The sequence below is a fragment of the Peromyscus maniculatus genome, chromosome 2, assembly GCF_049852395.1.
Source record: "Peromyscus maniculatus bairdii isolate BWxNUB_F1_BW_parent chromosome 2, HU_Pman_BW_mat_3.1, whole genome shotgun sequence".
In the NCBI taxonomy this organism is placed as follows: domain Eukaryota; kingdom Metazoa; phylum Chordata; class Mammalia; order Rodentia; family Cricetidae; genus Peromyscus; species Peromyscus maniculatus.
In genome coordinates this window covers 171,472,899-171,614,771 of record NC_134853.1, presented here as the reverse complement: position 1 = coordinate 171,614,771, position 141,873 = coordinate 171,472,899, and the positions used below count along the sequence as shown (strand labels likewise).

Below are 141,873 nucleotides of genomic sequence, written 5' to 3'. Positions count from 1 at the left end.
TCTAGCTCTTACTCTTATATTCAGCCCATCTCTATCAATCTATACTTTGCCACGTGGCTCATGGCTTACTGGTACCTTACATCTTCCTTGTCCTGGCGGCGGCTGTAGGCAGTGTCCCCCCCTCTGCCTTCCTGTTCCCTCAATTCTCCTCTCTGTTAGTCCCACCTATACTTCCTGTCTGGTTACTGGCCAATCAGTATTTTATTTATACAGAGCAATATCCACAGCATGCCACAATTAAAGAAAACTCCTTATGGAAGTTCTGCAATGCACATGATCCTTTTTTGGAAGTAAATTAGTGCTGTCAAAAGCAGATGTGTCTCACAGTCATGAAAAGTTTTATGTTATTAAAACATCTTAAATGTCATATTCTATAGATCTCTGAAGTGTTTGAAGACCATCTGTCTATCTAAAATACTCTGTTTGACCTTGAAAACATACCTAATATGACCACAAATTTGATTGTTATAGATGATTAACTATTAACCTACATTTCTTAATTAACTTAGTTTCTAATAATAATCTTTAAGATCTAAAACCTTACATTGCATTTTAAAATGAGCTGTATAGGTGCAATGCCTTAAACAAGAGTAGACACACATATACATTATGTTAAAACAAAAATAACCTTAAATTTGAATCAATATAAAAAATTCATACAGCCGGGCGGTGGTGGCGCACGCCTTTAATCCCAGCACTCGGGAGGCAGAGCCAGGCGGATCTCTGTGAGTTCGAGGCCAGCCTGGGCTACCAAGTGAGCTCCAGGAAAGGCGCAAAGCTACACAGAGAAACCCTGTCTCGAAAAAAAACCAAAAAAAAAAAAATTCATACCAATGTAAAATAAATATTTAATACTAATATTTGCTTTTTTAATTTATAAGTAGATTCAATAATCTACCCTTTTATACTATCCTTTCTATATCTCCCTTTTTCTTTTCAGAGTGAGATCCCTGAATCTCTCCTTTGCTTAGTTTCCTCCCTGGCTATGACCAATAACAACTTGCAACCAACCCCCCTAAATGATGGTAAACCATAATCCACTGAATAAGCAAAAACCACCCACCACACCTCTTGGGAATGTGGGTGTCATGTTCTTAAAATACTTGCTATTGTCTGGGGGTGATGGCATCTTTAAGGGACTCTGAGAAAAACTGTGGTAACTGTCAAATCCTGGGAGAGCTAGCTTTTGTCCAGTCTTGGTGTGATGGGAAGGTACAGGTCTTATCTGAAGTCCTGGCTGGAGTAGTCTGTGAGGCTGGACCATCTAACCACCTTGAAATTGTCCCAAGCAGTTTGTAGTCCAAAGCTGATCTTTGTGTGGTGTCTGTCAGCCTAGTGGCATTATCACAGTCCAGGTGGAATTATCATTATGGGGCCCCATCTTCCTTTTGGAGACTTCAAAGATCATTGTTAGGAATGGTCATGATTCACTGCAGAAAATTAAACATTTAAAATGTCATATGCAACAGATCTCAAAGAGGTTAAAGGATCACAATCTATTAAATACACCCCGAGTACACAAGCTTGATTTCTAGTTACCTGATTCAGACTCAAGCCTGAAATCATGTATAGGAAGCTAGATGAAGCCTATTTCTAGAATTAGTTAGTACTCTATATGACCATTAATATCACTACAGAATATATATATGTATATATATATATATATATATTATATATAATAAATCTTACAAATTTTGGGATAAAATTTATACTTTAAGAAAAATTTTAAAGAGTCAAAATTAATCCAAAGGATTATGAGATTAGTGACAATAGAATAGTCCCTTAATTTTGATTTTTCTTCTGTCCCATATCAGGTGGCTCTTCTGACCTGAGACAGAGATTTTGGATTTTTCTTTAACAAGCATTCTTGTATTTAGAGAAGGAAGAGAGTTACATTCCAACTCCATAGCCAGCTCTGATTTTTAATTGAATTGGAACTACATAAAGACCATTTGTCTTATATCTGTAGAGAAGAGCAGAAGCAAACATTTTGGAAGATCTGTGAAAATTTTTCCTTTTATAAATATGATATATCATTAAGTCAATTTACTCTTTTTCTTGGGACATTTTCTCTTGATGATTCTTCCTTCTTCTTCAGATGTCTCATTTGTCCAGTGATCCTCAGATTCTTTAGTTGGATGCTTCTATTCTCCTGGAAAGACAAAAACAAAACCCTGCCTCAACCTAAACTTTGGGGAGTTTCTCCTTTTGGCAGGTTATGTCTTATCAAATGAAAGGCATTTGTTAGTCTTATAAGTTAGTTTATATTGAATGGCTATGGTGTTTGATTAACTATCTCCTTGTAGATGTAACCAACCATCTTATTAAATAAGAAACAAAGAACCAATGCAAAGAAGAAAGCCAAGAGATCAGAGCTAAGAGCCTTACCCGCCTGCTGCAGCTAGCCAAGAGACCTCTCCGAAAAAGGAGCCTACTTCCTGTGTGTTTGTCTTTATATAGTCTTTCTGTTCTGCCTTCTCATTGGTTGTAAACCCAAACACATGACTGCCTCATCACTGCCTGTATGTACAGCCCTCCAGGTCTTCTATGGTATTGAGATTAAAGGCGTGTGTCTCCAATGCTGGCTGTATCCTTGACCACACAGAGATCTACCTAGCTCTTCTACCAAGTGCTGGGATTAAAGGCGTTCGCCATGAACACCCAGCTCTGGTATGGCTTGCTATTAGCTCTGACCCCCAAGCAACTTTATTTATTAACATACAAATAAAATCACATTTCAGTACAAATAAAATACCACCATATCTCCTCTCCTAATCAAGAGGTCTTTCCTGTTCAAATCTAATCTTTATCAATTTTGATGGTGTCCATAGCTTTTTTTATGCTGTGGAAACAAAAGCAAAATCTCTTCTCCAACATAACAAATACCCTGGTTTCCATTCTGAGGTCAACACATCCTTAAGGTATACAGGATGATTTAATTCAGCAGTTTTATTTTTCCTACTATCCAATGTCTCTCTGCAGCTATTGTTCCTTTTTCATTAGCATTTAAAAATTTTAAAGTCAGTAAAGCACTGTGTAATCTGTCTCTGTGGGTCTTTATTACCCCTTTCTGTTTATTAAGTATATCTTTTAGAGTGCAATTAGAGCTTTCTATAACTGCTTGTCCTGTAGGATTGTATGATATACCTGTAATATGCTTTATGTTGTAATATGCAAAAAAATAAACAAACCTGTTTTATTTTACTAGAGACATATGCTGGAGCATTTTCAGTCTTAATTTGTACAGGTATTCCCAGAATGGCCATAACTTCTTGTGGTGGTTTGAAAGAAAATGGCCCCCAAAGGAAATGGCACTATTAGGAGGTGTGGCCTTATTGGAGGAAGTATGTCACTTTTCTCAAGCATCAGTCAGTGTGACAGTCAGCCAACTTCCTGGTGACTCTGAGTCAAGATGTTGGGCTCTCAGCTCCAGCACCACATCTGCCAGCATGCAACCATGCTTTCTGCCGTGATGATAATGGACTGAACCTCTGAAACTGTAAGGCAGCCACCCCTACACACATTAAATGTTTATTTATAAGAGTTTCCATGGTCATGATATCTCTTCACAACAATAAAAAAAACCCTAACTAAGACACTTCTAATAAATGTGTAATTACAGAATCAGCCTTTTCAGATCTTAAAGCAGTTGCCCATTGATATCCTGATTATTTATCTATGGTATGATATACATATTTTAATTTCCAAACTCTGCAAAATGAAACGCATCCATTTGCCAGATTTCATTTCTTTAATATTTTTTTGGGTTACTTCCTACAGGTACTGGAGTTTGGTTATACAAGGAATAAATAGGACATTTTCTTAAAATTTCTTTGGCTTGTTGCCAAGTGATAGAAAAATCTTTCTTCAAACTTTTGTTGTTAACATGGTGTTTCTTATGAAATTCTAAGGCTTCTAGCACATTTCCTATCAATAGCTGATCAATTTCATTATTTACCTTGTGCTAGAGAGCCTGGGAGACACATATAGGATATGTATTATATACAAAGGATGATTTCTATTTCTGATTATTTCTTGTAGTTGAAAAAATAACAAAGTTAATTCTGAATTATCTGGAATAAGTTCAGTGGTTTCAATATATAAAATAACTCTTTCTGCATATTGACAGTCAGTAACTCCATTAAGAGGTTCAGGAAAATCTAGTAAAGAATAGCATATAATTCTGACTTTTGAACAGAATCATAAGGGCTTCAAGCCACTTTACTTAAATTTACTAACTTATAACCTGCCTTTCCTGATTGTATCAATGTGGAATGTAGGGGCTCCAGAAAGTGGTGTTCCTTTATTATATGAGGGAGAATCCAATTAATTCTTTTTATAAACTGATGTCTCTTGCTTTGGGGATATTTGTTGCTAGTTTCTTCCAAGAAATTACTGTAAGCTCTTTACCAATGTTCATTTTCTGCCCATAATGAGTAAATCTCAGCATTAGTAAAAGGTACTATAATTTCTACTGGGTCCATTCCTGCTAATTGACGAAGTCTCAATTTTCCCTTTAGAATCAATTCAGAAACCTTTTCTACATAGGTCTTTAATTTTTTACCCTGCGGTGGCAAGCAGCTGCCTCATGATCTCATGCCCTGTGTGGGACACCAGATGAGGCATTTATCTAATTACTCTTTTTTTTTTTTTTTTTTTTGGTTTTTTTGGAGACAGGGTTTCTCTGTGTATCTTTGCACCTTTCCTGGGACTCACTTGGTAGCCCAGGCTGGCCTCGAACTCACAGAGATCCGCCTGGCTCTGCCTCCCGAGTGCTGGGATTAAAGGCGTGCGCCACCACTTCTTTATCAATAGAAACTTGGGAGTCAGATATCAGTGTAAGATCTAGAGTGATCAGAGAAGCAGTGGAGAAGTGACCAGTGACCTCCTCCCTTTCTCTCTCCTTCCTCGATCCAAAAGGTCAAGAATCTTTCTAAGCCTCACCCTACTACTTCCTGTGTCTCTCTATATGTCCTTGGTCCTCCAAACCTCTATGCTTAACTTTGGTCAGCTAGGAGCTGGCTCCATCCTCTAATTCAAAGTAAACTTTATTGGCGGCCTCAGAGGTGTCAGAGTGTGATCAAAATATTCCACAACTGTCATCTATCATGTGTATGACTAGATTTGACTCATTAACATTTTTTAAAAGACTATGGTGTAGCCAGAAGTTTCTCCAGTCCCATCCAGCCCTGCAGTCCCATAGTTGCTTATTAAGTAATCACTCAGAGGCTCATATTAATTACAAACAGTATGGTCTAAGGCTTCAGCTTCTTGCTAGCTAGCTCTTTCATCTTAAATTAACCCATTCCTATTAATCTATATATTGCCATGTGGTCATGGCATTACCAGTCGTCTGGCATCTCGTTGCTCCTTGGGTAGAGGCTGGTGTCTCTCCCAACTCTGCCCTTCTTCTGTCTGTATCTCTGCTTGGATTTCCTACCTGGCTATAAGCTTTCTTGCCATAGGCCAAAGCAGCCTTATTTATTATCCAGTGGGAGCCACACATATTCACAGCATACAGAAACACATCTCACAGCACTTTTCCTTTTCTGTCTAATCAAAAAGGAAGGTTTTAACTTTAACATAGTAAAATTATATATAACAAAACAGTTATCAAGCAAGAATTATAGTTAGAATATCTAGTCTATTTGTATTTGACAAAATTAAAGAAAATACTCTATCATCTATCCTATTTTTATGAGTCTAAAGTTTCATATCTAATTTATCTTTGATAATGACTAAGGAAAACTATAATTGTAACTATCTAGTCTTCAATGCCATCAAAGACCCCAGAAGGATATAATATTATCTAAGTAAACAGGAAGTGCACTGTAAGCAACTTCCAAAATTCTAGAAATGACAGAGACATCTGGCTGCCTGGACAGTCTTTCAAAGTTCCTCTGTAATGTTGGGTATCTATCTTCAGCCTACAGGCCTAGAGTCTCTGGCATAGCTTTCAGTGAAGCAGGAAATTTTAAGAACTGTTCTGCCCATTCTGGCAAAGTTCATCAGTCGCTTCTCCCTGTGTCATGTAGAATGTCTGGCAGTTTCTTCTGTGAAACAGGAACTTGAAGGACCATCTCACCTTGCAAAGTTCAGTGGTCACCTTCCTATGGGTACTGCATGTTCAGTTTATACAACATACTGTCAAGCAGTCCAGGCAAGAACAGTTTCTTGCCCAAACGACTAACTTTTGCATAAAAAAGCAAACTCTATATGGGGTTTCTTCGATGCCTATCTTTCTCTTTGAAGTAACTAGTGCTGCCAGGAGCAGACATGTCTCAATGTTCAGAAACGTCAAAGTTCTTAAAACATTTTAAATGCCATATTCTGTAGGTCTTTGAAGTATTTGAAGATTACTTACCTATTTGAAATATATCTATATATACCTAGAAAACTTAACTAACATGACTATAAGTTTGGTTATCATAGATGTCTAATTATTAATCTGTATTTAATTATACATTACAATTTTAAATGAGTTGCATAAACATAATACCTTAAACAAGAGTAGAAATATATACACAGTATAACAAAATTAACTTTAAATTTGTATCAATAAACCAAAATCCATAGCAATGTAAAACATTTCAAACAAGTTGTTGCTCTTTAAAAGTAGATTCAATAATCTACCCTTTCATCCTATTATATCTGTATTCCTTTTTCTTCTTTAGAAGGAGATTGCATTTATAATCAATCTCATTTAAATAAAAATAAACATTTGTAAACAATATTTTGGGAATTTGGGCATAGCTTTTCATACTATTTCTTGCTGGTTGAGGATGCTGGCAATCTTATGGGGATCCTGAGAAAATTAAAAATTATGGTCAAATCCTTACTGGAATAGTATGTGAGACTGGATCATCTCAGCCAGTTGCTTTGAAGCTGTTTTGGGTTTTAGATCATCTAGGCCATGGTGCTGTGGGATGTTCTGTATGTTAAATGTGTTGTTCTGATTGGTTAATAAATAAAAAACTGATTGGCCAGTAGCCAGGCAGGAAGTATAGGTGGGACAAGGAGAGAAGAGAATTCTGGGAACAGGAAGGCTGAGTCAGGAGTCACAAGCCAGAAACAGAGGAAGCGAGATGTAAAATTGCTGGTAAGCCACAAGTCATGTGGCAATTTACAGATTAATAGAAATGGGTTAATTTAAGATATAAGAACTAGATAGCAAGAAGCCTGCCACGGCCATACAGTTTGTAAACAATATAAGTCTCTGTGTGTTTACTCGGTTGGGTCTGAGCGGCTGTGGGACTGGCGAGTGAGAGAGATTTATCCTGACCGTGGACCAGGCAGGGCTGGTGAAAACTTCAGCTACACCATGGCTGTCACTGAAGACCTTTCAGGGGGTCTTGGCTGATCAAATCTATTAGCCTGGAAGCAATCCATAGGTTCTCATCTTTTGTGGAAACAAAAGCAGAACCTCTTTTCCAAAGCAATGTATCCTTAGACATAAATTTTGAAGTCAAGATACCTTTAAAATATACATATTGATTTAACTGAGTAGCCTTTACAATCAAATATCTCTCTGCAGTTAAAAATCCCAAGGAAAATATAATAATATGCAGTATCCAGATTCTTTGTGTATTTTTCATCTTTACATGGCTTAACTTTTATATTACTTTTATTGTCTCTTTAAAGACTTTATTTTTTAAACTATTTCTTTATATAACTGCCTATATTTCTTTTCCTCTCTCTTCCAAGCCTATGTCTATTTTTACATATATTATAAACCATTTAGAGTTTTATTCCATCTGAATCTGTCTTATAGTGAATCTGTAATCATTTTTTGACCATTGATTTAAACCGCAGTATGGCTAGGACTGAAGCATTGGCCCTGGCTGCTGGCTCCACCCATTTCAGCTTCCCAACATGGTGCAGGTACATTTACCACCAATCAGCTCTGGGAGCCATGCCCCCGCCAACTCTGGGAAGCAGTGAGTTCATGCCTCCCTCAAGCAGAGTGTAGCCCAGAATTTTTTTTTTTTTTTTGTACTAGCAAAAGCTAAATCCACTACTCAGTGTGCTGCACAGCTTGGAGATGTCTCTATGTACTGTGGTGGGAATCTGCCAGGCTGTGCTAGTTTGAATGCTGCAGCATCTCTGTACAGTGGCATCTCCGTACCAAGGCCCCCAGGAGACATCTGAACTATGAAGCTGCTCTTAGCTCTGTTTCAGTAAGTTCTCTCAGGTTTTAGGTGGAAACTCTTGCCATCACATTTGGGCACCAAATGTAGCTGGAAGTTTCTCCAGTCCCACCTGGCCCCACAGTCCTGCAGCTGCTTATTAAATAATCACTCAGAGGCTTATATTAATTTCAAACCCGTATGGCCTATGGCTTCAGCTTCTTGCTAGCTAGCTCTTTCATCTTTAATTAACCCATTCTTATTAATCTATATGTTCCATGTGGCCATGGTGTTACTGGTCTCCTGGCATATTGTTCTCTTTGGGCAGCAGCTGGCATCTCTCCCAACTCTGCTCTTCTTCTGTCTGTATCTCTGCTTGGATTTCCCACCTGGCTGTAAGCTTTCTTACCATAGGCCAAATCAGCTTTATTTACTATCCAACGGGAGCCACACATATTCACAGCATACAGAAACACATCCCACAACACTATCACCTCTATGTTCATGAAGGATGTTAGTCTGCAGTTCTATGGGAGGTTTTCATAAAATATTCAGTATGGATTTTAGGATAATAGTGGACATATAAAGTGAGATGGCAACGTCTGCTTTTTGAGTCCTTGTTACACTCTGTATAAGGTGAATATTATTTCTTCTTTTGGATTGGATATTAAGCTGAATTCACCAGCAACATCTTGAAGGCCTGCAGGTTCCTCTTCGGAAATGTGTTGGCTAGCTTGGAGCTACAGGATGTGTTTGTTTGTTTCTTTACTCAGTGAGTAAAGGTGCTTGCTGCCAAGCTGACAAGCTGAGTTGGAGTCATAGGACCAACATGGTGGAAGCAAAGAGCTAACTCCCACAACACAGCCCGTGGCATGTGTGCGTGCCCCTCCACACTAAATAAACAAACAAGTGTAATTTAATGTTTTAACTTTAATTCTTCAATAGGTACAATTCCATTTAGATGACCTATTTGTGCTTGTGCCCATTTTGATGATTAGCACCTTTTGAGGGACTTTACCATTTCCCTTGAGTTGTTGAATCTACTGGCAAAGTTCCCCGTCATTTTACAGTCTAAAGATCTGAGTGATGGTGCTTTCTCCTTCCTGATAATCTGTCATTTGAGTCTTACCTCTTTCTTTTTTGAGCAGTCTAAAGATATTAGTTTCATTGAACTTTTCAAATAATATCTCTGCTGTACATTGATTTTTATGTTGTGGGCTGATTTCCTATTATAATGTCTTCTGATAATTTATTAGTTTATTTCTTCTGTTTATTTTGGTTTTAATTTATGCTAATTTTTAAATATTTGAAGATAGAAGTATAGATAATGGATTTAAAACCATGTTTTATTTTTCAAATACAAGCATTTGAAACTGACCATTTCCTTTGAGGAGCCAACTGATAAAAACACTGTAATCAAAAGCATCTTGGGGAAGAAAGGGTTTATTTCATCTTATGGCTTGTAGTCCAGGGCAGCCAGGGCGGAAACTGATTTATGTGTATTGTGTGGGTATGTAGGTATATGTTACATGTGTGCAGGTACCTTCAGAAGCCGAGAAGGGTATTGGATCTCTTGGAGCTGATGTTACAAGCAGTTGTACGCTACCCAACATGGGGGCTGGGAACCAAACTCAGGTCGTCTGGAAGAGCAGCAAGGGATCCTAACATCTGAGCCATCTCTCCAGTTCCCATAATTCGATATTTTTCTGTCTTATTTTTTTAGTTGCAAATATATTCTTTTCTTATACAATGCATCCCAACCACAGTTTCCCCTCCCTCCACTCCCCCAAGCACCCCCCACTTCCCCTCTCCCCCAGATCTATTCTCCCTCCATCTGCCATCAGAAAAGAGCAGGCCTCCAAGAGAAAAAAAACAACCAAACATGACAAGGCAAAAGCCCTCACACTGAAGCTGGACAAAACAACCCGACAGGAGGAAAAAACGTCTCAAGAGCACCAGAGACACACCAGCTCCCAGAGTCAGGAGTCCCACAAAAACACCCAGCTAACAGCCACAACATACACGCCGAGGACCTGGTGCAGACTCCTGTGGGCCCCGTGCTTGCTGCTGCAGTCTCAGTGAGCCCATGTGATCCCTGCTTAGTTGATTCGGTGGGCCGTGTTCTCCTGGTGTCCTCCATCTCCTCTGACTCCCACAATCTTTCTGCCCCTTCTTCCTTGGGGTTCCCCGAGCTCCAAGGGGAAGGAGCTGATGGACACCTCTGATTTAGACTCTCTCCACATAATGTCTGGTCTCTGCATCCACTCCCATCTGCTGCCAGAGGACGCCTGTCTGATGATGAGTGGACAAGATGCTGATCTGGAACTGTATCTGTTTTAGCATCTTTTCTCCTGCTCACCCCTTCCTGAGCCTTGGTTTACAATTTCATTAGATGGGCCAACATTGTCTCTCTTTGAGCCTTTTCACTACGCTTCAGATTATGTTTTTGGTTTCTTCAAATTCCTGGACAGAGTTGGGGTATAGCTCAGAGTCTTTACCATGCATAAGGCCCTGGGCTCAGACACACGTGCGTTCACACGTACCTGGCCTTATTCATGCTAGATGCCTCCAAAGCTCCTCTCACTCTTCCATCATTTGTATTGTTTCTGGGCTGATGACTAGTTTTCCCTCCGATCTGGGGCCCAGCTTCCTTCTTGTCCTCCACGTAGCACTGTTGCACCTGACCCTGGAGGTGTAAACCTCACACATTGCTAAGATTCTCCATTTGACCAGCCTTTCAACAACCGTTAAGTGCTGTGCTGACAGGCTCTTGACTGTCTGTGGATGCACCTGCCCTCAAAGGCCTCCTTACCCTTAGTGTGAGGTAGAGCACACTAAGGATAAAGATAGCTTTGCTGAACCTAGGATAGGGCTGCTTTGATTGAGTTACCGCTGGTCAGCCTGTTTCTTCATTGCAGGTGTCTTCCATCTATGAGGATGCTGGGTGTGGCCTGGCCCACAGGCCTAGCTACTGGCTGCCCAGCATGTGTGGTGGCTACTAATGGGCACTGACCAAAAGCTGTGAAGGATGGAAAGGCAGAATCCACCTCTTCTCCCAACCAGGAACCTTGGGGGCAAAGAGATCCCCAGGACAGGCCATATAGGTGGCTAGCCACCCCTCATCATCCAGATATGAGTTCTGTGCAGACTTTGATCCAGCACCTTTCCCTGAGGGTGAAGGTAGGTAAAGACAGCCCACAGCCCTCCACCTCCACCCTCTAAGACCTCCACAGGTCTTAGAGCTAAATGATAGGATAAGGTGAGGGACTAAAAGTTAGGTAGATTCCTGACAGACAGACAGACACAGGCATCAGAGATGGATAATTTCCGGCTTCTTCCTCACCCTCCTGACCTGAGACAAAGGTCTGTCATCTTGATACAAAGGCCTGATGGGATTTTCCTAAATTAGAGAAAGGTGACCCCATTCCAGCCTACCAAACAGCCTCAACCACCTGTCTTCCAGGAGGAGAATGGGCTTCACATCTGAGCCCCCATCTGCTTTGCGGGGGTGGGGGGGGTCCTGCTCTTTCATGTGTGTGCCCTGTTTTTGTCAGGCAGGCATGGTGCCGCACACCTTTAACCCCAACACTTGGGAGGCAGAAGCAGCTAGATCTTTGTGAGTTTGAGCCAGCCTGGTCTGCATAATGATTCCAGGCCAGCCTGTGCTACACAGTGAGACCCTGTCACAAAAAGAGTATTTTTTCATCAGGTCTACTTGCAGTGTCAAAGTTTTCCCCTCCTGTTAGCTGTTTTGTGATGAGGTGAGGTTTTTGTCCTCCTATCTTTTAATTCTTTAAGAGTCAGGGGCTAACAGAGGTGTAAGAGACAGCACTGAGCAGGGGCTGGCATGCAAGATCTTGCTCGGAAGCTGGAGTAAAAGGTCTCCCTGCCAGGCCTTGGCCTTTCTTTGGGCATCTGTCTCCTGCTTGCCCACGGTTTTTCCGTCAGGTGTCAACCTCCCCTTTTCATTGGTCAGTGTGCTTCATGGAGGGTGGGCTTGGTGAGTGCAATACCCTACAATGGCCTCAGGGGGTCAGCAACAACCCGCCTTTCCCAGGAGCCGCCTAGCAGCACATCGGCTGGCCACCCAGGGAGTTCCAGGACCCAGGCCTTAGTCCACAGGTCACTCTGAGCTCCTCTTCTCCTTCCACTGTGACTGACACCCGCGGGGCCTGGCCCTGCGCCCAGATGATATCACACCGGAAAGAGCAGAGGCTGGCACAACCAAACCATTTAGCTTCAGGGCTGTGGTCCGAGGCTGAGGGCATAGGAGGACTGCCGGCCAGGCACACCCCTCACACTGCAATAGCCAAGAAAGTGCCAAGCCAGAGTCTCCAGCGTCATCCCCCTCAGAAATGTGGTGCTCGATGAGGCATGCTCTTGGGTTACACTGCCCGGGACACTGCTTGGATAATCGTGTGGGGGACCAGGGTGTGAGGTCACAGATCTTTCCTGAAAAATAGATGATAGAGGCGGATCAGGAAGGGGACTAGCACACGCTGAGGCTTCTGGCTGTGTCCCAGGACCTTGGGTTACTCCCAGGTCACCAGACATTCCCTGTGTCCCTGTCACACACAGCCCTGGCTCCTGCACAGTGAGCCAGGCAGAAAAAGAGCCACAGTAAGAGATGGTTGTGTCAACAGTCTCCACAGAGAAGAGCTCATCCTTGTTCCCTCCTCTTGTCCAAGCGTGGTCTGGGTCTGCTCTGATGACCGTGTTTTGAGGTGTCTTGGAGATGTCAAACCATGAATTCAATGTTGCATGAAGGAAAACTAAAATGCCAGGTGTAGTGGTGCATGTCAGTAAGTAACCCCGGCTCTCAGGAACCTGAGGCAGCCTCCGCAAGGTGAGACTGACATACCAGGCAGAGGCAGGGTGGTCAGGACCGGCCCCGCCCTGACCATCCTGCTTCCAAGAAGTCCTGCTCTTGGATGGAGGAGGCTGGGCACGGCCAGCCCCTGCTCCTGTCCCCACACTGCTGTGCTCTCTGCCCCCACCTCAGGCTGCCCCCCCCCCCGGCCATGCTCCCTCCACTTCTTGGCCTTTGCACTCACTGTGACTCTTGTCTGCCCTACTCTGTCTCCTTTTATCCCTTAACTCTGCTCACCCTTTGGGGCTCAGATTTGGTGGCATTTTGGAGGGCAATGGGGCAGGCCCCATCTTTTCCCACACGGGGAGCCTGGCCCCTAGAGCCCCCATAGGGGGGCGCTGTTATAGCATCATCACTGAGGAAACTACATGGACTTGGGAACTGTTTTCCTGAGCTCAGGAGAATCAAGGCAGGACCTGAGGGGCTGGCAGAATTTCCAGCCCTCAGTTATCAATAGAGTGGAGTGGTGGTGGAGAGACCACACCATGAAGGTTGTCCTGGAGATCCTGGTTAGGGCTGCCCTGAAGTAGCCTGCTGCAAAGAATGCAGGGGGTGGGGCCTTCCTTCAGCAAACAGGTTCCCGCAGGCCCGGGCTCTCTCAGAAGGCTGCCTGGAGGAGGCGGAGGAGCCCTGAGACAGGCGCAGAAAGGAAGCAGGCGTAGGAGCGGGAGGGAGAGTAGACAGTACCCAAGGGCGGACTCCGGCCCGAACCCCCAGACTGGTCACGTGAACGCAGGCGGGGCCCAGGTAGTGCGGTGACGCAGCCGGCGCGGCCAGGTGAGGCAGCCGCGGTGCAGCAGGTGCCCAGGGTGCGTCCCGCCCTCCGGCCGCGCAACCGCCGGCGGAGCCCACCTGGCCCGGCTCCGCCCGTCCGCCCGCCCGCCTGCCCTGCAGGAAGTAGGGAGGGCGGGACCGACTGGCCGCAGGACAGGGATCCAGCAGCACTACAAGCTGTACCCGCCCCGCTGCTCCTCGGCCGCACGCACAGGTGAGTCTGGGCTCTGGAGGGTCAGCCGAGAGGAAGGCCACCTGGGCCACCCGGAGCGCCTCTGCTCCTTTCCAGCCCCTCCCGACCTCGGCGACAACGTCGCGCCCCGCCCTCTCGCTGGAGCTGCAAGCCCGGGACTAGGAGCCTGGCTGCTCTGAGCTGCTCAGTCCAAGGGACACTTTGCAGTGGACCCGGTTAGACACTAGGGCGCAGAGACTCCTGGGAAGTCCCGAGGGGCGTGGAAGTGACTCTTCCGGGAGCTAGAAAGACGGTCTGTTCAGATGGGCTTCAAGAATAAGGGGCCTGACACCCCTCGTGTGCTTTTTCTACCTTGATGGCCAGCCATCTAAGCCAGGCTCCACAGTGCCTTCCAGTGGGAGGGGACTGCTCCAGAAAGCTGCGGGTGCCACTTACAGGCTGGACAGTGGGCACCTGACCCTACCCCCCTGCCCTGATCCCCATATCTGTAAATCAGGAGCAGGGATCTGTTTTGAAGTTGAGCAAGAAAGATGAACCTGGGCATGGGCCTCAGGAGTCTGAGTTGGTAGCAGCCACAGTGAGATCTTGGTGGCCTCTACATCACACCTGGAGCCCAGACAGGAGCTGATAGCCCCTAAGTGGATGCTTGGTGTGTGCGTCACTGGAGTGACCAGCCAGCGGTAGGGTGCCGTGTCCAGTGGGTCCATTTGTGACTGCATGCCGGTACACCCCGATACCCTTGACTTCCCATCCTGGTGTGTGGGCACGAGGCTTGAATATGTCTTAATTCAGGCAAGCTGCTTCCATCTCCGGGCCTCAGTTCTCTCTCAGAGTGTCTTGATTCAGTCTGCTGCTGCTGTGTTCCTGTTCTGGGGATAAATGCTTCCGTGGGCCCATGATCTCAGGATACCCATTGTCCAGAGAGAAACCTCCCACAGCACTGCCCGGTGGACGGAGGGGTCTTCAGGCTTCCTTGAAAAAGTAAGCTGCAGAGAGAACAAGATGGAGAGAGTGAGGTGGAGGCTCCTTGCCACTTCCTTCTCCACACACCTAAAACCAGAAACTACTCTTTTCTTTTTAAAGACTTATACGTTTAAGTGTTTTGCCTGCATTTATGTTTGCACACCACAGGTGTGCCTGGTACCCATAGAAATCAGAAGAGGGCATCGGATCCCCTGGGATAAGAGTTACAGACAGTTGTGAGCTTCCATGTGGGTGCTGGGACTTGAACCCAGGTCCTCTGGAAGAGCAGCCACTGCTGACTTCTGTTGAACCATCTCTCCAGCCCTGTAGTAAGAAACTTTTGTGGGGGGTTGTCCCAGTGTTCACCTCCTGCAGGGCAGTCACTCTCCACCCGTGTGTGAGGAAGTGGTGTGAGGAAGCGTGAGTCCAGGGGTGAAGTATCTGGTTGAGATTCTCAGGGCTTGTTCATGGAGACAACAGGTCTGCTCCTCGGAAGGTGATGGTTGCATTTCTGTTTGGCCAAAGGGCCTGAAGGTTTTGGTTTTGGTTTCTAGATGCATCTTGGCATTTCCTGTGCTCACTCTGTGACATGAAGCTCAGGTGACTGTCCCTCTGTAGCATCATGGGTCCAGAATCCCCTGTGGTCTGCATCCAGTTCCTGGTTTGAGGACAGCCATCTGGGTCAGGATGGGGCCTCAGAGCTTGGCTCCTCCCCTTGTACTCTCACTGCCTGGGGCTTGACCCAGGCAGGTCACATTCCCTCTGTCCCAGCTTCTCACTGCTGAGGGAAGACACTCAAGGGCAGAAGTTCGGGAGGGGCTGAAGACTTAGCCAGCCAGAGAGTACCTTCTGTGGGCCTGTTTTTCTGCTGGTGAACTGGGCAGTGGAGGAGGCCTGGCCTTAGGTTCCCGGCAGGTCAGGACTCTGCTTCCCTAACCCAAGCTCCCTTAGGGGACCCCGAGGTTACCAGCTGCTTGGGCTTGTGGAATGTGAAAGGGGAGTGCGGAGTGATAGGCGAGGTTGTGGGCTAAGACTGGATGCACCAGGTGGGTGGAGGGTGACTCTAGCTGGCTAAGATTCGTTTCCCCCACCTCAGCCCTGTGGGCGTTTGTTCCAGTTGGTTGTCATGGGCTGCTTTGTGCCCGGTGGATCCCGGCATCCTGGCCTCAGTACACAGAATGCCTGTGGGTCTGACCAACACTGTCTTCAGATGTTACCAGTTGTCTGCAGGTGGACTAAACTGCTCTCAGCTGAGATTCTCTGAGCTCAGCCCCCACCACCTGACAAATGTCACTAGCTGGTTACAAAGCTGAACCCTGCTGCCGCTCAGCCAGGCAGGATGGCCCAAGGACAAGGCCACTGTTGTGGGGTGGCTGAGTCTGCTGCTAAAGAAGACTGAGCCTGGCCAGGTGGAGATGGCCCAGCCTCAGAGCTGGTGATGGAGGGCCTCCAGCAGGGCAGAAAGTCTCAGACTCAGGGTGGTTTGGGTTCCTATGACCAGCTGTGACCAGCTGCAACGGGCTCAGACTAGGAAGAAATCAGGCTTAGGGAACTAGAAGGCAGCACGGGTACCCACAAGATCCATGGTAAGGGAGCAGAGAACCAGGTGCAGAGAGGCCCACCCATCCAGGACCACACCCACAGTGACTCCCGGAGACCTCTGGCAAGGTCTCACTGGCTCTACATGATATCCTGCCCCAATCATGGTTCTGCTACCCCTGTGCCCCAGGGCATGCTCCCTCTGAGGGTTATTTAGTGGCAAAGAGAACGCGGGCTGTAGGTTCTAAGGCCTCGATCATGGGCCATTTCCAGCCACCCTGAGCAGAAACAGCTAGGAATCCTCCCCACCATTGTATCTGGGTCTGCTGAGTGGCTCTGGCCCAGTTTCTGCTCCTTTTAGTCAGAACCCCTGGGCAAGTTGGTTCTCAGAGAGCATCAGAGCCTCTTCAGTGAGATGCAAGGTGGGCCCAGGACAGAGAAAATGCCAGCATCCATTTGGAAATTGAGCTCCAGTGTGTTTGTGGGGGCAGGTAGAAGTTGTTCCTGAATCCCAAAGACTTTCAGGAATATGGTGGCCAGGCACCCAGATAGAGCTCCCGTAGAAGGCGTCTTTGGAGTTGTTTCCACACTCTCAGTGAGCCTGGTGTGCCTGAAATAGGGAGAAGACACACCTTGGTCCATATGGAGTCTGGGAGGCCTCACAGCCTGCTCTCAGAGGTACTGTTGGTGGATGGCCATGGCTGGCATTTCCCTGGAGGCCACTAGGAGGAGAATCCAAGGCCCCCGTGTTGCTAGTTTCTTGGTGAACCAAGAGTCAGAAGCCAGCCTTCCTGGGGGGAAAGGCTGTCCCTTGGAGTCTACAGTCCCCAGGGACAGAGCCTGTACTCTTGGGCCCCAGTGACCACCCAATCAGCAGCAGAAACCAAAGCAGCTTTCTGAAAGTTTTATGTCTGAGAGACCAAGGCCCAGGGGAGACCAGGCAAGGAAGAAAATGGGTAGCCAGCAGCAGCCAACAGGAAGGAACGTGCAAGAAAACGCGATTCTTGCCCTCTAAGTTAATGGAAGATGTTGTATTTTCAAAACAAGAACAGGATGCTAGGAATGAAGAGCAATGGCTGGGGGGAGCTCTTTGTAGGGGGCATAGGAATGGCAAAAGGGGCGGAAGTCTCAGAAGGCTGAGTGGAGTGGAGGTGTCTCCAAAAGGACAAGGAACGAGAAACGGCGAAAGGTCAGAAATCGGGAAATTTCAGAGCTTCAATCTTTTTTTTTTTTTTTTTTTCCAGAGACAAGGTTTCTCTGTGTAGCCCTGGCTGTCCTGGAACTCACTCTGTAGACCAGGCTGGCCTTGAACTCACAGAGATTCACCTGCCTCAGCCTCTGAGTGCTGGGATTAAAGGCGTGCGCCACCACTGCCCGATTCAGAGGTTTTATTCTTGATTAGTGAGTGTTCCTAAAAGAAAAAAAAAGGGTGCAAGAAATTATTTAAAAAAAAAAAAAGACAGGCCCAGTGCTCCTGGCCTGCCTGGCATCCCAGCCACTGGAGGCTCAAGCAGGAAGACAACAAATTCAAAGCCTGCCTGGGCTGCAGTTTAAGGCCACGCCAGGCAATCTAGTAAGACCCTGTCTCCAATAATAATAAGTTACAATAAGGCAAGGGGCTGGGCTATAGCTCCGTGGTGTAGCAGTGGTTCAGGTGAGGTCCCAGGGTGCCTCCCAGCAGGGGTGGGAAGTGTGAGGCCCGAGCCCTCCCCAAGGCTAGTAGGGAGGAGCGTGGGGTGCCATCTGAGGGAGAGAAGTCTGAAGGGCGCCAGGTCTTAGCAGCGAGAACAGAAAAGGGTGCTTCCAGATTCTAGAGGAAAATTATCCCCGGTGGGAGAGAAGAGGAGAGAAAGTAAAAAAATCTACCCGCTGCTGGGCTTGATGGCACACACCTTTAACCCCAGCACTCAGGAGGGAGAGGCAAGCAGACCTCTGAGTTCAAGGCCAGCCTGATCTATGTATCGAGTTCCAGGCCAGCCAAGGATACACAGTAAAACCTTATCTCAAAAAATTAAAAAAAAAAAAAATTAAAGATCTGGGACTGGAGAGATGGCTCAGGGGTTAAGAGCACTTATTGCTCTTGCATAGGACCTGGGTTTGGTTTCACAACCATCTTTAACTCCAATTCCACTTCCAGGGAATCTGACCCCCTCTTCTGACCTATGCATGCTACAGGTATGCATGTGATGCACATACATACATGCATACAAACACTCATACACCTAAAATAATATTTTAAAAAAATGTTTGCAGACATTAAAAATCTGCCCCCTACTCCTTCCGGAGACAATGTCTGAGATTTGCTTTAAAGAGTAGCCCTGATGGCCTGAGGATAGCCTGAGCCAACCTAAGGACCACCTATCCACCCAACCCCCACCTTGAGATAGGAGGGTGCCCAGGAAGACCCGGAAGTGGCCCCTGCACAGAAGAGTCACACTCGAGCATGGAGAAGCGAAACTGGACAGCTAGGGAAAAAAACTAACAGGAGAGCTGGCTGTGGAGGTAATAGAAATGATTAACAAAGGCAGGCCAGCCTCATGGTCCCCTGCCCCTGGGGCCTGCAGCTGTGCTGTGTGGATGCACAGCCCAGCCTCCGTCTTGTCTGGGCACAAGCTGCAGGAGACATCTGATGCGTCCAGCAGGTCTTCCAGTACTACCCTCAGAACAGGAACCCGTAGCCCTCAGCCCTGCTCTCTGGGGTCCCAGACAGGTTGTTTGCCGGGCCTGTGGGTGTGGTGCCAGGCTGGGAACGGAAGCCACTCCCAGCAATGGCTCACCTGACTGATTCCCTCTGGGCACCTCTGGCCCTGGAATGGACTTTGCCCTGTGCCGGGAGAGGCCACTGTCTGCCAGGGGCTATGCCGTCCTGCACGCCTGAAACGCTAGCTTAGGGGTGATGGGTGTTTGCTGGCAAGGGAGGCAAACTAATGACAGCTTCTGTGGGGTCTGTTCTGAGTGGAATGATCGCTGTGTAAAAGATTGCACCTGAAGTCTGTCCTGGGCCATCCGAAGACAGCTAAACCAACTTCTCCAGACCTTGGTTGGTGCAGCCCTGCCCCATACCACACGTGTGACAGATGCCAGCTCCCGGGGGAGGCCTGGTGTGACTGCTATCATCCTCAGCCAGGACTTGGAATGTCCTTAGGAATGCACCCTCCCTTTCTCAGGAGGCACTAGGCCCCAGCCCGCCCCTCCCTGGGGCCGGTGAGTCTCAACTGCACTCAACTTCTCAGGATAGTTTTAGCCAAGAGCTTCTATGCTGGAAGATCCTGGGACTTCAGGGGGTGAGCGGGGACGCGACCAGATACCTGGGTGCCTCACACTTTAGCAGTGTGACCAGCCCTGTCCCCTTCGGGGAGGGACTGCTGGGCAGGGTCTTGGTACTATCTGTGCTCTGAAAAATGGGTTAGGATGGAGCTGTGACCTGCCTGGAGCTCTGGGGTGAGTGTGATCTTCCTAGAGGTTGGAGAGTCACCAGTTCTGGAGGGCCTGGACCCATCCAAACAGCCTAGGAACCCATCCCCATCTCTGGCAGGGTAGCCGTCCTTTCCAGTCCAGTTCAGTCCATCTGGCTTTGTCAGGCAGGGCAGGTAGGCACCACACCCTGGGATGTGAACCTGGGACAGAGCCCAGGGCAAATGACAGGGAGGCACTGAGGCCCAGTACTGAGCCCAGATCCTTATCCCTGATGTGGGCAAAAGACACGGAGCTCTCTTGTTTAACCATCTGAAAAACAAACTTCCCCTTTGGAAGGCTCTTTCTAATATGTTGGTATTTGGGACTGTTTGGTTTTTGTTTTTGTTGAGATAGTCTCACGATGTATGTAGCCCAGGCTGGCCTCGAACTACAGCGCCTCCTGTCCCAGCCTCTCTGGTGCTGAGTATGTGGTGTGCCTCCACAACCCTCTTAGGCTCATGTCATTTTAACCTAGACAAAGTTCTGAGCATATAAAAGGCTTCCTCAATGTTGGCTCCCTTGTTTTTAGAAAAAGGGAAAATATTTACAGAAGGGTGTGGTGGTATTGTGTTCCCCAAAATATTGTGCACCCTAATAAACTTATCTGGGGTCAGAGACAGAACAGCCACTAGATACAGAGGCTAGAAAATGGTGGTGCACACACCTTTAATCCTAGCATTCCAGAGGCAGAAATCCCTCTGGATCTCTGTGAGTTCAAGGCCACATTGGAAACAGCCAGGCATGGTGACACACACCTTTAATCCCAGAAAGCCAGCCTTTAATCCCAGGGAGTGGTGGTAGAAAGCAGAAAGATCTATAAGGTGTGAAAACCAGAAACTAGAAGCATTTGGCTGGTTAAGCTTTCAGGCTTCTAGCAGCAGTTCAGCTGAGATTCATTCTGGATGAGGACTGAGAGGCTTCCAGTCTGAGGAAACAGGATCAGCTGAGGAATTGGCGAGACCTTTTAAGATTCCTGCTACAGAAGGGAGTTTTCCCCCACTTTACATCAGGGTCCTACAAAGTCTCCTGAGTGCCAACCTCTCTCATTACCAGTGCAGTGTGGTGTTTGGTTCAGAAAAGGCTTGGCCACTGCTATGTGGCCCCCGCAGCCAGTCAGAGCTGTTTAATGGGCTTTGTAGGTCATTTAGGAGCCTGTTAGGAAATTTTCAAGTGATGCCTTTGTTCTTACTGAGCCCATTTTGCAGATTTTAAAATTGAAGCCAAGAAGTGGCACCTGTAATCATTGAGGACCCCAGGTTCCCAGGCCCCCAGCAGGGCAGCTCTTGACGAGTATTGAGGACCTCCAATCACGGAGGTAAGTGGACAGTTGACCCTCAGCATACTGGTCAGTGTGGATGACTGGTTCCCTGGCTCCGGCTATAGCTGGGTCAAATTATAGGTCTGCTCGCCTCAGTCTCTGGGTCACAGGGCAGTGGGATTCCCTGCCCAAGAGGGACACTTGTCCCTTCCAGTCACATCTCTCCTGTTAGCCAAAGCCAACCTTAGGACTGTGCTGCACCCGAGGGAACAGAAAATGCAATGCTGAAGAAATAAATTGGACACTCTGGAAACCATTGCCCAGGGCTTCCTACTGTGGATGGGGTAGGGTGGCGGGACACCAGTAAGTCAATACTGAGGAGAAAGAAGTCGGAAAGAGCTGCTAGGATGAACAGGTAGAGTGGCTGAGGGGCAACCAGGCAATGGCTGTCAGTTCCTGTCCTGGGCTGGGCAGTGAGCCCCTGGACTGTGGCTTAGATTGAAGCTCCCTGCTCTCACTCACCCCATCTGCACTGTGACCCCCAAGACTGGGATTGTGGTCCCCCTACTTCAGAAACATGGAAAGTACAAATGCATATTGGAGAGTGCTATGAGGATAAGTTTTGGAGCCAGCCTTGGTGCTGGGGCAAATGGGCTTGGCTGGGAGAAGGGGAAGCAGCCAGGCTTTACCTGGAGCCTAGCTCTGCTATGTGTGTGGAAAGCCACTGAACAGGAAGGCCATGTCAGGTAGTGTCTCCTCCTTCCACCCTCTACCCCACTTGCTCCTTATTTTTGTCAGGGCCAGACATCCGAGGCATGTCTCCAGCAGGTCCCTGGGCCTCTGGATAGCCCATCCCTTACCAACGATGCAGAGCCAGGCAAGGTCATGGTCACATCCACAGCATCTGCTGCAGTCTCAGAAAACCATAACTCCCCATGCAAACCACACACAAAGCGTCCTGGCATCAGTAAGGGCCCTAGCCAGGATTCTGGTCCTAATCTAGGGGGCCTCTGGGCTCAGCCACAAACCTGCCCTTATTTGTACCCTGCTGAGGACCCAGGACCAGTTATGTCAGAGAAAGCAGGGTGGTCCCTGAGGCCCAGCTCAGCCACAGATTATTTTCACCAGGCCCCTCATCTCAGGGAATAGCTGCCTGAGGCACATAGCCCCAGATTAGCCCAGACTCCAGCTTCCCTGCACACCTGTAAAGCACCTATGCCACATCCCAGGGGAGGCTCCTGGTGAACAGCCATAGCCAGCCCTGCTCTCCCTGTCCTTGCCTGGGAGCTGTTATGGGAGGATGCTAAGAAGAAACAAGATTGAACACCAGGGAGGCTGTACGCAGGAGGCCTCTCTGAGCCTCTCACCGCTTGCCTGCCTCTCTCTCTAGGGTCCCTCTGCCACCCAGCATGTCCCAGAGACATTCTGACAGCTCTTTGGATGAGGAACCACTGGAACAGCGTTTCCATGCAGAGCTGCGACTCGATGCCAATGGGAACCCTATGCCAGGGATCCCCATGGTCCGTAGCTCCTTGAAAGCCAGAACCAATGCTGCCTTTGAGCCAGAGGCCTCCGAACCCCCGCAGGTGCCCCCAGAAGATGGAGAGCCACGACCCATCGTCCTCAGCACACAGAGCCCCGCGGCACTCAAGATGGGCACCCAGCAGCTCATCCCTAAGAGTTTGGCCGTGGCCAGCAAGGCCAAGACCAAGTCCCCAGCCCGCCACCAGAGCTTTGGGGCAGCCATGCTCAGCAAGGAGGCTGCTCGGCGGGATCCTCGGCTCTTCTTAACCCCCAGCTTCTCCTTGGATGACATGGATGTGGACACTAGCATGAATCTGACTCGAAAACTGAGGAACCAGTCCTACAGGGCAGCTATGAAAGGCCTAGGGCCACCCAGCAGCAAGGGAGACTCAGTCCAGCTCGGCCCCAAGCTCCAGGCCCTCGCTGAGGAAGGTCCCCGGCCTCCTGCCCAGTGCCTAGCCAAAAATAAGGTAGGGAGATGAGCAGCAGGGATGGGCAGTGTCTCTAGGGGCCCAGGAGTTCACAGGCAAGGAGGCTGCCTGGTCCTGTGACTATTATATCTGCATCACACATGGCAGTTGCTGGATGCAGGCTCCTGACCATCCTGCCGACCATGCTGTGGCTGGAGGAGGTTGAGTCATGTTCTTGGGAATCTTCCACATCTCTACTTCCATCCAGCGTGGACAGCAGAGGGAATCGGTCACTTTTGAGCCCAAGCATGGAGCCAGCCCGTCTGAAGACACTTTTCAGTGATGCCCGGCTCAGGCTGCCAGTGGGACAAGGAGGGACAGTGTGTAGCCCTCACCACCTGTCTCCCTGCCCTGCTGCTTCCTGGCCTGCCCTGGGTAGGGAGAGTACTCTTCCCTGAGCTCTGGTGTAGCCCTGGGTGTTCAGAAGAACAGAATGGAGTCCTAGCCCTTTGGGTTGCAGGAAGCCTGTGGTCAGGTAGTGACCACTCCTTCCACTTTTCATCCTGCTTGCTCCTTATGTTTCAGGGTCAGATGGGGGATTGCTGTTTCACAGCCATTCAAGGCCATTGCTTCCCAGGATACAGGGCTGTGGAGGGCTTCTGGACCTCTTGCCAGGGGTTTTCCTCAGATTTGTTCAGGGGCTCCCCAGGCGCAGGGCTGTCAGCTTCCGTGAAGGGCCTGGATGGGCTTTTGTGACTATGTGACCCCTAACAGATTCCTGACACTTGTGAGCCTCAATTTCCCCATATATAAGTGAAGATGGCCACCACCCAGTGGTAGCATACTCCAAAAATGCCCTTTGTTGCTTAGAGCTGTTGTACACAGCATCATGGGAAAAGCATGCTTATTCGGGCATACAAGCTCCCTAGACCCTGAGCCTCAGCTTGGCTTTGGGAGAAGCAGACACCTGTCAGTCAGGCCACAAGCTTCCATGAAGGCCGATAGTGGCTAGGTCAAGGCCACTGTCCCTCATCACAGTTCCCTGCCACATCTACCTGAGATGCCTGGACCCTTGATGTGTGTCCCTGTACCCCAGGAACTGGATCAATGCCACCACTGCCCCCTTGTTGGACCAGGCCGGCCAAGGTCTCATTCATTCATTCCTCAATAAGAGTCCCATCTTCAGCACACACTCCTGTTGCATGCCCCATGCTGGGGTACTAAGCTGTGGCTGCTCCTGAGAGCCCCTGTGCAGAGAGGGTGTCACGGGCTGGCAGGTGACAGTACCAGAGGCCCCAGGAGCCTCCTAGATGAGAAGGCTCCCCATGGTCCCAGGGCCAGGAGGGATTTGAATTGGAGGAGGTGAGGGGGTGGGGGAGGGTGAGAAAAGGAGCTAGGCCAGGTTTAGCTGGGAGTGTCATACTTTCCCCGACCTGTAAGGGAGTTTTCAGGCCCCAACTGGTTCTAAGAAACCAGAAGCGACTGGCCTCTGCTTTCCTGGAACCAGTGTACCTGTGAAAACCTGGTGTTCCAGCCAAGGAGTGGGGACTGTGTGGGAATGCCAGTGTAGAGTGGGACTTCCCCAGACTCTGCCCTTGGTTGCCTCTGCAATCCCCTCCCTCAATTTCTGGGGCCCTGAGCCAGTACCAGGGTCAGACTCTAACAAACAGCATTCTGCCCACTCCAGCCCCCTCTTCATTCCCACCACGTCCCAATCTCCAGGTAATGCCTTTTAACTGGCTTAGCCCCTGGGCAGCCTTCCTGGGCCTGTAGCAGCCCGCTGCCTGGTACCCCAGCTTTTACCTCTCTGGCCTCTGCTTGTGAAGCTCCTTCCTCTCCCTTACATATCTTGCTGTGGGATAAATCTCTGGTCTGCCATAGTAACAGAAGGGGAGCCCACCCATGCCTCCCTCCCCACTGACTGCTGAGGTTTCTGTGTCTTCTCTGCAGAAAACTCTGGGTCGGAAACGTGCACACAAGGGCTCCTTCAAAGATGGTAAGTGGCTCGCAGGAAGCTGAGGGCCGAGCATGGCCAGGAAGGGGTCTCAGTAGGGCCAACCCGGGACTGGGTGGGTCTGAGAAGATGAGATCTTCTGGGCAGGACATTGGGCACAGATCCCAGTTGTTGATGTGACTGTATGTCTCGTAGAATTCCCTTGGACACCTAAACTATGTGACCCAAAGACAGGACAGGACAGACCCACACTATCTTGAGTATCCAATGGGACCCAGGTTGGATTATAGGGCATTTGGCCTCCAGAGAGGCAGACATTCATCTCTGTTCTCTGCATGGAATTTTCCCAGTCCAAAGAGAGCCTACTGGGCACTGCAACTCGTGAGAAAGTAATAATCATTGTTGTATCTTCCTGGTCCCACTGAGGCATGGTGACTCCAGCAAGAATATCCCTCCCTCCTGGCTCATGTTAGCTCCATGGGTAGCCACAGGCCAGAAACAAGGATTCGGGCCTCTCTGCAGTCTCTGGGACACACTCCCTGTGTGGAACAGCAGCAGTGCCCAGTCTCGGGTATAGGCTGACACATCAGCTGCATGGCCTCAGAGATGCCCTGAACTGGGTTAGCCCATGCCAGGATGGGCTCGTAGTATTGATGGCTCATGGCCAGCAACCAGCATACTCAGGCCCCGCCTGAGTACCCCAGCCTCCCTCTCCCCGACCAGGCACAGCTGACCTCACGCAGCTCTGGTTGGTCGGCTTGGCCCTGACCTGGAGTGCCACATTCTACACTGGGCTGCTACCATCTCCCAGGATGACCTTACACCACTGTAGGATCCAGTGGGCCATAGGGGAGCCTGCATGTTTTTGAGAGCTTTGTGGGGCCCTTGGGAGGGCCAGGCTACCCCCAAACCCTCATGCAGACAGGTGACTCTGCTCTCTCCAGAACCCCAGTTGTACCAGGAGATCCGAGAGCGGGGTCTAAATACCAGTCATGAGTCTGATGATGACATACTCGATGAGCCTGCCAGCCCAGAGGGATCTCAAAGAGCGGACACCACCATTGTGGTCAAGAGCTATCGGCCTGCCCAGCTTACCTGGAGCCAGCTGCCAGAGGTAAGGAGGCCCCATGGCCTTCCCTTCCCTAGCTTGTGGTAGCCCAGGGCCCTTACAAGGAGTTCAAACTTAGCTTCCAGAGTCACTGGGATACACAGTTGGCCTGTGGAGCAGTGAGTGTGTCTTCTGACCTGGTATGTGGCTGGAGGTCTGACCTGAAGGGGCTCTGGGAGCACAAGGAGTCCCCTTCCTGGGCCCCTCATCTCACTAGAGCAGCCCTCCACACTTCCCACATCTGAAAATGGGGCCCTGTCCAGGCTGTGGGGTTCAATCAAAAGCAGGGCCAGCATGCATAGTGGATGCAGCACTGGGGACCTGGTTGGCTGCTGTTAGAGGCATGTGACCCCCATCCTCTGCTGTGGGTGTGGCAGGAAATGGAGATGGTGGACCCAGCCTTTCCTTCATTTCAGTACAATGGAGCTTCTTGTTTGCCTGCCATGGGATTGAGGGACCCCCCATGAGAGTGTCCACAGTGGGACCCTGGCTGGGGAGGGTCCAGCCAAGGGCTGTAGCAAGGCAGGCTCTACTTCACAGGCAGAAATGTCCAGAAGTACACATCACCCTGCTGGATGCCAGAAGCTGGGGACAGGTGATTCCTCCCATCTGGGATGGGGCTCAGTACACTGCACCCCATAACATTGCCCAATATTTGGAGCCTGGCCTACTCATGCTTGGAAAGCTGCAGGGCCCCATGCATTGTTGACAGTGCCTCTACCAGGCTGTGAGTAGGAGAACACAAATGGAGGCAGTTCTCTGTCCTGCAGAGGCCAGGCATTGTGGCAGTCCAGCCTGCCCTGACATGCTCTGTATCGATAGGCGTGGAGGGAGCCACGATAAGACAACCTAGGGCCATTGGCCCCAAGAGGGTGAAGAGTGCAGGTGATAACAGCCTGTGCCTTCCCTGGCAGGACTCTGACTCAGCTGCTCAGGTGGTGTCTGAATCATCACCCCCACACACACAGGCACATGTGCACGCACACATACACACACACACACACACACACACACACACACACACAGAGTCTCTCTGTGTCTCTGTCTCTCTCCCTTCCTCTGGACTCCCTGTCTGTCTTCCTGGCCTGGTCTAGGGCTCCAGAGATAGAGTGGCACTGTCCTGCGAGGTTTCTATGGAGAGGAAGATAAGCTGAGAAGACAGACAGCTGAGGGTTCTGATTGGAGGTGGCTCTGCCCTCCAGGCTGGGTCTGGCCCAGAGGATGGAAGTGGGGGCCTGGCTCCATTTGTAGGACCTGTGACCCTTAGCTCCTTCGCCTGTGTTCTCCCCAGGTGCTGGAGTCAGGTATCCTGGACACACTGTCGGTGGAGGAGCGCAAGCGGCAGGAGGTAAGGCCATCGGGAGTCCCTAGACATGGCGTGGGCCACACAGTACCCTGGAAGTTGGAGAACCGCAGTGATACGCTGTCCTCACCTACCCTAATGGCCGCCTCACGGGCCAGATACCACGATGGCTGAGGACTGAGCCTCCCGGTTGCCTTGTGAGCCCTCAGGCAGCGTCAGGAAGGAGCCTATCTTTGCCGCCTCAGGAAGAGCCAGAGTCCTGGCCCGGGATGAGGGGCATAGCTCAGTGGCAGTGTTTGCCTAGCATGTGTCAGCCCGTGTTTGATCCCCACCCAGTACCATCTTCCACAGAAAGCTGAGTCCTGGCCACCTCCACACAGCCTGAGTTGGTGAGCCAGAACACGTAGGGACGTGGACTCATGGCCTGTGCAGCCATCATGACAGCCCTCCGGAGGGGCCCACGCCCCAGTCTTCCTCCCCCTCCCAGGGCATGGCCTGACACTGAGCGTCATCTTTTCATGCAGGCCATCTTCGAGATCCTCACGTCCGAGTTCTCCTATCTGCACAGCCTGAGCATCCTGGTGACTGAGTTCCTGCAGTCCAGGGAGCTGAAGGCCACTATGACACAGACAGAACACCACCACCTCTTCTCCAACATCTTGGATGTGCTGGCTGCCAGTCAGAAGTGAGCTTCCCGGCCCTTCCACGTCTGGGTCTGCCTGGGTCCCCAGGAATGCTCTTCGCCTTGCCTCTAGGCAGCCGTCATTGCAATGATATCAATGGACCCTGGGTTATAGCTGTGCATGGGAAGCTCGGAGCAGCCACTGACTCCCAGGCTGGGCAGTGGGAGGCACTTCTCTCCCATACAACCCTGCATTACCAATGGGTATCTCACCTCAGCACTGGGCATAGTCAGCAGCACCCGCAAAGTACTCGCCCAGCCAGGCGGCAGCCTCGAGTTGCATTCCCAGGTCATGTTCTACCTAGCAGTGTCTGGTGGCCTGGCTGGGCTCTGGTTGCAAGGCCTAGAATCAGAGGAGGGGCCAGGCATGCAGCTACAGGTTGGTGAGGGCCTGTGTCTTGTGTGTGTGTGTGCAAGTGCTTTTGTGATTGCATATACGAGTGCCTCTGTGTGTGTGTATGTGTATGTGTGTGTGTGTGTGTGTGTGTGTGTACACGTGCATGCTCTGTGTATGTGTCTTTGCATACTTCAGTGGGTATCTCACCCCAGCACTGGGTATAGTGCCTGTATGTGTTTGCTCATGCCTGTATATGTGCATGTATTCACGTCCTTAGCACCATCCGGTCATGTTGTGTGTGGGGTCAGCCCTTGCTGCTGCTGTAGTCCAGGAGACCCCGGGCCTCCCTGTCCTTTAGCCTTGGCTTCGCTGATGAGGCTGGTGCCTGAGGTCCTCTCCTGGGCCTCAGTGGTGTCAGGAGAAGAACAGGTCACAGGGTGCTAGTTCACAGGCTGGGCCGTCCAAACATAGGATGCTGGCTGACCAGCCTGGCCCTTGTTGAGCCCACCCAGAGTCTGTTGTGATGTCCTCTCTACCTCAGGAAGTTTCATTTAGACAGGGAACAGAGGACTGTCCTATCCCTGGACACAAGGACTTCCTGTAAGAGATTCAGTAACCAACTGTGGGAACTACTCACTCCTGACTCATCGGAGGAGGGGAGGGGTCCCGGAAAGTGGGTGACCCTCATGCAGACTCCTGTCCCCCATGTGGTCCCTGGATGCTATGCAGCCTCTAATTGCTCAGCATGGCCATTGCTGCCCTGGTGTGGGACTCTCTAGCCTCCTCCCTAGCCATTCATAGTGATCTCCTTTGAGAATTGGTGCTATTTTGGGCCAGTAGTGGGAGGCTGGCCCTTCCAGACCTTTCCAGGAAAACCTAGGGCTCATGCATTTCAACTGAGTGTCCTGGCTTGCCTACTTGTGCATGGTGGGTGTGTGCAGGCAGCCTCAGCTTCCGTTCATCCATGGGGCCCATGTGCTTCTGAGGCTCTCTATTAGTTACACAACTTTTCCCAAGGGCCAGTGACTCTTAGAGTGCACTTTGTTATAGGAAATGGGATCCATGTGGGTAGAGGGTCTGTTGAGTTCTAAGGACCCATACTCACATGCAAGCCTGGAAGAGTCTTCTCAGATGGACAGAGTTCTTCCAGCTGCCTAAGGGCCTAGAGACATGGGTATAGCTCAGGACCAGCCACTGGTCCCACATACCAGGTTGCCAACACCCAGAGAACTCTGGTTCATTTGCTCACTTTGTCATCATCCTGCCTGGCTCAGAGGCTAGCAGTCTCTCCAGGACCTCCTCACTTGTCCACTATGGCCTGGACTCCATGAAAGTGGATAGTTGTGAAGCCTGGCAGGGAGCTTGGCTGGCAGAATCACCTTAGTTTCAAGGGCCATCCCTAGACAGATATGGCTCTTCATGGGTCTTTTAAGACCCCAATGCATCATAGGATCGCTGCATCTCTGTCCTTGAACCTCACACCCAGGGACAGCCATAGAGTTGGATGTTACAAAGGCAGTGTGGAGAGCTGATCTGTCATGGGGGGCGGGTCCCCTGAGGGCGTTGGACAAATGTGGTCGAGATTACACAACATTCTGCCTGACCCACTGGGCACCTGCCATGTACTGCCTCCGAGACTGATCTGTGCAGACATTTTTGTCTGCATCCATGTGTTGTATGTAGGTGTGTGCACACACCCACCAAAACTGTGCCTTCACTTCCCCAACCACTCCCCACTTCAATGCTGCAGGTTCTTTGAAGCCCTGGAGCAGCGGCACAAGGCACAGGTGTGTGTGGAGGACATCAGTGACATCTTGGAGGACCACGCAGAGAGGCACTTCCACCCTTACATTGCCTACTGCTCCAACGAGGTCTACCAGCAGCGCACCCTGCAAAAGTTGTCGTGAGTGGGCCTTTCTGCCCCCAGCCTTCCTCACGCAGGTCCCACCTGCCCAGCCTCCTTCTGAAGTCCTGATGTTTCCCTGTTGCAGGAACAGCAATGCAGCCTTCCGAGAAGCCCTAAGGGAGATTGAGAAACGGCCCACGTGTGGAGGCCTGCCCATGATCTCCTTCCTGATTCTCCCCATGCAGAGGGTGACCCGGCTGCCACTCCTGACAGATGTGAGCATCCAGGAGGCTTGGGTGCAGCCATATGAACACCCCTGGAGGCCCTGCCTTCAGAGTTGCCTCTCTGACCTCTTTCTCCACACTCCTACATCTGTAATTGGATAATTACAGTGCATATAAGACAGTGTGATTAATCTTGATCGCTCTGCGGTCGGTAACATGATACTGTAGCCTGTAGACACATACTTAGGCAAGAGCCCATACACCCTTGGCCCTGGAACTGCAGAAATACTGCTCTTCCCCAGGATGGAAAGGGCCGGATGTGTGGTGCTAGCTCCCTTTCCCTGGCTTGGCCCCAGAGGTGCAGAGGCCATATGTGGACTGTAGACACACTGGTGGGTCCAAACAGGAGCCCTCTGGAAGTCCTTGCTTGCCTTGAGGCCCCTCCCTGACTTCCAGAGTCTGGAACTGGTGGGAAGCCCTTTCCCATGCAGGGCTCCTTGGGAGGGGATTGGGTGCTTCACAGCTGTTGTCTTCCCCCAGACACTCTGCCTGAAGACACAGGGCCATCCTGAAAGGTGTAAAGCTGCCAGCCGTGCCCTGAAGGCCCTCAGCAAGGTGAGGCGAACTTCTTGTGGTACCGATGGGAAAAGGGACTAGATCCAGTGCCACCAGGGGGGCAGGCACTCTGTGGAACATCCACAGTCCTCCATCCGTGCCTGCGGTATACATGTAAACTCAACCCTGCAGCTGGTGAAGCAGTGTAATGAGGGGGCCCACAAAATGGAGCGCACAGAGCAGATGTACACGCTGCACACACAGCTGGATTTTGGTAAGGTCAAGGTAGGTGCCTTGCCAACTCACCCACCTCACTGTTGTCCTCATCCTAGGAGTCACAGGCTTCTGGGGACGGAGGTTGGGGGACTCCTTGAGCTGCCCTGACTCGGGGAAGGGGGTGTCAAGGCCTCTCCAGGACTGGCTCCCACCCTCAGCTTAGGCAGAACATTCAGCAAGTGCCCAGAGAATTGGGGCCGCTCAAGGCTCTCCTGTAGGGGAGAACAGGGCCCACGCTGGTACCTGTGGGCCAGCTGCATGGGTTCAGGAATATCCCATTGGTTCTCCGCTTAGTCCTAACAGGGACAGCAAACTCAGTCCAGGGAGGCAGGGTTGTCCCATCACCTCCACCTTGCCGTGTCCATTTCCTTCATCTGTCCACTCTGTCCCCAGTCCCTCCCGCTCATCTCTGCCTCTCGCTGGCTCCTGAAGCGTGGAGAGCTCTTCCTCTTGGAGGAATCCAGCATCTTTAGGAAAATTGCCAGCCGACCCACATGCTACCTGTTCCTGTTCAACGATGTCCTGGTTGTCACCAAGAAGAAAAGGTAGGCACTAGGCTGCAGATGTCAGGCGAGAGAGCAGCCGGGAGTGGAGTGGCCCTGAACCCCTCCAACTTTGGTTGACACTCATTGGTACACCTCACTTGATCTGGGGTGGCCACACGGCTCTATACAGAACCAGATCTCTGCTTTCTGCAGGCCTGGGTTTCCCTCTCTTACCATGGAAGCTGTCTCCAGGCCCAGGAGACAAGTCTTAGGAGCACTCTTAAGGTTAACTGACGACTCTCCTGTGTCCCCACAGTGAGGAAAGCTACCTGGTCCAAGACTACGCACAGCTAGACCAGGTCCAGGTCAGGAAGCTGGAGGCCTCAGAGCCCTCCCTGCCAGGAGGCAGCACCCGCAGTTCCTCAGTGCCCCACCCCTTCCAAGTGAACCTGCTGCGCAACAGTGAGGGCCGCCAGGAGCAGATTCTGCTGTCCTCGGACTCTGCGTAAGATGGTGGAACCCAACGGGAGGGGAGCACATGTGCAAACAGGAGCCCCGTGAGGACGGGATGTGCCGTACTGAGTCTGAGAGCCTCTATATGCTGAGCACTGCCTGTGCCCGGCAGAGCCATAAGCAGAACGCAGCCTGTCTCTGGGTATTTGTTTTCCTCGTGGGAACACACCAACAGATGAATGGCTGTACTGTCCAGTAACCAGGGAGGGAGCTTCAAGGGGGAGAAAAGGATGAGTGTGGATGTGATCAATGGGCCTTCATCATGGTCAAGGTGGTGTTTAGGTCAAAAGCCCAAGGGACAGAGGGAGTGAGGCAGCAAACAGAGGAGTGCCTAGCCAGAGCACAGCTGTGCAAAGGCCCTGAGGCAGGAGCATCCTGCTGTCAGGCAACAGGATGATGTCAGGAGCCAATGAACCCGGGACGTAGAATGGGCTCATGGACCCCAAGAAGGAAGGAGGGTCTCAACTATGCTCTCTGTGGCCTCCAGGAGTGAGCGGGCCCGGTGGATCACAGCCCTCACCTACAAGGAAAGGCAGTGGCAGGGCCTCACCAACAAAGGAGGTGAGTGTGGGGTGTGCAGGATTGCAGCCCTGGGTACAGCTGGTCTGTCTAGATGGCAGGCCACACACGGCTTCCCCGGGGTACTTTGCTTGGGCACTGGCCCCTGTATGTAGTTGTGACTGTGTCCATGTAGCCACAGCTTAACCTTATTGGTCCTTAAGAGGCCCGAGGTCCTGCAGCTGGGGAAACTGAGGCCAAAGGAACAGAACAGGCTAGCCCATCAGAATGTCACCTCGGGCCCTGGCTGTTCTCTTCAGGGAGACGTCCATCTGCAGGTGCCAGGGGTCTGTCCTGCACCCCTGGAAGGCCAGTCTTCATCCCAGGGAAGCTGTCCGTCTTCTGCTGGGACAGCTGACGCCATGTGTCTGTGGGAGAGTACTGGCCTAGCTCTCTGTATTTCCCCCAGACCTACCCCAGGTGGAGATCACCAAGGCATACTTTGCCAAACAGGCTGATGAGATCACACTGCAGCAGGCTGACGTTGTCCTGGTCCTACAGGAAGAGGACGGTGAGTGTGGATGTGTCACACCTGAGTGCGTGTCAACCAGACAAGGGTGCAGAGTGTACTGGGGTGCAGCGAGAACTTCCTCAAAGGACGGGGCTGGGGAGATGGCTCAGTTGGCACAAGGACCTGATTTTGAACTCAAGAGCCCACATAAAAGAAAGCTGGGGATGGTGGCACATGATTGTGTCATCCCATTGCCAGGGAAGCAGACATGCAAATCTCAAGGGCTCATTGACCAGCAGCCTAGCCTCGTTGGCAAGCTCCATGATGATGAGAGACTATCTCAAAAGACAGTGGGCAGCACCTGAGGAACTAGGGTTGTCTTTGGGCCTCCAAGCACATAGGTGTATGTGGATCCATACACGCGCATAAACACACCACGCTCAGTCTCCTCAGAGGGAGGACTGCAAGTACTGGAGTCATGGGACCAAAGTGAGTTCACTCTGAGCCCTAAGTGAAGCGAACGCGTGTCTGCTCCTGGTGGTCCCGGCCTAGGCTTCTACAGGGCCCAGGTCATGCTGGTGAAGTGGGTGGCCAGGAGCCCATGTGGCCTTGAGCGATGCCTCCTTGGCTCTCTCTCAAGGCAGGAGGGGTGGTCAGTTCCCATAGTCACCCAGGCCCTAGAGCCCTCGAGAGCAGAGATGGGATGAGAGGGATCCCTCTCATCTACCCCTCTGCTTCCAGGCTGGCTGCACGGAGAGCGGCTTCGGGACGGAGAGACGGGCTGGTTCCCCGAGAGCTTTGCTCGCTGCATCACCAGCCGCGTGGCAGTGGAGGGCAACGTGCGCAGGATGGAGCGGCTCCGGGTGGAGACAGACGTGTAGCTGAACCGCTCAGCAGCCATTGTGGACACAGCTCCAGTCCTCCCACCTAGCCCCAGGAAGTAGGACACAGCTCCGTTCCTTGGGCCTTCCCACAGCCTCATGGTTGAGTGCAGAACACGGGACATCTGTACATTCCACCTGCTTTCTCGGAAGGCTTTGAGGCAAGCTCCAGGGGCCTACATTCTGGTAGGAGTCCAGCTTGGCTCCTCGCTTGCCACCTGAGCCACACCCAGGCCAAGGGTGATAAAGGACTGCTGCCTTCATTGAAGACATCACAAGGCCACCTCCCAGATCCACCCCTCTTTCCCAAGTGAGACAGGAAGGGCCCGTGTCAGAGAGGACAGTGTTGGTGGAAGGTGACCTGAGGTGCCAGCAGAAATGTTATGATGGAGGTTTTTAAATAACATTAAACTATTTCTTTAAAACTTGGGTTTACACCTGAGCTCAGGTCACAGCCACTTGTCTCAGTGAAATCCCAAGGTATAACAGGTGCGTGGAGCCTGGCCTCGGGTCTGTCCTTAGCTCTGACCCATCTGTCTACTAGCCAGAGTGTCGCAGCAAAGCTGGGGCTCCTGCTTGTGGGGTCAGAAATGTTAACAGCTGCACCTTACAGGGCTTGGCCTGACCACAGGGTTCTGAGAGCTTCGACACAGTGGAGACTCTGAAAACCTCCCTTTTGGGGATCTGCAGGCCAGAAAGGCAGCCTCCATGCTGACTACAGCCAAGCTAGGTCTCTCCAACAGCACCCCCAGCCTGGTGCTGAAGCCCCATGCCTTCCTCTGCTTGGCTAGTGCTAGATTGGGGTGGAGCACCCAGCATCCACTGTAGCATCGGTCCCATCCTACTGGGCTTAGCCTTGCTACAGAAGTGACAGGTACGGGTGAATCTCCACTAGGTGTAAAAGCACAATGGTGATGCCCTACCTCCCTAGGCTTGGGGAAGAGCCACGCCTCTAGACAGGCTAGGGCCAGCCACTCCCTATGGCCTCCATGACCAAAGAAGCCAGAAGGGCCAAGTCTAGGCTCAGCCTGACACTAGTCTTCACCAACGTGAATACTCACCCATGTTTGTGAGTGGCTGCTTTGAGGGGAGGGCCAGGCCAGAGTTCAGGGAGTAGGCATGGCCTGGGTTGACTCTGAGGTAGGGCCTAGTACCTCCTTCAACCTGAAATAAACGTCTCCATCTTCCTCACCCTAATGCCCCACTTCCTTGGGGCTGTGGGTGTGTGTGTAAAGCACACTGGTGGCCACGGAGTGGTGTGTATGCACATAGGTGCAGTATGTGCACTGATGTTCGCCTGTGGCACAAGCAGAAACACGTTGGTGTGAACCCACTGTCCTGTGGCCTCTGGTTTGCTCCCCGCATTGACCCTCTGAGGAGCATGTCAAGGAGAAGCAGGCTGGCCCACCACCAAGCACCTTCAGTAGCTAGAACAAGGTGGATTGGAAGGCTGTGAACCCAAGCCTCTAGCCTTTCCTCCAGGGAGCGAGAGAAAGTTAGTCCGGCCATGATACCATGAAGATGTGCACACAACTGCGCCTTCCTCCCAGTCTTGGGACTGCTGTTTCCCTTTGCTCATCAGGCTCATTTCTGGTCCAGAACATCCCTGACTCTGTGCCAGGCTGCCTCGCTCCTACCACCATGGGCCATAAGGTGGTGGTGCTTTCTCTCTCAGGCCCCCTGGTGGCTATAAAAGGCACTAACATGGGAGCTACACTCGAGGACCCCAGCTTTCCTGCCTCACTTAAGACTCTAGCTTTGACCCCAAGAAAGTGAAGCCATGGTGAGGACTCCCATGGTGAAAATGCGCCCCCCCATGTCCTTAGCCAGTCGGTGTGTCCAGACCGTCATTCCTCTTTATCACCCTGCTTGTCAGACACCAGCCACCACCTGTCCCTGATGCACGGTCGCTGGACCTCTGGCTGAACATGCTAAGTTGTCCCTTCAGTCATGTCCCAATTAACCCACTCTCAGAGTCTGGACCTGGAGCTGGGGGATGCTGGGAAATGAACAGGGCCTCTGCAGTCCGCAAGAACTGCAAGTGCTCTTCATGGCGGAGCCATCTATTCTGTGCCCTATATTTCTACTATGTGGGTCCTGGGTTCAAACTCAAGTCATCAGGCTGCAGTCAGGCACCCACTGAGCAATCTTGCCAGTCCAAAGTTCCTTTAATCTCCACTTATGCCAAGCCTGGCATTTTTCCTCCCCCCAAATACATCCACATTCCAACTGGAAAGGTGCTAGATTGTAGCTGCCCGCCACATTCTTTGGAAAATCCCTGCACTTCTCCCTTATTTTTCTCACTTTGTATTTAAAAACTTATCAGTCTAGTCAGGCATGGTGGTGCATGTTTGTAACCCCAGCACCTGGGAAGCAGAGACAGGATGACCTCTAAGTCCAAGTCAGCCTGGTCTACATAGCAAACTCCAGACTGGCCAGGACTACATGCTAAAGCCTGTCTCAATCAACTAACCAACCGGTTGTCTGATGGGCATATTAGTCTTCAAAGGAGAGCATTTTGGCTTTCTTACATATAACTAGGCTGAAAAGCATCTGCCTTGTGTGTGAAGGGCTTGAGTGGGCTCTAGTACCTCCTAAACACACCCACAGCCCTGTTTGATGAATATAAAGATTCCCTATAGATATAAATCTATATAAAACATAAATATCATGAGCACACACACACACACATACATATATGCTAAAGCTTGTGCAGATTTGACCACTGCTGCTCAGTTTGCCTAACCTATAGGTTTCTATAGAATGTGTTACATTACATTGCAATGCATTTCTCTTTACCTATGACAGCCACCATTGCTCTATGGATTTGTGAGCATCTACTCTGTATATGTGTGTATGTGTAGGTGTGTGTGTGCATGCATGTGCATAGACAGCCACAATGCTTTGCACCTTCATAACATTAAGACTCCTTCCCCAGGGGCTGAAGAGATGGCTCAGTGGTTAACAGCAATATTGCTTTTCTAGAGGACCTGCATTCAATTCTCAGTACCCAGCTCATACCCTGTAACTCCAGCTCTGGGATCTGTTGCCCCTGACCTCCACTGGCAACCTCACTCAACATGCACATGCATATACTACAAATAAGCCGTCCCGTCTTTAACGTTTTTTTTAAAACCTCCTTCAGCTCTTCTTGCTATGGTTGTATTTCTAACCTCCAGCTGTGTCTTATAGGCTAGATCCTACTGCCTTTCTTTACATTTTTCTTTCAAGTTACATTTATTTATTAGGGGGTATATATGTGTTGGTCAGCGGACAGCCTGCCAGTCACTGATCCCCTCCCACCATGTGGGAGACAGGCTTGGCAGCAAGGGCCTTCACCCGCTGAGGCCCCGGCCCTCTAAGATCGTATGACTTTCAGTATAGTCTGGACCTCTGTCTGCTTAGATCCCATTAGCCTGCTCTTTCCTTCCCACTTCTCCTTCCCTTTCTGCCCTGGGTAGACCCCAGTCCTCGGGAGGGCTGGCAGTGGACCACTCCTCACCTGCTGCGCTGGCTGCAGCTGCTGCCTCCCTGCCTGTCACTCACAGGACCAGTGACGCCCGTTTCTAACTTCCCTTTCATCTCCCCCATGCTGAGCCAGTCTGGGCTTGACCCGTGGGTTAGAAGGCCATCTTCAGTCCTCCTCATGATGACAGTGTAGGAAATGTCCTGCGTGCTCTCCCACGGCTCCCTCCTGAGCTCTTCCCAGGGATATTTTCACATTAGAATCATGGGTGAGCCTGTGGGCATGGCGACAGTTTAGCTGGATATAAAATTTAATTTTTCAATACCAATGACAGAACATCGCAATCTCCTGGCTGCCAGTCGTTCCCTTGTGGAGTTTCTGTCATCTGATTCTTAGTCCTTTTCCCCTCTAGGCACTTTGGAATTCCTCCTTCATTCCACACTGCCTGCAAGCTATTCCCCACTCACTATTCTGTCCCCTTTCCTCTACTTAAGTCTGTGTACACTGGCCTGCTGACCCGGCTCCCGCTGCTGCCCATCCCTCTGGAGCCCTTGTAGTGTCCCTGGGGGTTTCAGCTGCCTGGGCTGCTGTGGGAGAGGGGGAAGAGGCAGTCACTCCCCAGATCCAAAACAAGGGATGACTCTGGATGGGAGGTGGGTCTAAGTCCAGCCCCCCCCCCCCAATTTTTGCTGTCCTCAGGGCCTTTTCCCCACCTCTCCTGCGGCTCCTCTCTGGGCTACACCTGTGGTATCAGCCTCGATCCACAGGGAGCCCTGGCTCCTGTGAGGCTGCCTGGCCCTTCCCTGTTGAGGCAGGGGTGAGCTGTTTGGGTTAAGCATGGATTCCCTTCCACGCCAGCCCCCCCTGCTCCCTCTGAGACATTCTTCCTACAGGAAGCTACTTGCTAGGTCTCTGGAGGTGTCTTAGGCACCAGCATCCTCTCTAGGACAATTCACCTTGGCTAGAAGCTGCCACATGACCCCAGAGCCAGAAGCCAGAAGAATCCCAATGTGACTGGTTAGTACCTGCCATTAGAGGGGGTACAGAACCCACTGGGCCTCCGTGACTCGGGAGGCTCCAATCCAGGAGCCCTCATGCCAGCTGCTCTTGGGAGGACCCAAAGAGAGTCTATGAAAAGCACAAAAACCCAGGCCACGAGGACACCACTGTGTCTTTAACTCATAGGACTTTACAAAACTCTGGAGACCCCACAGCCCGCTGGCCTGCGTCCAAGCTTCTGAGATGGGGTAGCTTCCAGCTGACCTAGGGCCACAATGGCAAGTGGAGCTGCCCATAAATACCTTTACATAAATACGGGCTGGACTACGTTTCCAGGTAAACAGTTGGCTGGCTGCAGCAGTCCATGGCCTAGCACCAGAAGGACCTGTCAGGCAGGTGGGGCCTCGCCAACTCCTGCCTTGGTCCCAACCCAGGTCCCTAAAGAGGGCCAGGATTCCTCAGCACAGCCTGCAGGGTTCCCATGTAAACGGTGGCCTGAGGCCTGGTCCAATTCCCTGGGTTCACTGTGTCCACTTGAGGCCTTCTTCCCCATGATGTCGAGGCTTTCCACAGTCCTCCACAGAGATCCATAGCTTTCCAGAAGAGGTGTGAAACCAGGAGTCCTAGGTCCACCCATGTCCTCTCCGTGCCTTGGGCTGGAACATGGTAGTGGTCCTCTGTGGGGATTCCATGAACTAGTGCCTCAAGGCCCTGCTGCTGGGCTGCTGGGGTGCTGGGGTGCTGGGGGATGGCTGTGTAGCCACTGGGGACATGGGAAGAACAGAGGATCAGCAACAAGGTAAGGTGGGAATCCTCAAAACAGCTAATTCCAGGCAGAAGGTGGTGACCTTCTTCCTTCATTAGCTAAGCCCAGCAAAAGCAACAGCCCATCCCCCTCCCACCGTGGTCCAGCCTCATCTTTAAGATCCAGGTTCTGAAGGCTCAGGGGAGCAAAGGTATTCATCATTGTGTGGGACTATTCCTTTGGGCCTAACCAGAGAGCAGCGCCCGGGCAAGCGTGTTCTCCACCTGAACTCTGGGCTCCCAGGGAGTTGGGTGATAGACAGCTCATGTTGTGCACTTGAGTAGACACTGGTAATGAGCCAGTAAGGCACCAATCACCCATGTCCACAGGAACCCCACACATCTACAGCATCACTTACACACCCATGTAAGCAGTGGGGGAGGGGTTCTGCTCAGATCTCACTCTTACAACTTCCAAGAAGGGTGGGAGACAGGAAAGCTTCACCCAAGGTTAAGCCAAACCCACCCAGGGAAAAGGGCTATCCCAGGACTGCTAGGGGCCAACAATGCCCTCCCCACAGCCCAGTTCTCAAAGATCAGCTAAATGTCAAGGTTCTGGAATTTGATGTCCTAGGATGTAGTACCACATCTGACCACCAGGTGCCACTGTGGATCGCATTATGTACCCAGACACCAGTCAGAAAATTGCAACCTGACCCCAACAGCTCGCTGCGTGGCTCTTAACAGTTCGAGGCCGTGATCATCTTGGAGAGGCTAAAGATGATTCACACAGTATCCATTCTACACTGAGGGTCTTCAGCTGAGGACTCCTGGGTCTGGGCCCTCACCTCTATCATGTCCAACCCTGCAGAGCACTACAGCTGGCCTCCCACCTCCCTCAGAGATCCTTCCTTCAGCAGCCTGGGCCTGGGGAGCCAACAAGAGATGCCATAGGGGCTTGGAGTATCTACAGGGGTGCAGTACAACCAGCTCTACCTTGCAGATGGGAGGTGCGGTCCCTCAGAGCCTCAGGGACTTAGGGATCAAGGGACTACTCCCTCAGCTCTGCATGTCAGTACACACAGGCACAAGCATGCAATAAAGCATGTGTACACATATGTGTCTGGTGCACACACATGAACTGGAAACACACATGCCTGACCCAGGCATGCACTGTAGCACATGTACTTGAATTCAACACGGTACACATGCCTGGTACATAGACATCACTGGAACAAGCATATGCAGTACAAAGATGTGGGCACACATGTATGCCTGAAGCCACGTACACATGGAGCACACACACTGGGGAGACACATTCCTAGAGCACACATATACCTGAAGAATGTATACACGGAACACGTACCCACCCAGAGAATTTACACCTAAAGCCCATGCACAACCCATAGAACATGCACCTTGAGCACACACACCATGAAGGAACACACATACATCAGGAAGACATGTATCTGAAATACACACCCACACACCCACATACACACCAAGAGCATATACACACACAGTGCATGCACATATGCCTGCACATGCACAGTTGACTCACACGCTTGTGTTGCTAATCCAATGTGCTGGCACATGTGCACATGCACCAGCTCACAACACACTGGTGTACGTGCACACACTGCTGCTCACAGATGCATGGGCACACAGCACCCACCCATACTGAATCCCTAGTACTGCCTGTATATGGATCTGTGAGCTCCTGCTGCAACTCTAGGTCACTCTAGGGAAAGGGCTGGTGCTGGGGGCTGGCAGTGCAACCCGTTCATGCCCAGGGGAAACGTCTTGAGGCCTACTCATTGCCACCCGCTGTGTGGACTCGGGGTGCCAGGAAGGGATGGCTGAGCATCTCACCGACAGGTCTTGTTCCACCATGGTGGCGGTACTGGGACAAGGGGTGGGTTCCTGGCCAGGGACAGGAAAGTCTCAGTTCCTCCCCTGGAAACCCGACTCACCTTCCCGGCAAGTGGGCCCTGTGTAGCTGTCCACGCAACGGCACTGCCCACTGATGGGGTCGCAGTCAGCCCCACCCTCACAGCCACAGCGCAGGGCACAGCCAGGCCCAAAGCGGCCCCTTCTGCACTCTGTAGGGGCAGGAGGTAGGAGAGAGAAGTGTAAACAACCGTCCCATCTTGATGTGGGATGGTCTGTATGTCAAATGCTCTGACTGGTCAATAAATAAAACACTGATTGGCCAGTGGCCAGGCAGGAAGTATAGGTGGGACTAACAGAGAGGAGAAAAGAAAGAACAGGAAGGTGGAAGGAGTCACTGCCAGCCGTCGTCATTACAAGCAGCATGTGAAGATGCCGGTAAGCCACAAGCCACGTGGCAAGGTATAGACTTATAGAAGTGGATTAATTTAAGCTATAAGAACAGTTAGCAAGAAGTCTACCGCGGGGAAGTCTGCCATACAGTTTGTAAGCAATATAAATCTGTGTTTACTTGGTTGGGTCTGAGCGGCTGTGGCAGGTTAGAGAGATTTGTCCTGACTGTGGGCAAGGCAGGAAAACTCTAGCTACACCATCTGCTGGACATGGGTAGACAGCCCAGGTGTCATGAGGTCCTCTGGGGAAGTAGAGAAGACCACGGGCCCCATTTCTTCTGAAAAGGATAACAGTTCCTACCCACTTTTTAAAAAATCGGTGTTCTATAACCATGAGCTCAACCATGGAAAAGCACCAGCCACAAGCCCCGGGCACACATTCCTGCCTAGTGCCTGGGTTGGTAAGGCAGTGTAGTGTAACCACAGCTGCTGCCCCCAAGGCTGCATGAATCCAAAAGTCATAAGGTCAGTTTTGTACCCCCATCAAGACAACCCCCATCCTCAGTCTGGTCTGAAGGGGCCATGGCCATGACTGATAAGTCAGGGACATATTTCCACCTCATTGGGGCCTTTCTCAGGACAGCCAGATGGAGTCCCCAGACTCTAGACTCCACAGAACAGGGCCTAACCCTGGCAGCTGCAGTGGGTGCCTGTGTCGTGTTCTAGCTACCGCCAACAGCGCCGAGGATGCAGACTGGAGCAGAGATCTTAGAAAGGCAGAGTGTGCGGTCTGCAGCCTGGCATGCGGGGACCCAGCCCACGTGATTTGACATTTGCTGTTGGTGGAAAACTACCCTCAGGTCCCATCCTGGACAGGCCCCTCCACTCACCCTGGTCACATGTAGCTCCTGTGCGCCCTGGTGGGCAAAGGCAGAGGCCGCTGATGGCATCGCAGGGTACACCTTTGCTGCAGCTACACCGCTGCCGGCAGCCCTCTCCAAAAAAGCCTGGCTTGCACCCTGGTGGGGGCAATGGGCTCAGTGTTCCCGTCCCCGAATTAAACAGGACAAGGAAGGGGTAAAGGGGCTGGGTGGGGGCAGCACTCACCTCTCTCACAGAACTGGCCATGGAAGCCGGCAGGGCAGAGGCACTGGCCACTGACAGGGTCGCAGGGGGCTCCCTGTTGACACTCACAGACTCCCTGGCAACCAGATCCATAGAAGCCAGCGGGGCAGGCTGAAGGAGGACCCTGGTTAGAATGAGTCAAAGGCAGGGGGCAGCAGAAACCCCCAGCTTTCCCAGAGACCAAATCCAAGCGCCGAGAGAGGCCCTTTCCAGAATGTGCTATCTCCCTCCTTCCTGGCTCCCACCATACTCCAGCATCCCAGCCAGGGCTCACATGACAAGGCAGAGGCATAAGGAGCCAGCGTGGGAGTCCTTATCAGAGCCTGGTCAGGGTCATCCCATCTCTCCCCATGAACAATGACCAAGAAGGTGGCCATTGCTTTCATGAACCAGGACCAGTCTAGATGGTGTGGGGACAAGGTAAGGGGACAGCCCCACTCACAGTGCTCACAAGCTTGACCATAGAAGCCAGGGCCACAGTGGCAAGCACCCGTGGTGGGCTCACAGGTACCATTGTTCTGACAGGAACACCCCAGAAGGCAGGCAGCTCCATAGCGCCCAGCAGGACAGGCTGTGCAGGGAGAGGACAAAGGTTTCTTTCTTTCTTTCTTTCTTTCTTTCTTTCTTTCTTTCTTTCTTTCTTTCTTTCTTTCTTTCTTTCTTTCTTTCTTTCTTTCTTTCTTTCCTTCCTCCCTCCCTCCCTCCCTCCCTCCCTCCCTCCCTCCCTCCCTCCCTCTCTCTCTCTCTCTCTCTCTTAAAGATTTATTTATTATGTATACAGTGTTCTGTCTGCATGCATCCCTGCAGGCCAGAAGAGGGCGCCAGATCTCATTACAGATGGAAGTGAGCCACCATGTGGTTGCTGGGAATTGAACTCAGAACGTTTGGAAGAGTAGCCAGTGCTCTTAACCTCTGAGCCATATCTCCAGCCCCCGGACAAAGGTTTCTTAAGGGCACCTGACTCAGTGCCCCTACACAGCCACCCAGACCCCTAAACTCTGCAACCTTCTCAGGGTCCAGAGCAAGGCATTTCAGTCCAGCTGCCCCTATAAACTCACCCTGCTCGCAGTGTGGCCCCATCCAGCCCAGGGGACAGGAACAGCTGCCGTTAGTGACATCACACAGGCCCCCATTTCTGCAGGCACACTTGAGCTCACAGTCCTTGCCAAATCGACCCTGGGGACACCCTGGGGGCAGAGGGTAGGCACAGCTGAGAACTCTGGCAAGGTTGGACATGATCTTGGGACATGTCCCCACACAGACGGGCATTCACTCAACAAACGCTTCCTGAGCTGCCTCGTGCTGGCCTTTGTCCTCAGCGTCCACTCTTCACCCAGCGTCTGGGGCAGCCAGCACCAGGTCTGGCCTGAGGGCCGCTCTCAGATAAAGCGGACCACAGTCTTCAGGAGACTGTCAGCACCTGCACAGCCAGCAAGGAGTCGGGAAGGCTTCCCATCACACTTCCTCAGGGCTGAGAATGTGTGTCCTGGAGACCCCAGGCCAGGCATGGCCAGACACGTGGGCTCAGAGGCGGCCTGCTGACCACCGTACACTGCCTGCCCACACTGCTGTCTTCCCTAGGAGTGAACAAGGTGGCATCCTGGCCACAGCCTGGCCTTGGGCTTCTGACTACACTAGTCCTAGGAGCACTAGGCGGAGAATAAGGGTGACAAGAGCAGCCGTTTGTGGAGACTGAGGGAAGAGCTGTGGGCGTGGCCTTGGGACGGGGCACGCTGACACAAGTGTGGCCATGACCACTGTCCCCTGGTCCACCCATTTCTCACCAGTCCAGCTTATGTCTGCTGGGCAACCCGGCCTGGGCCTGGTAGAAAGGACTAGGGAGATACTCTTCTAAGAAGACATCACCAGGACGCAAGCAGGTACCAGGCTCAGGAGGGGGTTCCACTGGCCAGAGACATGAACAGGCCACTGAGTGAACCAAGTCTCAAGAGGCCTGTGTGAGCGGGGCCTGAGTTGGCACGCGATGACCTATTTGCCAACAGGGCAGGCTGTTCAAATGGTGAGGATTCTGCTTCTCAGCCCCGAGGTTTCTGAGAATCCAGTGGCTGTGAGTGTGACTACGTCCCTGGGGAATGGCACACCCCCTCATGCTGGGTTCACTCCAGCAGCCTGCTCCATAACTCAACGACACGTCGGTGAACTGTGCATGTGCCCAGCCCCCGGCAGACACTCACCATGTTCACAGTGGACTCCAGTCTTCCCAGGAGAACAGACGCAAGTCCCTGATGCAGGGTCACAGGCCGCCCCTTGCCCGCATGCACACACATGGGCACAACTGGGGCCGAAGCGACCCTGTGGACAGGCTGTGGAGAGGGCGGGCAAGTAGTTGCTTCCACCTGGGCTCTGCCAGAGGCTGTACCAACCCCAACGACCGGACAGGAGACACAGGGGCACACCGCCAATCCCCAGGGCCCTCCATCTCCCTCCATGAAAAGGCTCTGCTGGGAGCTGGGTCCCAGGCCATCTCTACAGAGACACATCGACACAACACCCCCAGCTCTGCCTGGATTTCAAATGAGGAAAGTCCCCACGTGAGTCAGGAGAAAGGCCCTTTCCTGGACAGGACGCTTGGACGATTGTACTCGGTGTCTGGCATATATCTGGGACAGAGCTGGCCAGAAGGCCGGGGCCCTCTGGGATCACACTGATGCCCCAGGGTAGTACACCCACTGTCACTCTACCTTAGTTCAGCAATGGGGGACCCAAGAATCAGGGAAGCAGGTGGGCAGGGGGCTGTCCTCCCATAGGCTGGCCAACAGGGCCCCACCCCCTTCCCCAGAAATTTGAAAATAAGCCATCCCGCCCTGCAACCTGGCTCCTCACCGAGGCTGCAGTCGGCCCCAAGGAACCCGGCAGGGCAGTGGCAGGCTCCCGTGGCTGTATCGCAGGAACCACCATTGAGACACTTACAAACTTGTGCACAGCCTGGCCCATAGCGCCCAGGAGGGCATCCTGCAGGGAGAGAGAGGGTCTGTGACATATGCTGGGGGCTGGAGTCAAACATGCAGCACCCCTGAACATGGCATGGCAACCCCGTGAACTGCTCCCCTCCACCCTGCATCCCAGAATGGCAGACAGAACCCCAGGTCCCCCGAGGCAGTGGGCCGCACTCACGTTGCCGACAGTCAGTGCCATGGTAACCCGCAGCACATACGCAGGCCCCTGAAGCAGGGTGGCAGGCCCAGGTCTCACCAGGACATTGGCATGGGTGCCCACAGTCCTTTCCAAAGGTGCCAGGCTGGCAGGCTGGGTATAAGTTGGGTAGGGTCAGCCCTGGCCTTGCCCTCAGGAATCCCCCAGTTGTCCCTCTCCACAAAGCAGATGTTAGGGAGAGCACTTACCCTGCTCGCAGCCAGGTCCAGTGAAGCCAGGCGGACAATGGCACTCCCCAGTAACATGGTGGCAGGAGGCACCAGGAGGGCAGTGGCAACGCTGGGCGCAGGCCTCTCCAAACCAGCCATATGGACAGGCTGCAGGAAGGGTGGAGTTAGGCAGGCTTTCCTGGAAGGAAAGGGCCAGCTCCCGCCCGCCCGGCAACTGGGTCCAGGCACTGTGGTCTGTGCTCACCGTCCTCGCAGTGTGAGCCCCTCCATCCTGGGGGACAGAGGCAGGCCCCCGTGACATGGTGGCAGGTGGCACCTCTCCGGCAGGTACAGTGCTCCTCACAGTGAACCCCAAACAGGCCCTTGGCACAGGCTGTAGTGTGAGAGAGAGACAGGAAAGCTGGAAATCACAGCCCCAGGGCCTTCGCCCTGGAAGTCAAGGGAAAAGGGAAGGCTGGGACCAGAAGCTTTGAAGAGTCACTGGATCCCCCTGAGGACCCCAGCTCAGCCTACCAGCATCTGCAGCCCCAGGCTTGGGTCTGAGCAAGGGGCTCTCTAGGCAGGATCTGCCAGTGACAGTGCCTATGTGGAAGCGGAGCCAGGAACAGAAGACCCAGTAAGGTTAGAATGAGGCTGAGCCGGGCAGTATCCTGCCCAGTGTCCACTTGTCCAGACTCTGAGGGGTTCAAAGCCTGGAGGGGTGAACAAGAACCGTGGGCACAAAAGCCACAGCCTGGCAGCGTCCAGCAGTCATGGAGCCCTGGGCAATACAGGCTTCAAGTCCAGAGACCAAGGCGTTCTCTCTGAAGCCTTGAGATGAGGCACACCCCTCTGTCCAAATTGAAGCAAACCAGCCTACCAGGCTGGCCTCTTAGGTATAGCCCAGAGGCCCTGATCCCGTTTAACAGTGGGCCACTCCACATTGGGTCACATTGGTGCGGCCAGGCCTGTCTCGTATCTTCAGCATGGAGTAAAATGGGAGTAAAACTTGGCAGAACCTCCCCGCTTCCCAGAACCCACTCACGGCTCTGACACTTGTCCCCCGTCCAGCCAGCTGGGCAGAGGCAGTGGCCCGTGAGCGGGTCGCATGTGCCCCCATTAAGGCAATTGCAGCTAAGCTGACAGCCAGCTCCGTAGTGTCCAGGAAGGCACTCTGAAAAGGCAGGGATTGGGAGGGAGGGTCTGACTTTCTGAGCTAGGGCTCTGTCCAAGAGACACTAGCCCAACCTTCCCACACCTGAGGCGAGATACCACCGCCAACCCCAGGGTGCTGCCCCCTCAACAGGAGTCCTCCTAGGCCTGAGGGCATGTCTACTACCCAGCCAGCTCACCTTTCTCACAGGCCAAGCCGGTCCAGCCCTCTGGGCACGTGCACTGGCCCAAGACGGGGTCACAGCTCCCTCCATTTCGGCAAAGACAGGAATGCTGACAGTTCTCGCCGTACAGGCCAGGGGGGCAGGCTGAGGCCCAGAGAGGAGAAGCCAGCCTCAGCCTCAGCGCCCGGCCAGCAGAGAGCTTTGGAGTTCTATAAGTTTCCACACATCCCCAAAGCCCAACCTGACTTTCAAGTCGGACTCTTATCAGGCCTGGTTTTATGATGCCCGAGCCCCGGCCTGTCCTGCACCCGTCAACCTGGCCTTAGGGGCATAACACTAAGGGCCACATAGTCAAGCTCCCTCCCAACTTCCCCAAAAGGCCATGCTGACAGGAGAGCCCAGCTCCTACCCTGGCACCCCATGAACACCATCCCTCCATGGGCCCACGGAGAGGCCACTACCCAAGATGGATGCTGAACTCCTGAACAGAGCTTACCCTGCAGGCAGGTGAGTCCCATCCAGCCAGGGGCACAGTGGCATTGCCCATGGACAGGGTCACAGGAGGCCCCATTGAAACAGGTACAAACTTGACTGCAGTTAAGCCCGTAGGTGAGGGATGGGCAAGCTGTAAGGGGAGAGGAGCCGTCAGGGACGTAGCCAGAGACTACGGCAGGAGGTGCCAGGGAGCTGAGCGAAGCTGCCAGCGTCTCGGGGCCACCGCTCAGCAGGGCAGCCACAAAGGGATGGACACTTGGGGTCTCATGGGCAGAGCTGTGCCCTCAGTTGAATGCCAGGAAGGGGTCCCGAGGGGTGTTCCCCACACGAAGAACCCATGCTCCTGAAGTACCCAGGCGAGGCCCCTCACATACCCTGGGCACAGTGTGGGCCCCAGCGGCCGGCTGGGCAGATGCAGGAGCCGGTCACAGCATCACAGGTGGCCCCAGCAGAGCAGTTACAGGCACTGCCACAGTCTAGCCCAAAGAAGCCAGCAGGACAGGCTGCAGACAGAAGTGACGCTGGCAAGGGGCCCAGAGGCCAGAGGACCCTGCCCTGCGCTCAGGGCCCACCCCAGCCTGCTCCAGTTCACTGTGCTCACACCCCAGCCTGCTCCAGCTCACACCCCAGCCTGCCCCAGCTCACACCCCAGCCTGCCCCCAGCTCACACCCCAGCCTGCCCCCAGCTCACACCCCAGCCTGCTCCAGCTCACCGAGCTCACACCCCAGCCTGCCCCAGCTCACACCCCAGCCTGCTCCAGCTCACCGTGCTCACACCCCAGCCTGCCCCCGCTCACACCCCAGCCTGCCCCCGCTCACACCCCAGCCTGCCCCAGCTCACACCCCAGCCTGCTCCAGCTCACACCCCAGCCTGCCCCAGCTCACACCCCAGCCTGCCCCCAGCTCACACCCCAGCCTGCTCCAGCTCACACCCCAGCCTGCTCCAGCTCACACCCCAGCCTGCTCCAGCTCATACCCCAGCTCATACCCCAGCTCACTGTGCTCACACCCCAGCCTGCCCCCGCTCACACCCCAGCCTGCCCCCGCTCACACCCCAGCCTGCCCCAGCTCACACCCCACCCCAGCCTGCCCCAGCTCACACCCCAGCCTGCCCCAGCTCACACCCCAGCCTGCTCCAGCTCACACCCCAGCCTGCTCCAGCTCACACCCCACCCCAGCCTGCTCCAGCTCACACCCCAGCCTGCCCCAGCTCACACCCCAGCCTGCCCCCGCTCACCGTGCTCACACCCCAGCCTGCCCCCAGCTCACACCCCACCCCAGCTCACTGTGCTCACACCCCACCCCAGCTCACTGTGCTCACACCCCACCCCAGCTCACTGTGCTCACACCCCAGCCTGCCCCAGCTCACCGTGCTCACAGAAACTTCCCCTCCAGCCGGCTGGGCAGGTGCAGGCCCCACTGACATGGTCACAGGTCGCCCCATGCTCACACTTGCACTTCTGCTCACAGCTAGGTCCAAAGTACCCCTGGCGACACACTGAGACACAAAGGCCAGGCCACGGTTGGCTCAGACACCAAGAGTCTGGCCAGAGCCCAGGATGAGGGGGAAAGGCCTGACTGACAAAGAAGCCTCTCCCCTCCCAACAGTGGGGACACCTGGCCTTACCACACACTCCTCAGATGGAAGGTAAGAATCCCAGACCTCATCTTCAGGGCCCACACAGGATCTCACCTAGGGCTACCCCTAAAACCAGCTATCCCGGCCCACTCACAGCCCATCCACAAGCCTTGGGAGTATACATAGAGGGGCCTAAGGAACCCCTCCTCCCCTCCCAGGCTGGGACACCCCCAGCTCCCCATCTGCTACTCCAGCTGAGCCTTAAGTCTGCCACTGACAGGTGGGAGACAGTACCTGTGCATGTACGGTATGCATGCACTAGACTACTCAGGTAAATGTGTACATGCGTACGTGCATATGCAAGTGTTCTTGTGTATGTGGTCATAGGCATGTGCACATCTGTGTGCACCCCGAGAGAGAGGTCCAAGTGCCAGGCCAGTACTCACACTGCTCACACTGGGGACCTTCATAGCCAGCCTCACACAGGCACAGGCCACTGATGGCATCACAGCTCCCACGGCCTGCACTGCAGTTGCAAGGGTGGATGCAATCGGGCCCCCAGTGTGCATTGTCACAGGCTGCAAGAGAGCTCAGAGTCATCTTGGGTGAGCTCCACATCCAGGTCAGAACACAGAACATCTTGGGACAGGAGCAAGGGAGGGACCAGTGGACGAAGGACAGGCAAAGGACCCACATACCTCTCTGGCAGCTGAGGCCAGTCCACCCAGGGGCGCAGCTACAGCGTCCAGTGGCTGGGTGGCAGTGTCCGTCATTGGCACAAGCACACCTCATCTGGCAGCCGGTTCCAAACCAGCCTGCTGGGCAAGCTGTTGGTGGTAAAGAGGCTAAGCATGGCAGCCTGGTGTGCCCACCCAGGGCTGCAGGCAGAGGTCAGACCCCAGCCATACTCACCATCCTGGCAGCGGCTGCCAACAAAGCCAGGGAGGCACAGGCAGGCTCCAGTCTCAGGGTCGCAGCTGGCACCATGTTCACATGCAGGGCAGATCTCCTGACAGCCAAGCCCCCAACGGCCCTCGGGACAATCTAGAGCCCACTCCCAGGGTCAGTTATTCTTTCCCTAGTACCCCAGTTGGCACACTGGTGTGTGCCTGACACATCTCTGAAGGTCCCTCTTGCCACAATCCAGAGAAAGGACCACTGTTTCCATATAAGATTGCCAAGGAGAGAGGCAGGCTTCAGCACCTCAGGGCTGCAGGGCACCCACCCATAGAAAAGTAAACCCAACCTCAGGGACAGTTCAATGGCAAAATAATACACCATGCAGGGAGCTGATGGTACAGGAGGTCACAGTGCAGGGTCAAGGCTTGCTGGGCAGCTGCAGACACCCTCCATATCCCAGCATGTTGCAGCATGAGTCCCCAAAGCTATAAAGAAGCCTAGCACTGCATGGTCAGGTCTAAGCTTCCAAAATGGTCCATGGTGAGGTTCCCAAGGAGACCAGCTCTCAGATCAGGGGCCCTTAAATGTAGTCCAGACCGGGATCCCCCAAATAGAGCTTGGACTGGGATCAAGGGTCTCTAAATGTGGTCCAGGATGGTATTCTCAAACACAGCCCAGGGCAGGGGCTCCTGGAGCCCTGCGGCTGTCACTCACCTGCTCCACAGTCCTCCCCAGTCTTCCCTGGTGGGCACAGACACTGTCCTGTGACCCGATGGCAGGGGGCCCCCACACAGGAGCAGGAGCCTGAGCAGTTCACACCAAATGTCCCTACTGGGCACTCTGTAGGTGAGAGCAGGTGGCTTCAGTCACTCTCTGTGCAGTTATCAAGGCTAGGAGCATCATCTGGAGCCCCAGGGACACCAGGACAGGGACTTAGCAGGGGTGAGAGTTGGGAGAGGCCAGTCTGGGGCATAGGAAGAGGCAGGGCTGCCAGAGGAGCAGGCAACCTGTCCAGGGGAAGCTATGGCCATCCAGGACCCTGGAGAGCTCCCAGGAGCAGGGGACCCTTCCTGCTCCAGGATGGTCCATCCAGGGGCCCTGTACTAGCCAGTCTAACCAAGGTGTGCCAGTCTATACCCTCTACTTCATACCCAGCTCCTCAGCAGCAAAGCTGTAGCCGTCTGCTGGCAGAATGAAGGAGTGTGGTGGGAAAGAGTGGTAACTGGTCCCTACAAAGAGTAAGGAAGGACCCCAGAGCTCTGGGACCCTCCATACTCTGAAACTCAAGCTATACCAAGGAATACAGCAGTGTGGGAATTAGAGTGTCCTGGACAGGAATGGTCCAAAGCAGGGCCTCAAGAATGCATATGGCCATTCCCTGGTACATGCAACAGCCCTGGAAACCGGAAAGCTCTGAGTGGCCTCACTTGGTAAAGCACCTCTGTGCTTCCTCTCAGAGCCTGGGGAGAACAGAGCATGAGACTGGGGGGGGGGGGGACTTAGGAAGCAATGAAGGATTCCTGCCCGCCTAGCATCTGCCCACTCTGCCGGTTCCTGGAATGAAACAGCAGGCTTGATACAGAGGTACGGCAGGCAGGCGCCACTCACCAGGGAACAGACACAACACATGTGCATGCTTTAGGTGCCTGACCATAGCACCCATGCAGGCAGGCATGCACGTACACATGCACGCACACATGCACACACACACACACACACACACACACACACACACACACACACGCACACACACACACACCACACATACACACACGCACACTCACACATGCACCCACAGAGACAACCACATAGCACAAACCAGGGAGAGGGCCCAATGTTGCTGGTGAGGTGGTCCCTCAAGGCCTCAGGAGTTCTCCCCACTAACTGAGCACGTCGTAGACTTGTGCTTAGGGCAGTAATAGTTTCCAGACCTAATAACAAGGGGAGCCATTTCTGTAAAAGTATGTATGTCATTTCCTGTGGTCTGTCCTTGGGGGCACTGGAGGCCTTAATAAAGTAAAGAGAGGAAAGGGGGGTTCCTTTTCCTTTCAGCACAGGGGGCAGGCCCCAGGATGGTGGGAAGAAGGCTCCCCGCACAGCTGCCTCATGGGGCCTGGCAAGCAACATAGAGTCTGGAAAAGGAAGACATAGTCTTGGGGAGGAAGGCGAGATACAAGTGTCTGTGTCTGCACAGGCACATGGGTGTACGTGTGTGCATGTTCTGGGTGGCTCTGTTAGGAGGCGCAGCCCTGTCCACTCCCTGGATGCTTGTGTGGATGGAAAGAGGGACACTCGGAGCTGGTGAACAGCCTGGGGCCACAGAGTCCTGAGAGCAGGTCAGGTCTGGGGACTCCAGACTGAGTTGGGAGCCCTGAATATCCTCTCCTGCGCCAATGAGACCTGAGAGCCCTTACCAGGCCTCATCCCACAGATGATCAGCTTGGCTGGCTCTGCCCAGCTGACCTCTGTCCGTGGCTGGGTGGTGCTGGGGACTTTTCTGCTTTTCTCCCCTATAGAGAGGGGAAAGGAGGGCATGGCTGGTGCTCCTGCATTCCTCTCTAGCCTTGCCCACCCTAAAACGGGCACACTTGGGCCCTGAAGCGCCCTTCTCATCTGACCAATGGGTATAGACAGCAAGTGCTATGCCAAGAGAGGCCCAAACCTCTCCAAACCTGTTGGCAGTAGCTGTATTGACCACAACAGAAACACCAAGGGCCTTCCCCCTCCCTCAAGGATCTGCGACCACGTGGGTGTGTCCTCTCCTGGTCATGAGCTGAATGTTTGAGTGTCCCATTCCACAAGTTACACAGGTTAGATCCTGACATCAAGGGTCACAGTACATGGTACCTAGTCACATGTCCCCTGCTGGTGTAGGCCACAGCCCCTTATCTTCCCTCTCTGGTCCTCTAGGTCAAGGTCCCAGTCCCATATATGCCGGGCTGCCGACAAATGAGGATGTGATTTACCAAGTCACCTGCTCTGCAGTCTTGCCTCAGGTCTCCCAGTGACATCTAAAGACCCATGTCACTAATCTACCCCTCAGCAGTCTTGAGGCCCATTCTTTCATTAAGAGCGTCTAGGCTCTGCCCTCATTCATACACACCTAACTACAAGACCCCAGTGCGAGACTAGGACTCCCCAAGGCGTCCTTCCCCAGCAGCCACCCCGCCCCCTCTCACACCTGCTCCTCCCGTTCCCTCCTCATCCATCGTCTCCATCCAGCATAGGGCTCTCCCAGGACCATCAGTGAGGTGAGGCGTCCCACGGAGGCACTGGCCGCTTCTCTGGTCTGGACCAGGAAGACAGACCAGTTCCTCCTCTGAGCACCTCTGAGACAGTTCAGGACCCACAGTACCACCGAGATGACAGTAGATAAAGGGCCATTTACACCCAGGCTCCGAATCTGCAGCTTCCAGCTGTGTGTATGTTTGCAGTTCCCCAGTACAAGGAACCCCAAGGGACGGCCACTCACCTTGGCCACAGTCCTCCCCGTGGTAGCCAGGAGGACACTGAGTGGGACACTCGCCATTCACAGGGTTGCAGGCCACACCCGATGGGCAGGTGCAATGGTGTCTGCAGCCAGGCCCAAAGAAGCCTGGCTCACACTCTACAGAGTGAGAAGCAAGACAGAAATGTGAGACAGAGGTGAGGTTCTCAGTCGCCCAGGGATCCCCCTCTCCCCCAGAGACTCACCTGACTGGCAGTGCTCCCCCTGGAAACCAGGCTTGCAGGAGCAGCTGCCGTCCCTCGGGTTACAAGACCGTGTGTGTGACTGCTCACAGCGGCAATCCTCGGAACAGCCCGGCCCAAAGGCCCAGGGAGGGCAGGCTGCAGACAAAGAACCATAGGGGCTGCCCACTACACTAACCCCAGTCAGCCTGAGGCAGCAAGCCTGGCCTGGGCGGGCCTGTTGTAGCTGAGCCCCCTCCCAGAACATTCTAGGAATGACCACATCTGCTCGTGGTCTGGAGAAGACCTGGGGCTAAGAACCAGGGTCCACACAGCCGAAGAGCTGTCCCTGGATCATACTACTTTCTAGCTGGGCCAATCCTAGCTTTCTCCTCTCAAGTAACTCTTTTACAAATGTCAAACACTACCTTCACCCTCTCTTTCTCTGCTGATCCACTGCCCCTTCCTCCCCTGAGTGTCTGTGCACCCAGAGAGGGGGCTCTGCCAGGACCCAAGGAGTTGGCTTTGTTCCACAAGCCAAGATCAGCATCCCACAGTTTCTTGGGAAGTCTGGCCCTGCTGCCTCCATTACCAGATGAGGTACAGGAGTAACAGTAGTCTAGGGTCAGTGTACCAGAGGCCTGGAGGCCAACACAGAGTGATACAGACCCCAGCTGGTAACCTCAAGCCAACCCATCCACAGAGGCCATCACAGTGCTCCCAGCACAGTGTGAGACTCAGCACAAGGCGGATGGTCCCAGTCACACATACAGAACACACACAGCAGAACTCACCAAGATGGCAGAAGCGGCCATAGAGCCCTGGGTCACAGAGGCAGGCCCCGTAGAGGCGGTGGCACCGGCCCCGGTTAGCACAGTGGCATTTCTTACGACAATGTTTGCCATAGAAGCCCTTGGGGCAGCCTGTAGGGAACAGTTCAGTGAGAACTGCAGAGAAGAGTTGGCCTGCCACACATGGTTCTCAGATGAGGAGACGCTCAGAGGCCTAGTGCCCGGGACAAGGGACAGTGGCAGCCATGCCCGATGGGCACAGGCTGAGCCTTCCGGTGACACCTGTTGGTTGTCATGGCCAGTCCCTCAGAACCAGCAGCAAAGGAAGGAGGATGAACACACTCATCAGCACACACCTAGGGAGGTGCAAAATCTCTCCTAAGTGCCCCAACTTATGACCCACACAGAACGCTGAGTCCAACCTCTCTACCTGAGAGGTTGAAAGGCTTCATCTGGTCAGGACTACACCCAAGTCTGGAAGGCTGCCCTTCTCCAAATACCTCCCTCTTGTTCCATGCCCCTCCTACTGAAAGGGATATAGATAGTTGAAAATGAAGCCCCAAAAGATGCCATGTCCCAATCTCCAGGATCCTGAGATAAGACCACCCCGCAATGCCCAAAGACCCCCAAATCCAATAACAAATGTCCTTAGCTTACAGACAGGTGGCATTTGAGACAGAGAGAGGAAGGCAGCAAAGAGGTATGGTCATATAGGGTCACAGGCAGAGGCTGGAAGAATGGAGCCACAAAGTAAGGGTCACCCAGGGTCTGGGAAATCAACACAAGGGCTCCATGAGGTCTCCACCCCTGAAAATCTGCCTGTCTGTCCCGAGACCCCCTTTACTTTACCTGTACTGATACATTGCTGGGGGATCTGGTGGCCCTCCCCCAAGACCACAGGAGAAAAGTCTCTGGGGAGTGATGTAAATTCAGATCCTATACCTGCCAAATGTCCCTAGGGCCACCGGGAGCCTGTCACACCTACGGCTCTTCCAGTCTCCTCTCACTCCAGCAGGAGCAGTTAAAGGGGTAGAACTGAAATACTAGAGCCCCAAAGACAAAGCCCGCCCCCCCAGAAGCTTATTCCCACAAACTAATTCCTCCACAGTGCTGTAGCTACAGCTAGATAAGGATGTCAAGCATCACCCCATGAAGCCTTTCTACAAATGATGAGAATCCCTTCTACAAATCCCAACTGGCCATCCCCAGCTCTGTTTGAACATTCCCAAAGGGCTCACCACCCCCCCAGGGAATCCATTCCAAACATGTCTCCACCCATCAAACTGAGTCTAGACCTTCTATATGTAAGTCCCAGGAAGTGAGCAACAAGGCAAAACTAATGTTCCCTCCCAGGCACAGCATGAAGCCCCGGGGGCAGAGGGATGAGTCTGCACCAAGTTCCACATTGCTTCCCTTTCTCTAGACTTCCCAGAGGGGCTCCACGCACCATCCTCACAGTGGGCTCCACTGACACCCGGGGGACAGCGGCAGGCTCCTGACACCGGGTCACAGGTTCCACCATTCTGACAGATGCAGGGAGAGCTACAGTTCTTCCCAAAGGTGTCTGGAGGGCAAGCTATGGAGGGACAACAGGAACACCAGGATTACCAACAGCAGAACTCTGCAGTCCTTCTGGCATTAAAGGCACCAGTTTTAAACAACAGCCTGGAACAGTCAATATGATATCTGTGCCTCATGGCCCCAACCACACTCATGGCAGACATCACTAATCAATGACTACATCCTGACATCCAACGCCCTTTCAATCAGATGGCCCATTCAGATGAGCCTCACAGTGTGAAGAAGAGTCTAATGCCTTTCTGGTCAGGGGGCTTTGGGAGAGATAAGAAAGGCTCTGGATAAATCCATTTCCAGAGTGCTTCAGCTACTAAATTGTTGTGTGTCCCTGAGCAAGGGTCTGCTCCCATCAGATGGTTTCATAGTCCCAGCTACCTGTACAAGAGAAGCCTGCCTACTAGCTCTCCTTCGTAGACACCTCCGATAGTCTCAGATACCTGTTGGCTTGTCATTGGATCCCTAGAGACTGACTAGGAGCACCATACACCCTGCCCTGCCAGTTCCCAGAATGCCCCACATGCTAGTACCATGCCTAGTACAAGGGACAAGGGACAGTCAGTTGACTCTTATCAAAGGGAGGGGAGGGAAGGAATAGTAAGATGGTGAATGGATGGGATGGATGGATGTACGGACGGATGGATTGGTACATGGGTGTGTGGATAAATGGATAGATTGGTGGGTGGATAGGTAGATGGAGGGCGTGGCACATGGATGGGAGGGTGGACATACTCAGATTCTTCTCCCCAGAGCTAGGTAGGAGGGACCATACAGAACGGATGCTCACAGCTCTTGGGGCTCACTGCCTAGACCCCACCAGCGCCTCACTCTCATTGCAGATGATCCCCGTCCAGCCCTCCGGGCAGTCGCAGCCGTCCAGGCCCGCGAAGCATGTCCCTCCGTTCCTGCAGTCATCGCAGGTCAGGCTGCAGTCATGGCCAAAGGAGTGGTCCAGGCAGACTGAGGGAAGATGGGGAGAGAGACTTCAGAGCTCGATCCCTAGCCTCAGGCCCTGGGCCAAAGAAGAGAGGGCAAGGGACATCTTAGCCTCTAAGTTCCAAGGTGAGATATGGGGGCCAGTTTAGCCCTGAATGGGCTGTACAAACTGTAAGGTGTGGACCCTCTTTGGGCCTCCCCAAATCACAGGGCAGCATGGCCCAGGACTGCAAGCTGCCATGCCCAAGGGTTGAAGTCAAGCTCATGCCTCACCAAACTTCTCAGTGAGCGTGTGTTCTCCCCGCAACTCTGCCGCCTCCTCCTCAGCCCCATAGTCATCCTGGAAGAGTTGTGGCAGCTCATCCCTGAGCACTGCAATGTGGGGCAGGGGTCGTACAAAGGGCAGCTGGCCATCCAGGTCCACCACAGACTCTTCTAGGGCTGGGGAAGGACACACGGGCCTCTCAGCCTTTGCTGCCCACGTATTCTACTCAACAACAACACTGCCTTAGGTCTTGGCTCTTTTCTCACCACATCAGCACAGAAACTGGATGCCCTGGATGCCCTAGACCCCCTGTAACACTGTGCCCTACCCAATCGATCACTTACCCGACAAACCTGCTTCCCTCAGCCTGCTGGCCCCACCCCTACCGCAGGAAACAGGACCACGTGGGGCCCACAGAGGTGATGGTAAGCCAGCTAGCATGCCAGACACGTGAACTACTGGGATCAGACACCCAGAGGGCAGTGCCTAGGGGAGGCTCACGGGTGCAGCCCCTCCGGTCCTCGTCCAGCCGGAATCCAGCCTCACAGAAGCACTGGAAGGAGCCAGCCAGATTAGAGCAGTGATGCTCGCAGCCGCTGTGACCAGAGGCACACTCGTCAACATCTGCAGACAAACAGGGCTGCTGGGGTTGTGCTCCCACGGTCAGCCTGGAGCCCCTGCCTATCCTGGCTGTACAGAGTCAAGTGCTCACCCCCTGAGCAGCTGGTAACACTACACCACCCCCCCATCCCCAGCCATGGTGCCTGCTCCAGAAGTCTTTCCACACAAGAATGAAGGGACAGTGGGCATCTGCGAGGGGAGTCATTTAAGGAACAGGCAGGAGCATGTCCCCAGCCCTATGAGGGGAGCCAGTGACTACAGGCCAGAGGGCAGGAGGGAGGGAGGTGCAATGGTGTGCGTGTGATTTAACAAGTACATGATTGTATACAAGTGCATGCTTCTGGCTACCTGTGAGACTGGCTAGCTACATGTGCAACTTGTGTGTGGCATGCCAGAGATCATAGGCAAGTTTACGTGTGTCAGAATGGATTGTATGGGTGTCCATGAGTACACAGCAGGCGCTTAATCAGTGTCCACAAGCAGAGCAGGAAGCAGGCCGACTGCATGCCCGCCTCCATGCTGACCCTGATATTTCTCCCTCGTCACCCAGCTACTACTGAGTAGCATGTGCTCACCCTCACAACCACAGCCGTCAGTGTTGAGCCGGTAGCCAGCATAGCAGCTGCACTCATACCCACCAGGGGTGTTGGCACACACCTGCTGGCAGCATGGCGAGTTGGCACAGTCGTCAATGTCTGTGGGGTACATACAGGAGCCCACTGTCACCATGGACACACATATATCCTCCCACAATCCCACAGCAACAAGCCATGCAACCCTGTGTACATGCCTATACACAATCCTACCTGACCACATGTGAACCTGCACACAATCGCTTGCTTACTACACACAATCATGCATACAGCCAGAGCCTCACATACCTGGAAGGAATCACGCACATCTGCAGTTATCACTCCTGCCCAAACTCACATTCTCACATACCTGTATCCAATTGTATATACCCACAACCACACACAAGAACAGTTACATGGACATGATCTCTCTCTCTCTCTCTCTCTCTCTCTCTCTCTCTCTCTCTCTCTCTCTCTCTCACACACACACACACACACACACACACACACACACACACACACACAGCACATGCACATGCACATGCACATGCACACCCAATGGCTATAAGGGGCAGGCCAAGGCAAGCGCTCAGAATCCTTTCGAGTTGAGCTGACGACTCTCATGAGCTCTCCTGCAGCTCCTGCTGAGCCCAGGCAGTCAGAGCAGCAGAGAGAGAAAACTTCCCAGTCACGGCACCAAACAAGCCCCAAACTGGGTGTAGCAGCGAGTCCTGGGGCTGCAGAGGCAGGGCACCCTGGAAGGAACTGGCTCGCACCAATGCAGGTCTTCTGGTCTTCATCCAGCTCGTAACCATGAGGGCAGGTGCACAGGGGTCCGGTGCTAGTGTGACTGCAGCCGTGTGAGCAGCCGCCATTGCCAGCCTCGCAGCTGTTCACAATCTCCATCTCAATCCCTGTGATGACATCAGACAGCCGGGATGTGGGACGAGGTTCAGCCCTCCCTAACCAGCCCCTGGGCACCCACACCCAGAGCTGCCCAACGGAAACTGACTTTAGGGTCTTGGGGCACCACATTAGCACCCCAAGTCCCCCCAGTCCGCTGCTCACTGACTGCTTACGGTAGCACTGCCGGCCATCAGCACCCAGCTCATAGCCTGCGTGGCACACGCATTTAAAGGATCCCTGAGTGTTGAGGCAGCCGTGAGCACACTGGGCCAGCCCCACGGCACATTCATCCACATCTGAAAGCGAGAGACAGAGAAGGGGTTGTTAGAGCCTCTCAACAGCGGGAAAAGCGGTGGTGGCCCCACGTCCCTGGGCACGTTAGCAGCTTCATAGCTTGGACAGCTTAGTGTAGATCATGCTGCCCAATACCTGCCAGGCACACCCTGACAGATTCCTGGGGTTGGAGTTCACACAAATTGTGTCTCATGTTGAGCCCAGAGGGGGTCTTCTCTGTTGTACCAGTAAAGACTTCCTAGTGCAGATGGGTATGTAGCTATCCATGTTCCCTATCCTGCAGGCACCTGGGCATCTGGCATGACATCTTGGGAGGCCACTGCCTCTCTGACAGCCCTAGGAGAACCGCACTCACTGTGAAGTCACTGGGCAAAGGGCAGACTTCCCCCAAGGCTGCTCATCCCAGACCTGCTGTCTACAGAGAAGCCGGGACAGCACCCAGCTAGGGATATAGAGGAGCACAGCCCTGGCCTTGCTGTACAACAGCAACCAGCAGGATGAAGGAAGGGATTCTAGAAACCAATGCCAAACTGTAGCCTATAATTAATGATGCATTTGACAACACTTGCCCTGAGGAAACCCAGCACTGATTCACTGGGACACTTCCTGGGGTTTATCTGTGGTCCCTTGTCCCCTCCCTCCCTTGCTCTCCTCTCCTGGGTCCTAAGGATCAGGTGCTAGGTGGGCACTACAGGAAGTGTGTTTAAAACAGAACTGAGTTCCCTCCCTTCTGCAGAAACATGACTGGGTTGTAGACAGCTCCTTGGGTCTGTTTCCCCCCCCCCCCATAACTCCCATCAGGGAGAGGAGACTGAGTGGCACCCTAGGTCACCCAAAGACCCACCCAGAAGGGTGCCTCAGGGATGCTAGGTTAGGCAAAGCATCCTACCTTCACAGGCCTTGCGGTCTGCAGCAAGCTGATAACCTGTGTGGCAGCCACAGTGGGCAAGGCCTCGGAGGTCCTGGCATACGTGCATGCAGCCACCATTGCCATCTGCACACGGGCTTCTCCCTGCACACCAGAGCCAGAGGGGTGGAGGCAAAGAGAAGAGATGGGGAAGGGGACTGACAGATGCAGGAGCCCCTCTCGGCTCCAGCCTGTGCCGTGGTCCCCCACTTGTGCGTAGCTCTGAGTTTCCCCCAAGAAGACTCCATAGCCAAGGCCAAGCTCTTAAGGCTCAGTCAAAATACCAGAGTCAGTACCCCACCAATACCCATGACTTGTGAGTGTCATGGTTCTCAAGGAACGTGGACTAGGGCAGAAAGCAAGGCCTCACCAGAAGAGGGCCTTCCAGGAAGGAGGTGGCCAGCCCAGGTCAGCTCTGGCTGTGAGCCTTGCCTGCTCCTCCCAGAGCTCTTGCTTTGAGATAAGGTGTTGAAACCGATACCAGGGCTAGAAGCCCCAAATGCTTCTCCCCAGCCCTCTGACCCAAGGACCTCATGTGATCGTCCAGCCCTATGATCCTCCAGGGCCGTGTGCTCCTCCTCCACCTTGTGAGCCCCTCAGCCCTATGACCCCGAGTTCCATGACAACACTCCTGGCTCTGTAACCTGTTCAGCCCTGTGTCCCCCAGCCCTAAGATCCCATACTTCTCCACTCACGTGGCTGGCCTGGGCTCCCTCATATCTACACTTACTTCCTACTCTGCTGGGGAGTCTCAGTACCTGCTCTGTCCCATTTCCACATCTGGAGGAGGGGCTCTGATCCTGTCCCACACATTCCTTTAGCGAAGTCCTTTTCTCATATGCAAGCAGCCCAAAGTCCTACACACTGACCTGGCTACCTCCTCTACCCAAACCTTAGATGGACATGTAGGGATGAGGGGTACTGTCTCCATCCTGAACTTCCTGCCCTGAGGACATGCCGTCCAATAGTGCTCACCATTCCTGCACCTCAGGTCCACAACAGACCAGGCCTCTCTCTCTCCCACCACCAGGTTATCACTGCATCAGGCTCTTCCCTGGATTCCCCTCCCCCCAGCTCCACAATACTTACGCACACAACGCCTGCCATCCTCCTGCAGCTGGTACTGGGGCCGGCACTGGCAGCGGTGCTGTGTCACTGTGAGCTGGACACACTGATGCTGGCAGCCACCATTTCCCAGAGTGCAAGAGCTGATGGCTAAGGACATGAAGAGCTTCAATCAGCCAAGAAGGCAGAGTCTCAATCTCACTTGAGAAAGACTGATAATGATGGCTTCCCACATGAACCCTCACCACCCAGGGGCTGGATACAAGGTAGATCAGTCCACCTCGACAGAAGTCCAGCATCCCCCCAGCACAAGACATACAACACCAGGAGGCTGTTGAGAAGCAGCTGGCGCATTCCCTGACAGCAGGCTAGGAGGCATGGTGAGATCCACCCTACCACCATGGTCCTCAGGCCAGGACAGAAGGGCAGGTACGGAGCCTCTATGAATGGCCACCTCAGCCTAAAGGCCTGGGAAATCAGAGGAAATTCTTTCTACCCCAGGACAGGCCACACCTCACACCCTATCAGAGTGTCCACTCTTCCCAGCAGCCATCGGTCATCAGAGAGACCATATCCCAGAGGGCAGTACCCTGTCCTTTCTGGTTGAACTGCTGTAGGGCATGGAAGCGAGATCCTGTCTGGCCTGGTGGGTGCCTGCGTCCTCTGTGGATGAAATCAGTTGTACCCCCAGCTGGCCTGTGGAGCTGGGGGAAGATGCTTTTCATGGCAAGGCACACAGGATGGACACTGAGCTTCACTAGCAATAGCAGCCAGCTCCTGGCATGGATTTGGTTACAATCGAGTCTCTGGCAATGACCTTGTGGTTAAAGGAAGTTAGCCCTGAGCTCTGAAGGAAAGCCACAAGAATGCTGCCCCTGGCCAGGGAGGTAAGGCTGTCTGCCTGCAAGCCTGTGCTCAGAGCTGTGTCAGCAAACCTAAGAGTCATTACTAAAGCACTCTGGGGGCCAGGCTGTACCCTAAGATGCTGCCTGGATGTGGGAACATTAACTTTAAGCAGTACTGTCCGTGGCGCGGTTTAGAGAAATGGTTAATTACTGCCTAGGAATGGGGGATTGGTACCACCGAGGACGGCACTGCAAGGCCTGGGTGCTGGCAGCGGCATGGGTCTTGTGAGCTGCCTCAGGGCTCTGAGAAGGCTGGGCTTCCTTCAAAGCAAGCTTGCTGAAAGGCCACATTTGCTCATGAAACAGGTCTCTCCTCACATGAAGCACAGCCAGAAGAGCAAGTGGAAGCCCCCTTCTCTGGGGCAAAGCCAGCCGTGGGGAGGCAGTGACCCAACTCCAGGGCCCCCAGCGTATGTATCAAGGGAGGAGCTATAGCAGTTTCCTACAGAACTGAGGAAAGCCTGCCAACCTAAGCCTTCCCCAACTCTGCTCCGACCCCTACATTGGATGGAAGCCATGCTGATCCCAGGCCTGGCTGGCCTCACCTGAGTCAGCTGTTCAGACACCAGCTCTCCCTCCAGAGGCGTCCGGGCGCCCATGCACATGGCCTCAGCTGGCCCCACATTCCTGGGGGCTCTGTTTACTTGCGCTCACCACACCAACTGCATCCCTACTCAGGACATGTAATAGAAACCAGAAGTCCATTCTGGCAGGACCAGGCAGGCACAGAGGGGCACGATGTCTCGGTACCTCGGCAGGAAAGCACCACCAACCAGGAGGGAAAGGTATTTCATCTCCAATCTGGTCATGGGCAAAGCAGCCCATGAATGAATCCACCATGGGCTGGCATTAAAGACCTGCAATTTCAGTGCAACCTCACACCCTCAGACCATCCCTGTGCTCTGCTCCACAGAACTGTGACTTCACAGATGCTCCCAAGCTGTGCACACCAGGGAGGCAGGCCAGCATCACCCAGCACATCCTTTGTGGATTCCTGGAAATGTGAGCCAGACAGATTGTCTTTTCTCTGTGCTGGGCTGCACAGCTCCAGGAATGGCCAGGGTCTGTGTGCCTGGGCCTCAGGGCTGGTGGGGACATCTCCAGGCCCCTCAAGTTGCTGAGGTCCAGCTGTAGGACACTCATTCTGGGGACTTCTGCCAGGGCCAAGGCCAGAAGCTCACATCTGGTTATGGTTCTAGAAATCAGGCCCGAGGTGAGACATGACCAAAGCTGAGTGACCTTTGGAGCAGAGGTCAGGGACTGGCCTCCCTGCAGGCAGTACATACTCACAAGCATACTCAGCCAAGGGTGGTGACACACTTGGAATCACAGTTCTGGGCGTAGAGGCAGGAGGGTTAGGAACACCCAGCCAACCTAGGCAACAGGGCTAGATAGGTCTGGCTCCACAACACACCCCATTTTCCACTTCACCCCAACTCAGCAGGGGTCTGTGATCCGTGTACAATCCTGCAGGACCCAATAGTCCTGCCCCCTAGCCCATCCTACAATTCCCAAGGTCTCACATAGGTCTCCGCCCACTTCCAGATCAGACACATATGACTATAGTTGGGTGACACTCTATATTAGCGTCTTCATGTATGTGCATGTCCCCGCACCCCTCCCCCTCCCCGAAGCCCTCTGATACGACAATGTTCAGGCTCTGCTTTAACTAAGGTCCGAAGTGGTCACACAGAGGGGCTCTGATTTCATCAGGGACCAGGCTGGCACTTTGCTTTTGGACTTACAGCCATGTGAAAAATAAAACCCTGTTGCTTAAACTCGTGTGGTGTTTCGTCAGGGCAGCCAGTACTGACCAATTGGCAAATCCAAGAGTCTGGAATTCCAACCTAGCTGGGCTGTGATTCCACTCACAACCAGCAGGAGTCACACTACTCAGGGTGGGGTGTGAGACGCAAAGCTTGGAGGAAGGAGCGGTTTTGTGGAGGAAGAGCCTGGACCTCATAGAAAATACATTTCCTACAAGACAGAGGGCTACTTGTGCCAACCTGTACAACATTCTTGGATGGATGACACCCCAAAAGGGCACTAGCCCGGTCTCAGAAGGCAGCACCTGTATTACAGGAACACTTAGGTCCTGAGCCTTGGCCTCAGAGCCTTGGAGCATGAGTGCCATGCAGTTGGCAGCCTGTGGGGTGGGGGGATGGGACGGGCACACCGGGTCTTGGGGTGGCTCTAGGCTCCAGCCTCCAGCCCCTAAACTCACCAGCACAGACTTACAAGAACCAGGCCTGCCTACCATCCACCAAGCCATGTCCGTCAGCTGCTTTTATGCAGCCCTCAGACCAGCTTGGTGGTTTGAGGCCAGCTGGAGGGTGGTGCCACAGGGTTATGGCTGTTGTCCTTAAACTGGCGTGGCTTCTGGGTGCTGAGAGCCCCCACCATGTATGGTCAGTGGCCAGAGCAGTCTGTCCTGTCCTAGGAAGCTCTTTGACGGGGCAGGAGCAGATGGCAGCACAGAGGGACTCATCACACCATGCATACATACATGCATGCATACATACATACATGCATGCATGCATACATACATACATACATACATACATGCATACATACATGCATACATATATGCATACATACAGGTAACCTCTGGGCTCACAGCTCACATCTTTCGCACCACACCCACAACCCTGGGCAGGTTTCTACTGCCAAGCCTTAGCGCCCAGCGGCATCCTCACAAGAACGGCCCAGCTTCCTTCCTCCAGAGCATTTACCTGTGGTGGTATTGTGTTCCCCAAAATATTGTGCACCCTAATAAACTTATCTGGGGTCAAAGAACAGAACAGCCACTAGATACAGAGGCCAGAAAATGGTGGCACTCACACCTTTAATCCTAGCATTCCAGAGGCAGAAATCCCTCTGAATCTCTGCGAGTTCAAGGCCCATTGGAAACAGCCAGGCATGGTGACACACGCCTTTAATCCCAAGAAGCGAGCCTTTAATCCCAGGGAGTGGTGGTAGAAAGCAGAAAGGTATATAAGGCGTGAGGACCAGAAACTAGAAGCATTTGGCTGGTTAAGCTTTTAGCTGGTTAAGCCTCACGCTTTTGAGCAGCAGTTCAGCTGAGAGCCACTGGGATGAGGACACAGAAGCTTCCAGTCTGAGGAAACAAGACCAGCTGAGAAGTTGGCCAGGTGAGGTTAGCTGTGGCTTGTTCTGTCTCTCTGACCATCCAGCATTCACCCCAATAACTGGCCTCAGGTTTGATTTTATTAATAAGAACTTTTAAGATTCATGCTACATTTACCAAAGTATCTGGTGAGTTACTAGAAGGCAGATATGTCCTGTAAGGAGGACTACTCCACCACAGATCCAATGATGGGCCTTGGTGACACTGTAGCTGACCCAAGGACAGCAGGACTGGGCCCCTCCCACCCTCCCTACCCCCACTTCAAGCCGGTATTACCACACTCACCAACCCTGCCCCTGTAGCATGCCACCCCCCTGCATGCCCAGTGTGCCTAACTGTTCCCGCTGGGTTCTGTACCCAGCTCAGGGCTTGTGCCCTCTTCCCTGGCAGCTCTGGGTTGGGATGAGACACCTCGTATGGCCTGCTGAACCTTGGTACCCTCATTTCATCTCAGCCTGCTCCCCCAAGGCCAAGCAGAAGCAGTCCCTGCCTAGTGAAGAGCCCAGGGTGGGGTCATGAGACAGTGAGAGAGACTGACCACAGCAGCTGCTCTCTTCCCACCTCTCCCACTGGCTCCGCTCAGGCCAGGCTTCCTCAGCTTCTCAAGGCTGGGAAGCTGACCTCTTGTGCAACTGTAACCCCTGCCAGGTTTGGGAAGACTGGGAAACATGGGCAGAGCTGCATCTGCGGCTCCATGGGGATGAGTTTTGCAGAAGAGCCTCTCAGTCTGCACATTTGAGCTGCCTGTGGCTTTGGCCCCAGACCCAGGATGCTGCCAGCAGCAGCCTCCAGGTCCCAAACAACCTTCCTGAGGCATCTCCTTCAGGAAGGAGCCTTGGGGGGAGACTGGGGCTTGTAAAGCCTTTACTGTCCTGATGCCTGGGGAGAGAAGGCTCGGCCAAGGCCACAGATACACACAGGCAGGGACAGGCCAAGAGCAGGGCTGGGTAGCCTTCCTCTAGTCATGTGCACACTAGGATCCATGTGACTCTGCAGTGGAACCACCATGGGTGTGTGTTGGCAGCAGAGCCCTCTCCAAGGGTGTCCATCCTGAGCCAACAGGTGTGAGATGAAGAGAGGAGAGGCCACCTGTGCCCCGGGGCTAAGCCAGTGACAAACACAGTCCCTCAGACTGGCCCCATTGGTCCTTCAACCCAGAGGACACAAGAAAACAGCCATATACAAGGCCAGGGCCTAGGTCATATTAAAAGCTACTGGATAGGCACATGCCACTCAGAGCCCCCCAGCCATGGGGAGGAGGAGGGCTCCCCTTGCAGTGTTATGACACCCTGGGGCTATTCCACTCTGGAGCTCTGTAAAATGTCACGGGAAAGTAGGAATGACAGTCCTGGACCCTCAGCCAAACCACCATCCTGGGCAGGCCCTACTTTCCATGGCCAGGGAAAGAAGGAACTGGACCTGGCCCAAGCACAGAAAGCTAGACCGGCCTCGGGCCTGGCTGCACCCCTCCCCCAAGCCCTCCCCCAGTCATCACCCCAGAAATGAGACAGAGGACAGAGCACCCCAGGAGTACCTCCCAAGCCATGGGTAGGGCCCCTTTGTTCCTGTTGGAGTGTTAGCCAGGACAGGAGACGTGTTCTTACTACAGTGGGTTGACGGCAAAGTCCTTAAAATACACATTTTTAAGAGCAGGGGAAGGGTCAGTGGTTACAAGCACTGGCTGCTCTTACAGAGGACCTGGATTTGGTTCCCAGCATCCAAATGGCAGTGCACAACCATCTGTTAACTCCAGGTCCAGGGGATCCAACCCCCTCTTCTGGCTTTGACAGGCACCAGACACACGCATAGTGCACACACATACATACAGGCAAACAAACACTCATACACATAATAAAAATAAAATTTAAAAAGAGAATGGAAATGGAACTCTTTCTGTGTTTTATTGCTATGCTTAGACCATTTGGAGCAGGGTGTGGTGGCACATGCCTATAATCCTGATGCTTGGGAGGTGAAAGCTTGAGGAACAGAAGTTTAGTGCAGCTTTGGCTATACAGTAAGCTCAAGCCAGTCTTAGCTACCTGAGACCTTGGGAGAGAAGAAAGAGAAAGAGATGGGAGAGAGAGAGAGAGAGAGAGAGAGAGAGAGAGAGAGAGAGAGAGAGAGAGAGAGAGATGGGAGAGAGAGAGAGAGATGGGAGAGAGAGAGAGAGATGGGAGAGAGAGAGAGAGAGAGAGAGAGAGAGAGAGAGAGAGAGAGAGAGATGGGAGAGAGAGAGAGAGAGAGAGAGAGAGAGAGAGAGAGAGAGAGAGAATATGAATATATATTCCCTATCCTGGTCTACTTGACCTTGGAGGTGAGTACGTGGCATAGCCTGTGTTAGATCCTCCATAGAGCCCGAGACAGAGAGAGAGAGAGAGAGAGAGAGAGAGAGAGAGAGAGAGAGAGAGAGAGAGAGAGAGAGAGAGACAGGAGAGAGAGAGAGAGAGAGAGAGAGAGACCATCTGAGGTCACTGCTCTGCATGTCCGACCAATGTCCAGCAAGACAACTGTCAGGTGGGAGGGGTCAGAAGCCCTGAGAACCCACCCACTTACAGTGTTGCAGGGACAGCCACCGGAGCAATGCAGACAATTCACAATAAACACATGCCATGAGTCCATCCTTCTGGGGCCCCACAGGTGCAGAATCTAGCCTGTCTGTCTCCAGCATAGCAATGGGTGGGGTGGGCCCAGGACCAGGGCAGGGTAAAGGGATATCCCTCCTGAGCTTCCTGAGGCCAGCAGCTTCAGGCTCCTCTGAGCAGTACCACCGGTCACTCTGGGTCTAAGAAGCATCCCTGCTGTCTGTCTGTTAATGATACATCCCGTCCTGGCCCTCTATCATCTCAGCGGGGGCCACTATCACTGGAGACAGCGAGGAGAAACACAAGGGAATGAGTGTCCTGAAGCCAACAGGGAGCCCGCAGCAGGGGTCACCCCTCACACCAATCCCCAGAATCACCTTTCTTTAAAGAGCATCCCGCCTGACAAGGGTGCCCAAGACTAAAGAGCCCACGCCACAGACTCCCAGAAAGGCCAGCGGGCAGTCGCTGGGCTCCGCTATCACGGCTGCCCTGGAACACATGGCAACATTCCTGCATCTGCTTCTACTTCTCACTCGGGCAGCTGCCTGGCTCCTGCAGCGGAGCGGACAAAGGCTGGGACATGTGTGTACGGGGTGCAACCCCCCAGGGCTGGCACATTGCCAGCCATATAGCAGCCAAGACCAGGCTGCTCAGAACTGGCCAAGCTGTCTGGATCTCCAAAGTAGAAAGTAGGGGTACCTTCCCCCAAGAACAACATAGAAGCAGAGGAGGGATCAACAGTCTCCAGGGTGCACTATGAAGTGGACGGCTGCTAACTGTTCTTACCAGCTTCCTCTGCCTGACCCTGGATGTCTCTTTAGCTGAGCTGCCAGAGGCTCTGTGTTCTCAGGAGACCACTAAACCCTTCCCTCATAGCAGAAATCCTACAGACAGCCAGGGGCCAGGGGCCAGGGACCAGGGGCCAGGGGCCCGTTTTCTGATTCCTCCTTGCCACTCTTGCAGCTCACATCCTCAGGCTTCCAGAGAAGCCCTGTTCTGCAGACCAAGAAATGCTTTCTGTTGACAGGGCCAAGGCTCAGCCTGCCTCCCTGCCACCCAAGAGCAGCCCGAGGAGTCTCCCACCCCATGTCTTGGTGGCAGCCCAGCTAGGCCTGGGTCCCTGTTGATTGATCAACCCCTGCAGATGGTCTCAATCTCTCAACAAGACTCAGCAGAGTTGCAGAGCATACACAGGCTGGGGACACAGGGACCTGCGTGAGCAGAGAATGCACTTTTTTACCCATCCAAACCTCAGCCTCCTTACCTGAGTGGGGAGGGAACAGTACCACCCTGCAGGGTGTGTTCAGGACTCCCAGGCAGCCATACTCCACAGGAAGAAGCTGCTGAGTGTATAGTCCAATGCCAGCCCACTCAGGCTTCCCTCAGTCCCTTCCCAGACCCGAGTACATTCTGAAGAGTGAGGGTCATCAGAGGCTCAGAGCCCAAAGCAGGGGATACTTACCTAGGCAGGTCCTGCCATCTGTGTGGAGCCGGAAGCCAGGTTTGCACTCACAGAGGTAAGAGCCAGGGGTATTCACACACCTGTGTTGGCAACCACCATTGTGTGCACGACACTCGTCCACATCTAGGTAGAGAGAGTGGAGTTACTGGCTAGGCACACGCCAGGCCAGGCCCATTGCATTAAACAGATGGAAGCATAAACTCAAGACCTTGTCAGACCACATCTATTTCCCGCACAACCCCAGACAGAGGCAGTGCCCATCCTCCATGGCTGGCATGCCCTAATGGGAAGAGCTACCAAATGGAAATTCAGCATGGGCCATTATCTTCTTCCTATCGAGTGCACACGACCCCAAGGGTAGGACCAGCCCAGGAGTCCAGAAGGAGACAATGAGGGCTCTCCAGGGGAGATTCAGGGTGAAGGATGGACTCAAGGCATGGACAGTGGTACCCCTCTCTCTCTCTGTTCACACAGCGCCTCCTTTCTCTTTCTCAGTGCTTCCTAAGACCTGTCTGCTTGGAGTGTGACCCTCATTCCTTGATGCCCCTTCCAGGAGGTTTTCCGGAATTTGTATGGAGAGTGCCATGAGGTACCTCAGGGCAACAATGGGGATGTGGTGAAGAGCCAACTGGCTGGCTGGCAAGGAGCTCACCTGGAGCCACAGAGGGTGCCCTGCTCTGTGTACCTGTCATAGGAGGCAGGGAAACAAAGCCACGAGCCCCTGCTTCTGTTCCACAAAGCCACTGTCACATGAGTCCTTGGCTTGAAAACAAAGGCTTGATGGTGCTAATGAGGACCCAAAATACTTCGAGAGACAGAAGAGCCAGGGCATGTAAGGGTTTCAGGCCCCACGTTACAAGAGTTAGGGTGACAACATCCATTTTATGGGGTCTAGAGAGGAGTGGTTCCTGATCTCAAATCCCTAGAAGGTCACAGAAGCACACACAGCTCAGCTGACATACGTGCCAGGGACCTTCTCAGCCAGCGGGTCTGTAAAACCCTATCTAGACAGTCTGGGCATTCCTGGGCACCACTCCTGACCCCCAACACTGTGGGTAAGGTGAACAGGCTATAAGAGCAATGGACTCTCGTCCATTCTCAGAACCCTGCAAGGGGATCTCCATCCTCCTGGGCCAGTCAGAGGGGAACAGTCAGTGTGCACAGCTGCATGCTCCTCAGAAGCCCGGGAGCCCTGCTGACCACAGACTCTCAAGCAGAAAGCAGTCTGTGAAGGAACCCTGGGCACAAGGCAGTCGTTTCTCAACAGGACCCCTCCGCTAGCCCTCCATACACAGGTGTGACAGCATGGGTCTCCCTGATCACACATACCTCCCAGTTCTCCACAGTCCTTTTAGACAGGGACAGTTACTCTAGCCTCCCTCTGTGTGCAACCAACTCCCTACAAGGGTCCCAGATCACTCCTATGAGACATCAGGCAGGGACAGGGGCTTTATCACTGTCCCAAGTGCCTTTTAAGAGGGACGCGCATAATAACTCCAGCTTCAAAGTCTTCCTACCCTTAAGGAAATGGAGGACCTACTACTGCGGGAGTCACAGTTTATAACGGAGCATGGGCTGAAGCTCCCAGCAGCCCCAGCACTGCCATCCTCCAGAACCCACATCTAGACACAGCAGGTCCATCGCAGACTGAAGGGTTTCCCCCAACACATCCCCTCAGCCCTGTCAGCCAAGCTTCTTCTGAAACGAGACAAACCCCTTTGACAGAAATAACTGACATTCTGAAAGCAGGGCAGGACCCTGCTTGCTTCATCCCAAAGTGGACCACAGGGCGGCAGCACAGAGCAGTTCTCAAACAGTTTGGAGGGCCTCTGAGGTGCAGAACCTACAAGTAGAGCTTTAGCTATGACCTGGGGAGCCACAGGCTCAATAGTCCTTAAAGTTAGCATGGTAGGCTAGATAATGTCCCTAAAGATGCTCGCAACCCCATTCTCATGACACCATTCAGCAAAATGGAAGATGAAGACAGGACTGTGCAGAGGATGTTGACTTGGGAAGAGTCCTGGATTATCTGGACAAACACAAGGCCACCACAAGGCTTACAGGGGAATGGGAGGGTCAGAGAGAGCAAGGGGGGGAGGGTGGACAGGTCTGTCACTTCCGCACTGAGTCCAGGCCTCTGTGCACCAGGAGGGAGAAGACACAGGTTCTCCCAGGCTTGTTCGATGCTTACATCTCAGTTCTAGCCTTTTTGGGACTCCCACCTCCACCACCACCAGGTAATTAGTTGAGTTTAATTGTTTTAGTTTGAGATAGGTCTCATATAGCCAAGGCCAGCCTCAAACTCACTATGTAGCCAAGGATAGCCCTGAACTTCTAGCCCCTGCCTCCACCTCTTGAGTGCTGGAGTTACAGACACAGGCCACTACATCTAGTTTTTAATGCAGCACTGAGAATGGAACCCATGGTTTTGTGCACATCAGGCAAACACTCTACCAACTGAGTTACACCCCAGCCTGCGTCTGTATTGTTTTAGGGTCCCAAGTGGAAACCGAACTTAAAGAGTGGTCATAAGAAAAAAATACAGAGTACAGATAAATCTCTTGTGTAACTCAGGTCACGTGAGCTGCTACTCCATGAGCCCACAGTTTCTAGCCTGGCCTCCATGAGCCCACAGTTTCTAGCCTGGCCTCCATGAGCCCACAGTTTCTAGCCTGGCCTCCATGAGCCCACAGTTTCTAGCCTGGCCTCCATGAGCCCACAATTTCTAGCCTGGCCTCCATGAGCCCACAGTTTCTAGCCTGGCCTCCTGGCCCAGCAGTACTTGCTGGAGGTCATCTGCATGGCCAGGCTCACAAGAGCTATCTGTACCCTGGCATGCTCAGAGGTTAGGTTCCCTGGAATTTCCTCATCCCACAGGCCCATGCCCCAGGACTGTGCTACACCTTCCACACAGAGACAGTGCAGCTGGGGTCACACTGAGCCATCCTGAGATGCTCCAAAGAGCAGAGCCCCCTAAAATAGCAGGGATAGCTGGGATGCCACTATAGCACAGACACCCTCCTGCTGACCCAACAAGAATGGCCCTGAGCAGAGTGTGCACCCTAACATGACCTGAGCATCAGAATGGGACCTGCTTGCTCGAGGGGCAATGTCTGGTAGCAGCAAACCCGAGAGTACCAGGGAAGGGTCATCCAGCTGGGGGAACTGGAAAAGTAATTTTAAGTAGTTCTGCCCCCATCTGCTGTGACCAGTGACTGGGGACTTGGCAGCCTCGTGACAGGATCCGCAGCACATGGCAACATCGCTGTGCCAACCTGGGCCAGTTCCCTTGGGAGCTGAGTAAGCCTGTAAGAACCTGCTAAGCTGAGGCCGGTGGTGCTGCAGGGAGGCACTAAGAATGCCATCAGGAGAGACCGGGGCACCAATCTGTACCCAACCCACCAGCTCCCCGCCCAACAACACACAACAGTCAAGGCTAGCCAGCCACCAAATGCTGCCTCTGTGGAAACCACCTCAGAGCTTTCTCAACCATCACTATGGCTTCCAGGAAACACAGAGACCTCTGGGACCTCATCAGCAAGCCCACTCTGCCAGGCACCAAATGAGTTTCCTGTTGCTACACACAAGACACCAGATTCCCACTCTTGAACACCATACTCCACGAGATTTCTTCTCCTGCTGCCCTTGTAAAAGCCTCAGAGCAGGCACTGGGCTCCAAGTTCTCCAAAGCCTGGCATGCCCAACTGAGACCTCCTGATGCTACACAGGCTCCCAAGTGCCACTTACAAGGCAGTGACATTCCAGCCTCGCCACTGAGCAAGAGGTCAGCTCGGGGTTGGAGGCTTTAGGACCCTCGGAGTTGAGGGACACAGCAGAGAAGACGAGCAGCATCTGATTATGCCCAGGTGTCTTTCAGGCACGGGGGAGTGAGACTCACCCCAGGGACATCTCGAGTCTAGGAGGGCTTGATAGGGAGCACCAGAGGCCCTTGCCTCCCCCTGGGGTGCGAGCGATGAGTCACTTGAGAGCTGAATACACCACAGCCTCTGGTCACATTCCTGAGGGTGCCCAGCTCCAAGCTCTGCGCAGCCATGCAGAGGGAGGCTGGCTCAGAGGCGTCAAATCCGGGCTTCCAGGGTGAACTAGAATAAAAGGATCCTAACACCCATGGCTGCTGGAGTCTGGAGGCCAGAGCCTCTAAGTGACCCTGCTAGCTGGGACCGAGAGCCTTGTGGGTCAAAATGATAGCATCTGCCATACTCACACAGGCCACCCCAAAATGTCCCTAAGCACCTCCCTTCTCACCTGACTCCAGAGTGGCTGACACAGAGGAGGGGGACATGGAACACTTAGTGCAAACAGCGAGGACTGTTCGCCTCCTCCAGTCAAGTGACCTCCCTGCTGTTACAGGATGGAAGGTCTGATTGCTCAGGACACATTTGGGTCCTGTCTCAGCACTAGTGACCACCTGTTGGACCCTTCCAGGTCTGGTTCCCCCTGTGCTCACTGTCTGACATAAACTTTGAAAAAAAGAGGGCTGACAGCAAGTTAAGATGACTTGCTGCTCATCCAGAGGATTTCCTTCCCAGAACCCACATGGGGTTCACAACTGTCTGTAAGTCCAGTTCCAGGGGATCCAACGCCCTCTTCTGGCCTCTGAGGTCACTGCGTGCACATAGTATACACACATACATGCAGACAAAACACCCGTGCACATCAAACAAAAAAATATATAAAAGACCGAGAAAGAAACAAAGGGAGCATGCTAGGGAGGGGCATCCTGACCCCACCCACCCCTGTTCCTGGGGTGCCCACCTGGCCTCTGGTCACCGGTGCTCACGGGGTAGCCGGCCTGGCTCAGGTGGCATGGGTAGCAGTTCCTCCACAGATAGCGGTAGTGAGTGCCGGTGACACTCACCAGGCTGCCCAGGAGCCCAAGGCACCAGAGCACAGCCAGCCCTCCCCAGCCCCGGGATGCCTCCATGCCGGGTCTGTGGAGTGGTGGGTGGCCTGGGCTCAGGGATCTTGTTCAGGGCTCACAGATCAGGGCTCCAGCTCCAGGCTCCAGTGCACACCCAGCCCAGACACAGACAGCCGGATACACTCCAACTCTGAGGCACTAGGGCTGTGCGCCGGCAGGGAGCAGCTCTGGGTCTGGCATGTCCCGCCCCTTTGCCTTTATGGTTTCAGCTTTCCCTCCACCCCTTGCAGGTAAAGGCCAAATCCTCAGACTCCAGGGGGAGCCGCCTCCACTCCTAGCCCCGCCCAACCACCCCCAGGGGGCCATGCTGGTCCCGCCGACAGCACACCCCATGCATTCCTGCTGGCGCACTCACAATCAAACCATGATCCAGAGACACAAACCCACACAAAACCGCAGGCACATACAGACACATGTACACACACAGGCCCACCATATACACACACACATACACACACACACACACACACACACACACACACACACACACACGACATGCACAGACGCACAACTTCAGACTGAGATGAGCACACAAACTGCATAGACATACAGTGTCCTGGCCAACCAGAAGAGAAACCAAAAGCCACCCTGGCAAGGCTGGGAGGCCCTGCTGAGGAGGCTCGGAGGGGAGCGAGGGGAGGCGGGGCAGTGTGAGGCCACAGTACAAAGCAGGAATCCTAGGCATGGGGATGCTACCACCACTTCACTCCCTAAGCCCTGTGTCCCAGTCTATTCCATCCTTCACTGGGCTCCAGGAAATGAGCCCCGAAAGAGTCCCCACATCCCTCAGCATGAGGACAACACTAGAGCGAGGAGTAGACAAGCTAAGAGGGACAGCCCCATGCCCAGGCGTGGGTCCAGGGAGACACACATCCGGGCCCTTAACCAGCTACTCCGTAGCCTCTCTTGCATGGAGAGCCAGGTCTGGGATTCCAGCTTGGGTCGGAGATTCCTTCCTAAGCCTGCACCTTTTCTGACACTCCCTCATTGGCAGACTCCCTCCTTCCCAGGGTCTGAATGAAGTTAAAAAAGAGCTGTGCCCAGCAAGCTGGGACACTTGACAAGATGAGGTGATCAAGGGATCCCTGTTGAGAAGGTCCTCTAGATTTTGGCTGAGACCCTGAACCAGAGTGGGAGGATAGGAGAACTGTCCGTGCCCACTTCCAGGAAGCTCCTCACACAACCCACAAAAGAGGCAGCCCTAACACCTTAACAGCATAATCTGTTCTCCTGGAAGTGACCAGTGTCTCTCTCTGAATACTCCAGATAGACAATGAGCACAAGGTTATGTTAGCCACAGCTGCCAGGAACAAAGAGGGTTCATGCTCCCTGGGCCACCAGACTATAGGTTGGAAAGGTCTATGACTCAGTCTGACCCACTGACCATATATGGCAGAGAAAAGCCCCTGCTGTCCAGTGGCCTTACCTAGTAATCTGGAGACTGGGAGAAGAAGCCTTGCAAGCCCACAATGTCCCTCCCACCTGTTCTGTCCTGTCTGGAATCCAGGGCCCAGCCTGCCCTCTCACCTACCTGCTGGGGCATGACAATGCAGACATGCCTGTCTGGGATCTGCTGGTCTGCCAGGTAAGCCCCCTCTCCTGCCTTCCCGAGTGGCACATCTCAGAGACACCAAGCCCTTGCCTTGGGGTGTTTCCAGAAACCTCCCCAACAAGCATGCTGTGGGCGGGGCTTGGATAGCAGGCAACTCTCATAGTATGGTACTGCTTGGTACTGTTTAACATGTACCTCATTTGCCCATGGAGACTCCAGGGCCCCAACTTCTATAGTCACTGGCTACTGGAAGGTTGGTTGGGGGCTGGCTGAGTCAGACCAGCATGGGATGAGGTAGTAGAGACAGTAGTCATCTCTCATAGAGATACAGGAAAAGATACTCCAACTCAAATCACTCCACCAATGAGAGATGAGTCAGGGCTTCCTCTGCTGGCATTCCTTTGGGCCACAGGCTGGGTCAAGTGGCAAAGTGACACTAACACCTCTTTAGGCAAAACACACTCCAACACCCTCCAAACTCAAGGCCCTAGAAGTAGGAGACCTACTCACTTGTCCTGTTTGGTTTTTGGGGTGGGGTGGGGTGTTGTTTGTTTGTTTTTATTTGGTGTGTGTGTGTGTGTGTGCGCGCGCGCGCGTGCGTGCGTGCGTGCGTGCGTGCGTGCGTGTGTGTGTGAATTTGAAACAAGCTACAGTTATCTGGGAAGATGAGCCTCAACTGAGAAAATGCCTCCATCAGATTGGCCTGTAGATAAGCCTGCAGAGCATTTTCTTGATTAAAGATTTATGTGGAAAGGCTCTGGCCAGCATAGATGGTGCTACTCCTGGACAGATGGTCCTGGGTGATACAAAAAAGCAAACACAGCAAGCCAGCCAGCAACTATTGTGTAGCAGTTTCTTCAAGATTGAAACATTCTATCCTATAGGTAAACTCCTTAAGACAGAAAGTAACAACTCAAAATAGCTTCAGGAAGTCCCTGAAACTGATCAGATTCACTAGGCCCCTCCCTCCCAAGAGTAAACAAGATTGCTGAGAGTCACTCTCAAACAAACCACCTGGAAGAAACAGAGCTGTCAATAAGCTTGAAAGGAGAAACCAGCCGAGCTGCCTGGAGGAGGCTTAGGCCAACTGCGGCACTTGGAAAGGACACTCTCCAACCAGTTGAGCAGCCTGCAAGCTGTGCAGTGTGCTCCAGGTTCCCAGCTTTTGTGATCTGTCACCCTTGCTGGGGTGGGCCTTGGTGATGCAGCTGTCTTTGGTCATTTCTGCTCCTTTAAGCAACCCCTCACCCATATTTCTGTAAGTAACCTCAATAAAATTCATGGGTTTCCAAGTTGGACTTGCCCAGATTTCTGTCATCAAGTGTGTCCTGAGAATTGTAAGCTGAAATAAACCCTTTCCTTGAATATTTGGTCCCCAGGTAGTGGCCATTGGGAGAGGATTGGGTGGTGTAGCCTTCCTGGAAGCTGGTTGTTTAGAGAGGATCTGGCAGTAGAGCCCTCCTGGAAGCTGTGTATCACTGAAGGTGGGTTAAGGGGCTTTAAAAGATTTTGCCACTTCAAGTTAGCTTTCTTGGTTTCCTGTTTATAGATCTAGATGTGTGTGAGCTCTCACCTGCAGCTACAGCACCATGCCTACTTGTCTTTCCCATGCCCATGCCCAGTCCCCAGCCATGACACCTGTCTATGCCTCAGTTTCCCCCTCTACAATAAGGGGTGACAGTGGCAGCACCTCCCTCCTGTGGAGGAAGGGTAGACATGAGTAGGAGGTCAGGCTGTCTGACCACCCCCTGGGGGGCCCTCTAATAATGCCAAAACCCCAAGGCTAAACATTAAGTCAGTGACAGTGTCTAGAGCTGGTCCCTGAAGGACCTGTCCTTCCCTATCAGTCCTAAAGATGTCATGGGAGCCAGCCAGACTGGCCTGAAACAAGTCAAGGGGTTCCAGCACCGGCCCCATCAACCAGCGGCCACATCCACATGCCTGCTGAGCCCAGCCCCCACAATCTGGGACCACTGGTGCCTCCCATTCATACTCCTTCTTCTGCCGACTCCAGCTCTTACCCTAGCCCAAGTGGGGCTATTCATTCCCATGCCCCACATCTGTCCAGCCTGGCCCAAGTGGCAGCCCAGGGACTTGCAAAACCACCCTACTGTCCCCGTCATCTCCCCTCGTTGTCACTAAACATATCCAGACACAGGACTCTGGGTTCTGGATGCTGTTTGGGAAATGCCTTCCCAATACAAACCCGCTGTGGCTCTGCCTGTGGAATGTCTGTGTCAGCAGCAGGGGCCACTCCCACCTCCAGCCAGCCTAGCTCCCTCCCCAAGCAAGCAGCCACTAGTCTCCTCTGTCTTGATTCCCCCCAAATACCACAACGACTCCCCCCAAACACCATTACTTCCTTTAGAGCTAGGAGGCCCCCTGACTCTAGGCATCTCCCAGAGCGACCAAGAGCTAAGAAAGTAGAATGGGACCCCACTGGCTCCTGCTCTGTGAATCTTCCCTTAGCATCATCCTTCGATACCCTCTCCATGAATTCTTTCCTGAAGCTTTACCCTGGTCCAACTTGGATATCAAACTTCTAAGTACATGTTACTGAATCCCAAAGGAATGAGCAGTACCCAGGCTGAGAACAGAGTGGCACTGGATGAGGTATAGCTACACAGAAGCATAATGTTTGAGGGTGTGGGAGCCTATTTAACACTCTTTCCAGGTTCTTAGGAGCTCAGAGATGAGGCTACCTCCCCACCTTGTCCATGTTCCCACCTGGCAATATCCCACAGGGCCAGCCAGCCCTAAGTGGAACTGCTTGTGTAGACCTGGTGAAGGATCAAACAATAACCAAGTCCACAGTAGACAGGGGAGGACATAAAGGAAAAGAGGAAGCAAAGACCTTTAGAGACAGCCCTGAGATCTAAATCTGAGGTCCTAAGCTACCCAATGGTGGGGTGAGGTACATGGCTGAATAAGCAATGATGTCCACGAGCATCTTCACATGCCCATGTGCTGGGCCAGTGTAGGCATGCTCCCAGGGGGACCTTAAGAGAACTGAAGGGAAGGTCTTCCAGGCCCAGCAAAGGGGCAGACACCCATGCAGACAGAACAGGGCGGGCTGCCAGCAGGACAGGGCCATCTCATACCAACTGCATCTCCACTACAGGAGATGGGCCTGAAAGAGGGGAGAAGGGCCAGAAAGAGGCTTGGGGTGCTTACCTTCGTCAACATGACACAACCCAGAATCACTGGGAAGAGTCTCAATGAAGGGGTGTCGGTGGAAACTGGTCTATGGGGACATATGGAAGACTGCCTTCCCTGAGTCAGTCAGAGAAGGAAGACTCAGCCTGGTGTGGGAGGCACCATTTCCTATACAGTGGGGCCTGAACCATGTGAGTGGAGAGAGCTGAGCACAAGCGTGCGTGTGTCGCTTCTCTCTGCTCTTGACTGTGGATGTGTTGGGACCAGTGATCTGAAGCTGCTGCTAGGGCTGAAACCTAGAACTGTGGGCTAAAATAAGCCCTTTCTCCCCAGTCTGCTTTTTCTCTGTGTCACAGCTCTGGCTGCCCTGAAACTCGCTCTGTAGACCAGGCTGACCTCGAACTCACAGAGATCCATCTGCCTCTGCCTCAGGAGTGCTGGGATAATCTGCTTTTTATCAGGGTATTTTGTCAGAGCAACAGATATGAAAACAGAACAGGGCTGGAGCCTGCATGGGAAACAGGAACTCAGCCTCAACCTCCTCCCAGATAGCACATGCACCTGCTGGCTGTTTCTGACCCTTCACCTTCAGAGGAGGTCAGTCTGCAATCTGCAGCCAAATAGAGCTCAACTCACTTCCCTACAGAGCCCAGACTCCACAGCATTCCTTTCAACCCCTCTCCTACTGTGCTGTGTGGAGGTTATTTCAGGAGCAGAGTGTACTAGGGCCCCCGCCTGGCCTCAGAGCACATAGAGTCTGGCTGTGCCTCCTGGAATCATACTGAGCGAGCCTTCTGGTAAACCCATTACCGGTCTCTGCTCCTCACCCAAGCCGAGGAAGAAGAATGGATCCAGCTGCCTTTCCTGCCCGCAGCCATTCCTGGCAGGGCCAGGTGGAAATAAGAGAGGCCCCTATCCTTGCAGATGGAGGGCCTCCTGGGAGAGCAGTTTTGATTCACGGCCTCTAGAAGAGGCCGTATATCCCAGGGATACTGGACCCACCCAAAGCACCTGAGACCGCCATGCCAGATTAATGCCAGTGAGGCACCACAAGGGCCGGACCTAGAGCATTCAGTGACCCCAGAGCATGTGTGCAGAGTGTGTGTGACCCGCTTCTCAGTGGCTGTCTGTTGTTGGTTCTCTCTCCCTATGGTTGTGTGAGACCCAGAACTGTCTGATGGGAAACCTACCAAGGACACATTGGTACCCTAGGGGAGGTCAGCCATCTTCCTGGGGTCCATGGAGAGCGGTAACCACAAAACATGCCCATGGGCCCCTGAGTCTCACACTGCACTCAGCAGAGAAGGTACAAATTGGCACTAGTGACTAGGGAAGCTTCCTGGGGGAGGTAGGCCTGACCTGGCCTTTAGAAGTGACATTTTGAGGAATACAAGATTAGCTTGTCAGATCATATGAGCAGGTAGGTGCAAAGTTGCAAGACAGTGAGGAAGAAGAGGCCTGGCTACCAGTCAGTGAAGTTGGGAGACCCGGACGAAGTGTCAGGGTCTGAAGTGGGGGTAATGAAATGTAGAGGAGTGTGTGTGTGTGTGTGTGTGTGTGTGTGTGTGTGTGTGTGTGTGTGACTTCTCAGGATGCCTTGGGGAAGAGACGGAGTGAGGCAGGGAAAGTATCTCATGAGACCCTGTGTGGCGGGTGCAGCCATCATTCGAACCAAATGCTCTGGGAGAAACAACAGCTGGAAGACATGGCTGCACAGGAACAAGGGGTCAGAGGCCATGGGACAAGCAGAGACAGAGAACAGGGCCACCAGTCACTGTTCTACTCAGGAGGAGACCTAGACCACTAGGGAGCAAAGCCAGGGGGACCCAAGAGAAGGGATGCCTGGAGCTTCCCTTTCCCCACCCCGGAAGACCCCTAGTCCAGTGCAAAAGCTTCCAGAACCAGGGCAAGATCTTGCCTGCATCATCTGATGGTCATTTTCTCAACCCAGAGACTACTTATCCTCCCCTGGGATACCAGCCATGATTCCTAGAACACTTTGGAGCCCACCATTCTACTGTATTTCCTTTCCTATGCTGTTTGAGAATGCAGCTTCTTTTAATTTTTGTTTTGTTTTTCGAGACAGGGTTTCTCTGTGTAGTTTTGGTGCCTGTCCTGGATCTCACTCTGTAGACCAGGCTGGCCTGGAACTCATAGAGATCTGCCTGGCTCTGTCTTCCAAGTGCTGGGATTAAAGGCGTGCGCCACCACCGCCCAGCTTAATTTTTTTTTTTTTTTGAGGCAGTCTCTACTGCCCCAAGCTGGCCTCAAAAGTAGAGGAGGGTGACCTTAAACAACTTCTGGTCCTCCTGCATCCCCTCCCAAGGTTAAGATAGTAGGTTTAAGCCATCATGAAATTTGTGCAGTCCTGGGGATTGCACCCAAGGCTTTGTGTATGTTAAGAAAGTGCCTAACACAGCCCCAGGCCATGGACTGAGGGACTCTGAGTCATGCTGTCTTAGGTCAGCACTCAGAGACTCAAACCTAGGCCTTCAAACCTAGCTGACTCTTATGTCTAGCTCTTCCCTGCAGGTCTGCCTGAGCCCACAGTACTTCTGACAAGAAGAGTGCTAGACCAGAGTCTAGACCTGCCTATCCTGGGGTGTCCTCCGGAGAACTGCCCCAGTGCTCTTGACTTTGGGAAGGTGGGACAAACCTCTGTACAGTTGTCATTGAGCTGGCAATGCATTGACCTTGAAGGCTATTACTTTCCTGCCTTGGCCTCAACCAAGAGTCTACCTGCCAGTTTGCTCACTAGAGGAATAAGCGTGAGCCAGCAATGGGAAATGAGAGCTTTCAACTCTCAACACCTCTGATGGAGGAAGGCCTTGGCCACGGATGTCTCTGGAAATCCTGCCACTGGCAGGAAGGATCACAGTTGTAGTTGGGTTTCCCTGCCATATCCAGAGGACACTGGACTGGGAAAGCCTCAGTTCTGGCCCTGGCAGAAAGAAGGCTATGACTCTGTGGCCAAAGGGCCAGGTTCTTGCTAACCCGAGGGCCCACAGGTGTGTGGCCACATTCCCCAGCCTCAAACTCTGTCTGTGGAGCAGGCCACTCTTGCTGTTGTAAGTGCCTCATTCGGTTCATGATCAACAGCAGGAATGGACTGAACAGAGAATTACACAGTGAGCCAGGACAGAAGCTAGCAGAACTGGATCTGGTGAGGCCTCTTCCTCACAGGTGGCACTTGGGTCTTCCTTGGAGGATGGATGGAGCGACAGGCTCCCTTTAAGCTTTCTTGCATCCACCTCCCTTCATGCTGCCATGCTGCAGATTAAACTGAACATCCAAGTTCACAGAGGACATCGGTAGACAAACGCAAGCTATGTGCTGGGCACAGAGGACATCGGCAGACACAAACGCCAGCTATGTGCCAGGTATTGCTGGCCAGAGAAACAGGGATTGAACACAACACACCTCTCCCATGTCCCAAAGGCCCTGGGAGAATGGAAGGGTTCCAGAGGGAGCAGGAGCCAGGCAAGCGGCTGAGCACAGGACCCTGTGGGTCTCCTCAGGCTGCTCTGAACTTCACCAACCAGCTCTGGGCTCACCATCCCTGCTTGGGAGTCTGCAGCCACTACTGCTCCTCTGTCTTCTAGTCAGCGCTTTAACAGTGTGTGAAGCTTGGGAGGCCTTTCCTGTATGTCTGCCTGTGGTTGATATATTGTGCACCCCAATAAACTTATCTGGGGGTCAGAGAACAGAAAGCCACTATATTAAAGATAGAGGTTAGGCAGTGGTAGCACACGCCTTTAATCCTAGCATTCCGGAGGCAGAGATCCATCTGGATCTCTGTGAGTTCAAAGCCATACTGGAAACAGCCAGGCATGGTGACACATGCCTTTAATTCCAGAAAGTGATGACAGGAAGCAGAAAGGCATAAGGCATGAGGACCAGGAACTAGAGGCTTTTAAAAGCTTTTAGGCTTTTTAGCAGCAGTTCAGCTGAGAAGTTGGCGAGGTGAGGTTAGCTGTGGTTTGTTCTGTTTCTCTGATCTTTCAGCATTCACCCCAATACCTGGCTCCGGGTTTGTTTTTTATTAATAAGATCTTTTAGGATTCGTGTTACATCTGTCTCCTTGTAGAGATTTCTCCTTGGGGACAATGACATAGTGTCCACAAAGGACTAGAGACCACGGGCTTCTCGGGAACATTCCATAACAATCCCAACTCTACCTTTAAATCCCTACAGCTGAGGGAAAGAGAGGGGCCTAGGTCAGCACACCAAGCCTCCCCCAGGAGAGCTGTCCATCTCCCCAGAGAAAGCAGTGACCCAGCGCCGCCCCACGTGGTACCTGTGAGTGCCAAGAGCACAGTGGAGTGTTTCAGCCACTGTTCTTCCTGTCCACTGAGGCCAGGCTCCCCCCTAAGGAGTACAAAATCCACAGGCACTGAAGACTTTGGGGAGACTCCATAGGAAAGCTGCTTCCCAGGATCCAGACTCTGCACAGCAAGGGGGCCAGAGAAGGAGCAAGGAGGTGCAGACATACAGCCACCCCAGGTGTCGGGCATGAGAACGGGGGTCTAAAGTAGCAGCACCGCCTCCCCCGTGGACCAGTACAGCTGGCCTGGGTCAGCCGCTGTCAGCCTTTCCTAATCAGAACTGCAATTCACTTCCCACGTTCCTTCCTCTCCCTAGGGACAGAGAGGACCTGGCGGACCTCTCAGGCAACATTAGTGGGTGTGACAGAAATGGAACTGGAGTCACTGTGACAGCTGAGAGCGGGTGAGATAGGCTTCTTGGGAACCCTGGTTTGGGGGAGCCTCCTTGGGGAGGATGACGTAGTGTCCATGAAGCCCACAGGCTTCTCAGGAACATTCCATGGTGATCCCATCTCTACTCTTAAACTCCTACAGCTGAGGGGAAGAGAAGGGCCTGGGTCAGCACACCAAGCCTCCCCCAGAAGAGCTGTCCATCTCCCCAGAGAAAGCCCTGTCCAGCTCCGTCCTGAGCACCAGTGGTCATCCCCTTTCCCAGTCTCCTTCACCACCAGGCAGGATTGGTTTCAGCTGGGGCATCTCTTGCAAAGCTGCACCCTGCATAGGAGGGCAGACCTGCAGACCTGAATTGAAAAGGGCTCCCAAGCTTCCCCCCACCATGGGAAGCCCTGGCCACCCACCTGGCAACACTAACTTCTCAGAACAAGACAGAATAATTCTCCTTGGTACAATATTAGAAGAGCCTCCAGGCCATGCATTCAGTGTAATGTAAGGACTGGACCCATCTTACTGATGAGAATATTTAAGAAATGAACTCTAAGCCAGAGGGCAGCCAAAGCAGGAACAAGGTAAGGGAAGCTGTGGCCTTGGAGCTTGCTGGAACTTGCCAGGAACCCCAGGCATGATGTGGGACCTGCCCCCATCAGGACCTAGGGAAGGCGAAGGCAGAGGAAGGTGCTGGCCCAGGACACAGGCTGGTCATCCATAAGCAACAGAACATCTCCATCCATGATCTGCCTTGAGAGCTGGCCTGGCAGTCTGCTAGAAGGATGCCAGCCTGTCTCAGCCTCTAAGCACTTCCCCTCAATCCTCTAATGGCGTAAGAGCGGAGAGTCCTATTTGTCCTGTTTTACTGCTCGGACACACCTTAGTCGGGGCCTAAGTCCAGGCTCCACCCTCACGACACCAAAGGCGAGCCCTGGAACGGCTTTGCCACAGACACTTGGTGGCAGTGGAGATGAGTTCAGGGCCCTGCAGTGTGCAGGAGGGAGCTTGGTTGAGGATGAGAAAGACGGTTCAGCCAGTGTTTGCCACCTTAGCATGGAGGCCTGGTGTGGTGCCATGCACCTGTAGTCCCAGATCCGGAAAGGGGGAGACCTGGAGGCTTCTGGGGCTCACCGGCTGCTGGCCTACTTGGTGAGTTCTAGACCAAGGAATACCACAGGATGTTCTCTTTCTCTCTCTCTCTCTCTCTCTCTCTCTCTCTCTCTCTCTCTCTCTCTCTCTCTCTCACACACACACACACACACACACACACACACACACAAACATGCATACACACACTAAATAAATAACAAAATGAGTATCACCGAAGAGCCTGATAGGTCTATCATACATGGGCCTGGGCCTACCTATTCAGGACTAGTCCAGAGCAGAGACCATATCCCACCCAGCATGGCAGAAGCAGTGGCTGGTGTCGCTCTGGCCACCCAGTCCAGCTGAGTGGACTCGGCCCTGTCCCAAAACATGATGTACACCCAGCCTGGACCAGGTCTCAGGGCCGGGGCCAAGACACCTCCAGCCAGACTCCCATGCCAGTACTCAGTTTTACAGTGACTATTCATCACTCACAGCGGTTTCTGGGCTCACCCCACCATCAACTCTGCACACACCTCCCCACGTGAGCAAGCAAGGCCGTCCTTCCCTCCTGGGATGTCTTCATTTCCTACAGCCTGTGCTCACACATGCAGGCAGCCTGTGCTCACACATGCAGGCAGCCTGTACCTCACTAGCTCTGCTGCCTCATTTATTTGCCAGAGGAGGCTGGGCTGGCAGAGAACACAGAAAACACAGCAGGCTCCTGGCTCTCAGCAGAGGCCCCTTGGCCATGAGGTGACTTAGAACTCTAATCATCCCAAGCTCGCAGCGCTGGGGCATGAACCCCATGGGGTGGGGTGGGGGGGCTGGGGCCAGGGAAGAGGCAGGAAGGAGAGAGAAGGCCAGTGTTGCTGGAATGCAAGGTCTGAGGCCAATCCATCCTCTGCCTAAGACTCGGTCATCTGGTCATGTCCCTGCCTCTACCCACCTCTGCCAGAGGCAAGGACCTGGTCTACCCTTAGGGACTCCAGAGACTCCAGTGTCTCAGAAAGGAACAGAAGCAAGCTTGGAGCCACAGTCCTGCATTCCCAGATACTCAGGAGGCTGAGGCAGGAAGATCTCAAGTTCTAGGCCTGCCTGGGCCACAGAGTGAGATTCCAGGAGAGCCCGGGTGTTTTAGTCAGACCCTGTCTCAAAGAGGGCTGAGGGCACAGCTTGGAGGGCTTGCCTAGCACAAGCAAGGCCCAAGTTCAGCAGCACCCATGGATGCCAGCTTTGGCCTTGGGTCGTCGCCTTCTGCCCTCTTTCCACCTCATACCTGGGGCACGTAAGTGGAGGCTGGCCTGGTTGGCTTGTTGGCACTGTGCTCGGCTCCCAAACACCATGTCCCACTCGGATGGCCATCAACACAGCACACCAGCTCCAGGGCACACACTACAAACTCCAGCTTCTGGGAGGAAGATGATGGGAAGCAACCCCTAATGCACACCCAAGAGCATCCCTCTCCCAGACAGGACAGATATAAATGGGCTGAGAAGGTAGCAATCCTTTCTCTGGGGCTCTGTAGGTCTTTAGGAGTCATCCTTTCCCATGCCTTAATACATACTGCTTGGAATTCCTCTGTAGAGCTTCCAACCCACTCTCCTAGGCCATAAGAAATATAGGGTCAGCAGAGCCAAGGTCTGTCTGACCCACTGCATCACCCCAAAGCAACTCACCAAATGGAGCAGGTACACTAGACAGAGAGAACCCTGGGTGGCGAGAAGCACCCGCCTACCCCAAGCACCATTTCATCCTGACACTGAGTTCTTTGGCTCACAATCTGATATCCATGTGAAGGACTTCTGGGGTGTCTTCATGGCTATGATAAGCCCTCCCTGCAGGCTCAGGAGGGACCCTATGCCTGGCACGTCACTGCCTGGCCCTAGAGACAGTGGGCTCTGGGTATCTACCTTTATATAAGAGCTGCCAGACAGGTATAGACATCAGCAGGAGTGACTGCTAGGTCAGGCCAGGCACTGGTCAGCCCTACAGATAACTGCCATACACCATACACTCCAGGAGTCAGACCAGAGGAATGCTGGGAATCTTCACTGCTCAGCAGAGCCCTTGACCTGGCTTTCTGTGCGGCACTCAAGAGTAGGGATTTCCAGACTCCCAATCAGGTAAGGTCAGGCTCTGGGGACAGTGGACAGCCACCTCAGGCCAGCCCCATCTAGGAAGCCATGGGGCTAGGGAGTCTGTTTTGTTTTTGTTAGTTTGTTTTGTTTTTCGAGACAGGGTTTCTCTGTGTAGTTTTGGTGCCTGTCCTGGAACTCACTGTGTAGCCCAGGCTGGCTTCAAACTCACAGAGATGCGCCTGCCTCTGCCTCCCGAGTGCTGGGATTAAAGGCGTGCGCCGCCAATGCCTGGCTGGGCTAGGGAGTCTGATTTCATCAGGAAAGGGAGCTGCGGGGCAGGTGGCACGTGGGGAGGGTATAACCAACACTTGACTAGATGAACCGGCTCACGGCAAAGCCGTCCAGGGCCAGGTCTGTGCCAAGTCTTTCAGTTTGCCCCTTAAACCAGCTTAGCGCTCACTCCCTCCTTCAGAGGGAGGCACCTCAGCTTACGGTGATGAAGAGTCTATCCAGGCTCTGTGACTGATGGGGACCAGTCAATCTCCCTAGGACACATCTATAGGTCACAGTGGGGGACTCTGGCCCACTGACGGTCTCGTGCATTTACTCATAGCCATGCCACAGAGACACAAGAACAGGGGCGGGAGCAAGCTGCTCCCTCAAATTGACTTACTAAGCCAGCTCAAATCACGAGCCCTCTCTAATGCCAACCCAAGCCCCAAATCTCTGCTGGCAAGAAGTTGTGGATGGGGCCCAAGTGGACTGGCAAGCAGGTCTCAGCTCTGCAGGCGTCATCAGGGATTGGCTGCCCAGGCATGGGGACACAGACACAATCCCTAACCCTGATCTGCACTGCCCTCCTGAGACACCGAACCTTTTTCCCCAAACCCATACTCACTTCCCTTTAGGCTACACACATGGAGGTACAGGCTTAGGGCTGCCCACAGCTGGGACATGACCCTAGGTCACAGCAACATTTCTCCACCTCCAACCTCCTGCTGGCCTAAGAACAAGTTAGAAAGGAGACATGGGAATCCACTCTTCCAGAGTGTCTCATGCAGAGCAGACACCCCCGCCTCAGTGCTTCTCTCAACCCCAAGTCCAGCAGGCTAGGCCCCCACTTGTGGGCAGATGGTTCACAGATGGGTAGCTGGATGGCTGGGGACAGTGTGACACTTAACTGAGGACATTCTGGGGCACGAGACGAAAGTGACCGTCTGATAGAGGGAGCAGACAGGCTGCTGACCCAGGCCCAGAACCCTGGCCACCAAGGGCCCCAACACTCCAGCAGGCTCAGCTCTTCAAACCAGCCCTGGGTTCAGACGTCAGGGCAGCCAGAGAATGAGGGGCTGGGGACAGCAGGGCCTCCTCCATCCTCCCCCCCCCTCCCCGTTCCCTGTGTCTCCCCAGGATCGCCTTCTGTCTGGTCTTGATTTTGCTGACAGCCTGCCAGCAATGTTGGGGCGGAGTTAAAGGGGCCGGTTCAGAGCTGGCAAGTTGCTTCCAGCCCCAGGCCTCTGCCAGTCCTTGACAGGCGAGGTTCCTATCCGTGTCGCCCGGCATCCACAGGGATGTGGGCCCTTCCCCCATCGGGACTTTAGCACCTAGTACTAGCTTGGGCTTGCCCCTGGCTCCCACCACCGACTCCCCCACCTCTCCTCCCCAGGGCAGAGCAACAGACAGGTCCTACCTTGGCAGGCTTTGCCATCCCCCTGCAGCTGGTAGCCAGGTGGGCAGCGGCAGTAAAAGCCTCCCACAGTGTTGCAGCATGGGCCTTCACAGCCCCCATTGGCACTGGCACACTCATCTACATCTGTGGCGAGAAAAGCAGATAAACATTTGGCCATGGAAACGCAGTCCCCAAGGGATGGGGGATATTAGCTAACAGGACAGGCCCCAAAGAGGGACCCAATGAACAGGCCCAGAGCCATGCTGCCATCCCCTCTCCTAGCATCCGGTGTAACGGGTCTAAAGGACACTACCTGAGCAGCGACAACCAATGGTGTTAGCCCCAGAGCGTCCTGTGTGCTATGGTGATGACCTGTGCAGCATCGGGCTTTCCAAGAAACCAGCCTCCCTCTGCTCTGAAGCTAGCGGACCCCACATGATCCCTCTTCACAGCTGCCAGGACCTTGCCAATGGAATCAACACCCTAGTCCCACCATGACAGCTCTGGTCTCCCTTTATGCTCTTACGATCAGGTGGGGCTGTGTCAGGCTAGGGAAGGCAATGAGCCGGGTCCTGAGCCCACGGCTCCCTTTCCTCCACCAGCTCTTAGGGGTGCAGAGCATGGGTGGCTACTTGAGTAGGCATACGGCCAGTGAGGTGGGGGACTCCTGCCTGGGTCCAGCCTTACACAGGAACAATGGCGCTTCAGCCCATCTGGTGAGTCCTGGGCCGAAGGGGCCAGGGTTCCGAGGGAGGCTCAGGGGTGTTAGAACAGTTCACGAATGTGTAGACCATCATGTGTTGAGTCAGTATGTGGTGCCTCTGTCTACTGCCTGGTCAGACTGCCTCCAGTGGAGTCCAGGGAGGCTCCTCCAGTGTCCCCAACCACTACTCTCCAAGCGCTGAGCTCTCCCCTGTAATTTCGAGGCAGGCTCAGGGCGAGGGATACCCCAACACATCATAGGCACACATGGCTAAGCCTTTATTCTACCTGCCGTATGCTATTGCTGGAAGGGAAGCCATACCCTTCCCAACTGTGCACAGGTAGTAGACAGAACCAGGTGCCAGCACTCTCAGGCCTGAGCTGGCCCAAAGCTTGCCCAGGGGCCCTAGTATCTCTATAGGAGGGCCCCTAGAAGAACCTCCCGAAGCTAAGCCAAGGACCTCAGAGATACCCACAGGCCCATGAGAACAGTGGTGGCCAAAGGACACTGGCCAGCTGCCTCTGGAGTCTTGGAATGCAGCCACCAGCCCTGTAAAGTCTACAGTGGGAATTTCCTAGGAATTCCTGGGGAGTTACACAGTCTCAGCAGAGGTCATGGCTGGGGTGCCTAGGGTCCCCTGTCTGCTGGCCTGAGGAGACAGCACCAAAGCCAGGCTGGCGGGACAGGATATGAGGCACAATACAGCTTCTAGGCTTGTCCTGTCATTCAGACCACTGTGTGGGAAGCTGGAGAGGAGGCCGGTGGGGACCTGCAGGTCAGGGTCACAGACCAAGGTCCTCTCACAGTACTGTATGGGCCCTGGGTCCGGGCTAGGGAACCTTACAAGACCATACCTTGGCCAAGCGGACACCAGAGTAAGAATGTCCCCTGCAGCTCAGAGCCTCAGGGGCTCTGCATGTCTACAGGAAAAGCCCTGAGCTTGGCACACAGTGGGGGTCACAGTGCCTGGCACCCAGGACAGACACTGCTGCCCTGTCACCATAGCAGCTGCTAGGGGGCCCTATCCTGAGCAGCCCTGAGTAGCTCCCTGCAGTCCTGGGCTAGCCTGAGCCCTGCTCTGGGTCCCCACAGCCCTTATCACCTGCACTGGGGGAGGGGGGTCATCTACAACTGGACATGTAATCCTCAGGAACCCATCTCAGGGTTCCTGTCTCCAGCCCAGGCCCACAGGGGCTATGGGAAAGAGCAAATGCCACGTAAATTCCACACACAAGAGCTCCAGGACAGAAGTAAGAGCACTCACCCCTATTCTCCCTCCCAGGCTGTAACAATCGCCACAACCAGGAACCAGGAGAGCAGGGCAGAGTGGGCAGGTTCCCCAGCTGAGTACCCTTCTATGTACATAACCATCTGGGCAGTGATGGAGACATTTCAGGGGTGGTGATGGCTAAGGAAGGTCCCTGTGCTACATTTCAAGTTTTTAGTAAACGGTTCAGTAGAGACCCCCCCCCATTACTCTTGTGTAAATTGCCCCCTTGAGGTCTGCCCTGCCCTCCACAGCACTTGTGAATATGTCCCGTTTATCACCTGTTCCTGGGAGTGATGGCCTGCAAAGACAGGATTTCCATGCTTTGGGTAGGAGCTTTCATGAAGCCCTCTCAATGTAGCAGGGAGGCTGTGACATTGGCGTGCACACACATTTGAAGCAAGAACCCTCATAGCTGACTCCACTGGAGGCAGACCTAGAGCCTAGCACAGAGGTCCACCAAGTAGCTGCCCTTGCAGTCTTGGCTGGCATCATCCCTGATGTTTTGATTCTGGTTGCTGAGGATTGTCATGTCAAGACAATGTATGCAACCCTCATGTGCCTTTGGGGGAAAAAACACCTTAGACCTTAGCCCCCTTGAGTCCACTCATGGCTCACTAGGATGTCCCTATAGTTCACAAGGATATCCCCCCAATGACAGCGTGCTAAGACACCTCCACAGTGCACTAGAACAACCCACTGGGATGTCCCGGCAATGGTTCATGAGGACACCCTCAGGAAATAACTCCATATCCCTCTTTGCAATGCTCTGCCTTCCTCACGTCAATGTCACTCCTTGGAGCAGCCCCCTATGGGTTCCCAGGTTGTGAGAAGTGAAGGGAGCCGGTCCCAGGGGTCACACACTGTGCCACCACACTATTTGCATGAGACAAGTCACAATATAGAAAGCAGATGACAAGCTGGTGCTGTGAACCACCACTGATGACGGGGCTCTCCACCAAGGAGACAAAAGCGCTGTAGGACCAGGTGCCACTGAAGCCTGAGCACCAAGGGTTGATCTTCATAATGTGAAGCTCACCTCATTTTAAATAGAAGAGGAAATGATCTTCACATGAGGCGTGCCCCACTGCTTCGGCGGTTTGGATGCAAGGGAAAGTCGGGCCTGGGTCCCTCTGCAGCTCAGGCCCCAGTACAGACTCCACATGAATAAGCACTAAGCCACTAAGACACCTTGGCATCTTGATGCTCAACCTGAAAAGGCTGACACATCCTCACCTGCCCATCCATCAACACAGGATGCTAGAGGGTACGTTGGTGGGGTTCTCAGATTGGCTGCCAGGACCTCAGGTGTGGCATGGATGTGAAAGTGGGCAGCAGCGTCACACACAGCATCTCCACCGAGCAGAGCCAAGGCTGTGGCAGGCACCCCACAGATTCAGTCCTGTCAGACCTGGGCACAGACCCTAATATGGTGAGATGCCATGGGGCTTCTATAGGGGCCCACTGCAGAGGACAAAGCCTAGTTCTAGGAAGCACAGACAAACAGCCAAGGCCAGTGCAGACCCCAGGGGACAGACGGCATGCTTGGCCCACTCGGCAGTCATTAATCATCTAGGATGAAAGTTGCTGGGAGTGTCAGGGCCATAAGGAGGCCAGCAGGAGGTGTGATGTGTGGAGAACTCCCCTCCCCCTGGAGAAGCAATTCTAACAAAACACTAAGAACAGTACAAGGCCAGGCCCTGAGCTGGTCCACGTCTACATGTCCCTCAGGCCCCAACAGCAGCTGTCTGATAGATGGACCTCCGGTAAGTCAGTTTGGAATCCTCTCCCAGGGATGCATGTCCCCAGGATGCCCAGCCTTCCTCTCTTCCTGTCAAAGCTGGCTTCAACATATCATTCCAGCCCTGAGGGTCCTTCAGCAAACAGCCCACCAAGGACAAGACACTGCAGCCTCTCCTTCCCCACACATGCCCTGACTCCACAGGGTGAAGGCAACTTTACACAACGTCCTGTACAGGAGCCCATCAGGGGAGATGGATGGGGGCAGAGGCCAGAAACTGGGGAGAAGCAGGGGAGGCTGTAGCTCTCACACACAGGAGAAGCAGCTGTATGGAGACAGTCTCTGCCCAGGGTCATTGTCTGGTACTTAAAAGATTTATCCCCCTCCCGGACTCCACACGAGATGTGGATCCCAAGAGCCAAGTGCTAGGGCAGGTAACATGCCACGACTCTGCACTGGGCTCCAAGCTGGACATCACCATCAGGTTACAACCCAGAAACCTTTCTCTGCACCAGGGGTGCTGTGGCTCGGTCCTTGACACCCACTTTACCATTGGGACACAGCCTGCTTAGCACCCTGCCCCAGTCATAGGCGGGATGAAACATGAATCCAAGCCTATGATCCTGGTTTCATCTGTCCCTTCCTCTACCCCAGGCAGCTGTCTTCTCCAAGCTCTAGGTTCTGAGGAGAAAACTAGTGACCAGGAAGGACCCAGAGGGCTATGAGGACATGACAGCATTAAAGTATCTGGGGCTGGGCCCAGAATAGCAATGTGACTAGGGTCCAGAATAGCGCCCAGAAACAGCGGGGCAACCTAAAAAGACGACTTGGGAGATGCCCAAGAAAATAGGAGCCACAGTCTGGGAGAGCGGCTTGATGGGCAGGCAACTTGCCTCACCCATCTAGCTCTGCTCCCCAGGTACCCACCCCACAATGGAAGGCAATATCCAACAACCTCCTACCCATGGGGGTGCTTCCCTTAAGGCCCATCCTCTCCACAGCTCAGGCTTGGCCCAAGGACTAGCAGCAAGGTCCACTTAGCTGGCATGCTGGGCTAGAGGACACAGTCCCCTTCCAAAAGTACAGGGGAGGGCCCACTTGCCTCCTGCTGGACTCCCAGGGCTGTGAGACTAGGGTCACCAGCTCTCCCACCTTGAGCAAGAGGCTCATAGCCTATGAGACCTTCCTGCAGAACCTAGGCCTGGCCTTGGCCACTCTCACTAGATGACCTCATAACTGGGGGCTTTTGGCATATCAACACGTCCTTTCTAGAAATCTTCAGGAGGAACAGAAAAGGGAAGGGCTCAACCAAAGGATGCACCTCCCCATTACACCACACACACACACACACACACACACACACACACACACACACACACACACACACACACTGGCCTATGAAGAAGAGCTTCCCAGACCAGGAGGCCTTGCTGTACAGAACATGGGCTGGGACACCCAAAGGGGCTGCCCACACCCACTGGATAGGGGAGACAGCCAGGCTTCAACTCGTGGGCCTGTGGGGACAGTTCTACCTGATCCTGTCTGCCCACCTGAAGCCTCAGGCTGCCTGTCATGAGCCAGGATTTATGAGGCCAAGAATCCCCTCTTCCTATAGCCAGGTGTCACCCAGACAGGCTGAGGCTGCTCCCTGAGTCTCAGCCAAGAGCTGATGCAAACCAGCTGGACTCGAGTCAGCCACCCAGAGCTCCAAAGGAGAGCAAGGGGCTGCAGGTACAGGGGCTTCAGAAAGAACCCTGAGCCTGGGAGGTCTGGAAGGCACCTCCCCTGGGGGTCGGGGGTGGGCAGCCCCCCACTTTGCTGTGCCAGACTGAGAGACAATCCCAGGGACATCCCTTCAGCCAACAACACTCCAGGAGACTGATCTGGGCAAGATGCATTGGCTGGGCCTCTTTTCTACCTCCCCAGGAATGTGCCTCCCAAGGAATGTTCCACTTCAGAGCCCGGATGGGCCCCTCCTTCCCTCGGGGGGCAGTGGGACAATTGGGAACCTCTGTGTGAGCTTGCTCTGCAGGGCCGACATGCCCGCTCAGCACTCTAGGCTAAACAAGCTCAGGGGTGTTGCTTGGGTGGGGCTGAGCACCCACACACACACCCCACGGCCCCACAACTCCTATCCCTAGGAAGCCGCCATGCCTGCCTCCCTTCCTGTGCACCATGCCAAATGCTGTGGCAGGTGTCTGGCCTCAGGGACAGGGAAACAGATCCTTTTAGGAAGACAGTGGGGATCTATGCCAGCTTTGGGGATACAGGAAATGACAAGGACAGTGACTGGGGGGTTAGCAATGCTGTTCAGCTGGTGACAAGAGAGGCTGCTCTCAGTGGTGGCCGTCTGTGGAAGGTAAGACAGCAGCGGTGAGGTAGAGTCTGGTGAGCTAAGTCCAGCCAGGCAGGAAGGGATGCATGTGCAAGCTCACAGGTGCCTGGCCAACATCAGCAGGCAGAGCTGAGACAGCCTAGAGCCTGGACTGGACCAGGGGTTGGCAATGATGCACCTGGGGTCAGTTGGGGACTTCAAGGTATCCTGGAATTATAGGGGTAGTTCCCGTCACTATTGCCACAAAGCACCACCAACCGGGACTTGCTCAGGAAGTGGCTTAGTTGTTAAGAGCACTGGCTACTCTTACAGAGGACCCAGGTTTGGTTCTCAGCACCCACATGGTCTGTAATTCCAGTTACAGGGAATCCAACACCCTCTTCTGCCCTCTGCAGGCACCAAGCACACATGCGGTGCACACATACACATGCGGTGCACACATACACATGCAGGCAAAACACTCATATAAATAAAGTTTAATTAAAAAAAACCACTAACCAGGTAGCATAAACAATGATTTTGCTCTCTCTCGGCTCTAACAGTCAATGACCTATACCCTATCACCAAGCCAAACAGGGCATCGGCAAGGGGGGTATACTCCCTCTAGAATCTCTGGTCCCTCTGCCCAGCCCCCATTCTCCCCCACATCACTCCAACCTGTGCCTCCAAGGCCACATCACTTCTCTACCATGCCTAATTTCCATCCCTCCAAAGAGGACCCTTGTAATGGCACACAGGACTCTTGGGAACCATGGCTGATCTCTCCCTCTCAAGACTGTAAAATTGATCATATCTCCCAAACCTCTATCCTAAAGCCAGGGCTGAGATCAGCTAGTGATACTAGGTGTCAATTCCCTGGCTTGGAGGCTGCTGGTCCATACCCTTTGGCTTGATTATACTTCCTCAGAGCAGAGATAGAATAGGCAGAACCCCCAAGCTCTGCTGGGCCTTTCCTACCTACTCCTTTAAAGCAGGAGGGACCAAAGGCCACTTCTCAGGACTATAGCCAAGGCCCAGCAATGGACATCCATCTACCCAGGGCCACTCAAAAGGGATTACCCACACATTTGGGTAGCCACCAAGCCACCACTCAGAATGTCCCCAAGCTGCTCCCAGGGCCTATAGAAAGCAGCCACTGTGGTTCCCAGGAGCCAAGGCACACTGCCTGTAACCAATGAAGGTCAGAGCTGGGCAGGGCTCATAGTCCTGGACACAAACACCCACACATGCCAGGCCCAAGTGCCCTCTTGAACCTTGGGCACTTCACACTCGATGGTGTTTTGGTGGATACTCAGAAGCTGGGCAAGGATCTCTTGGGCAAGATTCTGAGCTGGCTTGACCTCCAGGCTGTAGGAGGACTGTGGTGACCCTCAAACCTCTGTGGTTCTTCATTCTCTCACCTTAGATGCGGGAGCATACAACAAAAAGACGTAGCTGGGCCACTAGAGTAAATCTACATGGACCAAAATCAGGAGCCACCACAGCCCCAGGGTCCTACCTAATCCAGGCCCAAGACAGCCAGAATCAAGACACTGGTCATCACACTTGGTTATAGGGGGACCTGGGAACTGTGGTAGGCCCCAGGAGCTGAGTCTCTTAAGAAACATGCTGGGAACCCCACAGGGTGGACTAGAACCTTCTCAATACACTGGCTGTCAGGCCAGGCACCTGCCGTGGCCTGTACCACAGTTCTCCTTGGGGTTATAGGCAAGATTATAGTGCATGACTCTCAGGGAAGCATCTGCAAGGTGGAGTGACAGTGGACAGGATGGACCTCCCTGTGCCTCTGTCAAGAAGACAGTTGTCAGGAACTGTGTACACATGCTGCTCACAGGAAAACCAACGCCAATAAGTGTCGCCTATTCCCACCTGGGGAAGAGCTCGGCCCATCCACTCCAGGTCTGCAGTTGGCACACTAGCCCTCTGGGACTGACCTATAACCCTAGAACCAGACCAAAGTCTTAGCCAGCAGAGGTCCCCCTCCGAAACAGTCCAGGCCCAACCTGTCACTGGGTGACCCAGACACAGAGATCTGGGTTGTACCTATAGGCTAAGAGCCCATGCTCTGCTTTTCTGATTGTGGCTGAGAATCCCATGTAACCGAGAGCTCTATGAAAGGCCCATAACCTTGACCCAAAGAGCCCCCTGAACTCCCTGGAGGCAGGAAGTGTCTGCCATTCTGGTTTTATGAACACCGACAGTAACTGCTATATCCAAATCTTCACAGGATGGGACTCGGCATTCTGTTACCTCTCCCAGGGCTGGAGCACACAGGGGGGAATTCCTGCAAAGTAAAGCAGCCTGTAGCCCCCCACCCCCACCCCCCACCCCGTCCCACCCCATCCCACCCTAGCCTCTTGTCTGCTCTGTCAGTGAAGTCCAGAGGGCTGCCCTTTGGCCCCAGAACAGCCTCAGCAAGGGCCTGAGGACAAATCTGACCACGCCAGCCTCCCTCCTGCACTGGAGTACTTGGGTGGGGTGCCTCCCACAAATGACGGTTCTGGCGGGCAGGAGGCCCCAGACCAGAGGCAGGCAGGTAGCTAAGTACAGGGCTCCCAGAACGTACATGTTCTGGGCTTTGGAGGGGAGGCTACAATTGCTCTCCTTGTCTCGCTTCCCAGTGTTGAGTTGCTGCAATGCTGGCCCCTGAGATGCGTGCCTCCCACCCCTAAGGCCTATAAACATGCGATGCTACATCATCAAGGTCGGGCTGGGCTGCTGGAGCAAGAGTTGCTAAGGTGCTGAGGTTGTCTGGAGGCGTTCACTGCGACCACAAAGGGCAAGAGAGAGATGAGGTTAGAGTCAGAGGCAGGTGTCGTACCCTGAGTCTGAGGGTGGAGAAAGGAGCCACAGACCGATGTAGATGAGCCCCCCGGGAAGCTACACAAGGCTGGGCTGTGATTTTTCCAGAGCTACAGAAGATGGGTGATTGAATTCGGTGAGGGAATCTATACCATAGAACCATGAGGTGGAAATCTTCAAAATCTCCCATTTGTGCTAGTCTGAATGGTAACAGAGAAGTTAATACTGTCACAAGGTGTGGATTACCTTCAAAATGGAAAAACAAGCCAGCACTCAGCAGCCTCTGCCTACTGCTCCGGGCTGGAGCCTGCCCTTGGCTCTCAGCGCAGGGGAGGGAACAGTGCCCAGCTGAGCACTGTTGGAGCAAGCCTGCTTCCACTACCTGCATACCTTCCTGGGTGGTTATCTCTGTTCAGGAGTCCCACCAGCCCGGGGCAGCTAGAACATTCCAGGCTGATTCCCGCCAGACCCTGTCCACCTTAACACAAACTAGTAGGAGTAGGGTGAGAGGTCATCCTTACCAGGACTCCTCCAGAACAAGATTGGGAGGCCTGGCCCCATGTGAGCAAGATGGGATAAACAAAGAATCATGGGATGGTGAGAAGGGATCTAGGCAGTACAGCCAAAGAGGAGCCTAGAGGAGCATTATTGGGGAAGTTTTTCTGGAAGGAGCATCCTCAGGGCAGAAGTAGTTCAGAAGAAACCGGCTCAGGGAAGGTGCGCCAACCACAGGCACCAGCTCCAGGGAGATTCAATGACGTGTGTGTGTGTGTGTGTGTGTGTGTGTGTGTGTGTGTGTGTGTGTGTGTGTGTGTGTGTGTGTGTGAATGCCACAGCATGCATGTGCTTCCCATTCCCACTCTCTCAGAAATAGACAAGTGTGCTATCTAAAGGCATTACAAAGGTCCCTTTCGCATGGGAAAAGTGTTTCTGCCATGTGACTGGGTCCCTTCCCTAAGTGCTGTTTGTGATGGGTGGGGCCACTGTCTACATTTTTCAATGAGATCCTCTGGTTTAGTCCTAAAGTATTGTGGGAACAACTGTTTTGTGTGTGTGTGTTGGGGCGGCAGGGGTGGGGGGTGGGGGGTAGAGGGCAGGAATTCATGGGCTAGCAACCCAGCTCTCTAGTTTCACATCACTGAGCTTCCGGTCTTTCATCTGAGCAGGAGGCATTCCTTTGAGAGTACCTCAGAGGACTCCTCACTCCTTCATCAAAATACATCTCATTGTGCAATGGTGATAGCTGGGACCCAGCAGAAGGAAAGCATTGGACCTTAACAGCATGTGAGCACAAGTTGGGGATGTTCAGTCTGTCCTTAAAATGAGCTTCAGGGTGTAGAGAAACCACTTAAGAACTCCACCTCACCCTGGGTGGCTCTGCAGCAGACGGTCAGCCTCACACTACCACCACCACCATCTGCTCAGCCGCAGTAACACTACTGGACCCAGCATGTGTGAGCATCTGTGATGACCACAGCCACAAATCAAACAGCTTTGTGAAGCGTGGAGACAGGCAGAGACCAAATCAGTCCAGTCCATCCTCGGAGAACACAAGCATCAGGCAATGCCCTAAGCAACAAGCAGAAACGGTCCTTTACAAATTGGAAGGGGCTCTCAGAGGACCTGAGTTCAATTCCCAGCACCTACAGTGGGTAGCTCACAGCCATCTGTAGCTACAGTTCCAGGGAGATCCACTGACTGTGTGTGCCTGCGTGTGCACGTGTGTGTGTACATGAACACATACACAAGTGAATACCACAGCATGCATGTGGGAAGTCGGAGAACAGCTCATGTGAATCTGTTCTCTCCTTCTACTACATGGGCCTAGGGTACAGAATTCAGGATTTCAGTGCCTTTACCTGCTGAGGTATCTGAATGGCCCTGCTTTCTTTCTGTCTTTCTCTTGTCTTTCTGTCTTTCTTTCATTTTTGTTTTTGTTTCTGGAACATTGGGGTTATAGAAAAATTCAAAAAGTAGAGAGTCCCTTATGTCCCCTTACACCACCACCATAATTCTTTCCTTACTTTTAAAATGTTTTGTTATTATTATATGTGCATGAGTGTTGGGTTGCATGCATGTCTGTATAACACATGTTTGCTCGGTGCCAATGGAGGCCAGAAAAGGATGTTGGATACCCTGGGATTGGAATTACAGACAGTTGTGAGCTACCACGTGGATACTGGGAATTGAACCTGGGTCCTCTGGAAGAGCAGCCAGTGTTATTAGCTGCTGAGCCGTCTCTCCTTATTAACACCACACTGGGGGGTGCACTTGTGCAGAAGGGCTGTCACCCCAAGTTCGTGGTCCATATCAGGATTCACGCTGGGTGTTACACATTCCAGAGGTCTGAGCAGGTAGAGTGACATAGGTCTTCTGAGAGCACAGCATATTTTACTGCCCCCCATGTCTCCTGTCTCCCAGCCCTTTCTCCCTAGTGCCTAGAGAGCTCCAACTTTTCATATTACATCTTTTTTCTATTTATTCCATGTGCACGTATGTGTGTGAACACTAATGCCACAGTGCTCACGTGGAAGTCAAAGGGCAGCCTGTGGGACTCCAGCCTCTCCTTCCACTACATGGCTCCCAGGGATGGAACTATGGTCTTCACCTGTCCAAGCTCTGGCTTTTTAACTTCTTCCCCTTACAGGATGTCACAAGTTGGAAGCACAAGTATGGATGTAGCCAGCTTATAACAGTTCAATTCAGTGAACCATGCACAGTTGATGAGCTAGGCTTTCAATGATATTTTCCAACAGGAAACTGGAGATGGGAGCCAACTCTCTCTCTCTCTCTCTCTCTCTCTCTCTCTCTCTCTCTCTCTCTCTCTCTCTCTCTCTCTCCACTACACACACACACACACACACACACACACACACACACACACACACACACACACACACACACACACACACCACTCCACACATCCCACATCCCACACAAAGGCCCATGGCCTATGGTCTCCAGGGCAACTTGAAGGCAAGACATGGTGGTCCAGAAATAGCCTAAAAGGCCTCCCTCACCTGACTGGACATCCAAGATCACTGGGCAATCTCTTGAGGAAAGTCACAGGCCCTCTCACTGTGGTGGCTACAGGAGCAGCTGGCTAATAGCTCTGGTTGAGACAGGGAGGCTCCTCCACAGATGGCCTCCCTCCCTGGGCCCCAGTGCCCTCAGGCCCACACCTGTCCACAGTTCTAGGATCTCTGGAGGGCAGGGCAAAGCCCCAGGCTCCCTGCACCACCCTTAGGCCAGGCACAGAGGAGGCCCTGAGTGACAGCTCCTTAGAGACTGCCCTATGGGAAGGAAGGCTTTGCCCAGCAGGAGAGACAGACTTTTGGGGAACAGTAAGGTCTGTGCCATGGAGAACGCCACTGGCTCTGGCCAAGGACGTGGAAGGAGCTTCCAACCTCCAGCTCAACGTGGAGGGCAGCGGAGGGAGGACCACACTGCACTCTGACAGCCTAACAGCTGAGGGGCAACTCTGGGCTTCCTCTCAGCCAGGGGCTGAGGCCCAAGACAAATGAGGGGGAAAGACATCACGATAGGTCAGACACATGGGTGACAGGGTGGGACAGGACCCAAAGGCTCCACACAAAAGCATCACTGAGACTGCTCAGGAAGTGGAGCCACCAGACAAGACCAGAAAGACTCCTGCTTCCTCCTGCCCTTAGCCCAGAACTCAGCAATCCCAGACACAGGCAGTGAGAATCACCATCACAGCCAAAGCCACCCAGCACCAACAAGAGGCTCTTCATGCAGACACCTCACAGGTAGTTGACACAATGCCCACTCGGAGATGAAAGTGGACTCCAAGGTGCCAGGGTAGGGTACATCTAGATTCTAAGATGCATGGCATGGAAAACTCTCCCCGAGTGTCCAGGGAAAGAGCCTCCACCCCAGACCGCTGAAGCAGCTGCAGACCCACGACCAAAACCATGGGGTGCACAGGCCTCCCCCCACCAGCAGGCCTCCCCCCACAGCAGGCCCTCCCACCTCCCACTCCTTTCCAAGACCTGTCAGGTTCCCTGTTTATACACATCAGCATCCAAAGCTGTAGAAATGGGCTTTAGATTTTTTTTTCTTTTCCATTTGTTTCCCAGAAAACAAGACAAGATGTAAAAAGCTCAGAAGATGCCAAGAACATTCCTCAGATCCCCCAAATGTCCAGGTCTTCACTCGCCGCCGTGGCCATGACTCTGAACCTTTCATTTCTCTGCCAGGAGGGAGGGCTGTAGCGGGGGGACCAGGGCCAAGCAGGACTAAGCTAGCAGCACACTGGGGCCAGGCACGCTGGGAGACTCGCTTGCGTGTGCCTCTGTCTCTACCTCACTGTCTGTCCCACTCTCCCTTTGTCATTCTGCCAGGGACACTGACTTCTGGTTCTCCCGGGTCTTGGAAGATCTCAACCCATGTTTTCCTCACAGTCTGGATGACCGGCTATGATCAGCTTTGCCTCTTGCTCAGTTTCTGGGCCAAGAACTGGAGCATCTGGGGGCGCTCTTCAGTTTCCTATGGCTCCCTCCAGCAGAGCTCAGCACTCTGCCAGGGATGGGGCTCGTCCTGGCTGGGAACCCACCCTGGGTGTCAGCCTTAGCCAGAGCTGGCCAGCTGTCCACTCACACTCTGGGTTTATAAGGGAGAGCTGCATACATATGATCCTCTGGCCAGCATCTGACTTGCCCCATCCAGCACAGATGGCCAGATCAGCAGTTCCTCCATGCACTTGCTCTAGAGAAGGACACTGGCTATCCCAGGAGCCCGGGACTTAGCTGAAGATCTCTCCAGAGAGGCCACCCATGCCCACCCTCATCTGGTGCCACCACACCTTTCTTAGTCTCCCTGCCTGTTGACTAGCCCTGACCTCACAGTCAGTACTGGCCCCAGGCTGGCCCTGTGTCTCTGGGAGTGGCCTGTTCCATCTGCCTTCCTGCTGGACACAGGTCCCTGTAAACAGGCCACATCACAGAGCTGTAGTATACAGCCTGGAGAGGGTAAAGGCCAGCAAACACTTGTCGAGGGAGTGCTTGCTGAAGGCAGAGAGACTGGACTTGGATTTCAGTCCATACATCTGGTTTGGACGTAAGTTCTACAAACAACGTCACACCACAGGACGCCCTGCAGGGCAGCAATGAAGTCAATGCTCGGGGCATTAGAACTAAGAAGCAGGCCAGTAAAGTGCTGCTGTGCCAAGTGTGAGGGCTGGAGTTCAAATCCCCAGCACCTGTAGCAGCCCATCTGTGATTCCAGCATGCGAAGACAGAGCGGGGAATCTCCTCAAGTCAGATGCCTGATTCGCCATGTGGGCGAGCTCTGGGTTCAGCTGAGAGCGCCTGACTTCATGAATAAGGTGGAGGGTGACAGAGGAAGGTTTACAGTCAACATGAAACCTTCAGGAGTACAACTCACAATACACACACAGACAGACAGACACACAGACACACAGACATAGATAGATACAGACACAGACAGACAGACAGACACAGACACAGACACACACACACACACACACACACACACTCACTCACACAGAGAGATACCTAGACACACAGACAGACACAAACACATAGAAACAGACAGAGAGACACATAGAGATACACACAGACAGACACATACACACAAATAGACAGACACATACACACATAGGGGGAAATGCATGGGGGAGGGGTAAGAGGTAGAACAGTTGGGGGAGTGAGGGCCGTCCATTCTTCATAAGGCAACCCGGAGACAGAGCAGGCTCGGGCGGTACCATGTCTGGAGAGGGAAGGCTGTGGCCCTGCCCGCCCTGTGTCCAGCACCCTGAAGGCTTGAGTCCTCTTCCCCAGGGCTCTTCCCTGACACACCCATTCTCATGCCCCCAACTAGCCTATTCCTTCCCCAACCCTTCCTGGTTCAAGGTTCCAAGAGCCTCTGAGAGCCCTCCCCACACCCAGGGCCCACACTAACAGGGACCTCCTTCCCTTGTCCATGTCACACTGGGTCTATTTCCCCATCCTGGACCACTGTCAACACAGAGAAGCCTAGCCCTGGCCCCACCTGCCATCTCCCCACAGAACTCCACCCCTCCCTGGACCTTCTGCTCCTCCACCCTCTCTGCCTCCCACAACAGGAGGGAGCCCTCAAAACAGGCATTTTGTACCCTACTCCTAACAGGGCCGACAGACCTGTGGCCAGCCCCTCCCCGACCACGCCTGCCATTCTGCACAGGTTGGCAGAGTCACCCTGGACCCACGCCAAGTCTGTGCCACATCACCTCCCCCTGGACCTCCCAGCCCCACCTCCCCCTTGCCTCCAGTGTCCAAATATCTCTCCCCTATTACTTCAAATACCATGGTGCAGACCTCAGTGGAAAGATCTCAGGTTGGCCTGGCTGGCCAAACCCTGGTGAGATCCAGTAATAGATTGCTGGACGGGTGGAGGGTGGGCTGGGGGGTCTGGGCCTTGCCATTTCTCCTACTGTCCCCAAGTCCTGGGAAGACGGTGCATCAGATCATCATGGGCATCGTTGGACATTGTCAAGAGTAGGTGAGAAATGCAGGAATGAAGCCCAACAGGGCAGAGACCCTCAGCCCACTCTGTCCCTGTCATAACTTTTTAGGTAATACTAATGACCCTAAATCCTAGGCAGCCATAAGCCTGCACTGGCCTCTTTTCGCCACCAGAGGGCACCAGCGCACCACCCTGACTACAAGGCACCAAAGAAAGTAGGGACCCTGAGCTCTTCCTCTTCCAGGAGGGGATCTGTGAACCTCTAAATCTGCCCAGTGCTGGACCTCTATTAACATTCCCTGCCACCCAGGGAAAAGTCTGGAAGAGATGGAAAGCTGGGCGCCCCAACTCTGGCAATAAGGGACAAGAGGCCAGCAACCCTAAGGAGGGCAGATATAGTTGGGACTGTAAGTCCTAGGCCCCTTCTCCAGAGGTACAGAGGGTATCAACCAGGACAGCTACAGGACAGGCAGTCACCAAGACCCGTTCTGTACAGTCCCTGGGCAGCCTCATGGGGACCACACCAAGACCCTTTGACAGCAGCCTTCAGAGGCTGCCCACAGGACACAGTGACAAGAAAGAATCCCTTTGCTCTCCTTTGCGTGGTCACAGGTACCCAACCAAGTATTCCCACTCCCCATAGCACAGCCCTCCTCGTCCCCGGGGGTCACCATACACAGCCCACTCCCCACAGCACAGCCCTCCTCGTCCCCAGGGGTCACCACACACAGCCCACCACACACAGCACAGCCCTCCTCGTCCCCGGGGGTCACCACACACAGCCCACTCCCCACAGCACAGCCCTCCTCGTCCCCGGGGGTCACCACACACAGCCCATGCAACCACGATTATGGCCACTCTCTAGCTATATAGGTCCATAGCAGACATGGTTAGGTATGTCTTCACTGCCCTCTCACCCTGCCCAGCAAATTCTGCATCCTGTATTTCTCCAGATGTGGCTTACAGCCCGAGTGACCACAGGAAACAGTATCTGGCTAGGGCCAAGTTCAAATCCTCAGCACCTGACAGGCCCCGGTCTGAAGTCTGGCAAGGAGTCCCTGAGTGGGCAGGACCAAGAGGTAAGGATGTTCCTACCACAGGCTACAGAAAAGCCTCGAGCCAAGCACTTTCCCCACACACCAGGAGAATGCAGGACCAGAGCTACAGTCAGAGCAGAGCCCTTGCCCAGCCCCTGCCCATGGTCTACACCAGCCCTGCAACTCCGCCAAGGAAAAGCCAGCCACCAGCTCAGCCCCGCACACTGGGATGGCCACACTGGAGTCCTCTCAAGAGCTCAGTGTCTGGGCATTACCCCTGTAAATGTCAGTTTCCTCATCTACAGAGTGAGATGAGGAAACCTTACAGAAAACTCCTCTGCCCCAGGCACCACAGAATGCCTGGGACCCTGGCCCTGTTTTATAGGGACACCCAAGACCTGTAGAGAATATCATATACACAGCTCAACAGAGGGGCAGTCTGGACTGAACCCCATGACAGTCTCTCTTCTGTGGGTCCAGGGTCACGTGGGTTCCAAGCACCATGTAGGGACAGCCATGTGCTCTCAGTACCACCTTCTTAAGTGAGGGCACGGTGCCCCCAGGGGCTCTCATCACCAAGGGGTGCTCATGCCACCAGGAGCAAAGCAGTCACAGAGGACTACAGAGGGCAAGCCAGCCAGGGTATACACATGAAGGCTCTCAAGGATGGGGTGCTCCCAGGAGATGGGGAGATGCCTCAAGGGCCGACAGCTGGCCGGGAATAAGGAACACTGTGAGGAGTAAAAGGCACACACAGCTCTGGCCTGGATAGAGCTTGAGGGGCAGGCACCCCAACTTGCAAGTGGACACAGCTGCAAACCCTGAGGTAGACAGTTCACCAGGAAGGCAGAACAGCTCAATGGACCACTGACCTACGTCTGGTCCTTTCACTGGTGGATGACAGGCCCAGGGGACCCAGTGAAAATCAAGGAGCTTGCCTGCGCTGTACACATTCCAAGACACAGCCCAGACACAAAGGGAGGTGTCCCAGGACATGCAGCCACTTCCTCTCCATGTGAGGAAGCAACTGACCTGGGGTGCGTCTCCAAACACATCGTGGTAGAAAGGAGATGATGTCATCCTCGCTGGCCAGAGGCCAAACCACACCCTTCCCTTTTCCTCGAGCGCAAAGCTCCTTGGCAGCATTTTGGAATAGTCCTGGAGGATCAGGCGCAGACTGCTGGGTGAGTCAGGCCTTCCAAAGGAGTCTAGAAGAAAAGGCAGGCTGAAAAGGTATAAGCCGAGGCTGAAGGAAGGAGACCAGGAACCTGGGGCCTGAGCTGAGAGCAGATGCTTGGCCCAGAGCTGCCAAATGGATCCTGGACGATTTCCACAGTGGGGTTTAGCACAGTGGTACCCGCTGTCTATAATTTTCTGAAATGCCCAGTTAAATTGAAAGACTATGAGCTTGCAGGCCTCTCTGCCCTAGGGCCTCGGGGCCTCTGGACTCACAAGTAACAGGGCACAACAAGAGTGTGCCTGGGGGTCCACTGTGCTCATCCACTCCATCCTGGCCTTGGAGGCTGGTGCTATTGAAACCTAGCACCCAGCACAAGAAGCTTTCCTAAAAACGAGGACTCGCCCTCCCTCCTGAGACCTCCCCTCCCAGATTCAGAGGCCTACAGCCTACCAAGGGGCAGCAGCCTCCCCACTGCTCCTGGCTCCAGAGAGATGCTGGCCTAAGCATGACCTGGGCAGCAGCTCTTTCATGGCCAGCCCCGACTGGATGCTAACCACTTATGCAACTGTCAGCACCTCGGTGGCTACCCCCTCCTCCCACACTACCTGTTCTGTTATCTGCTGGCCTGCATCCTCATGATGGTGTACAGGCCTGGCACCACTGGGCACAGAGGGCAGGGCCTTGCTCTGGAATGCCTGGGGCTGAGACCCAAGAGCAGATTTGGGAAGCAGCCACCAGCTCCCCCACCTTCAGATCCCTTGTTAATTATCCTGCGGGAACAGGAATCGCACACCCCAGGAATCCCCAAGATGAGCCATCAGCAGATCTACAGTCGGCCTCCCCAGACAACGCTGGCTCTGAGAGGCCGTCGCTCGGGCAGAATGGGTATGAGCTGCAAGCTGACCTCTGCTGTCTGAGTAGGAATGGAACCAGCTCCCAGGCCACTCTGGGAAACATGTCTTCTGACTGGAAGGAGCCAGAGCTGCCTGCCTCTGGGAAGAGTCATAAACAGACCCCATAGCTCAGGACCCTTGGGCTATGAGCCCCACAGCTGTGAGCCCCCCCCCCAGGTCTGTCCATCACTTTAAAACACTCAGGGCTGGTGAAAGTGGACTGGCCTACAGGATCGACTGATTCTGGGGACAGGTGTAGCAGGCATGGAAATACCTGGGCTGGCAGGCCTAAGCTTAGGGTCTGTGGCCTCAGAGCCACATGACAGGGACCTTGGGCTGCAGAAGAGCTTGGGAAAGCAGTCTGGGCTGGGAGGAGGTGGCGCCGCTCGCTGACCTCTGAAGAGCCCGCCTTCACTCTGTGGTTAGTCAGTAAACCTGTCACTTGCTGTCTATCTGACTCACAGCCACCTCTTCTCTCCCAGGGAGGAAACTGAGGCACAGGTTGGCTTTCCCACTTGTCCAAATGCTGGGTGAGGGTTAGCCCATGAACCTGTGGGGGACTCCATACCAACAGGGACTCCTGGCGTTCACTGTATCCCGTGGCAGTCAGCAGGGCTCTGACAGCTGCGTATCTGTGCCTCCCGCTGAGCTGGGACCGAGGTGCTGAGGCCAATTCCTTCCACATGGCACACCAGACAGGGTGGGTCAGCCTGTCAAATACTGAGACACTGGCTCCATGAACCACAAAAGTGTAGCCTTTCAAGCCTATCCATCCACTCCTGGCTACGGGATCAAGGGACTTATTCCTCAGAGACCCTACCTGGCACTGCTCCCCACATTAGGCTCCATGTTTACTGGCTTCTGCTCAGTCTGCACTTGAGCTCCATGCATGGGGATCCCCTGCACACACCACCTAGAGCTGGAACCTCTGTGAACTCCAGGGCAGGCTGATGCCTGGAGCCCTACAGGAAAAGAATTTTTCTCCCTGGCCCTTAGGCTCATGGCTGAGTGTAAGGGTGCAAAGCCCCTCTGTGTTCTCACTTATCCAAATCAGCTGATTCACTCTGGAAGAGTAGCCTGGAGCTCCCAGTTCACAGAAGCTGCTGCCCACAGCTGCTCATGGGCTCTGCCAGACTGGGACAAAGGGTTGACCCCAGACTTGCTACTGAGTAGCCTCGGAGGAGCCCCCAAGTCTCTGGGCAGGCAGTCTCCAGAATCAGAATGGGCAGCTTCCTCCTGCATCAGCCAGAGGCTGCACCTTGCTTGCTCTTTTAGGTGCAGACCACACAGGCTGCGGGCTTGTCAAGCTGGGCAAGCCAAGCAGGGCCACTTTGCTGTATGGGGCTCCTGAGGATTCCTTGAGTGACAAGAACACAGTGTACAGGTCCTCTGAGCAGCAGGCTGACCAGCCTGGAGGGCAGACCTCTGGATAGAGCACCACACACTCCAGAGACAACTCACACTTACTGTAACACAGCGAGCTTTATTTTTAAAGTGATCTTCTAGGGACGTCTCTTTGGCTGGAGGATGTTGGGGCCCTGGAAACAGCAGTGCAGCCCATCGGGTAGAAGCACAGTGGGAGGAAGTGTGCAGCGTGAGCCATCACTACATCCTGAGATGCTGTCCCCAGGCCCACGCTGCTGAGCAACATGGAAGTGACAAAAAGCTACAACCACAGCCCTAGGCTGGCTCCGTGGGATGCCTCCACTGCTCCTGAAACCTGACATAGGTCTTTCAGTCCCTCCTGAAGGGGAGCTTCCCACATGGGCCACGTCCACCTCAAAGGCAGACACTTGTGTCCTGCATGCTTTCCAGAAGTTCCTGGAGGCTTGTCCCTCTGTGTTCCTCTGCCAGCTGAAGAATGGCAAAGCCATGAAGATGTGAGGCTGAGGAAAGAGAGGCGGCCATGCATGGAGGATGGAGGTGTCTCCATCCAGTGCCTGGTCAACCACAGCTCCCACCATTCAACTTGGTCCAGCCTTTCTTCTGCTCGAAGTAAAAGTGGTCAGCTCTCAGCCTGACCAGTGGGGGCTGTTAAACCGGTCACTGCAGCTTCTGGACAAGTGAAGCTAGGCTTCACTGGGGCACCAGCAGCCAGGAAACCATGTATCAGTGGCCTAGGCACTGTCCCTTAGCCTCAAGTGGTCCCAGCGACCCACACCATACAGGGCTCCTGGCCATAAGGTCCTTACAACCCAGGTTCTCATGACCCCAGCCAGACCTCCACCAGGCTTGAGGACAAACCTGGGGGGTGGAATATCAGCCATCACACAGACCCCCAAGCAATGCAGGCACCCCTGTTTTCAGGGCGTGATCAGCACCAAGGCACACACCAGGACTGCCTGATCCTGTATCGGGACAGGGCACTGTGGCTGAGGCAGGGGAAAAACTAAATCAAAGGATTCAGAAATCTGAATCTTTTCCCACATAAAGTTTGGGGAGAAGTATCCAGAGAGATCACCCAAGAAAACAAGGAGTGGGGGACTTGAGTCTGGGATAGAACTGAGACCCAAAGGCCTCACACATCCTTAAAGATGGAGCTTTCTATTACTGTGCCTGGACACTGCCAATCACGTGATATGCCAACCACCAGTCTTCCAATGCCCAGGCCAGGCAGCTCAAAAAGCACTGTGCCTGCAAGTTGGCCTCTCACGGTGACCACTGTAATTATGTCTTTAGAAGACCACCCATCTCTGAAGCCAGCCCTGGGAGACAGCCATCCCAGACAAAGACAGAAGTGTTTTTGTTAGGAACAGGGGAGGGGGGCAAGTCTGCTCCTTACTGACTCACTGGGAAAACACGAATGTTCTAGCCTCTGCTGACACTGGAAAAGGTAGGAATTGTGCAGAGGACACGGCAGAGCTGAGCATCCCAGAGGGACCTGGAACAGCCATATCTATCCTGATCACTATTCCTGCAAGCACGACCAGAGAGGAGGACCAAGTCAAAGCCACCCACTCCTCCTTCTACTCCACCTGGGGCAGAGATGGTCTTGACCTGCCTGGTCACAGGGCCACTGCAGGCCACCAGCAATGGCTTCTGCAGAAAGTGGGGGGCTGTGGAACAATCTTTTTGTGTACTGTGAAGACGTGTCTTTGCCAAGGCGCCTTCCGATTGATTTAATCAAGAGCTGAATGGCCAATAGAGGTTATGTGAGACTTCTGGGCAGAGAGAGAAGAGGAGAGGAGTCTAGGCACAGGAGAGACACCAGCGGACATGGAGAGGAAACTGGAGGTGCAAGATGGAAGAGAGGTTAAAAAGCCACGAGGCAAAATGTAGATTAATATGAATGTGTTAATTTAAGTTATAAGAGCTACTGGGACAAGTCTAAGCTATAGGCTGAGCTTTCCTAATCAATAAGAAGTCATTTTTTGTGAGCTGGCGGCCCAAAGAAAAACCCGTCTACAGTGGATCTGAAGGGCCACCCCATAAGGAGAGGAGAGCACAGAAGGCTATGGGGATGGGATGATTTTTCTTGCCTAGAGCCCTCAATGGCCTAAAGCTGAGGGTGGCCCAATAAGGGGTGAAGCCAAGAGGCATCTGGGCGCAGGCACCCCAACACCTGGGATCAGAAGCCAGGTACCCTCGTGCGATAACCAGCGCATTCCTTCAGTGGTTCTACAGGGACATGAGCCGCCTGCAGGGGTTCCTGGACAGCCCTCTGGCAGTACAGCACAGACCCCGGGGGGTGGGTGTCGGTTCTCTCAGGCAGCTGGTACAAAGCTCACCCAGCCAGAGACACAATGCCTCTGGATACCTCTGCTCTGAGAGATCTGGCCCTCAGCAGGGAATAGGCACAGAATACAAAAGTTCATGTGCCCTGGAGGCTGGAGAGCTGGGTCCTCCCAGACACCCTATAACCCAGTGCTGGGGTCCAGCTGCAAACACAAAGAGCGCTCCCCCCAGGTGTCATCCTCACTGAGGCAGCTGTAGCCCCAAACAGGAGTTTGACTGGGCCCAGAAACAACTGTGAGAAACAATACAGGGAGCCTGCAACCGTACATAGCCCAGGATCAGGGTCAGGTTGGCAGTTCCCTTTCCAAGGAATCAGCCTGGGCTAGACATCATAGCTGCAGGCCTTAGGACAGTGACCCTGTTGTAGGTGGAACTAGCCTCAACTACAGCCAGGGCATGGCCACTTGCATGTAAGAGGGGACAAGGAAGGTCCTCTCCAGAGAAACAGGGTCCTTCCCCATGGGCCAGAGTCCCAGGGCAACCACACCCAGGCCTGACTGCAGCTGATGGCCAAAAGTAGCCCTGGGTGGCATCTGGACCTGAACTAAGAGGTCAGTCTCCCACCCTGAGACAGTGGACGCATTGAGGGCAGCTGGCAGGGTGGCTTTCTCTCTATTAATCAATTATCCCAGTTTAGAACCAGGCACCCTTGAGCCGCCGCCCATAGCCCAGAGCGCAATGGCTGCCCAAGAGTTTCCCAGCCAAGCATCGCTTCCCATCACCCCAGGGTAGCCTCGTGTTCTCCCGCCTGGCACAGTGACAGAACCTCACCAGCTGCCACACAGGCCGCAGACACTCACCAGTGACTCCATCTTGCGACTCCTGAGAATCTGGCCCAGGCTTCTCAACTCCTCCTCCCAGCTCCACTGCCCCTCCCCCTCCCGCTCTGGAAATTTATCATGACCCCTGCCCAATTCCAAACCGCCCCAGGTCCCAGGCCCCAGGCCCTCCTCCACCCAGAAGCTCTAAAGGCCATCCAACTCTGTTGGACAGCATTGCCACCCTGACCACCGGCCTCACCCTGACCACTGGCCTCTCCACTGCAATAGCCCCAGCAGAGACCCACCGGATCAGCCCGTCTCTCACAGGTGAAGAAACTGAGGCCAAGAGCAATCCCAGAGACTAAGCTTCGGACTAAGAAAGTGCACGGGCTCAGCCTTGGTTCACCTGGAACAAGCCTGGCCGTGGGTCACAAAAATGCTATGGTTCCACAAGGACAGCCATGACGGGTACAGGCGAGGGGCAGTAGTCAGGGTGCCAACAACTCATAGCCTGAGCACAGGTTTTGCCCGTCTTTCCCTATTCAATGCCAGCCATGCAAAGCGCAGGTCCCCAGTGGACACTGGGGTGGACAGGGTGCTGCCAGCTCATCATACAGAAATGACTCTGGGTGGGAGACAGAGTGAAGTTGGATTCCTGGTGGGTGAGGGTGTGCATGGCTGGTCAGGGAGCATGGAGCTCTAACCGACCCTGGAGACCTACAGGGGGCAGGACATCTTCTCCCACTTCACTGACTGAAATGGCAGAGAAGATGGAAGTCCTGGGGTCCTCCCTGAGGGAGAGAGAGCGGGAACCACGTGTAGTCACTCCAGTCATCCGTCCCTTGGACCTCACACTTGTTACCATCACTGAAGTTGTCCCTGCAATGGCCCTGCCCCCTTACTTCCCCCCAGGCTACTCCCGGGCCCCACTGGTGCTGACTCAGTTCATCCCCTGCAGAACAGCAGTGGCATCCCGGAGTCTGGTCACACAGGTGGCCAGGGCCAACTGTGCCAGTGTTGCCCGCTATGATCACACAGAGGATCTCTGCTGCCCAGGGCCTGTCCTCATCTCCTGCTGGGGATGGCCTTGAGATGAAGGCTGTGCCCAAGGCCTGTCTCGCCGCTCCACAGGCCTGCTTTGTGCTCCAGGGGCCTCCTGGGCTTCTGCAGCAGCCAGGCTTCCCGGCAGTGGAGTGTGGGGGACAATGCCACTAAGGCTGACGTGGGATGGGGGTGGGGAGGGTGCAAGAGGCGGGGAAGAGGTCGAGGGCACAGTTCCTGGGGACACTTCTCCATACATTACCCTCAGGGACCACAAAGACCCTTCCTCCTTCATCCACTCATTCAAACAAAGAATTTGGGGGAAACCAGACAAATACAGCTTTTGTTTTCAAAACTGGAACCAATTATAATGGAGGGGTTAGTTAAATATCCCCAACTATGTTTGAGTCTAGGTCTATGGTGCCCAAATCCAGCTTTCAGAAGAGAGCAGGCAGTGGCTGTGTGGGTTTGGGGTAGGGGTATGACGGTAGAGGCTGTCCCTAGAAATAGCACAGAACTCACACACCCGGCTCTGCAGGCTCAGCGATCAACTCTTCAGGCCCCAATCTATACTGAGCACACTCAGGCCTGTGTGCCCAGCCCAGCGCACCACAGTTGGCGTACCCGGCCCTACTTGCTTGGCCCTGTGGGTCCCATTCTGCACACCCTCTTTTACATACGCAGCCCTATCAGAGAACACTTAACAGCCGTCATCTTCAGCAGAACAGTGGTAATTACTTGCAAGAAACCCTCAAGACCAGGCCTGTCAACTGCAGATGTCCCCCTCATAGGAAGCAGTGAGCAGGGTCACTAGAGACTCATCTGAGAGTCTAGCCACTCCCTCCTGCGCCTCCCAGCCGTCTGCATGCTATCCTGACCCAATGCCTCAGGAGGTGCTGGAGTCCAGACTGTAAGGTTAACCGAGTGGGAGGTACTCTAGCTATGCTTATAGGGACATCGTCCTCTGTGCTGGGGTGAGAGCTTTTTGTAATATGGCTGTTTTGGATTTGCTCACATTCCTGTAAGTACACTCTCACTCATGCTCTGTAAGTAAGTCCAATAAATTCATTGGTTCCCCCAAGCTGGTTTTGACTCCAAGAATTTTATACTTGGGTTTATCATTGGGGGTGGGGCTATAAGAAGGGGATAGACATTCTTTACATCTCCCCAGAAAGGGAACTCTCACAACCCCCCACTCTATATACACAGTCCTGCACACCCAGGCCTGCATGACCCACTCTACACCTTGTCCTACATGCTCAGTCCACCTACACCCTACCTTGCACACACTATTGCACGTGCAGCCCTGCACACTAGTCCTGCACACCCATTCCCGCATACCCTGCTGTATTACCACTCCCTTATCCCACCCTGCACTCCTTAGACCTCCACAACCAACCTCTGCTTCTTCCAGGACAGGAAGTCCGCCACAGCTTATCTACCTCTCAGTGAAGGCAGCTTCTACTCATGTGCCACTAGGCTATGGATCTAACCAATGCAATGTGGCCAAAGGACCAGTCCTCCTTGCACAGGTGCCCTGACCTGTGAGGATTCGAGAGGTAACACAGCAAGGAAGGCACTTCGCCTCCGGGTCCACCTTGATCCCCAGAGGCCAGCCTGTGATGACCAGCACTGAGGATGCTATTGGAAAGACCAAGTCTGGATTCCAGTGCCTATTGACACAGATGTCAGGACCTAAGATGCCTATGGGCAAGGGCCCCTAAGTCACCCATACCGTGAGCATCGCATGTACAATACGTGAGCCCACATAGCACATGCTACCTTGAACCCAGATGCACCCCCCACTGGATACTGAGCCCCCAATGATAATACAGAAATAAGAACAATTGGACTCTGGCCAGCTGGCAGTGTAGGCCAGGGACCCCTTCCACTCCAGCCCTTCTCAGGGAGCAACCTCATCCACAAGTACCATGGTTGGACAGTGTAAGCTCTGAGGTCACAGCTGCAACACACACCACCGATGACAGTATATCTCAGAGCCCCTTCCCCACCAGCCTCAAACAGGCGACAAGGAGCCTGAAGAATCTACAGGAAAATGTCATGCCCAACTCCATCTACATTCTTCTGCCCATAGGCTACACACAGCCAGCTCCTACTGTCTCAGTAGGGCTCAACTCGCCAAACCAACAGTGCAAACCATGGAAGCCTTTGGGACAGTGGCCCTGCTAGGCTGAGCCTGGCACATAGCAGTCACCATTAAAACATTGGTGCATGTCACTGTGGAGAAAGGGGAGGGGCTGTGATGAGGGGTGGGGCAGCTTTGGTGCCCCAACAGGATGCAGAAATGCTGGACATGAAGACAGCTCCAGCAGCTGGTCTACACTGTGCTTTCTAGCCCTACAGAGAAAGCGGGAGGCAGGGCCTGCACATGGGAAAGCCTCCTACTCTTCAAGCCCTGGGGAGACTATTATGGGCTATGGTCAACCCAGCTCGCCAGTCACAGGCCCCAGCTCAGTCTGTCCTGTGCCATACACTGTAACCTGAAGTATCCCTAGTCATGGCCACACCTAATCACAGCTAAATAGGACCTCTAAGTGGGGCAAAACCCTAACTCATGTCCACAAGGTACCAAAGCAGGACAAAGCCTGCCATGATCCACACATGGAAGTCCTTCTTTGCCAAGGGGCCACCTGGTTGCGCATCAGGGTGACAGCTTTGAAGGGGGCACAGAAGCAAAGCCTACAGCTCCACAGTCTTCATTCTAGACTAGGCTGGGGTTGCTTCTTCACCCCAAGTAGGAGGCTCCTGATGTCCAGAGACCTCCATTCCCAAAGAGCCAAAGTGGCCACCTTGGGTGGAAGCAGTACCAGGACACTTGATCGCTCGGTCTCTGTTCAGCAGAGGAATTAGGGAGGCCTGTCACATTAGCTGCAGTGGCCAGCACCTGACAGTGGTCAGCCTGGAGCTGGGCTTGGGAGCCGTGCCCTGTCTCTCTCCAAGGGACAGAAGCATCATCTCTAAGGTGAGCAGCATCTTCCTGTTTCCCTCAGGCTTGTGTCCTCAAGAGTCCTTTGTTTCCTTCCCAGGCCTTTGCCAAACCCTCCCTGGAGAAGCATCTAATTGTGGAACAAAGAGGAAAAGAAATGGCTTCTGAACATTCTAACCAGACCCCACTGCCTCATCTCTGTGGGCACCATGGCTGTCCTTACTGGAAACACCAGCTATAAAGGCAGGACCCTCTATCCAGTGACGGGAGGCACATGTTCAATGGTTCCACGGCAAGTCTGAGTGCTCCACGGATAGACAGACAGACAGACAGGCAGACAGACAGGCAGGCAGACAGACAGGCAGGCAGGCAAGCAGGCAGACTGGCAGGCAGGCAGGCAGACAGACAGACAGACAGACAGGCAGGCAGACAGACAGGCAGGCAGGCGGATGATAGACAGGTGATAAACAGATGATTGACAGATACATATACATATACATATACATATACATATACATATACATATACATATACATATAGACCTACCAGGACCCGTAGCCACCAGGGCCTCCTCCTACTCAAGTTCTCTTTGACCACAGCCACTCTCCCAACCAAGCACTAGTGCACAACACCCCCAATCACTGTCACCATCCACCTGGAGGCTCAGGCCAGAACACACACACACACACACACACACACACACACACACACCCCGCACACCACTTTAGCAGACCTGCTTCCACAGCCACCATGCTGGGTGAAAACACCACCGCTTCTCGCCCTGCAGACGCCTCCTGCTGTCCAGTTCCCTCACAACCCCTGCAGCAGAGCTACACTAACTTGACACAAAAGCCCATACAGTGACCCTGCCTGTCACATCCCACCCAGATCTCAGCGTGCTTCCCAGCCCCCACCCCATGGTGGGGTGACAGCCAACCTGTCCTGAACCAGGGGCTCCCGAAAGCAGGTTGCAGCTCCACCTGACCTCGGCCAGGACTGACACTATGACACGGTGGCTGTCAGCCGAGCAGGCAGACAGATCTGACAGCCAGGCAATGTGCCACCCCACCTTAGGGGACAGATGGGAGCCAGCATCCAAAGGAGGGCGCATACAGACGACACCAGCTCCCTGGTTTTGAGACAAAGGTGCTTCAAACCACGAGCACACACTTCTGGGAGCTCAAAGAGTGCTGGAGACAAGCCACAAGGAGGAGTCCTGGGCCTGGAGTGGGTGGCACAGGCCACATACTCCAGGGGAGGCAGAAGCCTGAGTCAGGACCAGCAAATGAAGAACCACAAGGAGCAGCAGACAGGCCCAGCCCAGCCTGGCTCCCATGGGCAGGTAACAAGAACGGTGCTTGTGCTGGGCAGTAGTGGTGCACACCTTTAATCCCAGCACTCGGGAGGCAGGGGCAGGGGGATCTCTGAGTTCAAGGCCAGCCTGGTCTACAGAGCGAGTTCTAGGACATCCACAGCTACACAGAGAAACCCTGTCTGGAAAAAACAAAAAGCAAACAAATAAATGAACAGTGCTTGTGTGGGTCACTGTGTTAGGACATGATGGTGACAATATCACCCTGTGCCCTCCAAGGGGTTGACACTGAAGCCACGGGTTGCCATATTGGTGGACAAGTATCCCTTTGAGGTCCCTAACATGGGTGCCTGAGGAAACCACACCTGAGGGGACCTCACAAACATCAGACCTTAGCCTTAGCTTCATGAGGTACCACACCTCATAAGGAATGGGAGTCACAGAATTATGGATAAAGAATAGGCTGTGTGCGTGCGTGCGTGCGTGTGTACTTAGCTCAGTGACAGAGTGCTTACTTAAAACACAAAACTCTGGCCCCAGTCCCCAGCATGGGGCAGAGGAGGAGGCAGGCGGCAGGGAAGCGGCACTGTTAACAACCAAACTATAAAACTGAGCACACGGTATCAAGTAGAGGTGGGAACTATAAAATCACCAATAATCTGCCGAATACCTGGTGTGGGCCAGGCCACAGCAGGAAGTCTGCCTACAGGGCCTCCTCCTAGCTGCTGACCTGAAGAGACCCTTCAGAACTCCCTCAGAGGAGTCTGAAATGCAAGGTCAGGTGGGGGGATCTAAGGCCGTGTCCCCTAGAGCCCAAGGAGGCAGAGGGAAGGCTAGGACACTGCAAGCCCCCCACAGCCACAGAACACTCCAGGGGCCAGCTGTCCACGTCTCTTCTGCCCACCCCTAGTTCCTCACCCCAGAGCCAGCGTCTTAGCAAACCGTGGTGCCCTCCTGCTCATCCCTCTACCCCACTGCTGGCACCTGAGACTCGCTTGGGTTGGTCCTGATTTGCCCCATCCGACAGCCTCTTCTCTACCAGGGATCTCATTCTAGGGAACCCCTTTCAGAGTGGAGGAAGGAGAAGCCCACCCCAGGGGATCGAGGATATGAATATGACACTCCTAGCTAAAGTGTATGCATGCTGTCGATAGGAACATGTGTGGGCCTATGAAAGTGTACAACTCTAGGCATGTGCCTACACACTGTGTGGGGGTGTGGTGGTTTGAATGGCTGGACTCCATAGGCTCTATATTTGATGCTTAGTCACCTGGGAGTACACCACTTGAGAAGGATTAGGAGGTGTGGCCTTGTTGGAGTGGGTGTGGCCTTGTTAGAGGAAGTGTGTCATTAATGGTGGGCTTTAAGTTTTCAAAAGCCCAAGCCAGATCCAGTGTCTCTCTTTTTCCCACTGCCTGTGGATCCAGATGTAGAACTCTCAGCTACCTCTCCAGCACCATGTCTACCTGCAGGCCACTATGCTCCCCGCCATGATGATAATGGACTAAACCCCTGAAAATGTAAGCAAGCCCTAATTAAATCCTTTCTTTTATAAGAGTTGTCATGGTCATGGTGTCTCTTCACAGCAATGGAACACTAAGACAGGGCTTGTGACAGAACACATTATGCATGTGAGCTTATGTAGTACAAGTGAGCAGCATATGGTTACACATGCATGAGTGGGTGGGGCATCTCTGTGTGTATGAATCTATACAAGGCAGAATATGGCTGATTCACCTGGGTGGACGGCAGTTTACGTACACAAGTGTGGAAACTGTACTCTGTGGTTGGGTGACCTGAGGTACTTAAAGGAAATAACAGGAGGTCTCAGGAGCACGGTAGGGCCCCGTGGGCTCTGTGGAGCGGGCCCTGCATCCATGTGGAAGAAGGGAAACCCAGGAGCTGGGACCTGGCATATCCAATTCCCACACTGGAGTGCAGGGCTGATGGGCAGCCAGAAAGGAAACAGAAAAGGGAAAGCAGATGCTGAGGCAGGAAGCAGAGTGGAGCTGGGGTCCAAGTGGCCTTCCTGCAGCTCCTCTCACAGATCCCTGACAAGCCAGCCAGAGAGACCATGATGTCCTGGGAGAAGCAGATCTGCAGGAGCCACCTGCCTGCTGCACCAACGGGTCACCCAAGCCCAAGCGTCACCCTAGCCGACCAACTGTGCGTGTCCAGGCTACTGGGAACCGAGGCGGTAAATAGGATCAGAGGCACCTACCTCTCACTTCCCATAGTGACAAGTGCCTCCACCTGCCCAGGAATTTTTCTAAGAAAATGTCTGGCCTCTTCCTGGATGGCCTGACGATGGGCCCTCCCTAACACCACGGAGGCAGGAGCGGTCAGGGAAGGTCAGGACCTGAGGTAGTCTGAGTGCTCTCACCGTATGTCCTCCAGACAGACGTTGCCTGAGCAGAGCCAAGAGCCTGAGCTCTCGTCCCCAGACATACAAAGCACATGCGGGAACCAGCGTAGGAGAGGCCCTGGGCGGCCAGCTTCCTGGAGGTGGCGCAGGTCTGAGTTCCTTTGCCATCTGGACAGCTGCTTCTCTCCCCCTTGGCTACTCTGACCACATCCCAGAACCTCTTGATGCAGGACAGAAGGCTTCCGGCCAGTCCCTTCCTCAGCCCTCCAACCTGAGCTATCTCTGTTCTGCCCCGCACTTAAAGACCTGTACCACATGGCACCTGGCTAAGACTCAGACCAATAAGGGACCTTACAATGTGGCCTTGCTTGAAAATGGGGTCAACATCAAGATGGGAATGAAGACCTGGACTAGGGCAGTTCCTAAACACATGTAGTGTCCTTACATGGAGCAGGAACTAGGAGGTCATACACAGACAGAGGCAGTGGCAGAACAGTGTGGCTACGTGTCTCGGACACCAAGGACATCTGGGCTACCAGCAGCTGGGAGAGGGAACGTGGCTGACACAGGCCCTGGATGTCAGATCGCAGCTACCAGCTGTGCCGGCACATCCAGAATCACCTGGGAAGAGAGCCTCAGTGAGGAACTGTCTGGATTGTGTTGGCCAGAGGGCATGCCATGAGAGATTTTCTTAACTGGGTTGAGGTAGAAAGATGCAAAAATTCGGGCAGCAACATTTCATTTCATAAAAATGAGAGAGCCAAGCACTGTGCAGCACATGTGTATATCTCACCACACCCTCCAACATACACACCCTGCTCTTCACTGGCTGTGACTCACTCCTTCAAATTCACGCCTTGACGTCTCTGCAGTGATAGATGTCGCCTGGAATTGTGAACTGAATAAATCCTGTCTGACTTGGGTTCTGTTGCTATGATAAAATACCATGACCAAAAACAACTGGGGAGGAAAGGGATTGTTTCATTTTACAGCCTGGCTCTCGCAGGCCAGGTGTCTAGATCATGAAGGGAAGTCAGGGAAGGAACTCAAGGCAGGAACTGAAGCAGAAGCAATGGAGGAACCGTGTTTACTGGATTGCTCTCCATGGCTTACTCAATCTGCTTACTTGCTCTCCCTCCCTCCCTCCCTCCCTCCCTCCCTCCCTCCCTCCCTCCCTCCCTCCCTTCCTTCCTTCCCTCCCTCCCTCCCTCCCTCTCCCTCCCCCTCCCTCCCTCCCTCCCTCCCTTCCTTCCTTCCTTTCTCTCTCTCTCCTTTCTCTATTCCTCTTCCCCTCTCTCTCCCCTTCTTCCTCCCCTCCTTATTTGTTGCCCTAAGACAGGGTTTCTCTGTGTAGCCCTGGCTACTGTGGGGTGGTCCTTCTGCACGCTGTGAATATATATTGCTCTCATTGGTTGATAATAAGGCTGTTTTGGCCTACTGCAAGGCAAGATAAGATTTGGCAGAGGAATCAAACTAAGACTCAGGGGAAGAGGGGCAGAGTCTGGAGAGACACTGCAAGCCACCCGAGGAGCAGGATACTGGAGGACCGGTAAGCCATGGACCACATGGCAATAAATAGATTAATAAGAATGGGTTAATTTAAATGTAAGAGCTAGTTGATAATAAGCCTGAGCCATCAGCTGAACATTTATAATTAATATAAGCCTCTGTGTGGTAATTTTGGAAGCAGCTCCTGGGTATTTGAGAACAGGCAGGTGGGAGAGGACCCTATGTTTACACCTGGTTGTCCTGAAACTCACTCTGAACCAGGCTGGCCTCAGACTCAGAGATGTGCCTGCCTCTGCCTCCCAAGTGCTGGAATTAAAGGTGTATGCCACCACCACCTGGCTTCAACCTGTTTTCTTAAACAACCCAAAACCACCAGGGGTGGCACTCCCACATCAATCACAAATCAAGAAAATCCCCACAGGTCAATCTAATGGAAGCATTTTCTCAATTAAGGTTCCCTCTTCCTAGAGGACTCTGGCTGGTGTTCATTGATAAAAATGAACCAGTACAAACCCTTTATTCCCTAAGTTGATTTGCTTTTAATCACTGAAAATGAAACTAAGATATCAACTCTAGAATGGTTAGTCCCCTAAGATGCCTCATTGCCATCGTTGCCACAGCCATAGGAGTCTCCTATCTCCACTACCCTGACCTCGTCCTTCCCTGGTACTGCACCTCATACCCCATGTCCTGCTGGGACTCCTACTCAGGTACACACAAGGCCACCTTCACACACAGGCTACCATGGGACAGGGCTTTCTCCACCCTCCCACTCCACCCTGCCCTGCCCTCTTCCTGCTCTGCCACCACACTTCTCACTCAGGAGAACTTCCCACCCCATACTTCCTCTGTCCCATGGCATCTGTGGAGTGGTACACTCATACTGGTACGAGCTAACATATGCATCAAGGCACTGTGCCGCCTTGGTATGGTGCTTCTCTTTCTGAACACAGCCCCTGTCTTCAGGATACACTGTAAGTGTATACACTGTTCAGGATACACTATAATAGTCCGTCTTGGGAACCCACAATACATATCCAGCAAGGAACTCAGAGAGGGAGAGAAAGAGACAGAGACAGAGACAGAGAGAGAGAGAGAGAGAGAGAGAGAGAGAGAGAGAGAGAGAGAGAGAGAGACTGGACTCTCTTGCAGTCTGCTTTCACAGTGTCCTTCATCCTCAATGGAGCTGAGGCAGCTCCTGACATTTGTCCTCCACAGCCCACACTGGGTCCACACTCCCCTGAGCTGCGCCCAGCCACCACAGGCTAGTGCTTCACCCCTGCAGGTCTGTCTCAGGAACTGGATGCAGCAGGACGGAGATTGGCTGTTTAGGACAGGCACCTTGTTGGCTGTGTACAAGTTCCCCTCCCTCAGTGGAAGGGGGTGAGTCCCAACACAGGCCTTCAGCAGCTCTGGCTTAGACATTAGGAGGGTCCGAACAAAATTTGCCAGTTAATTGGAATAAGAATGGAATCCAGTGTGGCAGTCAGGGTCTGGGCTGTCACCTGAGGCAAGGTGGGCGTTGAGGGTCATACTGCAGCGGGGGCCATGCAGATCTGAGTGGCCTGCATTGCCACAAAATGCCATGGTGATGTCCAGGACCCGGCTGCTGCCAAGGGCCATGTCTGGGTCCGTGACCCCGTCACAGCCAGGGTCTGTGTTGATGTCCACGGCTCCTGTTACTACCAAGGGCTGTGTGGATGCCCGGGATCTGGTCAGCCTTCTGAGACCATGTTGGTGTCTGAGGGCCTTGCTGTAGCTGGGGTCAAACTGATCTGGAAGGCCTGTGCCGCCACCAGGGCCGTGGTGACATACCAGCTTGAGCTGGTGCCGAGGAGGACCATGTCTGGGTCCATGTTCCTGCTGCAGCTGAGGTCTGTGTTGATGAACCATGTATGTTGGAATCCAAGAGCCATGCTAAGCTGGGCCCGCCCCTCCCAGCCCTGGGATAGCTGGCCCTGCCTCCCACATCACAGCAGCAGGAGAGCTGCTCCACCCCTCATGGGAGAGTTGCCCCCTCAACCCCCCATACACACTTGGGAGAGCAGGCCCCACCCCTCACCTGGGGGCGGGCAGTCTCAGTGGCCTCGACCAACCAGCTCAGCTACCACCCAGACTCCGGGCATCCACATGACATCCATCATGACAGCTACCCCATCTACATAACCTGCCGGAGCGTGTGAAGGTCCTGCGTTCCAAAGGACCTCCATGACTCGGGGCAACAGCAAGGTATCTGAGAGGAGTTTGGGTGAGGGTCCAGTGATGATGGTGTGACAGAGGCCTTCAACCAGATCAATGACTCATTGCAATGAACATTTTGTGGGTGGGGCTGATTGGGCAAAAGGGTATCACCACAGCTCCCGGTGCCACTAGGATGAATGAAGAGATGTTAGAAAGATGGAGGAGCAAGGTGGCTTTGTCTGTTTTGTTTTTATTAATTTGTGGGGGAGTTCCTCCTAGAGGGGACACTGCAGGGATGGGGGGCAGATATGGAGGTGAATGGGACTGGGGTACATGACATGAAATTTCCAAAGAATCAATAAAGAATTATGTGGGTTTGTTTTTTTTATTTATTTTTTTTAAGAGTGGAATCAGAGACATGGGAAGCAGGAGGCAGCCCAGCAGAGGGCCAGGGTCCAGCCGCACCCACGTCACAGGGCCACAAGGGCTCTCGGGAAGCCTGGTAATTATCCCTGACACCCCACCCAGCACTTTTTCTTTCTGGTCACCTCCCAGCCACAATCCCATAAATGGACCTGGGAGAAATCACAGCCCGATTAGCAGCTTCCTGCCATTCTCTGGCCTCGATCACTCCATCAACCCTACACAAATACCGTGAGGTTCCCCAGCACCCTCAGGCTGACACTGTCCTCCTACAGTTTCCAGGTCACACGAAGCAAGGAAACTTCACAATGGCTGGGGAAGGGCTGGGGTTAGCAGCCAGAGCACTGCCCTTCCCTGTGGAGGGAGCTAGAGGTGATGGAGGAATGGGGAGGCATAGCTCAGCCCTTGAAATAAACGAGCACCTCTCTCTCCTGCATGAGGACTTCTGGCCCCACCTAGTTCTCGCTGATCCTAACTGGCACACTGACTGGGAGGGACTGTGGACAGTTGCTATGTTCACACCTGACCATGGGGAGTCAGGGCCTCTAAGGGTTCCAGACACTGAAAAGAATCTGAGACCTCCGCTCTAAGACAGAAGTCCTATCAACCCACACCTGTCCTAGTCTCTCGCTCACAACCGTGGAAAGCACACAGCAGAGATGGAATGAGGCTCCCCGAGGTCTCTAGCCCACAGGATGGAGAACTGCAGGGCCAGGTTGCTGTGAGGGAGCCAGTGCAAGTATCTGAGATCAGTGGACCTCACAGGAGGGAGGAACTATCCTACGCTGCTAAGGCATTCTGTCAGGCCGTCCCCAGACTCCACCCCTGGAGGTCACAACTTGACACAGATCTACCTGAACCCTCAGCAAAGCGACCCTGTGTGCTATTGCCCCTCTGCCAACAGGTATCTGGACCTCCTATAATAATAGCTGGACAAGTGGACACTGCTTGAGCTCCTACTGTATACCACCAGTAGTGTCTACAAGGAGTTACTCATTGCATCCATGGTTCTGAGATGGGCATTGTCAGACCTGTGTCACCAGCCCAAGCCAAGGCCTTGGGGACTGACACACCACAGTTCACAGGGGTAGGGAGGGAACTAAGCCAGGGCTTCCTGCCTCCATTCCCTGGCTCTCACTGGGGAGGTGTCTAGCCCATTAGTAGCCACTTGTCCCACATTCCTGCCTGGGTCAGGCAAAGGTTACAAGACCACTCACTTAAGAGAAGCCCCAGGCTCTGCCCGGCTCATTGTCTCCACAAACACAGCCTCAGAGAGGCTGGCATGGTGACCATGAGGCTGTGGCTCACAGCGTGATGTCAGCTCCCGAAGGACAGCTGTGAGAGGGTAACACAAACTTGATGCTGTGGGGCAGACACCATGACCAAACCCCACCCTGCCAACCAGCCACCCCAGGGTTCCCCTCACCTGCCTAGCCTCAACGCTACACCTCCTCCCACACTAACCACAACATCGGTGTCTACTTACTATTAGCATCCTCACCAGACCAAGGGCTCGCAAGGCAGGTGCTGTCCCTGCCAGACCCCAGCCCCAGCCCCAGCAGTGAGCAGCTACTAGAGACAGCCCGAGAAACTGGCAGACCAGGGAAGGAGTGTGTGGCCACCAGGGAACATGCTGTATCTCCAGCCCCTAGGGAAGGGACAGGCAGGTTCACACCTACACCAGCCCCTCAAGGATGGGAACCAGACTGTGGTAAACAAGGAAGGCCAGGGAAGAGCATCCGGAGACAGAGATGCTGGATCACAAGCTCTGCCGCGACCGTTAAATAAACAATGTCAGACACGTAACTAAGAGTCCTTCATTGAAAACAAGCCTCAAAACAAACAACTAAGGAAGCCCGGGCTCTGGGTGGAGATCCTGCGATGGCTCACAGGCCATGTGACAGCCAGGACCCCACTGTCACTACTAGTTGCCCAGGGAGGATTCCATAGAGGCCACAACCTCACCAGGGCTGGGCGGCCCTGCTCCCATACCCTCTTCTGCTACAGACCAGGCGTTACAAGCAACCCGAGCTCTCTACAGGTCCACGTATGGGTGACAGTCTGGCATCTGGTTCATACACCGACACCTGGAGCTGACAGGACAGGCCCAGCTCTCCCATCAGCCAGACTGGGGAGGGAAGAGTGGTCACGGCCGTGCTCACGGCACTGCTACAGACCCACTCTGTCACGATGACCTCACTTCCCATAGGAGCCGCCACCTATGCCTCGACTCCACCACACAGCAGGGGGCAGCGAGCCTGTGCAGATGGGGCGAGCCTGGCTCGGCCTGCCTCTGCCCACCCTCACCCTGGGATGTTCACCAGACCTCAGCTCATGACTCAGAGGGGACATGGGGCTACAGGCTGCCCCGTTCCCTTCCCCCACCCACCATCCTGCCCAGAGCATCCCTGTCCACCTGTGCAGTAAGCCTCAGAGCCCCATATCCCTCCCACCCAGCCATGCATGCTCTCTGCTTCCCTGACGTCTCATCCTAATATTAGCACTTCCTCTGGCAGACCCAGGGAACCCCCAGCTCAGAGCAGAAACCCAGGGGCCCTAGACTTTGGTATCTGTGCCCCATTCATTATAAGTCACAGGAAGCAGGGGACATGTCAGATGCCTTCAGAGAGCCACCGAGGGAAGGGCGATACTGGTATTGGGCCAGAACACCCCAACCTGGAGTGCTGGACTGCTTCCCAGGCTTGTCACCTCCAAGCTGGCCTCCTGTCCTCTTCCCTCTGCTCCCTTCCGGAGAGTGACTCACTTCCCTCCTGGAAAAAAAATCACCAAGCATCCCTTCTCTCTTCCCTCTTTCTCACTGGAGTTCACCTCAGGATGAGCAGCTAAGTCTCCAATGGTAAAGCCCACCACTCTTAACCTTCAGTGTGGGGAGTGTGTCTCCCAGCCACCCCAGTGACTTTAGGAAGCATCTTTCTAGAGGAACCACTCTTGCCTGCTGACCACCTGTCCCCACAACACCTGCCGGCCTCCTGTCCCCACAACACCTGCCGGCCACCTGTCCCCACATGCACCTGCCGGCCACCTGTCCCCACAACACCTGCCGGCCACCTGTCCCCACAACACCTGCCGGCCACCTATCCCCACAACACCTGCCGGCCACCTGTCCCCACAACACCTGCCGGCCACCTGTCCCCACAACACCTGCCGGCCACCTGTCCCCACAATACCTGCCGGCCACCTGTCCCCACAACACCTGCCGGACACCTGTCCCCACAACACCTGCCGGCCACTTGTCCCATACCTGCGGGCCAAGGCCTCTTCAGCAGCCGCCATAGCCATGCTCCACAGCCAGCCTGTTCCTTTGTCCCTGGCATTACCTTCTTTCCTCCTGTGCCAGCACCAGACCAGCTGCCTCCCACGGTTCAACCAGACTATGCTGGGACTCCACTGCCCCTTCCGTCTGAATTCTATTCAGTCTTTGGCAGACAAACTGTGGGGCTGAAGGTCCCTGGGCATCTCTAATGTGGCTGAGGGCAGGGGCTAGGAGCATGGAAGCCATGGGTCAGCACCCAGAGAGACAAGGCCAGGCGGATGCTCCCTATTGGACATGCCTCTGTTCAGAGTCTGCCCAGTACCAGTTGAGAGAGACAGGCACTCACCTGAGAGGCAGCCCTCCTGGCCAGGCTTCTGGCTCCACCCTGGGCAGCACCTGAACACAGTGCGGGCCTCCGTGGCATACACCTGCCTGTAGCTCATATAGTAGACAGTCCTGGAACAGAAGAGAAAGGATGTGTTGATCATTACAGGGCCAGCACTTGGGCTCTCAGAACACCCCAAAACAGGCCCTCACTAATGCAAGCTGAGCAGGCTAAAGTGCCCAGGGAACTGATACCCCACACACCAGTGCCTGGCTCCTTCTGTCCCTCAAAGTCTCTGCCCTCTTCACAGTATGGCTTAGTAGCCCATAGGGTTACTGGAGGCTCCATCCTATCTAGGGAGGACTCGTGTGCCCACCTTTACCTGCCACACAGACTCCCTTCCTTGCTCTAGTGGCCAGTAAGGTAAATGGCTGCTGCTCCCAGCTCCGTCTAGGCTGACATGGTGTTTGTCACTTCTGATACTGAGTTTGAACACTGACTCCCCCAGGGTTCTGGGGGCTCTGAACTCAAGTTTTTGTGCCTGTATGGCAAATACTTTACCAACTGAGCCATGTCCCCAGACTCCTCCAACATCACAACAGTTCTAAGAAATGGACACAGAACTCACAGCCTGGTAAGTGCCCCTGAGCCTAATGACTGTGCAATTTCTGTTTGTAGGGACAGACCAGGAGTGAGACATGGACCAGAGACAGAGACCGCGTATGAGAGGCAGGTAAAGAGAAGATGGCGACTCCAGTCTCCCCAACTGGCCTCCAGCCCGTGGTGTCAACTGCCCTTAAGGCCGTAGGGTCACCCTCCCACCCAGAAGCCAAGCCAACAGCCACCAGGTCAAGGGCCCTTAAGGCCCTGGGAACGGTCAGGTGGCCCAGGCTGTGTCTCTAGGCAACAAACTAGGCTGTGCTTTCTGGGGCCAGTACATGGGAAGCCATGTGGCCCTGGGCTCTGCCCAGTCAACAAGGCTGAGGCCACTTCCCGGAAGCATGTGTTCCTGTACAGGCTCTGCACACAGAAACTCTGGGAGTGCTTTACAAAATACCACCTTGGCAGGACATGAAACCACTTGCCTGGACAGAAACCGACCACAGTGCGAACAATATTTGGCAGCGATAGCACACTAGAGCCTGGCCATCGTAAATATTTATCCCCTTGCCTGGGCCGCAGACAGGGCTGGGCTGTGTGCGGCTCCCCTGGACACTCCTCCACAAGGCCCCCCGAAGGAAAAGATTCTTGGAGAGGCCAGGCAGCCATGAGAACCGAACTCCGCTCACCTTCAGACAGCACCAGCTCACATGGGCTATCTGCAGGGCTGGAGGCTGCTGGGACCATGTCAGAATGGGGGCCACAGTACTCCTCACTCTGGGCTTTCCAAGAGGGTCACAGGCCCTATGATTTGAATGCAAGCCACCTTCCATTCCTTCTCTTTTCCTTCCTTTTTCTGAGTGACTCTTCTCTTGCCCCTCAAAGGACCTCTTTATGTAGCTAGAAAGCTCTTGATGTAGTCCAGAGAGTTCCTAGCCTGGTGAGTTGGTTGTCTGTCTAGTCTGTCAAGACTCTCACATGACACCCTTGAACTCCCTTCTGGCCTCTCAGGTGTCACCACAGCCTCACCTGTTATTGATGAGGCCACATACTACCACCAAATGCCCATTACCTCAAGACAAAAGATGGTGGCAAGGACCACCAGGTAATGGCCACATGTGGGGCATGGCCTCAGCAGTCACCGTAGCCTTAATAGAGATGGGAAAACTGAGGTCAGAACTAGTTCTCAACCTGGCCATGAACACTCAGACTGAGGACTGGAATCCCAAGTCCATCCTGTGATGTCCTGCCTGGCCGGCCACACAAGAGCTCAAGAAGAGAGCCCACCCCCACCCACTCCCCCAAAAACTAAAACAAACAGATCCCCAGGGGTTAGGGAAATGGCTCAGTGGGTAAGAACACTTAGTGCACAAGCAATAGGATGTAAGTTCGAATCCCCAACATCCATGTAGACAGCTGGGCGTGACTACTTATACTTGTAACCCCAGCATTGGAAGAGGGGGTTGGCACAAGGAGCTCGCTGGTCAGCCAGTCTAGCCGAAACAGCAAATTTCCAGGTCAGTAAGAGAACCCACCTCAAGACAGTAAGGAAGAGCAGGATAGACAAGGACATCTCTGACCTCCACATGCACATCTCTGACCTCCACATGACCTCACACCCAACCATAAGTATCCTGCACACTCACATGCATGCACCATACACACACGTAACATATCAGAAAGCAAAGGACAGAAACAAAGAGGCCTCCATACCAGCATAGCCACACCACGACCAAAGCCAGAGGTCACAATGTGAAGTGACGTCCCTCGGGGCTTGGACACCACCTGAGCCTACTGTTGGCTGAGTTACAGGCTCAGCCTGCTGTGGAGCCAACACGGCTGACAATAGAGCCCACTAGCAGAGTCTGTCCCCTGTCCCAGAGGCCACTCTGTTGTCCCCCACGTCCCTGCAGTTAAACTTGATGGTGAGGTCCTATTCTGACTTCATTCCCATATTAAACGCCTGTGCCACTCAGACCAACCTCAGACTACATCCCAGTGTGGGCTCTGTTCATGAGCCTAGGGAGAGGGACAGGTCCTATGGTTCTGGGTGGAGGAAAGAAGCAATATCCCACTGGGTCAGGCACACTGGAGGAGGGAGGGTAGTCTCAGGGCTGCTTCTTAAGTGATGTGCTGGGGCCACCACAGCAGGACAGCACTGGAAGATGTCCAGATGAGGACTGGGGGAATTTCCCAGGGCTTGGGAGGGACAGCAAGGACTTCAAGACCTCAAGCATGCCTGTGTTTGCTGTACACTGGGAGCTGAGGTGAGCCTGGTTAGTGTGTGTACTGAGTTCTGATCTCCATGAGCCGGTGGGACCCCTCATCCTCTACAGGCATGACTCAGGTACACCTCGGAGCAGGATGGGTGAAGGAGGGAGACAGGCCTGTGTCCAACAAAGACGATGGCCTCAACCATAGTAGACAGCTGCTCATCCACAGAGCTCTGGTCCTCACCTGGAGCCTAGAACCCAAAATGCCACATGGGACCCCTACTCCCACCCGGGGCTGAACTTCTATGTTCTAGGCCAAAGGGTGGGTGACAGGTACCAGATGCCTTGAGCTGGGCAGTATGATGGGGGATCCCAGAACCTGGACTCAAGCCATTTTGAGATATCCAGAAAACCCTAACTCAGACAGTAGGGCAACTGCACCATCCCCCATACCCACCCACTCATGTCTGTCCCCCCAACACACAAACACAGTCAGGGAACTGAGGCCCTCCCAGATGTCAGGACTCTTGAGGACATCATGCCAGGAGGCTGGAGGTCCTCAGCCACTTAGGAAACCCTGCCACATCAGGTCCCTGCCAACCTATAGGTCTCTAGCCTCAGGGCCCCAGTGGCTTCCAGCTGCTTCCGCAAAGATTGTCTTTCACAAGCTATGGACAGGGAAGCACAGCTTTGAGTACCAAACCCTGCGTCATAAACGTGTGCACCCGTGACCAAGTGAAGGCCGCAAGGAAAGGTACAAAATGGGGACCTCTGAGAACGGGAGACCTCGCCTTCCCCTCAGGGTCCCTCAGTCTCCTGACCTGCAGCCTGTCACTTCACAGGGAGGGACTGTGCTGTGTTTGGCAGACTTGGGCAGCATGCCCCATCCAGGTCAGCACTTCACCCCTCACACCTCAGCACCTACTGCCTCAGACATTACCACGGTTGTCCCGGGCATGGAGACAACAGTCCCTGAGAAACAATGATTCTCCACTGTACTTTTTCCGCCTCTATTCTGCACCAGCCCTAATGGACAGCAAACAAATACTGAATTCTGAAACAGTCATTGGAGCTCCTATATCAGGCAGAGCAGGCCCAGGTGCCCCATAACCCCGGACCCCACATGAGCAGCAGCAGCAGCAGGCAGCTCATGAAGCCCAGACTCCACACGAGCAGGTGACATTAAAGGCTGCTTCTCCCTGCTGAGCACCCTGCCCAGCTCAGGACTTATCCCTTTCGTCCTCAGACACACACCTCCACCTAGCGAGGGCAGCAGCCAACTCTATCATTGCCTTACCACCCAATGTTTCCACTCCCATACCGCTCCCTACCACGGCCCAGTTTCCCTTCAGCCCTGCAGAGAGAGCTATGCAAAGGCACTCCTTGAGTTTGATTTTTAAATAAAACATTGAGCAATAGTTTTTCGCAGGCTTGGGAACTAGGCCCAGGGGTCAGGTGGCAAAAATCTCCAGCTGGGACCTCAGCTGGCTGAGCAGGGCTTCTACCTTCTGGCCAATCAGCACTCCTCCCCTGCAAAGTCCCACCACCACCAGGGCTCCTCCCCACCCTCAGAAGTGACCAGGGCCTGCCAAGCAGGCCTGCTAGAGTCTGGGGGTAAGAGACCATATCCTCAGTGAGAGGCCTCAGGTGGAACCAGGGTGGGGCTCCAGCCCTAGCTGTCTGAACCTAACGGTCACTGCTGCTGTGCTTCTAACCGAGAACTGTCTGCCCATTAGACCAGGATCTCTGCCACATACCTGCGCTCTTGGCCAACACACCATGCCTGCTGCCCACAGCCTGATCTCCACACAGGCACCATGCGGCTGAAGGCTTGCACACAGGGCTGGCGGTGGCCCACCAGGGTCAGCTTCTGCTCGGCACATACATGGGGCCTGGAAAAAAGGACAATGACATTTAACTTCTCTACTACCAACAGCTGGCTGTCACCAGCCATGCCTCCGCACCTACACTAAGTATCCAACTATGGCTAGGCCACAGCACAATGCCCACCTGGCATCCACTCTGGACTCCAGGACAAGGGGACTGAGAAGGAATGATGGTCACAAGCATCTTCTGCCGGGATCCTGTGCTGCACAAGGCACTGCCCCAGTCCCTAAGAATCTTCAAGGTAGGTAGCATCACCCATTCCCTTTAGACAGCCCTTTTTGGGGCTCAGGCTGGTCCCCCAGTCCAGGTCCCCAGAATAATGCTCTCTCTACACCCTCCTTCACTCCTGCCACCCCAATGCCCCCCTTGTGTCCTCAGGATACACAGGAGCATGTGGACATGACCCAGGAGTAGGGATGAGGACAAGTAGGAATTCGGAAAGAGAAAACCAGAAAATCTGGTCACTATATCCAGCCATACCAGGGCAGTGACTCTTTATATGACTCTGATCTCCACTTATCCCAGAAGACAGCCTTGGGGAGCACAGGGTGCCAAAGGTGGGCAGCCTAAGACAGCCCTTCAGGCCCACCAAGGGTAGAAAAGGCTCCAGTCCTGTGAGAGAAAGTCAACTGGAGGGGTACTCTGGAGGTGCTCATCAGGTAATGGACACAAAGCTCAGGTTCACTCAAGCCTGTACCCCTGAGGAACCAAGTTGTGGGGCAGAAGACAAGACCCACTACTATTGGACTAGGCCTGGGAAGCAGGTGAGGACCCTATATGTCCCAAGGAACAAAAGGGGACACTCAACCTGCATGGCCAGACTCTGAGCTCAATCCAGAGCACAAAGGGTTACCAGTACACACACGGGGCAGAGTCATTTTCCAATCTGTTGGGTACCACAGAGCCTGGCAATCCTCTGCATAAAGCCCTTCCTTCTTCTCGGGTATACCCACGCCCACACTAGCTGAGGTCCTACTCCACCAGGGGATATAGATGAGTCCTTATAAGGATGTGTGTGTGTGTGTGTGTGTGTGTGTGTGTGTGTGTGTGTGTGTGTGTAGATAGATAGATGCCCCTGACCTCTGCCTCCACCCCATGCCCAATGAGGCACTCCTTCCCCAAATGGCCTCAACATTCCCAGTGACTGCTGGGTGCTGTCCAAAGTTCACCACTTAAGAGACCACAGCCGGGGGGCGGTGGCGCACGCCTTTAATCCCAGTACTCAGGCGGCAGAGGAGTGGATCTCTGTGAGTTCGAGGCCAGCCTGGTCTACAGAGCGAGATCCAGGACAGGCACCAAAACTACACAGAGAAATTCTGTCTCGAAAAAAGGAGAGAGAGAGAGAGAGAGAGAGAGAGAGAGAGAGAGAGAGAGAGAGAGAGAGAGAGAGACCTGACCACACCAACCAGCAGCTCTGACCCCAGACCATCCACCCCCAGACGGATGTTCTGACCGAGAAGCCTTTATTTTTTGTTTTTCCCCTGGCTCTGCTGTGTGGGAAGCCACCTCCTTGGGGAAGTGTATGGACCACCTGCAGACGAGATGAACATAGAAAAATAAACATCAGAGGCTCCCAGCCTGGAGTATAGAATGTACCTGCCCAACCATGGCATCAAGGGCTCCCAGCCTGGAGCAGGGTCTGCATCTGCCCAACCATGGCATCATTAGGGGCTCTGTTGTAGCCCACTAGGTTTCCTAGTGGCTGTACCCAGGAGGACGGTATAAGAGGTTGTTTGGACCACAAGCCTGAGTATCAGGTGTTTGTAAGGGTCTAAACTTGACTGTAACTAGCAAGGGGTTGTGTGTCTTTTGCTCCACTCCTTGGCATTGTTATAAACAGACCTTTGGAATAATGTTCTGAGCTCATTGGAATAGGTTCTAGGCCCTCTTGAGGCTATCCTGTATTTTCTATCTGTTTCTCCCCCCTCTAATCCTTCTGTCTAATATTTCCTGCTGCTCCTACTCAAGAGCACTCTGGGGAAATGTGGGGGTGGTGGGTAGCTCCCCCACGGGGCTCCCAGCCATGTCATTAGGGGCTCCCGGTCATGGCGAGCAAGGTCTGCACCTGCCCAGCATGACACCAGGCCATCTAAACCCTAACTTTCCATCAGTCACAGCACAGGCAAGGCAGAGTTAGCACCACAGCCATAGGCAATCCTAGGCACAGGACTGTCATAACATGTCCTGAGACTTCCCAGTCCCACACCTTCCCCAGTCTCCCAAACTTCCTATCTAGGGTAGAAGCTAGCCTTACCAAGTCTGGGGTGACTGCAGGACAAGGACTCTTGGGTCCCAGGACAAAGCAGTGGGATCTGGAATATGCTGTGGACCCCACATGTACGCTATAACTGTGAACTCATTCTCCATGGCCCGGTGGAACCCCAGACAGGACTGAGCAGCTGTGAAGTCCCAGGACCAGATTTGAAAGATTTTTACCACCTCATAAAGACATTTCCCCAGGGGGACATGCGACCACGGTGACCATGACAACCAGGATGGCCACAACCACCCCACATGACACCTCCTCCCCCACACTGCTGTCAGGCACCTTTAAGCATCACCCCATGGGGATGCCCCTTTCACCACCTGAAAGGAGGTGACAGTGATTTTCCTGAACTGTCTTAAGATCACCTGCTAACCAGACGTGGTACCTGGACCAAAGACCCCACCTCTTCCTGAGCTCTGCTTAGATTCTGTGCTTCTCAGATGGCTAGCTAAGGAATGGGGGACCCAGATTTCCAAGAGCCTGTTGTGGGCCGAGGATCCCAGGCTGAGAACACAGGGACAGGCTAGAGTAAAGGTTTGTACAAGAGCAGCAGGAAAAGCCCTCCTCAGCATTCCCTGGCCAGGGTCCTGGCCTCCACTTTGCTGTGTGCCTATAGGAGAATGCCCTCTATGGAACCCCTGAACATATGCAACTTCCTTTGAACACACACCTGTACACACACACACACACACACACACACACACACACACACACACACACACATGCGTGCCCTCTGGCTAGTGGTAAGTGTAGCTGACTGGAAGACCAACAGGTGGGGCCTAGAAGGGACACTGGGTGTCTGTCTCCCAACCACGTAGAAACCTTCCTGTTGAGTGGTAGCTGCTCCAATGTGGTCACACAGAAGCCCTTACTGCATGTTCACTCTGCTCACCCTCTGACCCCCCTGCCCCTGCTCTGTGCAGCTCTAAGGCCCGAGAGAGCAACACAGCTGGTATTAGGACATCCGTGACAGGTAGAGAATGCCACCGGCCCCAACCATATGAGGACGGTCTGCAGGAAGCCACATGGACAGAAGACCAGCCCAGAGGCTTTGAAGCTCTTACAAGGGCCCGATAGGGTGGTTAACTGACACTAATGGGGGCCTGGGGAGGCACATGCAGGACTCAATGCCTCTCCTAGGAAGTGCAGGCAAAGGTACATGGTGGAGGATGGGGAACCTAGGGGAAGGGGAGTGAAGGAAGAGACAGAGAAGCCTCAGCTCAGGCCCCAGAAGAACCCAGCAAACACTCAAGCTCCTCTCTGAGCCAAAGGTGTCTGTGTTTCTTGTACTTGCATGCAGCTTCTCACCAAGGCGGGAAGGGCAAAGCCCAAACCACAAGGTGGACCCAGGGCCAGCACGGGGGGACGACACTTTAGCCCAGCTGCAGAACCATCTGTTGAAGCATGGCATGGGGGTCCGAGAAGCTGGCAGTCTTTGCAGGAGCTAGAGGCCAAGGATGCTCATGGCAACGGCAAAGCACCCTTTACCAAGGTGTGGAAGTGGGAGGCACACTGTCTCTATAACCAGCCTGGCACGTCTTCAGGAGGATGATTTGTCTATACCTCCCTCATTTGGCCTCATGGCTCACCTCTGAGCATACTTCTCCTGGGTACAGCTGGCACACTGGGGTAGGAGCCCAGTGGCTTTCTGGGTCACCGTAACACTGTGTGAAGGCAGATCGGAGACCCTCAGAGGCCTCCCACCAGGCACAAGACTGTCCACTGTGACCATCACAGGAGGTCCAGCATACATGCACTTTTTCCACACTCTGCCCCCACTGCAGGCACAGCACCTCCTGTCTTCTGGGACATCTGGCCAGCCACCATGTCAGCTTCCCCACACCCTGAAGAGGGGCATCAGGGGCTACTCAAGAGATAAACTGGAAAAGGCCTCAGCCATGGAGAATGTGGGTGTTTAAGCCCTCAGGGCCAGTAGACCCAAAGAGCTCCTTGCAAGATAGAACTTGAGCTTGGAGGGGCCTACGACCTGCCTGGGTTAGGAGGGTCATCACCATTAGCTGATTCCAAAGCCCTGGCAGGTTTCTCAGCACAGCTGCCCAAAGGGGCTCCAGCCTGGGAGAAGCCCTGTGTTTTGAAGCTGTGTGTGAACTGTGGTACAGCTTCAGCCAGGGCATCCCCTCTCTCCGTCCTCAATGGGGCAGCAGGAAGCCCTTAAGCAGCCATGCCAACTTCACAATGCTCGGCGATCATTCCCATCTCCAAATCAAACAGGCAAGCCATGCTTCCACAAAGCTAGAAAGTCACTCAGAGGCAAAAAAAAAAAACCAAACAAACAAACAAAAAAAACCACAAGCAGGTAGCCAGGCTCTGCCCACTGAATCTGAGCACCCCCAGTCAACAGCACCCAGAGAATCACCCACATTGTTCCAGCAGATTCATGAGGGTCTACAGGTAACTGGGGGTGGGAGTGAGAGCTGCCCTACCCCTAGAATCCACAGTGGCTTACACACCAGCGTAGGGCTACGGGCAGGAGGACAAAGTACTACAAAAAGTCAGCAGCTATCACTTCAGGAAAACTGGCCAAAGGGGTGTGGCAGCCGTACCAGGCCCTGCCAGCTCATCAGAACTCCTGGGGGGGGGGGGGAAGCAGCAGGACAGAGAGGGTCAGCCAGGAAGAAGTATTTTCTAGGGTCCTGGCTGCCTTCCCAGCCCTCCTCCCCCGCTCCTCTGAGTGTTGAGAACTAGGAGTAACCTGCAAAGTCACTTCTGGAAGCTGGTCCTTATGGCTTCCACCTGCCGCCTGCTCAGCAAATCAAGTGCTCCTTCTCCAAAACCCAGCAAGATATCTCCACCGGTGTGGCCAAATGAAACTCCCCCGCACTAGCCAGCCAGCTAGAGCCCATGTGCAGACGCCGGAGAGATGCAGTTCTTTCTGGGGAAGACAGGCAGGACTTTTGACTAAGCTGGAACTCAGACTCACCCAAAATGGACAATCTGAGGACAGGGGCCTACTGGGACACAAGAGCCAGGAGGTGGGGGCACAAGCCCCAGAGACGCAGCTCCCACCGCGGGAAGAAGGGAAGGTGGGCTCTGGAAAACGCATCAAGCAGGAAGGGACAGGCTCTCCTCCCACCCATTCACAACTAGTTCCAACAACTTTTTCAACAGCTAAAGACTTCCTGGGCCCAGGTGAGCAGGACACAGGCAGCAAGCCCTTGGCTCCACTCCCAGGGAGATCAGCTGGAGCAGACAGAGCTGGGTGGAGAATCCATAAAGGGCGACGGACAGTTTCCATATGTTCCAGATTGCATCCATCCACCCAGAACCCCAGGAAAGCTGTGCCTGCTGCTCCTCTCAGCCATGAAAAGGGACAGGCTGGCTGGCAACCCTAGCCCACCATGCTAATTGCAGTAATCGTTCCGTTCTGAGGCTGAAGCTCCTTTTGGGCAAACTCACAGTTAAGAGAAATGAGCAGCAGCCAGGGCCGCAGGCTGCTTCCATTCACGGGTGAGAGGCCCCAGCTCAGATCAGTTCTCCTATGTAACAGCCACAAGGACCAAAGCAAGACCCAGGGTGGGAGTCCTGAGAGCACCTGCCCCAGCGGGAAGCTTGTCCTCTTATTCTCCCAGGGAGCCAGGGCTCTGTCCTCAAGGCCAAGTACATGGTGGATCCACTAGTGCCAGCCCTGGACAGGGGCAGCAAGTCCCTTCTCTGGCTGAAAGGACACTCTAATTGGCAGAGAGGAAGCCCCAACTCAGGCCTGAAGGGTCCCTCATCCACTCCCCATGCAGCCCCAGCAGCTTTGCCAAATTTACAAGGCCCCACCTTACATCTTGCAGGGAAGGGCCGGGTGGGGGCCGCCGGCCCTCTCATCCCTGCACCTCATCCACTTGGGCTCAGTTCACACCGGTTTTCCTTTGAGGCCAACAGAGGGATCGCTTTGCAGTTTAAGAGAGACCGCTAACCGGCCTGTTGGGGAATCATCTTTCAAAATTAAATCCGTCGCCGCTGGCTCCCTGACCCTCTCTTCCTGCCCATTCTAGTACTAAATTCCTTCTCCTGAGGCCCCAGAGCGCACGTGTTTAACACACAAACCAGTTCTGGCAGCCCCCTCTGGGCACCCCCGCCTCTGCGCAGGCCCCCAGACCCCAGGAGACCAGCTTGGGGAGGAAGTGGGACCAGGCTGCTTCCTCTTGGCCGCCTCCAAGCCGGTTCCCCAGCTGGACCCTGCGCCGCAGGGGCTTGGATTCCTCACCTCTCCAAACTTCGGCATCCGCCTGCCTAAGTCTGCAGGACCCTCACTGCAGAGGCGGGAACCGGGAGGCTAGGGGCTCTGTGGCAGTCTCGAGGGCCCCAGATCCAACCCGAAACCCCACGTCTAGACCATCCCCTCCTAGTTAAGGCAAAGAGCCCATTGTTCTGGGGCCCCAGGGACAAAGCCCCGAGCTCTGTCGGGGTCAGCGTCGCTGCCGCGAGCCTCGCGACTCGCGCTACTCACATGCTCGGCTGCAGCGGGCGCGGGGGTCCAGGCGGAGCGGCTGCAGGCACAGCGGGGAGCAGCAGCAGAGCCAGGGCCACCGCGCGCCAAGCGGCTTTCGCCTCCGCCCGGACAAGCATCGTGCGCGCGGTCGCGCTCCCACTCGGTCCTCTGCTCGCCGACTCACAGGCGGTCCTTGCAGCTGCGAAACCCCGTCTTCACGCGCGCCATGCCCTGGAGGACAGCGGGCGCCGCAACCGAGCCGCACCAGGTGCGGGGCGGGAGGTCGCCGCAGGTGCGGATGGTGCAGCTGCCCTGAGCGCTGAGACCTTCGCGCTCCGCTCTGCAGACACTTGCCAGAAGTGATGGAGAGCGAACTCGGAGCGGGACGCCCCAGACGTCAGGCCCGCCCGCCGCACGCCCCCTGCCCGGACCCCAGCCCCCTCCCGCCCCGGCTCCCGCCCCTTTTCGGCCCCACCCCCAGCCCAGGCCACGCCCGTTCCGCCTTCGGCCCCGCCCAGACCGTCCCAATAGAGGGAGCCCTCTTCCAGCCCCGCGCCAGCCCCTAATCCAGCCCACAAGACTAAGCTCGCTTCCCTGTGCCCGATATCTAGCTTCATTCGAGCATCCTCTTGGCGTTCCTTGCGCACCTCCGGCCAAGAGCAGGTCTGGTCCCATCCAAGTGACCAGTGCTGTCCGGTCTGAGCGTCGCACACCTCTCAAACACGGCTGAACCATGACCCGGGACCTCGGCAAGCGCATCCTTGGCTTCTCCTCTCCACCGACTCTGCATTCACCTTCCCTTGGCCCCTCATTCCGCGCTCTGCCTCCGCTGCCTAAGAAGCAGGGAGGAATCTGGGCGCCTCCTTTGGGTACTGACATTATTGGTAACACACGGCCTGGGCATTTGTATTCCTAGTTCTGTGCTGAGTGCTTTGGGACGGCGGCATGGGGTGGAGTGGGCGTGTAGGTCCCACCAGGCGGCTGCACAGGGGTCTAGCAGGCGAGGCAACTCCCTGCTCCGGCCTATTTGCTGTCCTTTAAGCCTGGTTTAGGTTTGATGTGACTTTCTCCAGGGCTAGGGCCAGACTGTTCAGCGCTAGACATGGTGCCTCTGAGGCCAGGATTTACCAGACACTCAGAGGGACTCCTTTTCAAAGTTGAGCTGGGAGAGTCCCAAAAGGGGACCTCTTTGTGTGAGGATCAGCCCCTGCTTCTCTTCCTGGAGAGATGTGCCTGCCTTTACATGACTGGTAGGCCTAGCCTGCCATTTTTTGAAGACCTCCCTCCTCCACCATTCCCTGAGGAATGAGGTGGGTGTTCCAACCACCTCCTCCCCAATGGCAAGTGCTTGAGGGGATCTTTGGCCAATGGACCTGGAGGAGGAGATGCAAAAGCGTCCCACTCCCGATTCAGAAGGCTGCAGTTGCATTAATGGGCGTGGGTACTGTCAGCTCAGACCTGCTGCTGACCCAAGTGGAGAACCACAGGGCAAGGGAAGGAGCAGAGTCCCCTGCCTCAGCTTACAGGACTATAGACTGCAGATCTGAGCACTAACCACAGCAGCCTGGCCTCAGGGAGGGAGGAAGGGGAGAGAGAGGGAGAGAGAGGGGGGACGGGGGGGGGGGGGGGCGCCTGGGGAGAGAGAGAGAGAAGAGGGGGAGGGGAGGGAAAGAGAAAGAAGAGGAGGGGAGGGAGAGGGAGAGAGAAGGAGGAGAAGGGGAAAAGGGGAGGGAGAGAGAGGGGGGAGAGAGAGAAGAGGAGGGGGTAAGAGGGAGAGAGGGGGAGGGGAGGGAGAAGAGGAGGAGAGGGAGAGAGGAGAAGAGGGAGAGGGAGAAGAGGAAGGGAGGGAGAGAGGAAGAAGAGGAGGGGAGGGAGGGGGAGGGAGGGGGGAAGGGAGAAAGAGGGAGAAGAGGAGGGGAGGGAGAGGGAGGGAGAGAGGAGGAGAGGGAGAGAGAAGAGGAAGGGAGGGAGAGAGAGAAGAGGAGGGGAGGGAGAGGAAAGGAGAGGGGAGGGAGGAAGAGGGAGGGAGAAAGAAGAAGAAGGAGGAGGAGGAGAAGAAGAAGGAGGAGAAAGGGGGAGGGAGAGAGAGAGAACTGGTCCTGGAACTTGCTATCTGATTCCCCAGACAGGACCCTAGCTTGCCCTTCACTGTTCTGTTCTGGATCTTGCCCTTCTGCCCAAACTCATCACTGGACCCTCCCTGGATCTCAATAGCAGAGGCTGACCCAAGCCCTCTGGGTGACTCTAAAAGTACCAGCCTCCTGTGTCTGCACCCAAGAAATCGTGAAATGCCCCACCTCAGCTAGGGGCCTCCCCAAGCCAGAAACTGCTGCGGGTCCATCTGCTGGTCCTTCTCTGCACCTCTCTCTCCTGGAGCTGCCTTTCATGAGTGCACAATCAGTAGGGTGTGCATGCATGGATTAGGACCCTGGAAAAGATCACTGTCTCCTCTGCTAAACCGTGCCCTGGGGCCAGGATCTGGGGGTGGGTGGGCGAAAGATGCCTCCACCTCACAATCTTCTCTGCTCACCAGAGGAAAGAAGGTGGTCCTGGGTTAGAAAGAGAATCTCTAGGTGGGGCAGGGTCTGCTCTTTTAGTATGCTGAATCCTATGTGGGGACCTTATTGAAAAAAAATTATACAAAAGGAAATGATTTTGCTATTTTTACAAAAGTACATGGCTTCGTGCATAAATTTCTAGACCTCCTCAACTTGACG

General features: G+C 53.9%; 2 protein-coding genes across 5 annotated transcripts; one reads left to right on the top strand and one right to left on the bottom strand.

Moving 5' to 3' along the window:
- The first annotated feature begins 13,650 nt into the window (after positions 1-13,650).
- Positions 13,651-35,477, top strand: Arhgef16 (Rho guanine nucleotide exchange factor 16). Its single transcript, XM_006984060.4, has 16 exons — positions 13,651-13,984; positions 21,127-21,236; positions 22,570-23,173; positions 25,064-25,109; positions 26,012-26,181; positions 27,467-27,523; positions 28,003-28,163; positions 30,248-30,400; positions 30,489-30,618; positions 31,108-31,182; positions 31,315-31,407; positions 31,792-31,943; positions 32,200-32,388; positions 32,884-32,957; positions 33,364-33,465; positions 34,147-35,477. Exons 3-16 carry the CDS (start codon positions 22,589-22,591, stop codon positions 34,284-34,286), a joined length of 2,127 nt encoding a protein of 708 aa, XP_006984122.3. The 5' UTR covers positions 13,651-13,984; positions 21,127-21,236; positions 22,570-22,588; the 3' UTR covers positions 34,287-35,477.
- Positions 35,478-38,044: 2,567 nt separating this feature from the next.
- Megf6 (multiple EGF like domains 6) lies at positions 38,045-139,583 on the bottom strand. Of its 4 annotated transcripts, none has more exons than XR_013049513.1 (37): positions 139,175-139,443; positions 132,320-132,454; positions 127,771-127,880; positions 89,454-89,576; positions 70,235-70,357; positions 62,162-62,287; positions 61,055-61,177; positions 60,045-60,167; positions 59,742-59,879; positions 58,969-59,088; positions 58,274-58,396; positions 57,781-57,948; positions 57,400-57,531; positions 56,444-56,572; positions 55,000-55,128; positions 54,230-54,364; positions 54,009-54,143; positions 51,251-51,376; positions 50,549-50,680; positions 50,335-50,463; positions 50,083-50,214; positions 49,427-49,555; positions 48,432-48,560; positions 48,059-48,187; positions 47,578-47,706; positions 47,271-47,399; positions 46,491-46,619; positions 46,265-46,393; positions 46,038-46,169; positions 45,747-45,875; positions 45,098-45,226; positions 43,961-44,089; positions 43,345-43,473; positions 42,885-43,026; positions 42,668-42,796; positions 41,469-41,597; positions 38,045-39,514 (listed from the first exon to the last, which is right to left on the bottom strand). XR_013049513.1 is itself a non-coding variant. In XM_076565792.1 (37 exons), the coding sequence occupies exons 1-37, from the start codon at positions 139,291-139,293 to the stop codon at positions 39,447-39,449; spliced, it is 4,716 nt and encodes a 1,571-aa protein (XP_076421907.1). In that variant the 5' UTR covers positions 139,294-139,443; the 3' UTR covers positions 38,045-39,446. The 4 variants fall into 4 exon arrangements, 3 of the variants coding, with proteins under 3 accessions (XP_076421907.1, XP_076421908.1, XP_076421909.1); XM_076565792.1 differs by having other exon boundaries at positions 42,885-43,013; XM_076565793.1 differs by lacking the exon at positions 89,454-89,576 and having other exon boundaries at positions 42,885-43,013; positions 139,175-139,583.
- Between the last annotated feature and the right edge of the window lie 2,290 nt (positions 139,584-141,873).

Excerpts from the sequence above, each read along its gene's own strand:
- Arhgef16 (XM_006984060.4), top strand. The coding sequence starts at position 22,589 with ATGTCCCAGAGACATTCTGACAGCTCTTTGGATGAGGAACCACTGGAA. Across the intron at positions 31,408-31,791 it reads TGGATTTTGGTAAGGTCAAG|TCCCTCCCGCTCATCTCTGC; the intron begins GTAGGTGCCTTG and ends CTCTGTCCCCAG. Across the intron at positions 32,389-32,883 it reads CTGCTGTCCTCGGACTCTGC|GAGTGAGCGGGCCCGGTGGA; the intron begins GTAAGATGGTGG and ends TGTGGCCTCCAG.
- Megf6 (XM_076565792.1), bottom strand. The coding sequence starts at position 139,293 with ATGCTTGTCCGGGCGGAGGCGAAAGCCGCTTGGCGCGCGGTGGCCCTG. Across the intron at positions 62,288-70,234 it reads AGATGGCAGGACCTGCCTAG|CCATCAGCTCTTGCACTCTG; the intron begins GTAAGTATCCCC and ends TCATGTCCTTAG. Across the intron at positions 50,215-50,334 it reads TGGCCTCAGCTGCCAGAGAG|CCTGTGACAATGCACACTGG; the intron begins GTATGTGGGTCC and ends GCTCTCTTGCAG.